Genomic DNA, 144,179 nt, shown 5'->3' on the forward strand with positions numbered 1-144,179 from the left:
CCAGACCAGTTTGCTAGTAAATAAATACAATTTAAAAAATCGAGGCAGCTCACTGGTAAGTGCTGCTATTTGAGCTATATTTAGAACGGGCCAGCGGGCGACTCATCTGGTCCTTACGGGCTACCTGGTGCCTGCGGGCACCGCGTTGGTGACCCCTAATAGACATACTCTATCAATCAACAACTGGATAAAGCTTTCCACTCCAAAAAAAAAAAAAAATCTGCTTGTGATTAAGTGTGAACTGATGGGTGTGAAGAGATGTGAAATGAGGTCTATATGTCAAATTCCAGTTAAGGATAGTATTAATTACCTACGAATACTTATCACTAAAAATCAGAGTTCTAGATCAGTCTTGAACTTTAATCCAATTGTAGAAAAAACTAAAAAAAGATTTAACCAATGGCTACAGAGAGATTTATCCTAAAAGGCAGAACCTTGCTTTCCAAAGCAGAAGGTATCTACAGGCTTACATATGCAGCTATTTCTTTATATCAGGGGTCACCAACACGGTGCCCGCGGGCACCAGGTCGCCCGTAAGGACCAGATGAGTCGCCCGCTGGCCTGTTCTAAAAATAGCTCAAATAGCAGCACTTACCAGTGAGCTGCCTCTATTTTTTGAATTGTATTTATTTACTAGCAAGCTGGTCTCGCTTTGCTCGACATTTTTAATTCTAGGAGAGACAAAACTCAAAATAGAAATTTAAAATCAAAGAAAATATTTTAAAGACTTGGTTTTCACTTGTTTAAATAAATTAATTTGGTTTTTTTTATTTCTTTGCTTCTTATAACTTTCAGAAAGACAATTTTAGAGAAAAAATACAACCTTAAAAATGATTTTAGGATTTTTAAACACATATACCTTTTTACCTTTTAAATTCCTTCCTCTTCTTTCCTGACAATTTAAATCAATGTTCAAGTAAATTTATTTTTTTTATTGTAAAGAATAATAAATACATTTTAATTTAATTCTTCATTTTAGCCTCTGTTTTTTTGACGAAGAATATTTGTGAAATATTTCTTCAAACTTATTATAATTAAAATAAAATAAAAATATTCTGGCAAATCTAGAAAATCTGTAGAATCAAATTTAAATCTTACTTCAAAGTCTTTTGAATTTCTTTTAAAATTTTTGTTCTGGAAAATCTAGAAGAAATGATTTGTCTTTGTTAGAAATATAGCTTGGTCCAATTTGTTAGATATTCTAACAAAGTGCAAATTGGATTTGAACCTATTTAAAACATGTCATCAAAATTCTAAAATTAATCTTAATCAGGAAAAAGTACTAATGATGTTCCATAAATTATTTTTTCAAAAAGATTCGAATTAGGTAGTTTTTCTCTTCTTTTTTTTGGTTGAATTCTGAATTTTAAAGAGTCGAAATTGAAGATAAACTATGTTTCAAAATTGTATTTTCATTTTTTTCCCCTGTTTTCTCCTCCTTTAAACCGTTCAATTAAGTGTTTTTTCATCATTTATTCTCTACAAAAAACTTCCGTAAAAGGAAAAAAAATATACGACGGAATGACAGACAGAAATACCCATTTTTTATATATATAGATTTATTTATTAAAGGTTAATTGAGCAAATTGGCTATTTCTGGCCATTTATTTAAGTGTGTATCAAACTGGTAGCCCTTCGCATTATCAGTACCCAAGAAGTAGCTCTTGGTTTCAAAAAGGTTGGTGACCCCTGCTTTAGATGTTACCCAAAAAATATGTAAAACTATTGACAAAATACTGGTTGACTTTATTTGGAAAAACAAAATTCATTATATTAAGAAACCTGTTATAATGAGCAATTACAATCAGGGTGGTCTAAACTTCCTTGATTTCACTACACTAAACACTTTTAAAATTAATTGGATAAGACACTACTTGAAAGCCCTTACCTCAATTTGGAACTTTATTCCTCATCATGTATTTTCTAACCTTGGAGGCCTAAAATTTTTACTATTGTGTAATTATAACATTGTTAAAATAGACCTCCTTTTTAGACCAGTTGATCTGCCGCTTCTTTTCTTTCTCCTATGTCCCCCCCTCCCTTGTGGAGGGGGTCCGGTCCGATGACCATGGATGAAGTACTGACTGTCCAGAGTCGAGACCCAGGATGGACCGCTCGTCGGGACCCAGGATGGACCGCTCGCCTGTATCGGTTGGGGACATCTCTACGCTGCTGATCCGCTTGAGATGGTTTCCTGTGGACGGGACTCTCACTGCTGTCTTGGAGCCACTATGGATTGAACTTTCACAGTATCATGTTAGACCCGCTCGACATCCATTGCTTTCGGTCCCCTAGAGGGGGGGGGGTTGCCCACATCTGAGGTCCTCTCCAAGGTTTCTCATAGTCAGCATTGTCACTGGCGTCCCACTGGATGTGAATTCTCCCTGCCCACTGGGTGTGAGTTTTCCTTGCCCTTTTGTGGGTTCTTCCGAGGATGTTGTAGTCGTAATGATTTGTGCAGTCCTTTGAGACATTTGTGATTTGGGGCTATATAAATAAACATTGATTGATTGATTGAAAATTCCTGTTGCGCTCTTAAACTTCCACAAACAAGCCCTTCTAGCATGGACTCTTACATACAAGCACACTTTTTCTCCTACCAAATATTTCATCTGGAACATTAAAAATTGGTTCAACAATAACATTATTTTAGTGAGTCGGCTTTTCAATAAGGAAGGTCAACTTTTTAACTACCGAGAATTTCTCAACCATTTTAAAATACCTGTGACCCCCAAACAATTTGCCATTGTATTTGATGCCATTCCAACAGGTTTTATTATGTCGTACATGGCTTACACATCTCCTTTTTCTGTTGTAAAAAGTGTGAATGATCCACTAGAGCAGGGCAGGGGTGTCAAAGTCAAATAAAGAGTGGGCCGAAATTTAAAACTGAACAAAGCCGCGGGCCGAGGTTGAACAAATGAACCTTTTAATAGGGACCCAAACAAGTTTTGCATTGAATATTGAACAAGCAAGGCTTATATAACTCTATAGTGACATGCAAAACCGAGTTTTCTAATAATAATAATAATAAAAAAATATCAATGGCATATCAAATCAATCAATCAATCAATCAATGTTTACTTATATAGCCCTAAATCACTAGTGTCTCAAAGGGCTGCACAAACCACTACGACATCCTCGGTAGGCCCACATAAGGGCAAGGAAAACTCACACCCAGTGGGACGTCGGTGACAATAATGACTATGAGAACATGATACTGTGAAAGATCAATCCATAATGGATCCAACACAGTCGCGAGAGTCCAGTCCAAAGCGGATCCAACACAGCAGCGAGAGTCCCGTTCACAGCGGAGCCAGCAGGAAACCATCCCAAGAGGAGGCTGATCAGCAGCGCAGAGATGTCCCCAGCCGATACACAGGCGAGCAGTACATGGCCACCGGATCGGACCGGACCCCCTCCACAAAGGAGAGTGGGACATAGAAGAAAAAGAAAAGAAACGGCAGATCAACTGGTCTGAAAAGGGAGTCTATTTAAAGGCTAGAGCATACAAATGAGTTTTAAGGTGAGACTTAAATGCTTCTACTGAGGTAGCATCTCGAACTGTTACCGGGAGGGCATTCCAGAGTACTGGAGCCAGAAATGAAAAAGCTCTATAGCCCGCAGACTTTTTTTGGGCTTTGGGGATCACTAATAAGCCGGAGTCCTTTGAACGCAGATTTCTTGCCGGGACATATGGTACAATACAATCGGCAAGATAGGATGGAGCTAGACCGTGTAGTATTTTATACGTAAGTAGTAAAACCTTAAAGTCACATCTTAAGTGCACAGGAAGCCAGTGCAGGTGAGCCAGTATAGGTATATATGTATGTATATATGTATATAAAGGTATATACAGTATAGGTATATATGTATGTATATATGTATATAAAGGTATATACAGTATAGGTATATATGTATGTATATATGTATATAAAGGTATATACAGTACAGGTATATATGTATGTATATATGTATATAAAGGTATATACAGTACAGGCGTAATGTGATCAAACTTTCTTGTTCTTGTCAAAAGTCTAGCAGCCGCATTTTGTACCAACTGTAATCTTTTAATGCTAGACATGGGGAGACCCGAAAATAATACGTTACAGTAGTCGAGGCGAGACGTAACAAACGCATGGATAATGATCTCAGCGTCTTTAGTGGACAGAATGGAGCGAATTTTAGCGATATTGCGGAGATGAAAGAAGGCCGTTTTAGTAACGCTTTTAATGTGTGCCTCAAAGGAGAGAGTTGGGTGGAAGATAATACCCAGATTCTTTACCGTGTCGCCTTGTTTAATTGTTCGGTTGTCAAATGTTAGAGTTGTATTATTAAATAGAGTTCGGTGTCTAGCAGGACCGATAATCAGCATTTCCGTTTTTTTGGCGTTGAGTTGCAAAAAGTTAGCGGACATCCATTGTTTAATTTCATTAAGACACGCCTCCAGCTGACTACAGTCCGGCGTGTTGGTCAGCTTTAGGGGCATGTAGAGTTGGGTGTCATCAGCATAACAGTGAAAGCTAACACCGTATTTGCGTATGATGTCACCCAGCGGCAGCATGTAGATGCTGAAGAGTGCAGGGAAAAATTGAGTGCCTTTTTTCAATTTGCAGCCTTCTGAGGTAAATATCGAAATGAACTTTTTCCTCAGGTTTAGTAATACATTTGAAAATAAAATAACAATTATGAATAAATCAAACATTTAAACCTCGAAGTAGCAAGAGAAAGTGCATGAATAAAACGTTAATTATTGCCCAGTTTGCCACACTGATTTGCTTGGAACGAGCAATACTTATATAACTTAAAAGTGCAAAATCAACTTTAAAAAAAAAACCATCAATGGTAAAATAAATGAAACATTTAATGCCTCTTCTATTTGAAGCCTTCTGAGGTAAATATCAACATTACATTTTTCCACAGGCTAATAAATCTTAAAATAAAATAACAATGAGATGGGTGGGGTTAGGTGGTGGTAGGGGGGGGGTGCATATTGTAGTGTCCCGGAAGAGTAGTGCTGCAAGGGGTTGTGGGTATTTCTTCTGTTGTGTCTATGTTGTGTTACGGTGCGAATGTTCTCCCGAAATGTGTTTGTCATTCTTGTTTGGTGTGGGTTCACAGTGTGACGCATATTTTTAACAGTGTTGAAGTTGTTTATACGGCCACCCTCAGTCTGACCTGTATGGCTGTTGAGCAAGAATGCTGGCATTCACTTAAATGTGTGTATAAGTCGCATATATCATTTGACTGTTTGTATGGAGGAAAAGCGGACGTGACAACATATTGTAGACAACGCTAAAAGCAGTGCCTTTTAGGCACGCCCCCAATATTGTTGTCCGGGTAGAAATCTGGAGAAATTCGGGAGAATGGTTGGAAAATCGGGAGGGTTGGCAAGTATGAGTATTAGCGGCAAATTTTTCCACAGGCTAATAAATCTTAAAATAAAATAACAATGAGATGGGTGGGGTTAGGTGGTGGGGGGGGGGTGCATATTGTAGTGTCCCGGAAGAATAGTGCTGCAAGGGGTTGTGGGTATTTCTTCTGTTGTGTCTATGTTGTGTTACGGTGCGAATGTTCTCCCGAAATGTGTTTGTCATTCTTGTTTGGTGTGGGTTCACAGTGTGACGCATATTTTTAACAGTGTTGAAGTTGTTTATACGGCCACCCTCAGTCTGACCTGTATGGCTGTTGAGCAAGAATGCTGGCATTCACTTAAATGTGTGTATAAGTCGCATATATCATTTGACTGTTTGTATGGAGGAAAAGCGGACGTGACAACATATTGTAGACAACGCTAAAAGCAGTGCCTTTTAGGCACGCCCCCAATATTGTTGTCCGGGTAGAAATCTGGAGAAATTCGGGAGAATGGTTGGAAAATCGGGAGGGTTGGCAAGTATGAGTATTAGCGGCAAATTTTTCCACAGGCTAATAAATCTTAAAATAAAATAACAATGAGATGGGTGGGGTTAGGTGGTGGGGGGGGGGTGCATATTGTAGTGTCCCGGAAGAATAGTGCTGCAAGGGGTTGTGGGTATTTCTTCTGTTGTGTCTATGTTGTGTTACGGTGCGAATGTTCTCCCGAAATGTGTTTGTCATTCTTGTTTGGTGTGGGTTCACAGTGTGACGCATATTTTTAACAGTGTTGAAGTTGTTTATACGGCCACCCTCAGTCTGACCTGTATGGCTGTTGAGCAAATATGCTGGCATTCACTTAAGTGTGTGTATAAGTCGCATATATTATTTGACTGTTTGTATGGAGGAAAAGCGGACGTGACAACATATTGTAGACAACGCTAAAAGCAGTGCCTTTTAGGCACGTCCTCAACATTTTTGTCCGGGTAGAAATCTGGAGAAATTCGGGAGAATGGTTGGAAAATCGGGAGGGTTGGCAAGTATGAGTATTAGCGGCAAATTTTTCCACAGGCTAATAAATCTTAAAATAAAATAACAATGAGATGGGTGGGGTTAGGTGGTAGCGGGGGGTGCATTTTGTAGTGTCCCGGAAGACTTAGTGCTGCAAGGGGTTGTGGGTATTTCTTCTGTTGTGTCTATGTTGTGTTACGGTGCGAATGTTCTCCCGAAATGTGTTTGTCATTCTTGTTTGGTGTAGGTTCACAGTGTGACGCATATTTTTAACAGTGTTGAAGTTGTTTATACGGCATATATTATTTGACTTGGCCGGCACGCTGTTTGTATGGAGGAAAAGCGGACGTGACAACATATTGTAAACAACGCTAAAAGCAGTGCCTTTTAGGCACGCCCCCAATAATGTTGTCCGGGAAGAAATCTGGAGAAATTCGGGAGAATGGTTGGAAAATCGGGAGGGTTGGCAAGTACGAGTATTAGCGGCGAATGCAGTGTTACAGCGGTAGTACCGGCGAGCCAGCTCTAATTAGGGTCCGCCAGGCCCATTGCAAAAGGACTCCCACAGGGAGTCCTTTTGCAATGGGCCAAAGGACCCTATTGAAACTGTAAGGTTTTATTCTTTATTATTCCGCAACTATGTGCTGTAATTTGACCCCCTTAACATGCTTCAAAACTCACCAAATTTGACACACACGACGGTGTGGCAAACCTTCCCAACTTATTAAGCAACCAAACCCCAAAAATGAAAATTGCCCTCTAGCGCCCCCTAAAAAGAAAAAAAAAACAGACTGCTTGTAACTTCCGTTAGCAATGTCGTAGAGACATGAAACAAAAACGTATATGTAGAACTGACTTAGACCTAGATTTCATAATTTTACCTTATAGGGCAAAAATCAACAAAAATTTTGCAAAAACCCATTCAAAGCTAAATTTTCGCAAAAAATGCCATTTTTGCCCACTTTAACTGTAATTTGACCCCCTTAAAATGCTTCAAAACTCTCCAAACTTGGCACACACATCGGGACTGGCAAAAATTGTGATCTAATGAAAAAACCAAACCCCAAAACTCAAAATTGCGCTCTGGCGCAATTTTTGAATAAAACAGAAAACAATGCTCCTAGGAAGAAAACACAGGCAAAATTGCTTGTAACTTCCGGTAGGAATGTCGGAGAGACATGAAACCTCAAGGTAGGTCTCACTTAGACCTACATTTTAATAATTGACATCCTTCAGCAAAAATCAACAGGAAGTTAAAAATGACCCCTTCAAAATAAAAGTTTTGTAAACACCCGTCATATTTTTTCAAACGTTATCTCCTCTGAGCGCGTTTGTCGTTTCGGGTTCAAACTCACACAGGAAAGAGTTTGAACCCTTCTGATTAAAAGCTATCGAAATAATTTTGTTTAGTGCTCCGGTTTTGATTTTACGCCCCTTCAAAGAACCCCTGCGCGAAGCTTCCTAAAAAATTTAATTTTTGCCTCTTTGAGCTGTAATTTGACCCCCTTAAAATGCTTCAAAGTGCAAGTTAAAGCTCTACTATGCAAAGCGAAAGCCATTCATCAACAACATCCAGAAACGCCGATGTGTAATTTCACCCCCTTAACTAGCTTCAAAACTCACCAAATTTTACACACACATCAGGACTGGCGAAAATTGCCATCTAATAAAAAAACCAAACCCCAAATCTCTAAATTGCGCTCTAGCGCCCCCTAGGAAAAAACCCAGACAAAACTGGATGTAACTTCTGTTAAGAATGTCGTAGAGACATGAAACAAAAACCTCTATGTAGGTCTGACTTAGACCAGGGCTTGGGTCATGGGGGCAGCAGCCAAAGGCGGACCCGACCAACGCTGCTTGCAGCTTTAATGTTAATTTGATCTTGCCTCAAGGGCCAAATGAAATTGCACGGCGGGTCAAATTTGGCCCGCGGGCCAGAGTTTGACACCCATGCACTAGACACTCCTGTGGGGAAACTATGCTTTGATCAGAAAAATACCGCAGCTTATTCCAAAATGATTGTGTGTCTGTCTCCTATGTAATTGCCTTCTGGAATAATGTTGTAAATGACATCTGTTGGGTCAAAACCTGGTCCCTTCCTAACAGGTATTTACTTACCGACAAAGTTAAAGAGATATCTTTTAAAATCATTCATGGTTACTACCCTGTAAAGACTGTTAAATACAAGAAGGACATTGATGTTACCTGCACCTTTTGCTACATGCACCCAGACTGTTAACCACTTGTTTTATACTTGTGAAAACACTCCATCACTTTGGCAGGCATCTGTCGCTTCATCCTGGAGAATATTCATGACAAATTTGTGCTTTGCTTTAAAGATGTGATTTTTGGTTTTACACTGTATGAACACAAATTTGAAGAGGAATTCTACCTTCGTAACCTCATTATTTTATTGGCTAAATTTTATATTCATAAATGTAAGTTTCTCAATACCCGACCTGTCTTTTGTGCCTTTTAAAATGATTTTGAAATTTACATTAAAACGGGGCTTCACGGTGGAAGAGGGGTTAGTGCGTCTGCCTCACAATACGAAGGTCCTGCAGTCCTGGGTTCAAATCCAGGCTCGGGATCTTTCTGTGTGGAGTTTGCATGTTCTCCCCGTGAATGCGTGGGTTCTACTCCGGCTTCCTCCCACTTCCAAAGACATGCACCTGGGGATAGGTTGATTGGCAACACTAAATTGGCCCTAGTGTGTGAATGTGAGTGTGAATGTTGTCTGTCTGTGTTGGCCCTGTGATGAGGTGGCAACTTGTCTAGGGTGTACCCCGCCTTCCGCCCGATTGTAGCTGAGATAGGCGCCAGCGACCCCGAAAGGGAATAAGCGGTAGAAAATGGATGGATGGACATTAAAACGCTGTCTACCTCTAACAAAAAAAGGCTGTGAAAACGATGATGCTTTGAGTTATTTGCTGATTCTGAATGAGCCTATGGGTTTACACTTTGTTTATTATATATATATATATATTGTATTCTATTTTTGTTATTTGGAATTTACAACTCCCTGGCGCTTTTTTTGTACTGTTTTCATAATGTTTTATATTGTTGTTTGACTTACTGTTTGTAATTGTTGAAATGTATTAATAAACATTTAAAAAAAACATCTGCTTATGAGCTATTTGGATTTCCACAGTATGACAAAAAAAAAGAAAATTCATTTTACCGTTGCAACCTCATTATACTATTGGCAACGTTTTATATTCATAAATGTGAGTTTCTCAATACCCGACCTTTTTTTGAGCCTTTAAAAGAGAATAAGAACTCTACATTACCGTGTAAAGGATATCACCACATGGGCTCAGGGACACTTTGGAAAACCACTGTCGGTAACTACTGTTGGTCGCTGCATCTTTAAGTGCAAGTTAAAACTCTACTATGTATATATATGTATATATATATATATATATACTGCGGTGCGGTGGCCGTGCGCAACCTGAGAGTCCCTGGTTCAATCCCCACCTAGTTCCAACCTCCTCACGTTCGTTGTGTCCTGAGCAAGACACTTCACCCTTGCTCCTGATGGGTGCTGGTTAGCGCCTTGCATGGCAGCTCCCTCCATCAGTGTGTGAAGGCGTGTGTGAATGGGTAAATGTGGAAGTAGTGTCAAAGCGCTTTGAGTACCTTGAAGGTAGAAAAGCGCTATACAAGTACAACCCATTTAACATGTATTTACTTTAAAGGCCTACTGAAATGAGATTTTGTTATTTAAACGGGGATAGCAGCTCCATTCTATGTGTCATACTTGATCATTTCGCAATATTGCCATATTTTTGCTGAAAGGATTTAGTAGAGAACATCCACGATAAAGTTCGCAACTTTTGGTCGCTAATAAAAAAGCCTTGCCTGTACCGGAAGTAGCAGACGATGTGTGCGTCTGAACATTGTTTACAATCATGGCCACCAGCAGCGAGAGCGATTCGGACCGAGAGAGCGACGATTTCCCCATTAATTTGAGCGAAAATGAAAGATTTGCGGATGAGAAAAGAAAAAAGAAAAAAAAAGGCGAAGACACATTTACTAGGATAATTCTGGAAAATCCCTTATCTGCTTATTGTGTTACTAGTGTTTTAGTGAGATCATATGGTACATGAAAGTCGGAGGGGTGTGGCGACCGCCAGTGTCTCTGAGGGAAGCCACGCAGCAGCAGGAGGACGCAAGCTCCGCTGAGGTCTACGGTAAGAGCCGACTTATTACCACAATGTTCTCACCGAAACCTGCCGGTTGACATTTGGTCGGGATCCGTGTTCGCTTCACCGCTCTGATCCATAGTAAAGCTTCACCTTCTACCAACCGAGCTATACCTGGGCGGTATAGCTCGGTTGGTAGAGCGGCCGTGCCAGCAACTTGAGGGTTGGAGGTTCAATCCCTGCTTTCGCCATCCTAGTCACTGCCGTTGTGTCCTTTGGGCAAGACACTTTACCCACCTGCTCCCAGTGCCACCCACACTGGTTTATATGTAAAAATTAGATATTGGGTTTCACTATGTAAAGCGCTTTGAGTCACTAGAGAAAAAGCGCTATATAAATATAATTCACTTCACTTCACTTCGGGAATTTTAAACAAGGAAACACCGGCTGTGTTTGTGTTGCGAAAGGCAGCTGCAGTGCACGGCTTCCCACCTCCATCTTTCTTCTTTGACGTCTCCATTATTAATTGCACAAATTGCAAGGCTGTCTACCTCTAGCAACCAAAATATGTGCAAACTATGATGCTGTGTTCCAAATTTGGATTATTTTTGGCACTTGTGTGAGCTATGGCTTTACATTTTGTAACATATATATATATATATTTTGCATTCTATTTTAGTTACTTTTTTCAGTTTGCAACACCCTGGCGCTGTTTTGATTATTATTATGTTTTTGATTATATGTAAATGTTGCATGTTGTAAATATAGGTTTATAAAATAAAAATATCTGCCAGCTTTTAAATACACTATTTGTTACACATTTCGATGCAATTATCAATTTAAGTACGATTTCTAATAACATACTGTGACGGCAATCCAGTATCCATTTATACTGCATTTCGACTAAAACTATTCATTAATTTTCATTGCACTCTTTTGTTTGCACTAACCCCTATTTAGGTAATGTATTTTATTAATTTGAACACCTATTAATATATATTTTTTTAGACGTAAGCAATCATTTAAAAAACAAATACGTTATAGGATATTTACCCTTTATGTATATATGTATATATATATATATACAGTGGGGCAAAAAAGTCTTTAGTCAGCCAGCGATTGTGCAAGTTCTCCCACTTAAAATGATGACAGAGGTCTGTAATTTTCAGCACAGGTACACTTCAACTGTGAGAGACAGAATGTGAAAAAAAAATCCAGGAATTCACATTGTAGGAATTTTAAAGAATTTATTTGTAAATTATGGTGGAAAATAAGTATTTGGTCAACCATTTAAAGCTCTCACTGATGGAAGGAGCTTTTGGCTCAGAATCTCACAATTCACACCCCATTCATTCTTTCCTTAACACGGATCAATCGTGCTGTCCCCTTAGCAGAAAAACAGCCCCAAAGCAGGATGTTTCCACCCTCATGCTTTACAGTAGGTATGGTGTTCTTGGGATGCAACTCAGCATTCTTCTTCCTCCAAACTAGACGAGTTGAGTTGATACCAAAATGGATACATGGATGATAGAGCAGAGGATTGGGAGAATGTCATGTGGTCAGATGAAACCAAAATAGAACTTTTTGCTATAAACTCAACTGGTCGTGTTTGGAGGAAGAAGAATACTGAGTTGCATCCCAAGAACACCACACCTACTGTGAAGCATGGGGGTGGAAACATCAACCTTTGGGGCTGTTTTTCTGCTAAGGGGACAGGACGATTGATCCGTGTTAAGGAAAGAATGAATGGGGCCATGTATCATGAGATTTTGAGCCAAAACCTCCTTCCATCAGTGAGAGCTTGGAATGGTTGACCATAATTTTCAAATAAATTCCTTAAAATTCCTACAACGTGAATTCCTGGATTTTTTTCCCCACATTCTGTCTCTCACAGTTGAAGTGTACCTATGATGAAAATTACAGACCTCTGTCATCATTTTAAGTGGGAGAACTTGCACAATCGCTGGCTAAATAAAGACTTTTTTGCCCCACTGTATATATATATATAAAATATTACATGTTATATTTTATACTGCTACTACGATACATTTTTAGTCTACTTTATACCTGCGTTATCCTTTCCGTCCTTTGTAACTGAGCTACTGTGTGGATCATTAAAGTTTCTCTAAGTCTATTTGTAAACACAATTTATATATTATTCCATATATTGCAAAAGGACATTTACGTAAATTCAGTTGTCTTTCAAGTTTTATTTTCATTGACCTGAATAAGTATTTTTTTTAATTTTGGGGCGGCATTGTGTATTGGGGTAGAGCAACCGAGCCAGAAACCTGAGGGTTGCAGGTTCGCTCCCCGCCTCTTACCGCCCAAATCACCGCCGCTGTGCCCTTGGGCAGGACATTTCACCCTTGCCCCCGGTGCCGCTCACATTGGTGAATGAATGATGGTGGTCGGAGGAGCCGTCAGTCTATGCCAGAGCAGCTGTGGCTACGAAAGTTGCTTACCACCACTAGGTGTGAATAAATGATGAGTTATCACTTCTCCGTGAAGCGATTTGAGTGTCTAGAAAAGCGCTATATAAATTTAATCCATTGTTATCATTATTATAAAATCATCAATAATTTTGAATGGAAATAAGTGCATTTAAAGTGCTAATTTTCTAAATCGGTTTTATTACTGTAACATTCAAGTAAAATGTGGATACGATGATCAGGGGTGCATTATTTAAATCAGGGGTGTCAAACTCATTTTAGATCGGACGCCTCGTGGAGAAAAATCGTGCTGGTAAAATCACTTAAGAATAAAGACAACTTCACATTGTTTTGTTTAAAATAGAACAAGCACATTCCCTAATTGTACAAATCTTGTTGTTTTTTTACACTTGTTGCAGTTTTTATTATTATCTTTATTTGAAGCTAGTTGTATTTTCTGAATAAATTATGTGATAATGTTCATCAGTCAACTCATTGGTGTTAATTTTCCATCTATCAAGATAAAAAAAATATCTAAATCAAATTACATGAGGTTATTTATGTAGTTTAATCATTTTCCTTGACGTGTGGTTTATTTAATTTATTTTTTTACATATGTGGCGTCATTTACAAATATACAAATAATTGTTATCGTGACATCTAGTGCAGTGGTTCTCAACCTTTTTTCAGGTGAACATTGTTTTAATTCAAGTACCCCCTAATCAGAGCAAAGCATTTTTTGGTTGAAAAAAAAAAGAGATGAAGAAGTAAAATACAGCACTATGTCATCACTTTCTGATTTATTAAATTGTATAACAGTGCAAAAATATTGCTCATTTGTAGTGGTCTTTCCTGAACTATTTGGGAAAAAGTTATAAAAATAACAAAAAAATTAATACGTGATTCAATTATGAATAAAGATTTCTACACATAGAAGTAATCAACTTAAAGAGCCCTCTTTGGGGATTGGATTCATGAACTTAATTCTAAACATTTCTTCACAAAAAATCAATATTTATGGAACGTGTCCACAAAAAATCTAGCTGTCAACACTGAATATTGCATTGTTGCATTTCTTTTCACAATTTATGAACTTAAATTCATATTTTGTTGAAGTATTATTCAATTTTGGCGGCATAGCTCGGTTGGTAGAGTAGCCGTGCCAGCAACTTGAGGGTTCCAGGTTCGATTCCCGCTTCCGCCACCCCAGTCACTGCCGTTGTGTCCTTGGGCAAGACACTTTACCCACCTGCTCCCCGTGCCACCCACACTGCTTTAAATGGAACTTAGATATTGGGTTTCACTATGTAAAGCGCTTTGAGTCACTAGAGAAAAGCGCTATATAAAATATACTTCACTTCACAATTTATATATTTATAAAGGATTTTTGAATTGTTGCTATTTTTAGAATATTTTTTAAGAAATCTTCAAGTACCCCCATTTGAGAACCACTGATCTGGTGGACACATTTAGAACCGCAGTTTCTTTCATTAAACTCATCCTGTTTGGCCATACGTTTGACACCCCTGACTTAAATAATAATAATTAATATTTGTTGCGTGTTTATGAGCAGTGTCAGAGAGCGTTAAGACCGCTTCCTTCCACTTCCTTCACGTCTTTGAAGGACACCGCTTGCTCATCTTCTGAAGATTCTCCCTTTTTCTTCTTGTTGGCCACACTTTTTCCAGACCTTCAGATGAGAGAGAGAAACACGGTCAGAGAAGGCTTGGTGTCCAAATGCCATTTAACCGAGCTCACCATCTCTCCTCCACATCCTGGATGGTTTCTGGCAGCGGAACGTTGAGCGTCTCAGGTAGGAAGCAAGCGAAGCCTGAGGCTATCACGGCCGCCCCCCCGTAGACCACACTGGGCAGCGAAGGGACCACCTGCAGGGCCATAAATATACAAGACTCGTACACCTTTCCATCCATCTTCTTCCGCTTATCCGAGGTCGGGTAGCGGGGGCAACAGCCTAAGCAGGGAAACCCAGACTTCCCTCTCCCCAGCCACTTCGTCTAGCTCTTCCCGGGGGATCCCGAGGCGTTCCCAGGCCAGCCGGGAGACATAGTCTTCCCAACGTGTCCTGGGTCTTCCCCGTGGCCTCCTACCGGTTGGACGTGCCCTAAACACCTCCCTAGGGAGGCGTTCGGGTAGCATCCTGACCAGATGCCCGAACCACCTCATCTGGCTCCTCTCGATGTGAAGGAGCAGCGGCTTTACTTTGAGTTCCTCCCGGATGGCAGAGCTTCTCACCCTATCTCTAAGGGAGAGACCTGGAAACTCATTTGGGCCGCTTGTACCCGTGATCTTGTCCTTTCGGTCATGACCCAAAGCTCATGACCATAGGTGAAGATGGGAACGTAGATCGACCGGTAAATTGAGAGCTTTGCCTTCCGGCTCAGCTCCTTCTTCACCACAACGGATCGGTACAACGTCCGCATTACTGAAGACGCCGCACCGATCCGCCTGTCGATCTCACGATCCACTCTTCCCTCACTCGTGAACAAGACTCCTAGGTACTTGAACTCCTCCACTTGGGGCAGGGTCTCCTCCCCAACCCGGAGATGGCATTCCACCCTTTTCCGGGCGAGAACCATGGACTCGGACATGGAGGTGCTGATTCTCATTCCGGTCGCTTGATCTTATCCTTTCGGTCATGACCCAAAGCTCATGACCATAGGTGAGGATGGGAACGTAGATCGGCCGGTAAATTGAGAGCTTTGCCTTCCGGCTCAGCTCCTTCTTCACCACAACGGATCGGTACAACGTCCGCATTACTGAAGACGCCGCACCGATCCGCCTGTCGATCTCACGATCCACTCTTCCCTCACTCGTGAACAAGACTCCTAGGTACTTGAACTCCTCCACTTGGAGCAGGGTCTCCTCCCCAACCCGGAGATGGCACGCCACCCTTTTTCGGGCGAGAACCATGGACTCGGACTTGGAGGTGCTGATTCTCATTCCGGTCGCTTGATCTTATCCTTTCGGTCATGACCCAAAGCTCATGACCATAGGTGAGGATGGGAACGTAGATCGACCGGTAAATTGAGAGCTTTGCCTTCCGGCTCAGCTCCTTCTTCCCCACAACGGATCGGTACAACGTCCGCATTACTGAATACGCCGCACCGATCCGCCTGTTGATCTCACGATCCACTCTTCCCTCACTCGTGAACAAGACTCCTAGGTACTTGAACTCGTCCACTTGGAGCAGGGGCTCCTCCCCAACCCGGAGATGGCACTCCACCCTTTTCCGGGCGAGAACCATGGACTCGGACTTGGAGGTGCTGATTCTCATTCCGGTCGCTTCACACTCGGCTGCGAACCGATCCAGTGAGAGCTGAAGATCCCGGTCAGATGAAGCCATCAGGACCACATCATCTGCAAAAAGCAGAGACCTAATCCCGCGGTCACCAAACCGGAACCCCTCAACGCCTTGACTGCGCCTAGAAATTCTGTCCATAAAAGTTATGAACAGAATGGGTGACAAAGGACAGCCTTGGCGGAGTCCAACCCTCACTGGAAATGTGTTCGACTTACTGCCGGCAATGCGGACCAAGCTCTGGCACTGATCATACAGGGAACGGACCGCCACAATAAGACAGTCCGATACCCCATACTCTCTGAGCACTCCCCACAGGACTTCCCGAGGGACACGGTCGAATGCCTTCTCCAAGTCCACAAGGCACATGTAGACTGGTTGGGCAAACTCCCATGCACCCTCAAGAACCCTGCCCAGAGTACACCTTTTCCATGGCCAAATTCAAGCGCTTTTCAAAAGGACTTTCAAGATCAATTTTCCAGTTCTCCCAGTACCCTTCAGAAGGCGAAAACCAGTGTGAATCAATCCATAGCCTTGCTGTTTGAGGTCACCAAATGCTGTCTGTAGGAAAAATGTGCTAAAACCTAAGCTTAACATTGAACCAGCAGTCATTAACTGAATGGGGCATAATAAACTTAAAGTGGAACATTATCACCAAACCTATGTAAGCGTCATTATATACCTTGATGGTGCAGAAAAAAGACCATATGTTTTTTTAACCGATTTCCGAACTCTAAATGGGTGAATTTTGGCGAATTAAACGCCTTTCTGTTTATGGCTCTCTGAGCGACGACGTCACATCGGTACTCAACGCCATTTTTCCCTACACATCAGACGCATCGAGTCAAATCAGCTCTGTTATTTTCCGTTTTTTCGACTGTTTTCCGGTACCTTGGAGACATCATGCCTCGTCGGAGGGTGTAACAACACGATCGGGGACGGATTCAAGTTGATTTACGTAGAATGTGCATCGATTAGCACGGCATGCTAATCGATGCTAACATACTATTTAGGATAGCTGTGTTTACATATTGCAGCATTATGCCTCATTTGTAGCTATATTTGCATCTAGCCTTTCCCTCCACCCACATTTAATGCCAAACAAACACTTAGCAATCGACGGATTTAAGTTGCTCCAGTGTCAAGAGATGCAAAGTCCCCCGTTTGGTTTTTACCGGCGATGCTACGACAGAGATGGCACAGAGATGTGTGGATATCCTGCGACAGTCGAAACAGATGCATTCCCAACGATAAAGTCAACGAAATCACAAAGGTGAGTGTTGTTATTGACTTATGTGCTAATCAGACATATTTGGTTGCGGCATGACTGCCAGCTAATCGATGCTAACATGCTATTTAGGCTACCTGTATGTACATTTGAAACTATAATTACATCCAGCGTTTCCTTCCACCCACATTTAATGCCAAACAAACACTTACCAATCGACGGATTTAAGTTGATCCAGTGTCAATGCGAAAGTCCTGATCGGTTGGTCTAACGCAAAGATGGCCGAATAGCGTCAATAGCCATTCGCTCCAATAACTTCAGTTTCTTCTTCGAATACTCCAACCATCTGTTTCAATACATGCGTAATCTGTTGAATCGCTTAAGCCGCTGAATTCCGAGTCTGAATCCGAGCTAATGTCGCTATATCTTGCTGTGCTATTCGCAATTGTTTGTATTGGAATCGCTATGTGACGTCACAGGGAAATGGACAGTGGCTTAAGCAAATAGCGAAAATCAAGCACTTTTAAAGCTTTTTTTTTAGGGATATTCCGGGACGGGTAAAATTTTGAATTTTTTTTCGAAAAATAAAATAAGCCACTGGGAACTGATTTTTATTAGTTTTAACCCTTCTGAAATTGTAATGTTCCCCTTTGAGCAGTGTTACTGTAGACCAGGGGTCGGGAACCTTTTTGGTTGGGAGAGCCATGAAAGCCAAATATTAAGGGACCGAAAGTCCCTTTGGGACTGAGGACCCTATTGTATTTCTAAGGTTTTATCAGGGACCGAATGTCCCTTTGGGACAGAGGACCCTATTGTATTTCTAAGGTTTTATTAGGGTCCAAATGTCCCTTTGGGACAGAGGACCCTATTGTATTTCTAAGGTTTTATTCTTTCTTTCTTTATTATTATACCGCCACCTCTTCGAGCTGTAATTTGACCCCCTTAAAATGTTTCAAAACTCACCAAATTTTACACACACATCAGGACTGGCGAAAATTGCCATATAATAAAAAAAAAAATTCTTAAAAAAATCTAAATTGCGCTCTAGCGCCCCCTAGGAAAAACACAGACAAAACTGCTTGTAACTTTCGTTAGGAATGTCGTAGAGACATGAAACAAAAACCTCTATGTAGGTCTGACTTAGACCTAGTTTTCACAAAATGACTTCCTTCAGCGAAAATCAACAGGAAGTTAGCAAACACCCCTTCAAAACAAAATTTTCCTAAAAAATGTAACTTTTGCCTCTTTGAGCTGTAATTTGACCCCCTTAAAATGTTTCAAAACACAACAAACTGGACACACACATCAGGACTGGTGAAAATTGCCATCTAATAAAAAAAACAAAAATAACCCCCAAAAATCTAAATTGCGCTCTAGCGCCCCCTAGGAAAAAACAGACAAAACTGCTTGTAACTTTCGTTAGGAATGTCGTAGAGACATGAAACAAAAACCTCTATCTAGGTCTGACTTAGACCTAGATTTCAAAATGTGACTTCCTTCAGCGAAAATCAACAGGAAGTTGGCAAACACCACTTCAAAACAAAATTTTCCTAAAAAATTAAATTTTTGCCTCTTTGAGCTGTAATTTGACCCCCTTAAAATGCTTCAAAACTCACTAAACTGGACACACACATGAGGACTGGCGAAAATTGCGATCTAGTAAAAAAAACAAACAAACAAAAAAAAAAAACTCTAAATTGCGTTTAGGAATAAAACACAGACAAAACTGCTCCTAGGAAGAAAACACAGACAAAACTGGTTGTAACTTCCGGTAGGAATGTCGGAGAGACATGAAACAAAAACCTCTATGTAGGTCTCACTTAGACCTACATTTTAATATATAAAATCCTTCAGCAAAAATCAACAGGAAGTTGGCAATTACCCCTTCAAAACAAAAGTTTTGTTAAAACCCGTCACCTTTTTTCAAACATGCGTGACAGAAAGAAGCACCAGTGTGACCCCAGGTTGCAGGGAAGGTAGGTAACGTGAAGGTAAAGATATGTTGAATGGGTAAAGGCAAGAAACACCAGCAAAAGCTGGTCCCGTCCATCGCTGCTTGCAGCTTTATTTTAAATGTATTTCCGTGAGAGCCATATAATATTTTTTAGACCAACATTTTTAAAGTATAAGAAATCTCTTATTCTTTTTCATAAGATGTTTATTCTGAAGCTAACCAATAATAAATAAACAATTCTTACCATTAATGCGACTTTTTGAACAGGTGTGGTAGAAATCGGTTGGCTGGATTAAAATGCATGAGACTGTTCTATATTTTGAATTTTATTTTTAACACTGTGATTATGTTAGAATAAATGTGTATATATTATCACACAACTTTTATGCTTAAGGGCTGTTGCTATAATTATTATCAATTGTGCTGAAGTGGTATTTTTCTTCGTCTGTGCAAAGCTGGCAATCCAAAAGATTGCAAGCCTGTCTGGTATCAGTGTCTGTGTCCAGGAATGGCCTGCTGCCGCAGACAGAGCAGAGACAAGGCGATATCACCAGCGTCAACACATTTGCATTTTTGTATAATCATATATTGTGTCTGACTGGAGTTGTCGAGATTACCCCCTTCCCTCGGCGACAGTTTCAGTGATGTAAAAAGGGACCTCCCAAATAAATAGAGGAAGCCCGCGGGCTGGACTTTTAAAACGTAGTTTGGATCTGTAACTAGGATACAGCCCAAAACACGTGTCTCCTCATTGAGCCAAATTGAAATCTGTCTCTGCATGATTCCTTGCTTCTTGTCTGTTTAATACAGGGGTCACCAACCTTTTTGAAACCAAGAGCTACTTCTTGGGTACTGATTAATGCGAAGGGCTACCACTTTGATACACACTTAAATACATTGCCAGAAATAGCCAATTAACATTTAATAAATAAATCTATATACAGAATATATATAAAAAAATGGGTATTTCTGTCTGTCATTCCGTCTTACATTTTTTTTTCCATTAAGGAAGGTTTTTTGCAGAGAATAAATGATGAAAAAAACTCTTATTTGAACGGTTTAAAAGAGAAGAAAACAGGAAAAAAATAAATTAAATTTTGAAACATAGTCTATCTTCAATTTCGACTCTTTAAAATTCAAAATTCAACCACAAAAAAGAAGCTAGCTAATTTGAATCTTTTTGAATTTTTAAAAAAAAGATTTAATGGAACATCATTAGTCATTTTTCCTGATTAAGATTAATTTTAGAATTTTAATGACATGTTTTAAATAGGTTAAAATCCAATCTGCATTTTGTTAGAATATATAACCAATTGGACCAAGCTATATTTCTAACAAAGACAAATCATTATTTCTTCTAGATTTTCCAGAATGAAAATTTTAAAAGAAATTCAAAACACTTTAAAATAAGATTTCAATTTGATTCTACAGATTTTCTAGATTTGCCAGAATAATGTTTTTGAATTTTAATCATAATAAGTTTGAAAAAAATGAATAATTAAATTAAAATGTATTTATTATTCTTTACAATAAAAGTAAAAAAAATACTTGCACATTGATTTAAATTGTCAGGAAAGAAGAGGAAGGAATTTAAAAGGTAAAAAAGTATATGTGTTTAAAAATCCTAAAATCATTTTTAAGGTTGTATTTTTTCTCTAAAATTGTCTTTCTGAAAGTTATAAGAAGCAAAGTAAAAAAAGTAAATGAATTTATTTAAACAAGTGAAGACCAAGTCTTTAAAATATTTTCTTGGATTTTCAAATTCTATTTTCAAGTTTTGTCTCTTTTAGAATTAAAAATGTCGAGCAAAGCGAGACCAGCTTGCTAGTAAATAAATAAAATGTAAAAAATAGAGGCAGTTCAAACTGCTTCCACAGTGGAGTGTTTTAAGTCTCTTCTTAAGACCCACTTTTATTCTTTGGCTTTTAACACTATGTGAGTTGTGTGGTCCTCTGTGTTTTTTATACACTTTGATTTCTATTTTACTGTTTTAATTGATTTTACCCTTTACAATAGTTTTTAATCATATTTGTTTTTATATATATATATATATTTTTTTTTTATATTGGTTTTATATTTATTTATTTTTTGTTTTTATTCAGTCATTGGTGGAGCATAATATTGTTTTTTTAATATTGTTTTTAACATGGCTGTGCAGCACTTTGGAAACGTTATTGTTGTTTAAATGTGCTATATAAATAAAGTGGATTGGATTGGATGCTCACTGGTAAGTGCTGCTATTTGGGCTATTTTTAGAACAGGCCAGCGGGCGACTCATCGTTGGTGACCCCTGAAATAATAAAAAAAATAATAATAATAATTAAAAAAAAAAGGCCCCCACTCATAAAAGTGTTAAACATAAGTAACGTAACAACCAATATTTTTCTTTCTTTCTACACTTTCAACTACATCACTCATGATCAACTTCAAATCTATACATCAATTCTAAGTTTTTATAAAACATTTTGAGCATTGACAGTTTTATACATGACAGCTTTGTGAGATTAGTGTTTATGTTCTTTTTAGCTCTTTTACACCTTTTTATGTTTTATGTTTTTATACACCGCTTCCCACCTACAACTTTCTTCTTTGATGTCTCCATTGTCCATTGGAACAAATTGCAATAGATTCAGCAACACAGATGTCCAGAATACTGCGGAATTTCGTGATGAAAACAGACGAGCTAATAGCTGGGAACGATGCTGGAACAAAATGTCCTCGACAATCCGTGACGTCAATATTTAAACGGGGATAGCAGGTCCATTCTATGTGTCATACTTGATCATTTCGCGATATTGCCATATTTTTGCTGAAAGGATTTAGTAGAGAACATCCACGACAAAGTTTGCAACTTTTGGTCGCTAATAAAAAAAGCCTTGCCTGTACCGGAAGTAGCAGACAATGTGCGCGTGACGTCACGGGTTGTGGAGCTCCTCACATCTGAACATTGTTTATAATCATGGCCACCAGCAGCGAGAGCGATTCGGACCAAGAAAGCGACGATTTCCCCATTAATTTCAGCGAGGATGAGAGATTCGTGGATGATGAAAGTTAGCGTGAAGGACTAGAAAAAAAAATACAGGGCAGTGGGAGAGATTCAAGCGTTATTAGACACATTTACTAGGATAATTCTGGAAAATCCCTTACCTGCTTATTGTGTTACTAGTGTTGTAGTGAGATTATACGGTCGTACCTGAAAGTCAAAGGGGTGTGGCCACGGGTGTGGTGACCGCCAGTGTCTCTGAGGGAAGCCACGCAGCCGCCTCTTTGACAGGTGCACGTTCATGTCTACGGTAAGAGCCGACTCATTACTGCAATTTTCTCACCAAAACCCGCCGGTTGACATGTGGTCGGGAAACATGTTCGCTTGACCGCTCTGATCCATAGTAAAGCTTCACCTTCGGAATGTAAACAGGGAAACACCGGCTGTGTTTGTGTTGCTAAAGGCAGCCACAATACACTGCTTCCCACCTACATCGTTCTTCTTTGACGTCTCCATTATTGATTGAACAAATTGCAAAAGATTCAGCAACACAGATGTCCAAAATACTGTGTAATTATGCGATTAAAGCAGACTACTTATAGCTGGGATCGGGCTGGAAAATAATGTCCGCTACAATCTGAAACGTCACGCGCACACGTCATCATCAGACTGACGTTTTCAACAGGATACTTCGCGGGAAATTTAAAATTGCAAATTAGTAAACTAAAAAGGCCGTATTGGCATGTGTTGCAATGTTAATATTTCATCATTGATATATAAACTATCAGACTGTGTGGTCGGTAGTAGTGGGTTTCAGTAGGCCTTTAAAGACCACGCAGTCTGATAGTTTATATATCAATGATGAAATATTAACATTGCAACACATGCCAATACGGCCTTTTTAGTTTACTAAATTGCAATTTTAAATTTCCCGCATAAGTATCATGCTAAAACGTTGCGGTTTGATGACGCATGCGCGTGACGTCACGGGTTGTGGAGCTCCTCACATCTGAACATTGTTTATAATCATGGCCACCAGCGGCGAGAGCGATTCGGACCAAGAAAGCGACGATTTCCCCATTAATTTGAGCGAGGATGAGAGATTCGTGGATGATGAAAGTTTAATATATGTCATCAGTGTTTGAAGCTGACAGATTACCAGCGGCTATACCAATTTCTTATCGTGTTAAGCAATGTCAGCTAAGATTTATCTGAGAGCCAGATGCAGTCATCAAAGGAGCCACAGGTTCACTACCCCTGCTCTGGACTATTCAAAGTCATTGGTGTTTGCAAACGTGTCTCCATTTGTGTCCTTTTTCAGATTTCTTGTTCTTTTTCTTACTTGCAGCACTCAACGACATGGAACAGCAGGGATTGAGAAGGAGTGCACAGTACACACCTCTGCACATAGGGGGAGACAGGGTGAAGACCTTTGAATTCCTCAGGGACCCACATCAACCAGGACCTCACCTGGGCTCACAACACCCAACAAACAATACAGGAAGCCCAGCAGAGACTGTACTTCCTAAGAAGGCTGAGAAAATTTGGCATGCCACCCGAAATTCTCAGCAGCTTCTATAGAAGTACGGTTGAGAGTGTCCTTCTTACCAGCTTAATAACGGTCTGGGATGGAAATGAAGGCACTTAAAAACTGCTCGGTACATATCAGGAGCAGCCTTCCCCTCACCACAGGACATGTACTCTAGACCAAGGCCACCAGGAGAGCAGATAACATCGTAAAGGACAGTACACACCCCCAGCACCGTCTCTTTAGCCTCCTATCCTCGCTCATCCATGCGGACTGGACACTGGCCGAGAGTGGAGTCGGCTATCTTGGTTGCTTTGTTGGGTCTGCTCCTGTCTCTGGCCATGCTCCCTCCACCCCAGCGGACGATGGCGTGGAACACCGCAGAGGCCACCACAGTGGATATGTTTCTTTTACTTTTTATTCATAGCTGTATGTAGAAGTGTCTGCTTGTCAATCGATCAATCAATGTTTATTTATATAGCCCCAAATCACAAATGTCTCAAAGGACTGCACAAATCATTACGACTACAACATCCTCGGAAGAACCCACAAAAGGGCAAGGAAAACTCACACCCAGTGGGCAGGGAGAATTCACATTCAGTGGGACGCCAGTGACAATGCTGACTATGAGAAACCTTGGAGAGGACCTCAGATGTGGGCAACCCCCCCCCTCTAGGGGACCGAAAGCAATGGATGTCGAGCGGGTCTAACATGATACTGTGAAAGTTCAATCCATAGTGGCTCCAAGACAGCAGTGAGAGGCCCGTCCACAGGAAACCATCTCAAGCGGATCAGCAGCGTAGAGATGTCCCCAACCGATACATCTGCTGCTTTAATGTCTTTAATGTCCTCTGTGTTCTTTGATGTTTGCCTCTTACACACATGGAAGAGGGATGTGTACGATGGCTATGAGTTGTTGTTTTTTCCCCCTGGCCTCAGTCTGCACCTCCTCTCCAGAGCCCAGGCAAAGACCGATTTTTTAATTGGATTTTAATCTTCTATTTCCCCCCCTTTTTTTTACCTGTATCTCATCTTTTTTGTAAGGGGCGCTGGAAGCCGGCAGACCCGTCAGCGATCCTGTTCTGTCTCCCTGTAATGTTTGTCTGATCTTGAATGGGATTGTGCTGAAAATTTTAATTTTCCTGAAGGTTTTTGATTGATTGATTGATACTTTTATTAGTAGATTGCACAGTACAGTACATATTCCGTACAATTGACCACTAAATGGTAACACCCGAATAAGTTTTTCAACTTCTTTAAGTCGGGGGTCCACGTTAATCAATTCATGGTAAGGAACTCTCCTGACGGAATAAATAAAGTACTATCTAATCTATCTAATCTAATCTACCATCTGGCAGACGATACAGGAGCCTGAAAGCCAGGACTGCAAGACTGACAAACAGCTTCTACCCACAGGCCATTAGGCTTGTGAATGCTACCCCCCCCCCCCCTTTTTTACTTTTATCTTTTGAACAAAAGACAGCTTTCATGACCACCCCCGAACTTTTAAAACTGCTGCTGTGACCCAATATCCCCTCCATATTTATATAATGTTGACTGTGAATCATCCATTTTCTACCGCTTATTCCCTTCGGGGTCGTTGGAGCCTATCTCAGCTGCATTCGGGTGAAGGCGGGTACACCCTGGACAAGTTGCCATCTCATCACAGGGGGCCCAATTGTTTTGTTTATCACATTATTGCCCGATGTTTTTCTTGTTCTTGAAAAAAATAATGACTTTTTTTGAAGTGAAGTGAATTATATTTATATAGCGCTTTTCTCTAGTGACTCAAAGCGCTTTACATAGTGAAACCCAATATCTAAGTTACATTTTTAAACCAGTGTGGGTGGCACTGGGGGGAGGTGGGTAAAGTGTCTTGCCCAGGAACACAACGGTACTAACTAGGATGGCGGAAGCGGGGATCGAACCTGGAACCCTCAAGTTGCTGGCACAGCCGCTCTACCAATAAAGCTATACCGCCCCTAATGTTGAGTAAAATTTTGCAGAGGAAAATTCAGATTATAATATTGTCAAAATCTTTAAATTTTCTTAATAAAATTCAGACTTTTATCACAATATTGTTCAATTGCTTTCTTGTTCTTGTAAAATAATGCATTTTTTTTGTAAAATTATGACTTTTGTCATCATTTTGCCAAGGAGAATTCCGATTATTATTATAATATTGTCAAAATCTTTACATTTTTTAAATAAAATTCTGACTTCTATCACAATATTGCCCAATTGCTTTCTTGTTCTTGTAAAATAATGACATTTTTTCTGAGGAAAATTCCGATTATTATGATAATAGTCAAAATCTTAAAATTTTCTTATTAAAATTCAGACTTTTATCACAATATTGTCCAATTGCTTTGTTGTTCTTGTAAAATGGTGAAATTTTTTGTAAAGTTATGATTTTTGTCATCATTTTGCCAAGGAGAAATCAGATTATTATTAGAATATTGTCAAAATCTTTAAATTTTCTTATTAAAAATTCTGACTTTTATCACAATATTGCCCAAAATCTTTCCTGTTCTTGTAAAATAAAGAATTTTTGGGAGTAAAATTCCGATTCTTATGTTAATATTGTCAAAATCTTTAAGTTTTCTTATTAAAATTCAGACTTTTATCACAATACTGTCAATTTTTTTTTTTGTTGTTTTTTTTTTTTCCCTTGGCCTCAGTCTGCACCTCCTCTCCAGGCCCAGGCTAAGACCGATTTTTTTATTTTATTTTAATCTTCTATTTTTTTTTTCCTCCCAACCCCCCTTTTTGTTTACCTTTATCTCATCTTTTTTGTAAGGGGCGCTGGAAGCCGGCAGACCCGTCAGCGATCCTGTTCTGTCTCCCTGTAATGTTTGTCTAAACTTGAATGGGATTGTGCTGAAAATTTTAATTTTCCTGAAGGAACTCTCCTGACGGAATCAATAAAGTACTATCTAATCTAATCTAATCTAAATCTTAAAATTTTCTTATTAAAAATTCTGACTTTTATCACAATATTGCCCAAAATCTTTCTTGTTCTTGTAAAATAATGACTTTTTTTTTTAGTAAAATTATGACTTTTGCAGAGGAAAATTCCAATTATTATGATATTGTCAAAATCTTTAAGTTTTCTTATTAAAATTCAGACTTATTTCAATATTGTCCATTTGTTTTGTTGTTCTTGTAAAATGGTGAAATTTTTTGCAAAATTATGACTCTTGTCATTTTGCCAAGGAGAATTCCGATTATTATTTTAACATTGTCAAAATCCATACATTTTCTTAATAAAATTCAGACTTTTATCACAATATTGTCCAAATTGCTTTCTTGTTCTTGTAAAATAATGAAATTTTTTTTGAGTAAAATTCTGATTATGATAATATTGTCAAAATCTTTAAGTTTTCTTATTAAAATGCAGACTTTTATCACAATATTGTCCAATTGCTTTGTTGTTCTTGTAAAATGGTGACATTTTTTGTAAAGTTATGATTTTTGTCATCATTTTGCCAAGGAGAAATCAGATTATTATTAGAATATTGTCAAAATCTTAAAATTTTCTTATTAAAAATTCTGACTTTTATCACAATATTGCCCAAAATCTTTCCTGTTCTTGTAAAATAAAGAATTTTTTGGAGTAAAATTATGACTTTTGTCATAATTTTGCAGAGGAAAATTCCGATTATTATGTTAATATTGTCAAAATCTTTAAGTTTTCTTATTAAATTTCAGACTTTTATCACAATACTGTCAATTTGTTTTGTTGTCCGTGTAACATGGTGAAATTTTTTGTAAAATTATGACTTTTGTCATCATTTTGCCAAGGAGAATTCCTATTATTATTACAATATTGTCAAACTCTTTAAATTTTCCTTATAAAATTCAGACTTTTATCACAATATTGCCCAAATTGCTTTCTTGTTTTTGTAAAATAATGAAATTTTTTCTGAGTAAAATTCCGAAAATTATGATATCGTCAAAATCTTTAAGTTTTCTTATTAAAATTCAGACTTATTACAATATTGTCCATTTGTTTTGTTGTTCTTGTAAAATGGTGAATTTATTTGTAAAATTATGACTTTTGTCATCATTTTGCCAAGGAGAATTCCGATTATTATAATATTGTCAAAATCTTAAAATTTTCTGAATACAATTCTGACTTTTATCACAATATTGCCAAATTGCTTTCTTGTTCTTGTAAAATAATGACTTTTTTTTAGCAAAATTATGACTTTTGTCATCATTTTGCCAAGGAAAATTCCGATTATTATGATATTGTCAAAATCTTTAAGTTTTCCTATTAAAATTGAGACTTTTATCACAATATTGTCCAATTGTTTTGTTGTTTGTGTAATATGGTGAATTTTTTTGTAAAATTCTGACTTTTGTCATTATTTTGCCAAGGAGAATTCCGATTATTATTATAATATTGTCAATATCTTTAAATTTTCTTATTAAAATTCTGACTTTTATCAGAATATTGCCCAATCGCGTTCTTGTTCTTGTAAAATAATGACATTTTTTTGAGTAAAATTATGACTTTTGTCATAATTTTGCCGAGGAAAATTGAGATTATAATTATAATGTCAACATTTTACAGTTTTCTTATAAAATTGTGACTTTTGTCACAAGAAAAACAGCACCTTTGTGCAATACTCTGATAAAAGTTGGAATTTTACTCAATACAGTCGCAATTTTACAAGAAAAGTTTAAAATCTGGGCAATTTTATGAAAAGAGCCGTAATTTTACCCGACAAAAAAAGACTGTGAATCAGAATGTGCAATAATGTTACTCACTTTGCCTTGTATATAACATTTTTTATTTTTATTTTAGCTTAGTACCGTGTGATTCAGACCTGGGCAAATTAAGGCCCGGGGGCCACATGCGGCCCGTTAAGTGTTTTATTCGGCCCCGTCGGACATTCCCCAATACATTTTTGAGATCTTTAAGACAAAAACTATAGCTGCCATTATGATGTGCAGTGATGTTTTCAAATAACCGTAAGTCTTGAACTAATATGAATCTGTGCTTTTGCATGATATGCTAGTTATTATGGTAATCTAAATAGTTACTATGGTAATCTAAGTCACAGCAGCTCAGGCGAGGCACCAAGCAGTGTGGGCGGGGAGCGTTTCCACAGACTGTTTCCAGCCTGAAATGTGGGTGTCAGGGACCGACGCAGAAGGAGATTTTTACAACAAAATTCTAAAGTTTAGTGATATATCAGATTAATCAGATTTTAGGTGTTTTTTGTTGTTTTTTTGTTTTTTACCCTCTGCGTTTATATTTCGTTGTGTTTGTTGCGTTTCGCTTGATTGTAAAATATGTCGGACGTTCATATGTTGTCAATATTCAGTGTTTTATCGTTCGTAGTTAATATTGTAAATCCATCCATCCATTTTCTACCGCTTATTCCCTTCTGGGGTCACGGGGGGCGCTGGCGCCTATCTCAGCTACAATCAGGAAGGCGGGTACACCCTGGACAAGTCGCCACCTCATCGCAGTATTGTAAATCCCACATTCTTTATTTTCATATAAATTCTGGGTGTCTCATTCAGTAAAAAAAAAAGGTAAAATTTAATTCCGTTTTTTAAGGCGGTGTGTCATTTTTTTTTAGCATTCGGACATTATTGTGAGGTTTTGGGCTGCGGCTCGAATGGTACCGGGCCACAGAATAATTTAAAAAAATTAAATCAACATAATAAACACAATATACACTTATAATTAGTGCACCAACCCCAAAAAACTCCCTTTTTCATGATAAAAAAAAAAAAAAAAAAAAACCACCGCCGGGCCGCGGGACAAATGATCAAGCTACAAAAAGGTTGGGGACCACTGTTATAGATGACAAAGCAAATAGTTGATGTTTATAAATATACCTTACTGATAAAGAATCCCTTTTAATTAAGTGATTATTTGGCTTACCACTAGATGGAGCCCACGTACTGGGTGGTACTGCAGTTTGAGAATGAGCGGACATTTTCCGCCTGGCTCTAGTGTTTGACTTGTCTCCATTCAATTGCCTTTAAAAAAGTGCAGGGACCAAAAACTGCTGTTTAAACAATTTTGTTTAAACATAATTTCTTCATAATTTTACAAAAAATATTGTTTAAACATAATTTTATATCAACAAAGCAATTGGACAATATTGTGATGAAAGTCTGAATTTTAATAAGAAAACTTAAAGATTTTGACATTATAATAATAATCAGAATTCTCCTTGGCAAAATGATGACAAAAGTCATAATTTTACAAAAAAATTCACCATTTTACAAGAACAACAAAACAATTGGACAGTATTGTAATAAGTCTGAATTTTAATAAGAAAACTTAAAGATTTTGACAATATTATCATAATAATCGGAATTTTACTCAGAAAAATGTCATTATTTTACAAGAACAAGAAAGCAATTGGGCAATATTGTGATAAAAGTCTGAATTTTATTAAGAAAATTTAAAGATTTTGACAATATTATAATAATTTAGGAATTCTCCTTGGCAAAATGATGACAAAAGTCATAACTTTACAAACAATTTCACCATATTACACGAACAACAAAGCAATTGGACAATATTGTGATAAAAGTCTGAATTTTAATAAGAAAACTTAAAGATTTTGACAATATTATCATAATAATCTGATTTTTCCTCTGCAAAATTATGACAAAAGTCATAATTTTACTCAAAAAAAAAGTCATTATTTTACAAGAACAAGAAAGATTTTGGGCAATATTGTGATAAAAGTCAGAATTTTTAATAAGAACATTTTAAGATTTTGACAATATTATAATAATAATCGGAATTCTCCTTGGCAAAATGATGACAAAAGTCATAATTTTACAAAAAAATTCACCATTTTACACGAACAACAAAACAAATGGACAGTATTGTAATAAGTCTGAATTTAAATAAGAAAACTTAAAGATTTTGACAATATTATCATAATAATCGGAATTCCCCTTGGCAAAATGACGACAAAAGTCATAATTTTACAAAAAATTTCACCATATTACACGAACAACAAAACAATTGGACAGTATTGTGATAAGTCTGAATTTTAATAAGAAAACTTAAAAGATTTTGACAATATTATCATAATAATCGGAATTTAACTCAGAAAAAATGTCATTATTTTACAAGAACAAGAAAGCAATTGGGCAATATTGTGATAAAAGTCCGAATTTTATTAAGAAAATTTAAAGATTTTGACAATATTATGATAATAATAATCAAAATTATCTTAGGCAAAATGATGACAAAAGTCATAATTTTACAAAAAAATTCACCATTTTACAAGAACAACTAAACAAATGGACAGTATTGTAATAAGTCTGAATTTAAATAAGAAAACTTAAAGATTTTGACAATATTATCATAATAATCGGAATTTTACTCAGAAAAAATGTCATTATTTTACAAGAACAAGAAAGCAATTGGGCAATATTGTGATAAAAGTCTGAATTTTATTAAGAAAATTTAAAGATTTTGACAATATTATAATAATAATCAGAATTCTCCTTGGCAAAATGATGACAAAAGTCATAATTTTACAAAAAAATTCACCATTTTACAAGAACAACAAAACAAATGGACAGTATTGTAATAAGTCTGAATTTAAATAAGAAAACTTAAAGATTTTGACAATATTATCGTAATAATCGGAATTTTCCTCTGCAAAACTATGACAAAAGTCATAATTTTACTCGAAAAAAAGTCATTATTTTACAAGAACAAGAAAGATTTTGGGCAATATTGTGATAAAAGTCATAATTTTTAATAAGAACATTTTAAGATTTTGACAATATTATAATAATAATCGGAATTCTCCTTGGCAAAATGATGACAAAAATCATAATTTTACAAAAAATTTCACCGTATTACACGAATAACAAAACAATTGGACAGTATTGTAATAAGTCTGAATTTTAATAAGAAAACTTAAAAGATTTTGACAATATTATCATAATAATCGGAATTTTACTTAGAAAAAATGTCATTATTTTACAAGAACAAGAAAGCAATTGGGCAATATAGTGATAAAAGTCTGAATTTTATTAAGAAAATTTAAAGATTTTGACAATATTATAAGAATAATCGGAATTCTCCGAGGCAAAATGACGACAAAAGTCATAATTTTACAAAAAATTCACCATATTACACGAACAACAAAACAGTTGGACAATATTGTGATAAAAGTCTGAATTTTAATAAGAAAACTTAAAGATTTTGACAATATTATCATAATAATCCGAATTTTACTCAGGAAAAAAATGTCATTATTTTTACAAGAACAAGAAAGCAATAGGGCAATATTGTGATAAAACTCAGAATTGTATTAAGAAAATTTAAAGATTTTGACAATATGATAATAATAATCGGAATTATCTTTGGCAAAATGATGACAAAAGTCATAATTTTACAAAAAAATTCACCATTTTACAAGAACAACAAAACAAATGGACAGTATTGTAATAAGTCTGAATTTAAATAAGAAAACTTAAAGATTTTGACAATATTATCATAATAATCGCAATTTTACTCAGAAAAAATGTCATTATTTTACAAGAACAAGAAAGCAATTGGGCAATATTGTGATAAAAGTCTGAATTTTATTAAGAAAATTTTAAGATTTTGACAATATTATAATAATTTAGGAATTCTCCTTGGCAAAATGATGACAAAAGCCATAATTTTACAAAAAAATTCACCATATTACACGAACAACAAAACAATTGGACAATATTGTGATAAAAGTCTGAATTTGAATAAGAAAACTTAAAGATTTTGACAATATTATCATAATAATCTGATTTTTCCTCTGCAAAATTATGACAAAAGTCATAATTTTACTCAAAAAAATAATTATTTTACAAGAACAAGAAAGATTTTGGGCAATATTGTGATAAAAGTCAAAATTTTTAATAAGAACATTTTAAGATTTTGACAATATTATCATAATAATTGGAATTTTCCTTGGCAAAATGACAAAAGTCATAATTTTACAAAAAATTTCACCATATTACACGAACCACAAACCAATTTGACAAAATTGTGATAAAAGTCTGAATTTTATTAGGATAATTTAAAGATTTTGACAATATTATAATAATAATCAGAATTTTCCTTGGTAAAATGATGACAAAAGTCAGAATTTTACAAAAAAATTCACCATTTTACAAGAACAACAAAACAAATGGACAGTATTGTAATAAGTCTGAATTTTAATTAAAAAACTTAAAGATTTTGACAATATTATCATAATAATCGGAATTTTACCCCAAAAAAGTCATTTTACAAGAACAAGAAAGCAATTAAGCAATATTGTGATAAGTCAGAATTTTTTTTAAGAAAATTTAAAGATTTTGACAATATAATAATCGGAATTCTCCTTGGCAAGCAAAATGATGACAAAAGTCATAATTTTACAAAAAATTTCACCATGTTACACGAACAACAAAACAATTTGACAATATTGTGATAAAAGTCTGAATTTTAATAAGAAAACTTAAAGATTTTGACAATATTATCATAATAATCAGAATTTTCCTCTGCAAAATCATAACAAAAGTCATAATTTTACTCAAAAAAAGTCATTATTTTACAAGAAGAAAGATTTTGGGCAATATTGTGATAAAAGTCAGAATTTTTAATAAGAAAATTTTAGGATTTTGACAATATTATAATAATAATCGGAATTCTCCTTGGCAAAATGATGACAAAGGTCATAATTTTACAAAAAATTTCACCATTTTACACGAACAACAAAGCAATTGAACAATATTGTGATAAAAGTCTGAATTTTTAATAAGAACATTTTAAGATTTTGACAATATTATAAGAATAATCGGAATTCTCCTTGGCAAAATGATGACAAAAGTCATAATTTTACAAAACATTTCACCATATTACACGTACAACAAAGCAATTGGACAATATTGTGATAAAAGTCAGAATTTTATTAGGATAATTTAAAGATTTTGACAATATTATTATAATAATCGGAATTCTCCTAGGCAAAATGATGACAAAAGTCATAATTTTACAAAAAATTTCACCATATTACACGAACAACAAAACAATTGGACAGTATTGTGATAAAAGTCTGAATTTTTAATAAGAAAATTTTAAGATTTTGACAATATTATAATAATAATCTGAATTCTCCTTGGCAAAATGATGACAAAAGTCATAATTTTACAAAACGTTTCACCATATTACACGAACAACAAAGCAATTGGACAATATTGTGATAAAAGTCTGAATTTTATTAGGATAATTTAAAGATTTTGACAATATTATTATAATAATCGGAATTCTCCTAGGCAAAATGATGACAAAAGTCATAATTTTACAAAAAATTTCACCATATTACACGAACAACAAAACAATTGGACAATATTGTGATAAAAGTCTGAATTTTAATAAGAAAACTTAAAGATTTTGACAATATTATCATAATAATCTGAATTTTACTCAGAAAAAATGTCATTTTTTTACAAGAACAATAAAGCAATTGGGCAATATTGTGATAAAAGTCAGAATTTTTAATAAGAAAAGGTTGACAATATTATAATAATAATCAGTTAAGTGTTGACTGTTTCCACTTGTGCTTGATTGCTCACTGTTTTTGACCATAAAACTACCATTTTACCAGCATGCCCAAAAATTGGGCCCCTTTAAAAATCCCCGTCCGAGGGATTTTTTTGCCGCTTATGTAACAAAATACATTGTTAATGTATACACGTATATTCATATATTACTATTTGTTAAAAGCGGCCCTTTGAGGGCAACCATAACTGTGAAGTGGCCCTCACTGAAAAAGAGTGACACCCCTGGTCTACATTGAAACACAGTAGCATAGTAGGCCTAAATATTCATTAAAAACAAGGCAGATATCATTTATATTTTTGGACTTTGGACATCCCTGGTCTAAAGTGACACCACTCAGTTTTTGGCTCTTCTACCCATGGACTTTACAGCAAGACAGGAAAAGACCTTCTTGTATCCACTGCTAATTAATAAGAGACAATTATGCGTGTTCATATTGAAGTTTTACCTCGTCCAGGATGAGGACGGCCGGCGCTGCCATGCTGCCGATCCTGGCCATGGTGGAGACCAGACCCATTCCAGTCTGCCTGAGAGCGTACACACATGTCGATGATGCGCTGCCATGATGTCACGTGACGTTGATGATGCCATACCTGATGATGGTGGGGTAAAGTTCTCCAGTGTACAAGTAGACGGTGGTGAAGGACGCTGACATGAAGGCTTTACCGAGACACGCCAGTGTGGTTCTGAGGGTCTGCATGTCTGCGTTACGTAGCAGTTAGTGACGCCATTTTTGCCCCTCGACACGTACACTGTATTGCCAAAGGTATTTGGCCGCCTGTCTAGACTCACATATGAACTTGAAGTGCCATCCCATTCCTAACCCATAGGGTTCAATATAATGTCGGTCCACCTTTTGCGGCTATTACAGCTTCAACTCTTCTGGGAAGGCTGTCCACAAGGATGCGGAGTGTGTTTATAGGAATGTTCCAACATTCTTCCAAAAGCGCAGTTCTAATTCATCCCAAAGGTGTTCTATCAGGTTCAAGTCAGGACTCTGTGCAGGCCAGTCAAGTTCATCCCCACCAGACTCTGTCATCTAAGTCTTTAGGGACCTTGCTTTGTGCACAGTCATGTTGGTAGAAGAAGGGGCCCGCTCCAAACTGTTTCCACAAGGTGGGGAGCGTGGAAGTGTCCAAAATGTTTTGGTGTCCTGGAGCATTCAAAGTTACTTTCACTGGAACTAAGGGGCCGAGCCCAACTCCTGAAAGACAACCCCCCAGCATAATTCCTCCGCCACCAAATTTCACACTTGGCAAAATACAGTCCGAAATGTAGTGTTCTACTGGCAACCTCCAAACCCAGACTTGTGCAAAAGATTGACAGATGGAAAATAGTGATTCATCAGTCCAGAGAAGGCGTCTCCACTCCTCTAGAGTGCAGTGACGACGTGCTTTACACTACTGCATCGCACACTTTGCATTGGATTTGGTGATGTATGGCTTAGATCAGGGGTCACCAACGCGGTGCCTGTTGTAAAAATGTGAAATGAAGTGAATTATATTTATATAGCGCTTTTTCTCTAGTGACTCAAAGCGCTTTACATAGTGAAACCCAATATCTAAGTTACATTCAAACCAGTGTGGGTGGCACTGGGAGCAGGTGGGTAAAGTGTCCCTGCTCAAGGACACAACGGCAGTGACTAGGATGATGGACGCGGGAATCGAACCTGCAACCCTCAAGTTGCTGGCACGGCCACTCTACCAACCGAGCTAAACCGCCCCCATCAAAATAGCTCAAATAGCAGCACTTACCAGTGAGCTGCCTCTATTTTTTACATTTTATTTATTTGCTAGCAAGCTGGTCTCGCTTTGCTCGACATTTTTAATTCTAAGAGAGACAAAACTCAAATGGAATTTTAAAATCAAAGAAAATATTTTAATGACTTGGTCTTCACTGTTTAAATACATTAATTTGTTTTTTTTTACTTTGCTTCTTATAACTTTCAGAAAGACAATTTTAGAGAAAAAATCCAACCTTAAAAATGATTTTAGGATTTTTAAACACATATACCTTTTTACCTTTTAAATTCCTGCCTCTTATTTCCTGACAATTTAAATCAATGTTCAAGTAAATGTATTTTTTTTATTGTAAAGAATAATAAATACAATTTAATTTAATTCTTCATTTTAGCTTCTGTTTTTTCTACAAAGAATATTTGTGGAATATTTTTTCAAACTTATTACGATTAAAATTCAAAAAAATATTCTGTGAAATCTACAAAATCTTTAGAATCAAATTTAAATCTTATTTGAAAGTATTTTGAATTTATTTTAAAATTTTTGTTCTGGAAAATCTAGAAAAAATAATGATTTGTCTTTGTTAGAATTATAGCTTAGTCCAATTTGCTATATCTTCTAACAAAATGCAGATTGGATTTTAACCTATTTAAAACATGTCATCAAAATTCTAAAATTACCGTATTTCCTTGAATTGCCGCAGAGAATTACTGCCGGGTCAAACTCGCTTCGCAAAATAATTAGCGCATGCTTCGTATTACCGCCTGGTCAAACTCGTCACGTCACGAGTGACACTTTCCCCTGTCATCATTTTCAAAATGGAGGAGGCTGATTTCAATACCGGTAATTTGAAATTGCATAAAGGGAAGAAGATTAAGAGCTATTCAGAGGGATTTAAGGTCCAAGCTTACATCACACTCAAATGTTTACTGCATACCTTTGGTAAGTGCCAAAGTGAGAAGAGGTTTTAAAATAATTAATGCATGCTTACTTTTACCGCATGCCTTTGGTAAGCGCAGGAGTGAGAAGAGGTTTTAAATTAATTAGCGCCCCGGCGGCAATTCAAGGAAATACGGTAATCTTAATCAAGAAAAATTACTAAAGATGTTCCATAAATTATTTTTGTCATTTTTTCAAAAAGACTCGAATTAGCTAGTTTTTCTCTTCTTTTTTTGGGTTGAATTTTAAAGAGTCGAAATTGAAGATAAACTATGTTTCAAAATGCAATTTCAATTTTTTGCCCGTTTTGTCCTCTTTTAAATCGTTCAATTAAGTGTTTTTTTCATCATTTATTCTCTACAAAAAAACCTTACGTAAAAGGAAAAAAAAATGTACGACGGAATGACAGACAGAAATACCCATATATACATATATATATATATATCCATATATATATATATATATGGATATATATATATATATATATATATTAGAGATGCGCGGTTTGCGGTCTCATCCGCGGATAAACCGCGGGTCGGGCGGGTGACATGACGAAAAAATAGATTTTAATTAGATTCGGGCGGGTGGCGGTTGAACCATTCGGAAATATTTGATATACATGGTTCAGGGATCGGTATCCTTTACCATTCAAAGAGCCATTTAGGACCCGTGTCACAAAGAGAAGAAGACAATAGGAGACGCAAACTTTCTCTAAAATGACTGCCGGTAGTCACCCAGTTAATAAGTATTAGTGCGTGCTATGAAGCCATCGGCTTTGTCGCCTTCTACAACATGTACGATCTATTTGTCAGTCCAGCATCATGTTGTGTGTGGCTTCCGCGGCAACACGCACACGACTGCAAGGCATACTGGGTGACACAGAGTACACTAATGGTTGTGATATAAACAATTTTGACACTCTTAGTAATATGCGACACGTGTGAAGCCACACCAAACAAGAATGACAAACACATTTCGGGAGAACATCCTCCCAGTAACACAAAATAAACGCAACACAGCAAATACCCAGAATCCTTTGCATCCATGACACTCCTTGACTATTTTATACACCCCGCTAGCAGCAACCCCCCCGTGCGTCGGTAAGGTGGGCGGGGCTGGGGGCGCGGGGTGTAACATATATTCAGGGAGTGTAACGGATGCAAAGGATTCTGGGTATTTGTTGTGTTGCGTTTATGTTGTGTTACTGTGAGGATGTTCTCCCGAAATGTGTTTGTCATTCTTGTTTGGTGTGGCTTCACAGCGTGGCGCATATTAGTAAGAGTGTTAAAATTGTTTATATCACAACCATCAGTGTACTCTGTATCACCCAGTATGCCTTTCAATCTTGTACATGTGATTGCGGAAGTTGTATACAACATGTTGCCGGACTAACAATCGGTTTGTACATGTTGTTGGAGGTGTCAAAGGCAATGGCTTCACAGCACGCCCTTATTCTTGTCGTCAGGATGAACACCATTGGATATTCGCGAGAACGTTAGCGGCTCCCATTGTCTTCTTTACTCTGTGAAACGCGTATAAATAGCTCTTTGAGTGGTAAAGGTGGCCGACCTCTGATGTATTTTAACGGGCGGTTGCGGTTCTGATAAAATGTTGGTTCGGGTGGACGGCGGGTGGATGACGATTTTGGTGATGCGGTTGCGGATGATATAATTGCCTATCCGCGCATCTCTAATATATATATACCTATATATATATATATTTATTTATTAAAGGTTAATTGAGCAAATTGGTTATTTCTGGCAATTTATTTAAGTGTGTATCAAACTGGTAGCCCTTCGCAATAATCAGTACCCAAGAAATAGCTCTTGGTTTCAAAAAGGTTGGTGACCCCTGGCTTAACCCGTTTCATGAAGCTCTCTGTGTACTGTACGTGGGCTAATTGGAAAGTCACATGAAGTTTGGAGCTCTGTAGCAACTGACTGGCCACCCAAATAACGGTACTTTTGGCAATATAGTGCATTTGCTGCCGTGCTTACCTGTCGGGACATAGATGTTAGCAAAGATGATGAGGGCGGACATGAAGAGGCACGAGGCCTGCGACACTCTCCTCCCAAGATAACTGAGCATGCCCAGAGCCACAATTTTGGCGGGGAAATCAACAGCTCCAAAGATGATCTGGATCAGGTAAATACTCACCTGCACAAATCAAAACCCGGGTCAACGTTTATACATAACGACTGTCTCGTGTGCAAGCTCACCCCGAACTTCTGCAGGTCCATGGCCAAGCCGTAATACGCGAAGCTGGTGGAGAACCTGCGGAGAACCGGAAGGGGAGGCATGGTTTCTACTTTGGCGAAAGGTGGAACGGTTGTACACGCGGGAGGAAGGAGAACTGACCAGACTACGATGAGACACACAGAGATGCGCCTCATTGCTGCGGTCCTCACCAAGTCATAGGCTGTGAACATTGTCTGGGAGGACTCGATCTCTTTCTTCATGTGGGAGTTTAGAACCTGAGGTCACGCGGTACACCGTGGTCACATGGTGCACGGACTTGCCGGAACAGAACACGCCAACATCGAGCTACCTCCAACGTCAGCTTGTCCACCATTTCCTTCTTTCCGTTGATCCGGGCAACTCGCCGAAGGGTCTTCAACGCCTCTTCATATTTCCGCTTCAGAACCAGCCACCGCGCCGACTCCGAGTACCACCTGGGCAGTTGGAGATCACGTGATCATTTCAAAAAAAGGACCCGTGTCCTAATTTGTGAAAGTTAAAAACACCCACCAGCTGTAGGCAAAGAACAGGAATTGGGGAGCGCAGACGGTCAGCTGGAGCTTCCTCCAATCTCTCAGCCAGTAAGCCAAGCCCGCCAAGATCAGCTGACCAATGGTGAAGAAGAAGGAGCTCAGCGTGCCCACCAGCGTCCTGGTTTTGGTCGGAATCCACTCCACCTCTGATGACAAACGGCAAGAGTGACTGACGGCAGACGCGCGCGGAACTGGCGCTTGTAAAGGACGACGGCTCGACAGGTACTCAGGGAGACGGAGTTCAGGATGACCCCCGACACTGCCATCCCACTCAGAAACCTAAAAGTGCAGTAGATGGTGTACGTCGGCGAGAGGGCGGAGCTACAGCCCAGGATGCCCAACTGCAAGTACGACCAAATAAGGACAGTCCGCCGCCCAAACCTGCGGAGAGGTACAGTGGGGCAAAAAAGTATTTAGTCAGCCAGCGATTGTGCAAGTTCTCCCACTTAAAATGATGACAGAGTTCTGTAATCTTCATCATAGGTACACTTCAACTGTGAGAGACAGAATGTGGAAAAAAAATCCAGGAATTCCCATTTTTAAAGAATTTAGTTGTAAATTATGGTGGAAAATAAGTATTTGGTCAACCATTCAAAGCTCTCACTGATGGAAGGAGGTTTTGGCTCAAAATCTCACAAAACATGGCCCCATTCATTCTTTCCTTAACACGGATCAATCGTCCTGTCCCCTTAGCAGAAAAACAGCCCCAAAGCATGATGTTTCCACCCCCATGCTTCACAGTAGGTGTGGTGTTCTTGGGATGCAACTCAGTATTCTTCTTCCTCCAAACACGACAAGTTGAGTTGATACCAAAATGGATACATGGATGATACAGCAGAGGATTGGGAGAATGTCATGTGGTCAGATGAAACCAAAATAGAACTTTTTGCAATAAACTCAACTCGTAATGTTTGAAAGAAGTGAAGTGAATTATATTTATATAGCGCTTTTCTCTAGTGACTCAAAGCGGTTTAAATAGTGAAACCCAAAATCTGAGTTAGATTTAAACCAGTGTGGGTGGCACTGGGAGCAGGTGGGTAAAGTGTCTTGCCCAAGGACACAACGGCAGTGACTAGGATGGCAGAAGTGGGAATCGAACCTGCAACCCCCGAGTTGCTGGCACGGCCACTCTACCAACCGAGCTATACCGCCCAAGAAGAAAAAGAAGAATACTGAGTTCCATCCCAAGAACACCACACCTACTGTGAAGCATGGGGGTGGAAACATCATGCTTTGGGGCTGTTTTTCTGCTAAGGCAGGGGTCGGCAACCTTTACCACTCAAAGAGCCATTTTGACCCGTTTCACAAATTAAAGAAAACAATGGGAGCCACAAAATTCTTTTGAAATGTAAAATAAAATAACACTGTCTAATCCCCCTCTGTCTTCCTTTTTTTCTCTTTCTATCCCTTGCTGCTCCAGCCCGGCTGCATAAAAGGATAATATAAATACATTTGATAAAGTAAAATTTAGGGCTTCACGGTGGGAGAGGGGTTAGTGCGTCTGCCTCACAATACAAAGGTCCTGCAGTCCTGGGTTCAAATCCAGGCTCGGGATCTTTCTGTGTGGAGTTTGCATGTTCTCCCCGTGAATGCGTGGGTTCCCTCCGGGTACTCCGGCTTGCTCCCACTTCCAAAGACATGCACCTGGGGATAGGTTGATTGGCAACACTAAATTGGCCCTAGTGTGTGAACGTTGTCTGTCTATCTGTGTTGGCCCTGCGATGAGGTGGCGACTTGTCCAGGGTGTACCCCGCCTTCCGCCCGACTGTAGCTGAGATAGGCACCAGCGGCCCCCACGTCCCCAAAAGGGACTAAGCGGTAGAAAATGGATGAAAGTCAAATTTAAATAAGGAGACAAGAGAAGTATCCTCCACTTCTCTTCTGTAAAGTAAATGTGAACAGGCGATATGGGCACCGACATCAAATACATGATTTGCCTGAGAAGCAGGACAGGACAAATTAAAAAATAAAATAAAATAAAAATAATTAATATAAAAATGAAATAACACAGCATATAAAGTTTTCTTTTTGCTTTGTGAAGTGAATGATATTTATATAGCGCTTTTCTCTAGTGACTCAAAGAACTTTACATAGTGAAACCCAATATCTAAGTTACATTTAAACCAGTGTGGGTGTCACTGGGAGCAGGTGGGTAAAGTGTCTTGCCCAAGGACACAACGGCAGTGACTAGGATGGCGGAAGCGGGAATCGAACCTGCAACCCTCTACCAACCGAGCTACGTATAAACAAACTATGATGGTTTACTTTCATGAAAGCAATGAACGACTGCAGAAAAAATTAAATACTACGTGGAACAAAACGTTTGAACTCCGAAAAAGACGTCGGGTTGAAGGGTCGGTAAAATCCTTAATGTCTATTTAAGTCCTCCTTGTAGTAATGAAAAAACTAAACGCCGAACTTAAATTATCCACTGGCAGAGAAGCAAAAATGCCGTCCTCTCTCTCTGTGCGGTCATCCTTTTACTGGCGCCGTGAAGTCAGCTGCCAACCTAAATAATAAAAAGTCTATTTCACTGAACAATTAAAAAATGTCTGCGATGAGGTGGCGACTTGTCCAGGGTGTACCCTGCCTTCCGCCCGATTGTAGCTGAGATAGGCGCCAGCGCCCCCCGCCACCCCGAAAGGGAATAAGCGGTAGAAAATGGATGGATGGATGGAATTAAAAAATGTGAATATATGCAAAATTATAGGACATTTAAATATTTATCATACGTAGTCAATGTGATTTCTGCTCCTGAACCGCAGAGCACAGCGTCTCCACGTCACCTTTATCTTCACACAGGATTGTAAACTCTCATCCGCGAGGCGTGTGCCATGTTTGTTTTTAATAAAGTTCATGTTGGAGAACACCTGCTCACATACATACTGTATGTGGATCCAAAAGATCGACAGTAGGGGTGTAACGGTACGTGTATTTGTATTGAAACGTTTCGGTACGGGGGTTTCCGGTTCGGTGCGGAGGAGTACCGAACGAGTTTCACACGAACATATGAGGTAGCCGCCTATCCGTTCTGCCTCTGTGTTTGTCTGTACGCAGCACCCAGCATTGTCCCGCCCACACAACCATCTGATTGGTTACATACAAAGCCAATCAGCAGTGCGTATTCAGAGCGATGTAGTCAGCGCTTTAGATGAGTTTAGCAGGGGAGCAACGGACTCTCCAAATTCTACTAAACACTTCCTGGTCAACTAATTTCTAAACATCACTATGAGCCCGTTGACCTTCTAGAACAGGGGTAGGGAACCTATGGCTCTAGAGCCAGATGTGGCTCTTTTGATGACTGCATCTGGCTCTCGGATAAATCTGAGCTGACATTGCTTCACACGATAAGTAATGAATAATTCCACTTGTAATCATAGTGTTAAAAATAACATTCAAAATATAAAACATTCTCATGCATTTTTATGTTCAAGAAGTTGCGTTAATGGTTATTTATTTATTATTGGATAGTGTGGGGCTTGCCCTCCTGGGGGTTCTTCAGACCCCCAAGCACCGACATGAGAGCCTGTTTCGGGGTTACAATATAGTTTTATTTTTCAATAAGTTTCCAGCAATAGTATTTCCAGCCCCAACCCAGTCTCTCCTCCTGGCTGCTGCTTATAACAGAGCAACAGGTGATTATATAACAAGGCCCAAGTGGGCCATCTACGCACCTGTCGCTGCAGGCCCGCAGGCCACGCCCCCTCCACAGTTAGCTTCAGAATAACAATGGTATTACAAAGAATAAGAGACCTATTATACTCTAGAAATGTTGTTCTTACTTAAAAATGCACGTGTTTAGTTGTGTTCAGTGTTAAAAAAAATATTATATGGCTCTTTGAGTCACTAGAGAAAAAGCGCTATATAAATATAAATCAATCACTTCACTTCACTTCTTACGGAAATATATTTTAAAATATTTGGCTTTTTGGCTCTGTCAGCCAAAAAGGTTCCCGACCCCTGTTCTAAATAAACTGGAACTCAGCTCGCTCGCAGTTCTGTCTGTAGGTGAAGGCTAGTTAGCTTTTAGCGTAAAGTTAGCTCATTTTGCGGCGTGTGTGTGTGCATGTATGTGTGTGTGTTACGGACAGTGTTGATTGAGGTGTGTTGAAGCAGCAAAAAAGGACATTATATTAAATGAAGAGTTTCTGTCTCTGATAGTGTATATAATAATGTAAATGCATCATAAAACCTACATTAACTCCATGGTGGTCAGGGATGAATAGTCTCTCCTATTGCTATTCTATTTTTTTCAGCTATAGTTATATTAACCATTAGTAATGTGGCAGCCTAGTTTTGAATAGCAGGGTCCCTGGTATCATATGTTGATAAAAATATAACATTTACATAATAAAAGTCAACTAAAAGCTACCCAAATGCTGTAATAAATTAAGCATGATGAGTTGATTTGAATCTGTTTAATGTGTCACTTTGTATATGTAGAAGAAAAGTGGTGTCATTTTATTTAATCATAACAACAATTTGAGGCAGTTTAATGTGGATTAACGTGGGCAGAATTATTATAGTGTTCCCAATGTTAAAAGCATGGGTGTCAAACTCTGGCCCGCGGGCCAAATTTGGCCCGCCGTGTAATTTCATTTGGCCCTTGAGGCAATATAAAATTAACATTAGAGCTGGCCCGCAGCTGTAAGACCACATTCACCGCTAATACTCATACTCGTCAACCCTCCCAATTTTCCTGGGAGACTCCTGAAGTTCAGTGACCCTCCCGAATTTCTGCCGATTTCCACCCGGACAATAAAATTGGAGGGGGGCCGTAAAAGCACTGCTTTTGGCGTTCTCTACATGTCGCCACGTCCGCTTTTCTTCCATAAAAATAGCGTGCCACCCCACTCACATAATATATGCGGCTCATACACACACACAAGTGTATGCAAGGCATACTTGGTCAACAGCCATACAGGTCACACTGAGGGTGGCCGTACAAACTAGGTTAACACTGTTACAAATATGCGCCACACTGTGAATCCACAGCAAACAAGAATGACAAACACATTTCGGGAGAACATCCGCACCGTAACACAACATAAACATAACCGGACAAATACCCAGAACCCTTTGCATCACTAACGCTTCCGGGACGCTACAATATACACCCCCGCCCCAACTCAAACCCGCCGCCGAAAAAAGGCATTAAATTTGTGTTTTTATTTATTTGATATTCCATTGATATTTTTTAATTATTTTTATTTGAAACTGGATTTTGCATGTCACTATAAAGTTATATAAGCCTTGCTTGGTCAATATTCAATGCAAAACTTGTTTGGGTCCCTATTACAGGATTAATTTGTTCAACCTCGGTCCGCAGCTTTGTTCAGTTTTAAATTTTGGCCCGCTCTGTATTTGAGTTTGACACCCCTGGTTAAAAGGATCAAGCCATTGTTTACAAATTTGGTAAATAAATAACCCAAAAATGTATATTTTGTTGTTTTCTTACTGTACCGAAAATGAACCGAACCGTGACCTCTAAACCGAGATACGTACCGAACCGAAATATTTGTGTACCGTTACACCCCTAATGGACAGGACTCCAAGTGCATACTTTTTCATGTTCACATAAAAGTTGGGGATAGCGTTCCAAGTTTCGAACACAAGTTTGTCTGGTTTGGGGAGGTTTTCAATATCACACTATTTGTGATTCTGAGCAAGAACGGCCTTCTGGCGTGAAACATCTTCAAGGTCCGCTGTCAGGCACTTTAACTTGGACACCCACATGTGAATGGGGCCATGTATCGTGAGATTTTGAGCCAAAACCTCCTTCCATCAGTGAGAGCTTCGAATGGTTGACCAAATACTTATTTTCCACCATAATTTACAAATAAATTCTTTAAAATTCCTACAATGTGAATTCCTGGATTTTTTTTTCACATTATGTCTCTCACAGTTGAAGTGTACTTAAGTTGAAAACTACAGACCTCTGTAATCATTTTAAGTGGGAGAACTTGCACAATCGGGGGCTGACTAAATACTTTTTTGCCCCACTGTATGCAAATGTGGAGACTTTGGATACGCGGGAGAATGAGGAGGCTCACCTGTCGGACAGGCCGCCGTAGATGATGGCGCCGGTCAGAACTCCGCCCATATAGATGGTCTGAATCATCTGCTTGAGAGGACGCAGGGTACAAACCAGCTCCCACTGTGGACAGAAAAGAAACTTTGAAAGGCGACGCCAAAAAAACGGAAATGCTGATTATCGGTCCTGCTAGACACCGAACTCTATTTAATAATACAACTCTAACATTTGACAACCAAACAATTAAACAAGGCGACACGGTAAAGAATCTGGGTATTATCTTCGACCCAACTCTCTCCTTTGAGGCACACATTAAAAGCGTTACTAAAACGGCCTTCTTTCATCTCCGTAATATCGCTAAAATTTGCTCCATTCTGTCCAATAAAGACGCTGAGATCATTATCCATGCGTTTGTTACGTCTCGCCTCGACTACTGTAACGTATTATTTTCGGGTCTCCCCATGTCTAGCATTAAAAGATTACAGTTGGTACAAAATGTGGCTGCTAGACTTTTGACAAGAACGAGAAAGTTTGATCACATTACGCCTGTACTGTATATACCTTTATATACATATATACATACATATATACCTATACTGTATATACCTTTATATACATATATACATACATATATACCTGTGCTGTATATACCTTTATATACATATATACATACATATATACCTGTACTGTATATACCTTTATATACATATATACATACATATATACCTGTACTGGCTCACCTGCACTGGCTTCCTGTGCACTTAAGATGTGACTTTAAGGTTTTACTACTTACGTATAAAACACTACACGGTCTAGCTCCATCCTATCTTGCCGATTGTATTGTACCATATGTCCCGGCAAGAAATCTGCGTTCAAAGGACTCCGGCTTGTTAGTGATTCCCAAAGCCCAAAAAAAGTCTGCGGGCTATAGAGCGTTTTCCGTTCGGGCTCCAGTACTCTGGAATGCCCTCCCGGTAACAGTTCGAGATGCCACCTCAGTAGAAGCATTTAAGTCTCACCTTAAAACTCATTTGTATACTCTAGCCTTTAAATAGACTCCCTTTTTAGACCAGTTGATCTGCCGTTTCTTTTCTTTTTCTTCTATGTCCCACTCTCCCTTGTGGAGGGGGTCCGGTCCAATCCGGTGGCCATGTACTGCTTGCCTGTGTATCGGCTGGGGACATCTCTGCGATGCTGATCCGCCTCCGCTTGGGATGGTTTCCTGCTGGCTCCGCTGTGAACGGGACTCTCGCTGCTGTGTTGGATCCGCTTTGGACTGGACTCTCGCGACTGTGTTGGATCCATTGTGGATTGAACTTTCACAGTATCATGTTAGACCCGCTCGACATCCATTGCTTTCCTCCTCTCTAAGGTTCTCATAGTCATTATTGTCACCGATGTCCCACTGGGTGTGAGTTTTCTTTGCCCTTATGTGGGCCTACCGAGGATGTCGTGGTGGTTTGTGCAGACCTTTGAGACACTAGTGATTTAGGACTATATAAGTAAACATTGATTGATTGATTGATTGATATTAATGCTTTAGTCCAGTGTTTTTCAACCACTGTGCTAGTGTGCGGTGAGATATTGTTCGGTGTGCCGTGGAGCATTACGTGATTTCACCTAATCGGGTTAAAATATTTTAGGCAAACCAGTAATTGTAACCCGCAAATAATGTGCCGTTGTCTGTACTGTCTAGATCTCGGCAGAACAGCAGGTGGCAGCAGGTAGCTAATTGCTTTGTGGATGTCTGGAACACGGATTCACAATATGCGGGAGGCAGTGTGCAGGTAAAAAGGTATCTAATGCTTAAACCAGGGGTCAACAACGCGGTGCCCGCGGGCACCAGGTAGCCCTTAAAGACCAGATGAGTCGCCCGCTGGCCAGTTCTAAAAATAGCTCAAATAGCAGCACTTACCAGTGAGCTGCCTCTATTTTTTTTTAAATTTTATTTATTTGCTAGCAAGCTGGTCTCGCTTTGCTCGGCATTTTTAATTCTAAGAGAGACAAAACTCGAATAGAATTTGAAAATCCAAGAAAATATTTTAAAGACTTGGTCTTCACTTGTTTAAATAAATTCATTTATTTTTTTTACTTTGCTTCTTATAACTTTCAGAAAGACAATTTTAGAGAAAAAATACAACCTTAAAATTTATTTTAGGATTTCTAAACACATACCTTTTTACCTTTTAAATTCCTTCCTATTCTTTCCTGACAATTTAAATCAATGTTCAAGTATTTTTTTTTTTAATTGTAAAGAATAATAAATACATTTTAATTTAATTCTTCATTTTAACTTCTTTATTTTCAACAAAGAATATTTGTGAAATATTTCTTCAAACTTATTATGATTAAAATTCAAAAATATTATTCTGGCAAATCTAGAAAATCTGTAGAATCAAATTTAAATCTTATTTCAAAGTCTTTTGAATTTCTTTTAAAATTTTCGTTCTGGAAAATCTAAAAGAAATAAGGATTTGTCTTTGTTAGAAATATAGCTTGGTCCAATTTGTTATATATTAAAAGCTTAGCGCAAATTGGATTTTAACCTATTTAAAACATGTCATCAAAATTCTAAAATTAATCTTAATCAGGAAAAATGACTAATGATGCTCCATAAATTATTTTTTTAATTTTTTCAAAAAGATTCAAATTAGCTAGTTTTTCTCTACATTTCTTTCGGTTGAATTTTAAAAAGATTTTCAAGAGTTTTAAAGAAAAACTAGGTTTCAGAATTTAATTTTCATTTTTTTTCGTGTTTTCTCCTCTTTTAAACCGTTCAATTGTTTTTTTTCATCATTTATTCTCTACGAAAAACCTTCCGCAAAAGGAAAAAAAATGTACGACAGAATGACAGACAGAAATACCCATTTTTTAATGTATATAGATTTATTTATTAAAGGTAAATTGAGCAAATTGGCTATTTCTGGCAATTTATTTAAGTGTGTATCAAACTGGTAGCCTTTCGCATTAATCAGTACCCAAGAAGTAGCTCTTGGTTTCAAAAAGGTTGCTGACCCCTGGCTTAAACCAAAAATAAACAAAAGCCAAGTTCCGCTAAGAAAAGGCATTGAAGTTTAGGGATGGCTTTGCAAAACGAAACTAAAACTGTAATGACTACAAATAAAACAAAAACAGAATGCTGGACGACAGCAAAGACTTACAGCAGGGGTGTCAAACTCAAATACAGAGTGGGCCGAAATTTTAAACTGAACAAAGCCCCGGGCAAAGGGGGGGTGCATATTGTAGTGTCCCGGAAGAGTTAGTGCTGCAAGGGCTTGTGGGTATTTGTTCGGTTGTCTCTATGTTGTGTTACGTTGCGGATGTTCTCCCGAAATGTGTTTGTCATTCTTGTTTGGTGTGGGTTCACAGTGCGGCGCATACTTGAAACAGTGTTCAAGTTGTTTATACGGCCACCCTCAGTCTGACCTGTATGGCTGTTGAGCAAGTATGCGTGGCATTCACTTAAGTGTGTGTATAAGTCGCATATATTATATCACTTGTCCGGCACGCTGTTTGTATTGAGGAAAAGCAGACGTGACAACATATTGTAGACACCGCTAAAGGCAGTGCCTTTTAGGCACGCACCCAATATTGTTGTCCGGGTGGAAATCTGGAGAAATTCGGGAGAATGGTTGGAAAATCGGGAGGGTTGGCAAGTATGAGTATTAGCAGCGAATGCAGTGTCACAAGCCGCTGTATAGTACCTGGGGGCCAGCTCTTATGTTAATTTGATATTGCCTCAAGGGCCAAATGAAATTGCACGGCGGGCCATTTTTGGCCTGCGGGCCAGAGATTGACACCCATGACTCACAGCGTCTGGAGCAGCGGATGGCGTCCACAAAGTATATTTGTACAAAATAGGCGCGCACCACAAAGGCTAAAACACTACACACAGGAAAACACCAAAAATGTCTAAATAAGTCACAGCGTGGTGTGACATGTCGTGACAGTACACCTACTTTGAGACAAGACCTATAGTGATGTATGCTTGGTTATGGTTTGAATTCATATCTAACAATTGCAAGAACGACTTTTTTTTTGTCAATATCGGCTGCTGAGTTGAATTTTTTTTTTATGTTTTCTGCCGGTGGTGTCCCTCCTAATTTTTTTCAATGGAAAAAAAAAAATGTGCCTCGGCTCAGAAAAGGTTGAAAAACACCGTTTTAGTTGATCAGGTGACCTCGGAAACTGTGGTGGCGAGGAACTCGGACCGATCGAAGGTCCACCCGTCCACACAGCTTTCAGTTTGCAGGTGGCTGGTGTTTGCGGAGCTGTTGGCCTCCAGCAGATGCCACTGAGGCGTCACGTATCTGAAAGCAACCCACGTTCAGTCGTCGTCAAAAGTGCAACGTTTACAAAATCCAATCCATCGAACCTGCTGCAGCGGTCTAGTTTTGTTCCTGAAGAGTCCAGAGGTATGAAGGCCTTCAAGATGTCTTTCTGCTCCACCTGAAATGGTCATCGTCGTCATATGCACACACACACACACACACCTACACACACAGTAAGCCAACAAGATGTACCTGCTGTGGAAGCGTGTTCAGGAGGCTATAATTGCCCAGACTGCAGTGGTGGGAGGGGGTTCCAGACACAAAGTTGTTTAAAAGGTTCTGACCCGCCATCAGGAGGCCCGGGAGACTGATCAAGGTCACGTGGAGCCACTGGTACCTCCCAAATCCACCAATCTCCCCCCAAAAAGCAAGCAGAAGTCAAACACCCGCCTCCGAACAATTATGACATCTTATCCTCACTCACATGGCTTTTAAAGGCCTACTGAAAGCCACTACTAGCCGACCATGCAGTCTGATAGTTTATATATCAATGATGAAATATTAACATTGCAACACATGCCAATACGGCCTTTTTAGTTTACTAAATTGCAATTTTAAATTTCCCGCGAAGTGCCGTGTTGAAAATGTCGCGGAATGATGACGCGCATGAGGACAGGTGCCTTTGAGGTCTCGGGTTGTAGCAGACATTACTTTCCAGACCGATCCGAGCTATAAGTAGTCTGCTTTAATCGCATAATTACACAGTATTCTGGACGTCTGTGTTGCTGAACCTTTTGCAGTTTGTTCAATTAATAATGGTGAAGTGAAAGTAGAAAGATGGAGGTGGGAAGCTTTTAGCCTTGAGCCACACAAACAGCCGGTGTTTCCTTGTTTAAAATTCCCGAAGTTGAAGCTTTACTATGGATCAGAGCAGTCAAGCGAACATGGATCCCGACTATATGTCAACCGGTGAGAAAATCGTGGTAATAAGTCTGCTCTTACCGGAGACATCAGCAGAGCCAGCGTCACCCTGCAGCTGCGTGACTTCCCTCAGAGACTCTGGCGTCAACACACCCGTGGCCACACTCCTCCGACTTTCAAGTTCTATTTAATCTCACTAAAACACTAGCAACACAATAAAAAGATAAGGGATTTTCCAGAATTATCCTAGTAAATGTGTCTAATAACATCTGAATCGCTCGCACTGCAATCACCTTTTTTATTCTTAACTTTTTTTTTCTTTTTTCTAGTCCTTCACTCTAATTTTCCTCATCCACGAATCTTTGATTCTCGCTCAAATTAAGGGGGAAATTGTCGCTTTCTCTGTCCAAATAGCTCTTGCTGCTGGAGGCTATGATTATAAACAATGTTCAGATGTGAAGAGCCGTACAACCTGTGACGTCACGCGCACAGCGTCTGTTACTTCCGGTAAAGGCAAGGCTTTTTTATTAGCGACCAAAAGTTGCGAACTTTATCGTGGATGTTCTCTACTAAATCCTTTCAGCAAAAATATGGCAATATCGCGAAATGATCAAGTATGACACATAGAATGGACCTGCTATCCCCCTTTAAATAAGAACATCTCATTTCAGTAGGCCTTTAAGCAGCGCAAGAAGATTTCAAAATACTTTTTTCCATCTTTAAAAGGGGACTTGCCCTTTTTGGGGGAATTTTAGTTTTATCTGACATAACATGGACAAAGATAAGACCTTCTGGAGGAAAGTTTTGTGGTCAGATGAAACAAAAATTTAGCTGTTTGGCCACAATACCCAGCAATATGTTTGGAGGAGAAAAGGTGAGGCCTTTAATTCCAGGAACACCATTCCTACCGTCAAGCATGGTGGTGGTAGTATTATGCTCTGGGCCTGTTTTGCTGCCTATGGAGCTGGTGCTTTACAGAGAGTAAATGGGACAATGAAAAAGGAGGATTACTTTTAAATTCTTCAGGAAAACCTGAAAAGGTTGGGTCATGGGCGCAGTTGGGTGTTCCATAGTATGTGGTTTCAACGTATTTGTGTTGTAGAATATTGGTCGAGAAATGACCAAAATTCAATGGTCAAATCAATGTCGGAACCCAACAATGATTAAATGTCGAGCTGGGCCATATGGCCTTTTTTTAATATCTCGATATTTGTAGACCATGTCACGATACACGATATATATCTCGATATTTTGCCTTAGCCTTTAATTAACAGTTGATGCATATAATCACAGAAGTATGATGATTCTATGTGTCTACATTAAAAAATTATTGTTCATACTACATTAATATATGCTCATTTTTAAAACTTTCATGCAGAGAGGGAAATCACAACTAAGTCACTTTACCAAAACTGTATTTATTAAACAGTTATTAAGCAGTGGCACAAACAAACATTCATGTCATTTCCAAAACAGAAAGTGCAAGATTGTCAGAGACATTTTAAAACAATCATGATGTCACTACGATGACATATCAAAAAAAAAACACTAAATTAAAGTGCACTTTTTGTACAGAATGCCTTTACAATAGTTTAAAACAGATAAAGTGCACTTTTGTGCATGATGTCACACAAGATATTTCAATACGTGTCAAATAAAAATGAGCTGCATAATAGGAAATCAAATAGTGTATGTCCTTCGCTCTGTGGTAGGTTCCTGCGCACGTTATCTCCTTCTGTTGACTATTTTTTCATCTGGGGTTGATGTGGAAATAGTTGCTTCAGCCTTTTGTTGGTGTGGCACCGACAGAGATGTTGACATGCGGAGTTTCAAGCAATCATTATTCTTTAGTGAGTGACTTTTCAAATGATGGTACATTAGCAGTGGTGCTACTTTTTGTAGCAACGCTTTTGCAGCATAATTCTTAAACATCTTCCCGCTTGAAGCCAAACCACCGCCAGACGATGGACCCCGTGCCGTTTTTCTTGGGAATTAATTCTTCTTCCTTCATTTTTCAGCAATTAGCACCTTCTCTTTCTCGTATTACCGCCCGCACCACATCGTTAGCATCACAGCTAACGTAACCATGTCTTGTTTTAAGTCTCTGTGAGAAGGAGAGACAACAAAGAGTGGGAAAAGCATGCAGTGTAATGCCCGCAGCTAAAAGTAACTGCGTGAGAACGTATACTGGAATATCACGATATAGTCATTTTCTATATCGCACAGAGACAAACCCGCGATATATCCAGTTTATCAATTAATGACTTGGGCCTGCTGGGTCAAATGTTTCTCAAAAATCTTATAATAATTTTGAGCCAGTGATAACAACAGAACCACTGTAACCCAGCCAATAGATCTTCAGTAAGATTGAGATCAGGGCTTTGTGACGGTCACTCCAAAATATAAGACAAGATATGTTTCAGGTCAGTGTCTAATTGGAAGACAAATCTGCACCCGATGTCTAACTTCTTGGCTGACGTCTTGAGATTTTGCGTCGATATTTCCACATAATGTTCTTTATGTTCATTTATTTTGTGATGTGCAGCAGTCTTTCCTACGTTAACATGATGCTGCCATCCCCGTGTTTCAGTCGAGGTGGTGTTCTCAGGCTTGCATGCTTCCCTCTTATTCCTCAAAAATTGATCGATATGACCAAACAGTTTGTCCGTCCACAGGACATGTCTCCAAGACTTAAGGTATTTGTCCATTGATCTCGTTTAAAGTGGTTTCGAGACTTTTTGACTTGAGGGCCGATAGGATGTAAAGAATATCTATACATATTTGGGAAAGTCATTCTAAAACCTTAATTTTAGCCATTCCTTTACCACTTTAGACGTGTGTTTGGGGTCATTGTCCTGTTGGAACATCCAACTGCGCCCAAGACCAAACCTCCGGGCTGATGATTTTAGTTTGTCCTGAAGAATTTGGAGATAATCCTCCTTTTTCATTGTCCCATTTACTCTCTGTAAAGCACCAGTTCCATTGGCAGCAAAATAGGCCCAGAGCATAATACTACCACCACCATGCTTGACGGTAGGTGTGGTGTTCCTTGGATTAAAGGCCTCAACATTTGTCTACTCCAAACATCCATCCATCCATCCATCATCTTCCGCTTATCCGAGGTCGGGTCGCGGGGGCAGCAGCCTAAGCAGGGAAGCCCAGACTTCCCTATCTCCAGCCACTTCGTCTAGCTCTTCCCGGGGGATCCCGAGGCGTTCCCAGGCCAGCCGGGAGACATAGTCTTCCCAACGTGTCCTGGGTCTTCCCCGTGGCCTCCTACCGGTTGGACGTGCCCTAAACACCTCCCTAGGGAGGCGTTCGGGTGGCATCCTGATCAGATGCCCGAACCACCTCATCTGGCTCCTCTCGATGTGGAGGAGCAGCGGCTTTACTTTGAGTTCCTCCCGGATGACAGAGCTTCTCACCCTATCTCTAAGGGAGAGCCCCGCCACACGGCGGAGGAAACTCATTTCGGCCGCTTGTACCCGTGATCTTATCCTTTCGGTCATGACCCAAAGCTCATGACCATAGGTGAGGATGGGAACGTAGATCGACCGGTAAATTGAGAGCTTTGCCTTCCGGCTCAGCTCCTTCTTCACCACAACGGATCGATACAACGTCCGCATTACTGAAGACGCCGCACCGATCCGCCTGTCGATCTCACGATCCACTCTTCCCCCACTCGTGAACAAGACTCCTAGGTACTTGAACTCCTCCACTTGGGGCAGGGTCTCCTCCCCAACCCGGAGATGGCACTCCGGTATTGCTGGGTATTGTGGCCAAACAGCTCAATTTTTATTTCATCTGACCACAGAACTTTCCTCCAGAAGGTCTTATCTTTGTCCATGTGATGTCAGATTAAACTAAAATTCCCCCCAAAAAGTGCAAGTCCACTTCAAAGATGGAAAAAAGTATATTGAAATTTTTGTCCATGTGATGTCAGAGTTGTAGAAATTATTGGAAACTCAAAACAGCCATGACATTATGTTCTTTACAAGTGTATGTAAACTTTTCACCACGGCCGTATGTCTGAGAACACCTTAAATTCTGAGATGTACCAGCACTGGAGGATATGACGTCTTCATCATAGCGTCTGGCTAAACCTTTGGTAGTTAATCCTTCTCAACACGTTTCAACCGTGTTGACTTTTAACCAACGAATATTGGATAGTTCTTTGCAATTTCAGGATATTAAGGTGTTCATCCCCTAATTGGACCACTGTGAAATTACCTGATCTGAGTTCATCTATCAAAGCATTTAAGTGTATACAACTAGGAGTTGGACATAGACGTACAGTGGGACAAAAAAGTATTTAGTCAGCCAGCAATTGTGCAAGTTCTCCCACTTAAAAAGATGACAGAGGTCTGTAATTTTCATCATAGGTACACTTAAACTGTGAGAGACAGAATGTGGAAAAAATCCAGGAATTCACATTGTAAGAATTTATTTGTAAATTATGGTGGAAAATAAGTATTTGGTCAACCATTCAAAGCTTTCACTGATGGAAGGAGGTTTTGGCTCAAAATCTCACGATACATGGCCCCATTCATTCTTTCCTAAACACGGATCAACCGTGCTGTCCCCTTAGCAGAAAAACAGCCTCAAAGCATGATGTTTCCACCCCCATGCTTAGCAGTAGGTGTGGTGTTCTTGGGATGCAACTCATTATTCTTCTTCCTCCAAACACGACAAGTTGGGTTTATACCAAAATGGATACATGGATGATACAGCAGAGGATTGGGAGAATGTCATGTGGTCAGATGAAATCAAAATAGAAGTGAAGTGAATTATATTTATATAGCACTTTTTCTCTAGTGACTCAAAGCGCTTTACATAGTGAAACCCAATATCTAAGTAACATTCAAACCAGTGTGGGTGGCACTGGAAGCAGGTGGGTAAAGTGTCTTGCCCAAGGACACAACGGCAGTGACTAGGATGGCGGAAGCGGGAATCGAACCTGCAACCCTCAAGTTGCTGGCACGGCCACTCTACCAACCGAGCTAAACCGCCCTTTTTGCTAAACCGGACTTTTTGGTATAAACTCAACTCGTCGTGTTTGGAGGAAGAAGAATACTGAGTTGCATCCCAAGAACACCACACCTACTGTGAAGCATGGGGGTGGAAACATCATGCTTTGGGGCTGTTTTTCTGCTAAGGGGACAGGACGATTGATCCGTGTTAAGGAAAGAATGAATGGGGCCATGTATCGTGAGATTTTGAGCCAAAACCTCCTTCCATCAGTGAGAGCTTTGAATGGTTGACCAAATACTTATTTTCCACCATAATTTACAAATAAATTCTTTAAAATTCCTACAATGTGAATTCCTGGATTTTTTTTTCCCATATTCTTTCTCTCACAGGTGAAGTGTAACTATGATGAAAATGACAGACCTCTGTCATCATTTTAAGTGGGAGAACATGCACAATCGCTGGCTGACTAAATACTTTTTTGCCCCACTGTATAGTTAGTATAAATAGATTGAATAGTTCTTTGCAATTTCAGGACATTAAAGGTGTTCATCCCCTAATTGGACCACTGCAAAATTACCTGAGTTAATCTATCAAAGCACTTAAGTGTATACAACTTGGAGTTGGAAATATGCTTACATAGGACATGATAAAAGTACTCACTTGCCTAATAATTATTTTTAGAACACTCATAGCAATCAAGATGTGATTTCTCACCTCCTCCAGCAACTCACTGAAGCCCATCCTGCAGCGAAAATGACGTCCGGCTTCCGATGGACTCCACCTGGAAACAAAAAGTCCCGTTTTCCGAAGCTGAAGTCAAAGTGAACTCCCAAGTTAGCCCAGACGTGACGTAATGGACAGCTTTCATAACGTCAAACATTTGAGTCTGCTGAGAGGTCTTAAAGGATTATTGTGTCAGGTGTGCAAATATTCAAAAACACACAAACAAGAATTTTGTGTTACTTACAGTCAGCAGGAAGACCCCAGGGACCCTTTCGAAGACTGGGACGTGTCCTCCTTTGGTGGGGACTTTAAGACATCACTGAGCTCTCTCTCTCTCTCTCTTCACGTTGTTGAGTTAATGTTCCTGTGAGTCTCCTGGCATCATCGCCAACATCACGTGTGCTGAGGTTCATGTCAGGTAAAAAGCTTACAGTATGCATGTTATTATTAGAAATAATAATAACTTGCTTTTATAAAAACATCAAATACTTCTTGTTCCCATTTATCTACCTTATGTATCCTAAAAACGTGTGATCTTACCTTTTATTTGCATCTAGAGTAAAACTTTGGATATGTTTTAGAGTTTGGAGATATGATTTAGTAGCGCATTTTAATATTCTTTTTGTAATAATTGTTGTCGACTAGCTGACACATTTACACTGCTACTTTCTGCATTTGAATTGAGTTCAAAACATTTTTTAAAATGAAACAAGCACTTCATGGCCACTTAAAGTACTACAAATTAATGCAGTAGGATTTTTCCTTTTTTTATAGTCAGATTAGCAAGAAAAATGACGTATGGGTGACATTTGGTATGAAAAAACAGAATAGACTGACAGCAGATTCCGAACAACACTATCATATACATATTTGAAAAACTTTTATACAGTAAGCCCTAAAAAAAACACAACAGTTGTACAGATAACGATATCTTGTTATTTTTAAGAATTGTGTAACTGACAAAATAAACAAAACAAAAAAAGAATAGTTATAAAAGGTAGAATAGTCCTTAAAAGGATAACTGCACTTTTCTGGGGGAATTTTGTTTATCGTTCACAATAACGCATATATTTTCTTTCTTTAATATAGAATAAATGCAATGAAAAGTCCTCGATGGAGCATGCGGGAGCCGCTCTATTCTGCCTATAAAGCACTTAAAAAAACATCCAAACACCTCAATTTAGGTTTTATATACATGGACATCTCTACGCTGCTGATCCGCTTGAGATGGTTTCCTGTGGACGGGACTCTCGCTGCTGTCTTGGATCCGCTTGAACTGAACTCTCGCGGCTGTGTTGGAGCCACTATGGATTGAACTTTCACAGTATCATGTTGGACCCGCTCGACATCCATTGCTTTCGGTACCCCTAGAGGGGGGGGTTGCCCACATCTGAGGTCCTCTCCAAGGTTTCTCATAGTCAGCATTGTCACTGGCGTCCCACTGGATGTGAATTCTCCCTGCCCACTGGGTGTGAGTTTTCCTTGCCCTTTTGTGGGTTCTTCCGAGGATGTTGTAGTCGTAATGATTTGTGCAGTCCTTTGAGACATTTGTGATTTGGGGCTATATAAATAAACATTGATTGATTGATTGATATATACATAATGTAGTCTTGGGTTGTGGAGGGGGGCGTGGCCTGCCGCGGAACGGAGTGTGCAAGGACCGGCCTCGAAGACAGCGACAAGTGAGTAGATGGCCCAGGTGGGCCTGGTTATCTAATCATCTGTTTCATTTATTAGCAACAGCCGGAACGAGACACGTGGTTGGAGATGGAGTGGGAGCCAGAGAGAGAGACACAAACAAAGAGAAAGACATTTTGCTGGAAAGCAAAAGCCTCTCCACATTTATGCAAATAAAACAGTGTTGAGCCCTGAAATCCGGGCTCTCGTGGCAGTGTGTGGTGGGCTGAGGAACCCACTAGAGTGCAACCTCTACATGGGTGCATTTATATTAACATTATTGATAAGTTTAAAGCAAAAACGCTGCACAAAGTTTGCTTGTTTGATATCACTGATTACTGCTCACTGCAGACATCATGTGAGTCAACAAACATAGTAAATCATCACTAACTGTACAATATCTGCTGTCATTATAATGCCAACTGCTAGGATGTTCATATATTCCCATTTACTGGTAGCTGCAGAATGACTCATAAACCTCATAAAAAAGGCGGATGCAACAGAGCGTCTTTTTGTGTCGTTCTCACTATTTCCGGGTTTAAATTGGCTTTCAAAGTCTACCAACTTGTTGGAATACGTCTTCAGCCTTCTTCTATCCAGGCGAGAGGCATGACTTATGATCTACAATACAGGTTGACGAGCAAGGAAGCAAGGAAACGAGGAAGCAGCGCCTCAGTCGATCACGTCAATATTGGCACACGAGCAAGTGACCATGGCGCCGTTGTAAATAGTTTGTCTGCGTTAGCGCTTATAATAACAAAGTCACTAATACTTGGTTAATATTCAAGTCAGAAAATATAAATGGAATATTGTTGGCATAGCGCAGGGGTAGGGAACCTATGGCTCTAGAGCCAGATGTGTCTCTTTTGATGACTGCACCTGGCTCTCAGATAAATCTTAGTTGACATTGATTAACATGGTAAGTAATGGATAATTCCGCTGGTAATCACAGTGTCAAAAATAACGTTCAAAATATAAAACATTCTCATGCATTTTAATCCATCCATCCGGTTTCTACCACACCTGTTCAAGAAGTCGCATTAATGGAAAGAAGTATTTTATTTATTGTTGGTTAGCTTCAGAATAACAATGTTATTAAAAAGAATAAGATACTTATTATACACAAAAAATGTTGGTCTTACTTAAAAATGCACGGATTTAGTTGTATTCACTCTTGAATAAAATATTATATGGCTCTCATGGAAATACTTTTTAAAATATTTGGCTTGTATGGCTCTCTCGGCCAAAAAGGTTCCCGACCCCTGGCCTAGCGGTTAGAGTGTCCGGCCTGAAATCGGTAGGTCTTGAGTTCAAACCCCGGCCGAGTCATACCAAAGACTATAAAAATGGGACCCATTACCTCCCCGCATCAAAGGTTGGAATTGGGGGTTAAATCACCAAAAATGATTCCCGGGCGCAGCACCGCTGCTGCCCACTGCTCCCCTCACCTCCCAGGGGGGGGGGGGGAATCAAGGAGATGGGTCGAATGCAGAGTACAAAGTGTGTGACAATCGTTGGTACTTTAAGTTATGGATGTTTTTTATTGGTTTTTATGGGCAGAAGAGAGGACCTCCCATTATCACCGCTGTAAGCTGACTTTTATTTACGAGTTCCATCCATCCATCCATTTTCTGCCGCTTATTCCCGTTCGGGATCGCGGGGGGCGCTGGCGCCTATCTCAGCTGCAATCGGGCGGAAGGCGGGGTACACCCTGGACAAGTCGCCACCTCATCGCAGGGCCAACACAGATAGACGGACAACACTCACACACTAGGGCCAATTTTAGTGTTGCCAATCAACCTATCCCCAGGTGCATGTCTTTGGAAGTGGGAAGAAGCCAGAGTACCCGGAGGGAACCCACGCATTCACGGGGAGAACATGCAAAATCCACACAGAAAGATTCCGAGCCTGGATTTGAACCCAGGACTGCAGGACCTTCGTATTGTGAGGCAGACGCACTAACCCCTCTTCCACCGTGAAGCCCTATTTACGAGTTGAATTGCATAAAATAAATACATCCGTTGCCATGTCTTTCATGATGATTTTGAACGAGAGGCAAAATTCCAAAAGTGCAATTCTTATTTAACTTTCTGGAAATGTGGCCTCAAAAACAATATGAGCTAAATATCCTGATGTAAAACCTTTATTCGACAAACTAGCTGCTGGCTCTCTGCCACACCAGAGTCCGCGTGGAGAGACCGAGGAAGGATGAGCTTCACGGAGCTGAATGAGTATTTATGGGACACTTCGGTCTGCCTGGACAGACTCTCACTAATCCGTGCGTACTGGACTTTGGCTGAGAGTTAGTGGGCAGCCTAGGACTGAGTTGACTCTCTTGGTCCCTTTGTTGGGTCTGTTCGTCCCGATCGGTTTAAAAGACGCAAGTGTTAAACTACTAAAAGTGTGATTCTCACGTGAAACAAGTCGATTGTGTTTGGACGCTTGTGGCCTCTGCCGACTCGTGACTTTGCTGTCTTTTCCTGGCCACCTGCCGCCTCGGAATTCCTGAAGCAACAAAGTCAGCGGACAGACCGAGGGAGTCCCGGCGAGTCACAAAAGCCTCACGTCCGTGACTCGCCTCCATGCGGTCCTTTGTGTCGGCGTCAAAAGGTCAGCAGCTGAAGAAACCGGTTCTCATTTTGCTTGGAGAACTTTGGAAATGTTTTCTTTGGCAGGTGCACATAGTTGACTGATTAGTGTTTGACCGTGTTGATCAGCCAGCGGCATGTTTCGAGGTTGAACATTGACTACACATGTTCAATTCAATAATGATTGCTAGCTACCATGACAAGCTTTAATTTTAAATAAAAACAAGATCTCAAAGACTCCAGTCGGTGTCTGACAGATTTAAAACTCATATAAAGAATCCAAGGTGAGTTTTGTGGATGGTCAGGTGCAGAAGTAACGCTCAGAAGTCCTCATGACGAGCAGGACATATATCCAATGAATGTGTCTCTTTTCTGTATTGCATCCTGAGTGTCGGCGTGGGACAAGACACGCAAGAAGAGCGCAAAGATTGATATAGTCCACAGTGAAAGTGTCTCCTACAACGTGGAGAGGAACTCTTTGACCTGCCAGACCCAAAACCACAATGAGACAAGCAGGAAGAAGGAAATGTCCCAAAGCAAAAGAGGAAAAAAAAAAGTCACCTTGTCCACGATCGCTTCCTGTTTGATGCCATCGTTCTTGAAGTTGTCGTTGACGTCCAAAACGAGGACAGGAACATGATTCAGGTAATCAAAGTCCAGTCTGCAAAGAAGCCATCGTATTAATCATTCATGCTGTACCATTTTGAGAGAAAAACCTAATTGCAAAATTGCGATTTGATTTGTGAATTTTGTATCTTCTACATAATAAATGTGAAAATAAGGTGTGAAAGAAGACATGTTACTTTTAAAGTGTCAATATATTCTTCACGCATATGTGCTCACATTCGTGAAAAGTTACGTAAAAAAAGAGAACCATTTCTATAGGCAGGCAAGCCCCAAAATTTCTACACTATATTTTACCTTCAGATTTATTCTTCTCATTCACCAACCACTTTTGGCTGTCCTTTTTGTCCTGTGTATTATACCACATCATTTTAGTTGTTTTTTTTTAGAGATCATTTACAAACATTATTATCATTGAAAATAATGTAAAATTATATGACATGTAGGGGTGTAACGGTACGTGTATTTATATCGAACCGTTTCGGTTCAGCACGCGGGCGTACCGAACAAGTTCGGAAGCAGAAGTCTTCACAAGCTGCTCTGCTTTCTGCCTCTGTCTCTGCCTCATTGTCCCGCCCACACAACCATCTGATTGGTTACATACAAAGCCAATCAGCAGTGCGTATTCAGAGCGATGTAACAGCCAATCAGCAGTGCGTATTCAGACTTCAGAACGATGTAGTCAATGCTTTAGCGTCGAGCAGATATTCGTCTAGCAGGGGAGGAGCGGACTCTACCCAAATTATACTAAACACTTTCCAGTCACCACTATTACAAACATCACTATGAGCCCGTTGACCTTCTAGAAACTTAAACTGCAGCTCAGCTCGCTCACAGTATAGGCCTGTGATGAAGGCTAATTAGCTTTTAGCGTAACATTAGCTAATTTTTCTGTGTGTGTGTGGGTGTGTGTGCGTGCGCGTGCGTGTTTTAGGGGCAGCAAAGCCCTGTCTGTTATTTCATGGAACTACATTGTGTTTAGGGATGAATAGTCTCTCCTATTGCAATTCTAGTATTTTTCAGCTATAGTTACATGAATCATACGTAATGTAGCAGCCTAGTTTTGAATAGCAGGGTCCCTGCTATCACATGTTGATAAAAATACAACATTTACATAGTAAATGCAGGCTTCCAAAATGCTGTAATAAATTAAGCATGATGAGTTGACATTAAACAGTTTCAATGGAAACTGTTTAATGTTAAACTTTTTATATATAGAAGAACATTTTTTGTCATTTTATTTAATCGAAGCAACAACTTGAGGCAGTTTAATGTGGATTAATGTGGGCAGAATTATTATAGTGTTCCCAATGTTAAAAGGATATAGCCATTGTTTACAAATTTGGTAAATAAATAACCCAAAAAATGTATATTTTGTGGATTTCTTACTGTACCGAAAATGAACTGAACCGTGACCTCTAAACCGAGGTACGTACCGAACCAAAATTTTTGTGTACCGTTACACCCCGAATGACATGCATGCAATTTCCCATTTGGCAACTTTATCATGCAGCCACGCCCCCTCGGGTAAAATACTTCGGTTTTTGTGACCTGTTTACATCAAAAATAGACCCCCTTGCTGGCTACTAATAAATTAATTAGAACTAGGGCATGGGGCTATATCGATATACTCGATAAATTGCGGGTTTGTCTCTGTGCGATATAGAAAATGACTATCGTGATATTGGAGTATACATCTCACGCAGTTACTTTTAGCTGCGGGTATTACAACACGGGCGTTTCTCACTCTTTCTTGTCTCTCCTCACAGAGACATAAAACAAGCGCACCTTCTTACATATGTATACGCCCTCACGGAGCAGAGTGGTAGCGGCATGGGTGACGTTAGCTGTGGTGCGAGTGGTAATACGAGAGAAAGAAGGTGCAAATCTGGTAATAAATGATAGAAGAATTCCAAACAGCACAGGGTCCATCGTTTGGCGTTGGTTTGGCTTTAAGCGGGAATATGTCAAACAGACAACCATAATTTGTCAAATGTTGGGCAAAAGCGTTGCTACAAAAAGTAGCTGCAATGCTAATATGTAGCATCATTTGAGAAGTCACCCGCTCGAGAATGAAGAGTGCTTGAAACTCCGCATGTCAACATCTCCGTTCGTTGCCACACCAACAACATGCCATGGCAACCATTTCCAGATCAACACCATATGAAACAAATAGTCAACAAGAGAAGGAGATAACATCCGCAGGAACCTACCACATAGCGAAGGACATACATTGTTTGATTTCCTATCATGCAGTTCATTTTTATTTGAGAGTAATTGAAATATCCTGTGCACTTTATTTTAAACTATTGTAGTGGCATTCTGTACAAAAAGTGCACTTTAATTTAGTGTTGTTTTGATATGTCATCTTAGTGACATCGCGCACAAAAGTGCACTCATAACTTGTTTTAAAATGTCTCTGACAATCTTGCAATTTCTGTTTGGAAATGACATGAATGTTTGTGCCAGTGCCTTATAACTGTTAAATAAATACAGTTTTGGTCAATTGACTTGGTTGTGATTTCCCTCTCTGCATGAAAGTTGAAAATGAGCATATATTAACGCAGTATGAACAAGAATGATTTAATGTAGACATTGAGTCATCATACTGCTTCAACATACGAGTATTATGGTGTGTGTGTATAAGGTGAGACATTATCTGGCATTTTGCCTCGAAATATTATGCAAAAGCAACCTTCTTACCCTCTGGTACCTGCTGATCTGTATTTGGGATTTGCATAAGTCCTGAAAAAGTGCACGCGTCCGCCTTTGTAATCCGTGCCGACCCCGTCGTTGATAAGCTTCTTCTATTTCTCAGTCTTCTTGTTATGGGACATTCATCTTCCACTATTGCCATTTCTAATATAAAGTAATGTAAAGTTCTTACTTATATCTCTCAGTAAACTTGCCATGAAAGCGCTAAAACATAGCGGTGTAGTGAGTTTACATTATTCACCCAAGGAAGTTTTGTTATTAGAGGATTCCGGTCGAAAGGTTTTTAACGGAACACATTTCCGGCGTTGTTGCAAAAGTGAGTCCCGGATGAGGAGATGCTGCTCCGTTGTAGATTTAAGTAAAGTCTGGATGTCATTAAAACAGTTATCGCCATCTCCACTTCTGTCCTTGCACGCTACACTGTTACAACAAAGATGACGGGGCGCAGATGCTGCCGAAGGTGAGCCACCTAAATAAAACCACCCACAAAACGTCGCATCCTGAAGAGAATGTCAGAAAGCGGCTTGAAGATGATCTTTTAAAACGTAATCCACCATATTTTTCGGATTATAAATCGCTCCGGAGTATACGTCGCAATGGCCGAAAATGCATAATAAAGAAGGAAAAAAATATATATACGTCGCACTGGAATATAAGTCGCATTTTTGGGGGAAATTTGATAAAATCCAACACCAAGAATAGACATTTGAAAGGCAATTTAAAATAAATAAAGAATAGTGAACAACAGGCTGAATAAGTGTACGTTGTATGACGCATAAATAACCAACTGAAAAGGTGCCTGGTATGTTAACACAACATATTATGGTAAGAGTCATTCAAATAACATATAGAACAGTGTTTCCCACCGGTCAGGCATCCATTTGTGGCGGCAGCGATGACCAAGAAGAACACTTGATGCATATAATCACAGCAGTATGATGATTTTATGTGTCTACATTAAAACATTCTTCTTCATACTGCATGAATATATGCTACTTTTAACCTTTCATGCAGAGAGGGAAATCACAACTAAGTCAATTTACCAAAACTGTATTTATTAAATACACTTCATTCTCTCGCAGGTGACTTTTTAAAAGAAAGAACAAATTAATAGTGTCGCTACCTTTTTGTAGTAACACTTCTGCTGCATACTTTGCATTGATTGATTGATAATTTTATTAGTAGATTGCACAGTACATATTCCGTACAATTGACCACTAAATGGTAACACCCGAATAAGTTTTTCAACTTGTTTAGGTCGGGGTTCACGTTAATCAATTCATGGTACAAATATATATTATCAGCATAATACAGTCATCACACAGGTTAATCATCATAGTACATACATTGAATAGCATATTGCTGTTGTCTGCTGAATATCTTCCCACTTGAAGCCAAACCACCGCCAGATGATGGTTCCCCTGCTGTTTATGTTGGGCTTTTATTGCTATTCCTCCATTTGTGATAAGTTTTGCACCATCTCTCTCTTGTATTGTTACAAGCTCCGCTCGCTGGACCCGCGTCAGCTAATGTTAGCCATGCTGCAACCTCTCTGCTCGGCGAAAGCTATGACGCTAGACTTGCGAGAGTATGTGACGTATGTAAGAAGGCGGGCTTGTTTTCCGTATCTGTCAGAATGAGAGACGAGGAGGAGAAACGCCTGTTGTGTGATGCACGCGGCTAAATGCAACTCGATCTGCCTCAGCTAACGTTAGCTCTCGGCAAGAGCATATGACGCTAGACGCGCGACAGTATGTGACGTATGTAAGAAGGCGGGCTACTGCACCGGACTTGTAACTACAATTTTCATTCACAGACAGAGTCCCATTGCTTTTATGAGCGGTCGAGCGAGTCAAAAGCCGAAAAATCTATTAGTGGCGGCCGTAATTCTTTCGTGGCGGTCCGCCACAAATAAAATGAATATGTGGGAAACCCTGCGTTTACCAAACAATCTGTCACTCCTTATCGATAAATCCGATGAAATCTTATTCCTCGATGTCGCTTCTAAACAACTCTCCCAACTCCAAAAGGTACGCGCCGCTTCCTCTGGTCGTTTTCTGCCGCATATTTAAGTGAATTTTATTTATATAGCGCTTTTCTCTAGTGACTCAAAGCGCTTTACATAGTGAAACCCAATATCTAAGTTACATTTAAACCAGTGTGGGTGGCACTGGGAGCAGGTGGGTAAAGTGTCTTGCCCAAGGACACAACGGCAGTGACTAGGATGGCGGAAGCGGGAATCGAACCTGCAACCCTCAAGTTGCTGGCACGGCCACTCTACCAACTGAGCTATACCGCCCCAACGGAGCTAGCAGGAAACCATCCCAAGCGGAGGCGGATCGGCAGCGCAGGGATGTCCCCAAGCCGATACACAGGCAAGCGGTCCATCCTGGGTCCCGACTCTGGACAGCCAGTACGTCATCCATGGCCATCGGATCGGACCGGACCCCCTCCACAAGGGAGAGTGGGACATAGGAGAAAAAGAAAAGAAACGGCAGATCAACTGGTCTAAAAAGGGAGTCTATTTAAAGGCTAGAGTATACAAATGAGTACTACGTCCAGCTTGTCATCTGCAGTACATGATTTCCTTTTCGGTGCCATTTTTGTTCAGCTCTTCTCAGTTTTTATAAGTTACCGCCAACGATGAAATGATCCATTTTAATAGCTACAGCAGCAGCATATAGCAGTTAGCATTCCATGACCCACAATGCACTTCTGCCATGGCCCTCACCCGCCGAATTCCGATTGGTTGACGTGTATGTGACGATGGCTAACATTTTCTTCGTCTCTTCCGCGAATGCTGTAAATAATATCATTATTATCAGTAGAAGCATTTGAGTCTCACCTTAAAACTCATTTGTATACTCTAGCCTTTAAATAGACTCCCTTTTTAGACCAGTTGATCTGCCGTTTCTTTTCTTTTTCTCCTATGTCCCACTCTCCCTTGTGGAGGGGGTCCGGTCCGATCCGATGGCCATGGATGACGTACTGGCTGTCCAGAGTCGGGACCCAGGATGGACCGCTTGCCTGTGTATCGGCTTGGGGACATCCCTGCGCTGCCGATCCGCCTCCGCTTGGGATGGTTTCCTGCTAGCTCCGCTGTGAACGGGACTCTCGCTGCTGTGTTGGATCCGCTTTGGACTGGACTCTCGCTGCTGTGTTGGATCCACTATGGATTTAACTTTCACAGTATCATGTTAGACCCGCTCGACATCCATTGCTTTAGTCCTCTCCAAGGTTCTCATAGTCATCATTGTCACCGACGTCCCACTGGGTCATTATTGTCACCGATGTCCCACTGGGTGTGAGTTTTCCTTGCCCTTATGTGGGCCTACCGAGGATGTCGTAGTGGTTTGTGCAGCCCTTTGAGACACTAGTGATTTAGGGCTATATAAGTAAACATTGATCGATTGATTGATTTGATATTTTACGGTAATGTGTTAATAATTTCACACGAGTCGCTCCGGAGTATATGTGGCACCCCCGGCCAAACTATGAAAAAAACTGTGACTTATAGTCCGAAAAAATACGGTATGCAACATTTTGACCAAAGAACCACCATTACATGTTATGAAGACCACAAGGAAGGGTTTTCAATGTAGAAAAAAATCATAATAATATGACTCCTTTAATGCGCCCTATAATACAGCGCGCCTTATATGTGGAAAAAGATTGAAAATAGACCATATATTGGCAGTGCGCCTTATAATCCGGTGCGCCCTATGGTCTGGAAAATAGGGTGATTAAAAGCTTGATTTCGATTAATGGTGCAGCCCTAGTTTTAACAAAAGGTGTGCGCGTCCCAACCTGAGCTTCCTGTGGACGAGCCAATCTTCATGTTTCAGGTGAAGTTGTTCCAAATACTCCAGAGGAATGTCGCTCTCTTCTTCTCGACCGCGGTGGATCAGACGCTGCATGCAGCACTGAGACGCCAACAACAGGTCAGGTGACGCTCACGTTGACGTGTGACGAATGTGTGCGGCGAGGCCTTTACCTGTGGGTCGGCTCTCAGGTAAATGATGGCGTCGAGAGCGATGTCCTCCTCAAAGCTACCGAGCAACCATCCGTGCCAGTCCTGGTAGACGCTCCACTCCGTCTCGCTTATGTTGCCAGACTCATACAGGTTGGACGCAAACACGTACCTGAACCCACACAAGCAAAGTGAAAAGTCCCTTAAAGACCTACTGAAACCAGCTACTACCCACCACGCAGTCTGATAGTTTATATATCAATGATGAAATATTAACATTGCAACACATGCCAATACGGCCGCTTTAGTTTACTAAATTGCAATTTTAAATTTCCCGCGAGGTATCCTGTTGAAAACGTCACGGAATGATGACGCGTGCTTGTGACGTTATTGGTTGGGGCGGACACTTCAGCCCAGCACCACTCACGACTAAAAGTTGTCTCTTTTCATGGCATAATTACACAGTATTCTGGACATCTGTGTTGCTGAATATTTGGCAATTTGTTCAATTAATAATGGAGACGTCAAAGAAGAATGCTGTTGGTGGAAAGCGGTCGATTGCAGCTGCGGTTAGCAAAACAAACACAGCCGGTGTTTCTATGTTTGTTGTGAAGCTTTAACACAGAGCGGTCAAGCGAACATGTTTCTCTACGTCAACCAGCAGGTTTTTGGATGAGAAAATTGTGATATTAAGTCGGCTCTTACCGGAGACTTGAGTGGAGTTAGCGTCCTCCTGCAGCAGCTGTCAACTTGGCTCCTCTCAGAGGGACTGGTGTTCACCGCAGCCCTCCGACTTTCAGGTATGACTTTATAATCTCACTAAAACACCATTAACACAATAAGCAGATAAGGAATTTTCCAGAATTATCCCGGTAAATGTGTCTAATAACATCTGAATCGCTCCCATTGCCGTCGCTTTTTTTTTTTTTTTTTAAATGCTTCACTCTAACTTTCCTCATCCACAAATCTTTCATCCTTGCTCAAATTTATGGGGAATGTGTCGCTTTCTCTGTCCGAATAGCTTTTTATGCTGGAGGCTATGATTATAAACAATGTGAGGTTGTGAGAAGCCCTACAACCCGTGACGTCACGCGCACATCGTCTGCTACTTCCGGGACAGGCAAGGCTTTATTATTAGCGACCAAAAGTTGCGAACTTTATCGTGGATGTTCTCTACTAAATCCTTTCAGCAAAAATATGGCAATATCGCGAAATGATCAAGTATGACACACAGAATGGACCTGCTATCCCCGTTTAAATAAGAAAATCTCATTTCAGTAGGCCTTTTAAGGTTCGCTTACCTGTCCGAGTAGACGGAACGCTCGAAGAACTGAATTGGGTTTTCCGCCTGCTGAAGTTTGACTGATGGCGACTTAAGCTGGGCGCGAACTCTGCTGAGACATGCGTAACTCTGACACCCACACCCACACAGACAATTAGCTTCTGTGGCCTTGCTCACACTGGGTCAAGAGATGTACCTGGAAGGTGTAGGACCAACGGCTGGGTTTGTCGTAGAGCATGTGTAGCAGATTTCCTCCGCTCTTCTGGGAGGAACTCAGCTCCTGATTGGGTAAGCAGTTTGTCATTCATTTTCAAAGGACAGCTGTCTGTCAATTACGTTTATTTTTTGGAAGGACATGTCCGCTCACCTGGTAAACGTCCCCGCTGTCATTGTGGACATTGCACCACTTGCCGATGGGTTCAGGTATGACCTCCCAGTCTGATGACGCCCTTTGGAGAACTCGCACAAAGGTGGACTTCCCGGCCGCTGGGGTCACAACATGACAACGATTCAGAACATAACAACTCAAAGAACACCGCAACAAGCCACAACGTGACAACTATTCACAACGATACACAATTAGGCCGTAAGGTGAACCGGTTTTCCGTTTCATCTCGTTCCCATGTCTGGGCACTAAATCATTTTTGGTTCTTAAAAAATATATTTTGGTTTTCAATGAGAAAAAAAAAGTTCTCCACTGGACATGCAGGCAAATTCTTTTAAATTAGTGTTTAAAGTCGGGAATATTTCTTGTTCCCAAACTCTTCCATTTTCTTATAGTAAAGCTGACATTTGACTTTGGAATATTTAGGAGAGAGGAAATTTCACGACTGGATTTGTTGCACAGGTAAATGGTAAATAGGTTGTACTTGTATAGCGTTTTTTACCTTTTTAAGAAACTCAAAGCGCTCTAACACTATTTCCACATTCACACACTGACGGCGGGAGCTGCCATGCAAGGCGCTAACCAGGACCCATCAGGAGCAAGGGTGAAGTGTCTTGTTCAAGGACACAACGGAAGTGACTAGGAAGGTGGCATCCTGTGACAGTTCCACGCTGGAAATCACTGAACTCCTGAGGGTGGCCCATTCTTTCACAAATGTTTGTAGAAACAGTCACCATCGCATCCGAGGCTTTGCATTGTACTCGGTGATGTATGGCTTAGATGCAGCTGCTCGGCCATGGAAACCCATTCCATGAAGCTCCCTGCGTACTGTACGTGGTGTAATTGGAAGGTCACATGAAGTTTGGAGCTCTGTAGCAACTGACTGTTGCGCTTCAGCATCCGCTGACCCCTTTCTGTCAGTTTACGTGGCCTAACAATTGGTGGCTGAGTTGCTGTTGTTCCCAAACTTTTCCATTTTCTTATCATAAAGCCGACAGATGACTTTGGAATATTTAGGAGCGAGGAAATTTCACGACTGGACTTGTTGCACAGGTGGCATCCTATGACGGTACCACGCTGGAAATCACTCAGAGCGGCCCATTCTTTCCCCAATGTTTGTAGAAACAGTCTACATGCCTAAGTGCTTGATTTTAATCACCTGTGGCGAAGGCCAAGTGATTAGGACACCTGATTCTGGTCATTTGGTTGGGTGGCCAAATACTTTTGGCAATATAGTGTATATTAATTACCATACATATTTATATTATGTATATTCCACAAAAAGTCGACAATTGTCCTACATAGGACTTTTTTGTTTGACGACTTAGTAGTATTCATCCATTTTTCTACCATTTGTCCGTCTCTCAGCTGCATTCGGGTTATAATCGTGTTATGCAAAAGGATACCTAGATCAGGGGTCACCAACCTTTCTGAAACCAAGAGCTACTTCTTGGGTACTGATTAATGCGAAGGGCTACCAGTTTGATACACACTTAAATAAATTGCCAGAAATAGTCAATTTGCTCAATTTACCTTTATTAAATAAAAATGGGTATTTCTGTCTGTCATTCCGTCGTACATTTTTTTTCCTTTTACGGAAGGTTTTTTGTAGAAAATAAATGATGAAAAAACACTTAATTGAGTGGTTTAAAAGAGGAGAAAACAGGAAAAAAATAAATTAAATTTTGGAACATAGTTTATCTTCATTTTCGACTCTTTAAAATTCAAAATTCAACCGAAAAAAAATAAAGGGAAAAACTAGCTAATTTGAATCTTTTTGAAAAAATTAATAAAAGAATTTATGGAACATCATTAGTAATTTTTGCTGATTAAGATTAATTTTAGAATTTTGATGACATGTTTTAAATAGGGTAAAATTCAGTCTGCATTTTGTTAGAATATATAACAAATTGGATCAAGCTATATTTCTAACAAAGACAAATAATTATTTCTTCAAGATTTCCCAGAACAAAAATTTTTAAAGAAATTCAAAATACTTTGAAATAAAATTTAAATTTGATTCTAAAGATTTTCTAGATTTTGAATTTTAATCATGTTTGAAAAAATATTTCACGGATAATTTTCGTTGAAAAAACAGAAGCTAAAATGAAGAATTAAATTAAAATGTATTCATTATTCTTTACAATAAAAAATAAATTTACTTGAACATTGATTTAAATTGTCAGGAAAGAAGAGGAAGGAATTTAAAAGGTAAAAAGGTATATGCGTTTAAAAACCCTAAAATCATTTATAAGGTTTTATTTCTTCTCTAAAATTGTCTTTATGAAAGTTATAAGAAGCAAAGTAAAAAAAATAAATGAATTTATTTAAACAAGTGATGACCAAGTCTTAAAATTATTTTCTTGGATTTTCAATTTCTATTTGAGTTTTGTCTCTCTTAGAATTAAAAATGTCGAGCAAAGCGAGACCAGCTTGCTAGTAAATAAATACAATGTAAAAAAATAGAGGCAGCTCACTGGTAAGTGCTGCTATTTGAGCTATTTTTAGAACAGGCCAGCGGGCGACTCATCTGGTCCTTACGGGCACCACGTTGGTGACCCCTGACCTAAATGGAAGTTCTATGGTTGAACTTTTCGGCGTTCATTAAAAAATATAAAAGTTGAACTCACCGATATTTCCTTCGATTGAAATCTTTTTGTGACGGCGGGAAAAGTTTGGTCCAGTGGAAAAAGCGCGGGCGAGCTTTGGAGGAGTCGCCATATTGACAAAACTTGTCTTGTTTGTTCCCTTCTTTCTTCTGACACTTTAGCTCGACGACACTTATATTTTTCTTCTTCTTCCACTTGTGTTTATTCACGTCTTTCTTCTTTCTCCACTTTTGTTTGAAACCCGGACAGCAGGAGAATGTCCTTCAACCTTTAAAACCTGCGCGCGCAAACTTGGTGATGTGTTTCCGCTTCAAATGGATGCAACTACCTAGCGGTATGAAGACATCTATACCACACCGCTTTTTTTTAGCGTTGATATATTTTAATATATAACAATACTAATTATTAAAAACGAAATAAGGGTGCACGTACAACTTTTACTTTCAAACTTCTGTAAATTAATCCTAAATTGTATACACGCACCCCTTCATAATTAAAATAATGGAAAAGCCCATATCACGTGACATAAATGACGCTCTGAGAGGAAATGACGTCAGAGATATCGTATTTTATTAATTCCTTCAGGAAAATTACAATTCCAGCAGTAGTGTACAGAATTGAGATAGTATTAAAAAAAAAGTAAATAATGGAGATATAAATTTAAATAAAATAGAAAATATATATCTATAAGAATAAAATATAACACAAAAAATTAGACAAGAGAAAGTAGTGTTATGAAATTTAAAAAAAATGTAGAAAAAGGGTAATACTGTCGATTATATGAAAAATTTGGTTTATATTGCACCTTTAAAATGTATTGCACTGTTTTTTGTAGCAGTTTATTTCGGTATTATTATTGCTTTGCGTCCCCTGTCATCCAAGTCATAGTTAAATACCGGAAAATATAATGGAGCAAAAACATTTTCTGTAAAATTTTTATTTTCATAACAGTTTAATACAGACATTTAACTATTAAAATAGGGATGATCAAATATATTATACATTAAAAAGAAATGTATTTTAATAACAGTATAATGCAGACATTTCACAATTAAAATAATCAAACATTTTATACCCAACAGGAAGTTGTAAGTGGAGCCAAAAGTCTTCATGGACTTCTCCGTCCAGTTCAAAAACAAAGCAGCCTTGTTGTTATCCCATAATAACTATTATGTATTGTGAGTATGCTCACGATGAATCACTTTATACCCCCAGCGATAAATAACACAATATAATTACAAAGTAACAAGCATATTATTGTAATGGCTACCATGTGATGTATTTTATTTTTTTAAATCTCTTCTTCGGGATGATCTCGCCACTGTAGAGGAGGCCTAAAACATACCAGTAAATTCCTTGTTCTGCGTGCTGGGTAAGGTTAAAATAGCAAAAGCATACAAAAAACTTAAACGCCTACTGAAACCTACCACTACTGACCACGCAGTCTGATAGTTTATATATCAATGATGAAATATTAACATTGCAACACATGCCAATACGGCCTTTTTAGTTTACTAAATTGCAATTTTAAATTTCCCAGCGAAGTATCCTGTTGAAAACGTCGCAGAATGATGACGCGTGCGCGTGACGTCACCGGTTGTAGCGGACACGTTCTTCCAGCACTGCTCACGGCTAAAAGTAGTCTACTTTAATCGCATAATTCCACAGTATTCTGGACATCTGTGTTGCTGAATCTTTTGCAATTTGTTCAATGAATAATGGAGACGTCAAAGAAAGATGTAGGTGGGAAGCGGTGTATTGCAGCTGCCTTTAGCAACACAAACACAGCCGGTGTTTCCTTGTTTACATTCCCGAAGGTGAAGCTTTACTATGGAACAGAGCGGTCAAGCGAACATAGTTCTCTACCACAAATTGTGGTAATATGTTGGCTCTTACCGTAGACATGAGCGGAGCTCGCGTCCTCCTGCAGCTGCGGACTCTCTTACCTCCTTCCACCGGAGACACTGGCGGTCAACACACCTGTGGCCACACCCCTCCGACTTTCAGGTACCATATAATCTCACTAAAACACTAATAACACAGTAAGCAGATAAGGGATTTTCCAGAATTATCCTAGTAAATGTGTCTAAAAACATCTGAATCGCTCCCACTGCCTTTATTATTTTTTTCTTTCTAGTCCTTCACTCTCACTTTCCTCATCCACAAATTTTCATCCTCGCTCAAATTAATGGGGAAATCGTCGCTTTCTCGGTTCGAATCGCTCTCGCTGCTGGTGGCCATGATTGTAAACAATGTGAGGATGTGAGGAGCTCCACAACTTGTGACGTCACGCGCACATCGTCTGCTACTTCCGGTACAGGCAAGGCTTTTTTATTAGCGACCAAAAGTTGCGAACTTAATCGTCGATGTTCTCTACTAAATCCTTTCAGCAAAAATATGGCAATATCGCAAAATGATCAAATATGACACATAGAATGGACCTGCTATCCCCGTTTAAATAACAAAATCGATAGAAACATATGGAAAGTTATATACTGAAGCACTAAGTAAATTTAATGTACTAATCAGGGCCACGCTTTGCTAAATTGAGGCCCTCGGCAGAATTTTCATCTGACCAATAATACTTTATTTTAATTGTCAAGTCACAACTATTATCACAAACAGTCTTTTGAAAACAGAAAACACAAAGGCAACAACAAACTTGGATGTTGGGCAGATGCTTCAGTATTTGGGTCGTTTCACGTCCACCCTGAGGGACAAAAAAAGGGGTGGAGTTTAAGTACGAGTCTTAACGAGGTCAAAGCGCTGAGGATAACTCACCCGTCGGCCTCCATCTTCTTCCTCTTCTCAATGATCTGAAAGAGAAGACGCATGGGATGACATCACGGTGACGTCGCTAAAAGATGCCCGCGACAGGGCGGAGTCTCACCGCGCTGATCTTCTTCCACTGGCGGTCAAGCTCCGCCTTCTCGTTGCTCTCCTTGAAGCGGCGAGTCTTGCGGCCTTCTGACATTTTGATGCCGTACTGGAACGCCGCCCTGTGGAAACCAAACGCCATCAGCCTGCCGTTGGCTGCTGGGCGTGGAAAAAGTTGACGGGTTTCTACGTACTTGGGCAGCGCTTCCTTGTTGTTCATGTAGTCGGAATATTCTTCCTGGGTGTCAAAGTCCCAACGACCCAGCGGCCCTTTTTTGTTGCCCTGAAATGCCACACAATTTCATGAATTATTTTATTTTTAGTTTTGATGCCTTCAGTGACAATCTACGAGTAATGAAAATAAAGTTGAATGAGGAGTGTCCAAACTTTTGGCCTGTATTATACTTCACACAAAAGTCATCCTTTTTCTCAAATTTTTGGCCCAAAGCTAATGAAAATTTTGACAACATAAGGCTAATAAGTTATTTTCGTCGTTCTGTGTATTTTTTTTTTATGTTTATTAAGCTGGAGAGAGCTTGTCAGACAACCTGCTGGTCACTAAACACAGCAGTAATATATACAGTGGACTGCATACGGCCCCAAAATTGCCCCAAAATTATATTATCACTAAATGTAAGCATGTTTTATTGTAAATTTATGAGCTGAACTACATACAGAACAGGTCAAACGTTTGGACACACCTTCTCATTTCAATACGTTTTTTTTATTTTCATGTCTATTTACCCTGTAGATTGTCACTGAAGGCATCAAAACTAGTGAAGTGAAAACCATTTCAGGTGACTACCTCTTCAAGCTCCTTGTGAGAATGCCAAGAGTGTGCAAAAAAGGTAGTCAGAAAAATGGGTGGCTATTTTGAAGAAACTAGAATATAAAACATGTTTTCATTTATTTCACCATTTTTTATGTTAAGTACATAACTCCACATGTGTACATTTATAGTTTTGATGCCTTCAGTGATAATCTACAATGTAAATAGTCATGAAAATAAAGTTGAATGAGGAGGAGTGTCCAAACTTTTGGCCTGTACTGTACTTCACACAAAAGTCATCCTTTGTCCGTAACTTTTGGCCCAAAGCTAATGAGGATTTTGACAAAAGTTATTTTCGTAATTTTTTGTATTTTTTTTTCATGTATATGACGCCGAAGAAAGCGTGTTAGACAGCCTGCTGGTCACTAAAACACAGCAGGAATATATATATATATATATATATATATATATATATATATATATATATATATATAGAGTGGAATGCATCAAATACGGCCCCAAAATCATATTTTGACTAAATGTACCGTATTTTTCGGTTTATAAGTCGCTCCGGAGTATAAGTCGCACCGGACGAAAATGCATAATAAAGAAGGATAATACATATAAGTCGCATTTTTAGGGGAAATTTATTTGATAAAACCCAACACCAAGAACAGACACTTGAAAGGCAATTTAAAATAAATAAAGAATAGTGAACAACAGGCTGAATAAGTGTACGTTATATGAGGCATAAATAACCAACTGAGAACGTGCCTGGTATGTTAACGCAACATATTATAGTAAGAGTCATTCAAATAACTAAAATATAAAACATGCTATACGTTTACCAAACAATCTGTCACTCCTAATCGATAAATCCAATGAAATCTTCTTCCTCAGTTTCGCTTCTAAACAACTCTGCCGACTCCAAAAATAGACAATGCGCTGCTTACTCTATCGGTAAGTCTATTCTCTTACGTGAATGAGATAAATAATATTCTTTGATATTTTACGGTTGTGTGTTAGTAATTTCACACATAGGTCACTCCTGAGTTTTAGTGGCACCCCCGGCCAAACTAGGAAAAAAACTGCGACTCATAGTCCGAAAAATACGGTATTGTAAATTTATGAGCTCGAGTACAGTACAGGCCAAAAGTTTGGACACATCTTCTCATTTCAATGCATTTTTTTTTTATTTTCCTAACTTTTACCTTGTAGATTGTCACTGAAAGCATCAAAATTTGACACCTGTGAAGTGAAAACCGTTTCAGGTGACTACCTTTTCAAGCTCATGGACAGAATGCCAAGAGTGTGAAAAGCAGTATTGAAAGCAATGGGTGGCTATTTTGAAGATACTAGGATATAAAACGTGTTTTTTTTTTATTTCACCTTTTTTTTTGTTAAGTTCATAACCCCACATGTGTTCATTCATTGTTTTGATGCTTTCAGTGACAATCTACAATGTATATAGTCAGGAAAATAAAGGAAACTCATTGAATGAGAAGGAGTATCCAAACCTTTTGGCCTGTACTGTACTTCACACAAAAGTCATCCTTTGTCTGTAATTTTTGTCCCAAAGCTAATGAAGATTTGGACAAAATGGGTAATAAGTTATTTTCGTCATTCTTTGTATTTTTTTTTTTATGTTTATGACGCCGGAGAGAGCGTGTTAGACAGTCTGTTGGTCACTAAACACAGCAGGAATATATATATAGTGGAATGCATCAAGTACGGCCCCGAAATCATATTTTGACTAAATGTAAGCATGTTTTATTGTAAATGGATGAGCTGGAGTACAGTACATGCCAGAATTTTGGACACACCTTCTCATTTCTATACGTTTTTTTTATTTTCAAAACTATTTACATTGTAGATTGTCACTGAAGGCATCAAAACTATGACACCTGTGAAGTGAAAACCCTTTCAGGTGACTACCTCTTGAAGCCCATCCAGAGAATGCCTAGAGTGTGCAAAGCAGTCATCACAGCAATGGGTGTCTATTTTGAAGAAACTAGAATATAAAACATGTTTTTATTTATTTCACCTTTTTTTTGTTAAGTTCATAACTCCACATGTGCTCCTTCATAGTTTTGATGCCTTCAGTGACAATCTACAATGTAAACAGTCATGAAAATAAAGTTGAATGAGGAGGAGTGTCCAAACTTTTGGCCTGTACTGTACTTCACACAAAAGTCATCCTTTTCCCGTCATTTTTGGCCTAAAGCTAATGAAGATTTTGACAACATAAGGGTAATAAGTTATTTTCGTCGTTCTGTGTATTTTTTTAAAATGTTTATTACACCGGAGAGAGCGAGTTAGGCCGCAAAATCACCCCAAAATTATATTCCGACTAAATGTAAGCATGTTTTATTGTGTACTTATAAGATGGAGTATATTGTAGTGGAATTTCTGACCTTTTGGACCATATTTGGTGTCTGTCGTAGTCCGAAAAGAAAGTCCATCAAAAAGCCTTAAGAGTGTCTGCTCGTTTCTTTTTCTCTATTCTGAACCACTGGAAGAGCATATGTAGGTTAAAGTTGAATTTGTGGTCGGTCTGACCATTGTACAAAATGTTTTGATGGTCTATTATGACTAAGGGATTCAAGGATGTTGCAGAACAAACAGGTCCAAAACAACGGGACCTTGACACATGAGGGAAACATATAAAAGGCCAGTAGACCAATATTATGTGTGATTCGCATTAATATTGATTCATCAAACGCCTCCGGAGGACGTTATCTGTCTGCATGGGCAATTCAATCCAACTTTGTACTTTTTGATTATGGCTAAATAAAACTTTTTACTAAATTCACTTAGTTTGCGGTTTAAGCTTCGGACCCTCCACCACATAAGATAGAACTATAATTACACTTATTTGGGTGTATTTCATCAGGAAAACAACAACTCAATTACATGCTTTTGGCCACAGCTGCACACATCCTTGGCCTCAAACATGTCGCCTCTACTCTCTTTATACACATCGTATGTTACACTTACCTGGTCCATCTTACTGTAATCAACTTCTTCATCGCTGTCCACTGCCAGGTCATCCATACTACATATTACCACATACACACACAGCGTTCAAGTACAAGTCAATGTGGGCGTTTGTGTGTGTGTGTGTGTGTGTGTGTGTGTGTTTCTTACGTAGCAGGGTAACATTCAGCGTAGGAGTTTGATCCTCCGAAGAAATCTCCCAAATGTTCTTTAGCATCTCTCCTCTGAGGCAAGGAAGTGACAGATGTTAAGGACTCGAACACACACCTGCATACACACACACACACACACACACACACACAATAGTAGCAAAGAAGGATATGGATCCTGGCCCTGCCATTGGCTGCCTGCTGCTCCAGCAAACTTTTCATTGATCAACTTGATCTGATCTCCGACTGATCCTGGACCTGTCACACACACACACACACACACATACACACACACACACACACGTCATCTACTGAAAGCTAAAAGTTGATATTTGTGTTACTTACCTGACTCCACCTCCATTGCCTAAACACAAACACACAACAGAGACTTTACACACTGTTTTAGGTCAAACAGCATTGTGTGTGTGTGTGTGTGTGTGTGTGTGTGTGTGTGTGTGTGTGTGTGTGTGTGTGTGTGTAACCTGGTTTTGGTCTCCATGAGCTTTGTCAAAGTAGGTGTGTCTGCGGTTCTTTTCCTCATCTCTGTCCCGCTCTTTCTCTTTCTCTCTCTCCCTCTCTCGCTCCCGCTCTCTGTGTCTCTCTTTGTCTTTTGGAGGTCTGGACAAGGACGCCGAGGATGCCACATAGTCACCGATGTCATCAAAGATGCTGGAACACACGAACACACACACACACACACACACACACACACACACAATATGACAACACCAGCTACCGTAAGCTGTCAAAAGTGTGTTTCTTCACTGACCTGAGATCAGCCTCTGGAGCTTTTTTATCATCTCCTTTACCTGAAACACAATCCATTGTTACATAAATATTTATGCTGTTGTCATAGACATATTTTGCTACATAAACATTCATGCTGTCATAATTTAAATATTGTTTTAAATAAATATTCGTGCTACCATCATCGGCAAAATTTGTTCCATAAACATTCATGCTGTCATCATCAACATATTTTGTTGCATTAACATTCACGATGTAATCATTGACATTTTGTTACATAAACATTCATGCTGTCATCACCGACATCTTTTGTTACATTAATGTTCATGCTGTCATTGCCATATTTTGTTACATAAACATTCATAATCCTGATGCTGTCCTCATTGAAATATTTTGTTACATAATTAAAATATTGTTTTACATAAATATTCATGCTATCATCATCAACATATTTTGTTGCATAAACATTCACATTGTAATCATTGACATTTTGTTACATAAACATTTATGCTGTCATCACAGACATTTTGTTACATAAACATTAATCCTGTCATTGACATACTTTGTTACATTAACATTCATGCTGTCATCACCGCCATATTTTGTTACATTAACGTTCATGCTGTCATTGCCATATTTTGTTACATAAACATTCATAATTCTGATGCTGTCCTCACTGAAATATTTTGTTACATAATTAAAAAATTGTTTTACATAAATATTCATGCTATCATCATCAACATATTTTGTCGCATAAACATGCACGATGTAATCATTGACATTTTGTTACATAAACATTCATGCTGTCATCACCGACATCTTTTGTTACATTAATGTTCATGCTGTCATTGCCATATTTTGTTACATAAACATTCATAATACTGATGCTGTCCTCATTGAAATATTTTGTTACATAATTAAAATATTGTTTTACATAAATATTCATGCTATCATCATCAACATATTTTGTTGCATAAACATTCACATTGTAATCATTGACATTTTGTTACATAAACATTTATGCTGTCATCACAGACATTTTGTTACATAAACATTAATCCTGTCATTGACATACTTTGTTACATTAACATTCATGCTGTCATCACCGACATATTTTGTTACATTAACGTTCATGCTGTCATTGCCATATTTTGTTACATAAACATTCATAATTCTGATGCTGTCCTCACTGAAATATTTTGTTACATAATTAAAAAATTGTTTCACATAAATATTCATGCTATCATCATCAACATATTTTGTTGCATTAACATTCACGATGTAATCATTGACATTTTGTTACATAAACATTCATGCTGTCATCACCGACATCTTTTGTTACATTAATGTTCATGCTGTCATTGCCATATTTTGTTACATAAACATTCATAATACTGATGCTGTCCTCATTGAAATATTTTGTTACATAATTAAAATATTGTTTTACATAAATATTCATGCTATCATCATCAACATATTTTGTTGCATAAACATTCACATTGTAATCATTGACATTTTGTTACATAAACATTTATGCTGTCATCACAGACATTTTGTTACATAAACATTAATCCTGTCATTGACATACTTTGTTACATTAACATTCATGCTGTCATCACCGACATATTTTGTTACATTAACGTTCATGCTGTCATTGCCATATTTTGTTACATAAACATTCATAATTCTGATGCTGTCCTCACTGAAATATTTTGTTACATAATTAAAAAATTGTTTCACATAAATATTCATGCTATCATCATCAACATATTTTGTTGCATTAACATTCACGATGTAATCATTGACATTTTGTTACATAAACATTCATGCTGTCATCACCGACATCTTTTGTTACATTAATGTTCATGCTGTCATTGCCATATTTTGTTACATAAACATTCATAATACTGATGCTGTCCTCATTGAAATATTTTGTTACATAATTAAAATATTGTTTTACATAAATATTCATGCTATCATCATCAACATATTTTGTTGCATAAACATTCACATTGTAATCATTGACATTTTGTTACATAAACATTTATGCTGTCATCACAGACATTTTGTTACATAAACATTAATCCTGTCATTGACATACTTTGTTACATTAACATTCATGCTGTCATCACCGACATATTTTGTTACATTAACGTTCATGCTGTCATTGCCATATTTTGTTACATAAACATTCATAATTCTGATGCTGTCCTCACTGAAATATTTTGTTACATAATTAAAAAATTGTTTTACATAAATATTCATGCTATCATCATCAACATATTTTGTCGCATAAACATGCACGATGTAATCATTGACATTTTGTTACATAAAAATTCATGCTGTCATCACCAAAATATTTTTTACATAAACATTAATGCTGTCATTCCCATACTTTGTTACATAAACATTCATGCTGTCATCACCGACATCTTTTGTTACATTAACGTTCATGCTGTCATTGCCATATTTTGTTACATAAACATTCATAGTTCTGATGCTGTCCTCACTGAAATGTTTTGTGACATAAACATTCAGGTTGTAATAATTAAAACATTGTTTTACATAAATATTCATGCTATCAACATAATTTGTTGCATAAACATTCACGCTGTAATCATTGACATTTTGTTACATAAACATTTATGCTGTAATCATAGACATATTTTGTTGGTCAAAATGTTACATATATTATGTTTTACGAATCATCTTCAAGTCGCTTTCTGACAGTCGCTTCAAGATGCACTTTTTTCAGGGTTATTTACGTGGCTCACCTTCGGCAGTGAGAGTGGAAGAAATGTCAAAAGATGGAGCTAACTGTTTTAATGACATTCAGACTTTACTTCAATCAATAACTGAGCAGCGTCTCCTTATTCGGAAACAAAAACGTGAAAAAACGTTGGACCGGAACTCTAATAACTTAAGTTCCTTGGGTGAATAATGTAAAACCCTTTCCACCCGTATGTTTTTAGCGCTTTCAAGTAAGAACTTTACACTACTTTATAATATAAATGGCAATAGCGGAAGAAGAATGTCCCAAAACAACAAGATGGAGAAAAAGAAGAAGCTTATCGACTACGGCTTCGACACGGACTACAAAGGCGAATGCGTGCAATTTTTCAGGACTTATGCAGATCCCAAATACAGATCAGCAGGTAGCAGAAGGTAAGAACAGTTGCTTTTGCATAATATTGCGAAACAAAACGCCAGATAATATGTCTTACCTTATACACACACCATAATAATACTCGTATGTTGAAGCATGGTACAATCCATCAAGCAGTGCGGGTTCATACCTTACCAAAGTCGTACTAAAACATTTTGATGGATTTTTGAGCGCCGTGTGTAATGTTCCATATTTTTAATGGAACATATAAAATGTTGGTGTTGTTTACTTGAGTCATATTGCTGTCTACACAATTCTCTTATATGAGATCTGTAGGTTGTGAGTTCAAACCCTGCCGCGTCATGCCAAAGACTATAAAAATGGGACCCATAACTTCCCTGCTTGGCACTCAGCATCAAGAGTTGGAATTGGGGGTTACATCACCAAAAATGATTCCCGGGCGCGGCCACCGCTGCTGCTCAATGCTCCCCTCACCTCCCAGGGGGTGATCAAGGGTGATGGGTCAAATGCAGAGAATAATTTCACCACACCTCGTGTGTGTGACAATCATTGGTACTTTAACTTTAACTTAACTTATGTTTGACTGCCATTTCCCGGTCACACTTATTTCATTCATCCATCCATTCATTTTCTACCGCTTGTCCCTTTTGGGGTCGCTGGAAACTATCTCAGCTGCATTTGGGCGGAAGGCGGTGTATACCCTGGACAAGTCGACACCTCATCGCAGGGCCAACACAGATAGACAACATTCACACACTCAAAGAAAATGACTCATTGAATGAACTCTATTAAAATGAGGGCAAAATTTCCATCAAATTGACTTCGATTTGATGTATTTTGCAGCATATATTGATATCAATTTATCGCCGCGGCCTTTTAAAAAAAAAGTTTTTTCTTTCAATTTATTTGTCATTAATTATGTGTCTATCATAATATATATTTTGGTTTTATGGCCAAGCACTATGTGGATTTTTTCAGAGTATTTTTACTTTTTTGAACTGATTTTGATTTTGTTTATTTTGCGATATATATTCATAACATTTTATTGTCCAGCCTTACGGGGATTTTTTAAGAATGTTTGTCTTTTTTATTGAGATTATGTAACAAATAAAATTGCTTCCAGGTCGGTAAGTACAACCGGAATTATTCCGTATATTAGGAGCACTGTCGAATTTTGAGGAAAAAAAAAAAAAAGATTTTAAGTTCGCTTCACTGTATCTTGGTACTTGACACCTGCTAACTGTTGAATCATGGTTTTTGTTACCTGACACTATCTAGCTAGCGTGCTAACTCAGTTTGGCTCTCCATCATTCTGGGGTTTCTCACACATTCATTTATTTGTGGCGGCCCGCCACGAAAGAATTACGGCCGCCACAAATAAAAATCTAAAAATAAAAAAATAAAATAAAAACTTATTATTTTATTTTTTGGGGGCTTTTGACTCGCTCGACCGCTCATAAAAGCAATGGGACTCTGTCTGTGAATAGAGCTTGTAGTTACATATTATATAAATATGTAAATATTATATAAATATGTAAATAAAAATGTACATAAAGTGTTGTAATTATATTCCAACTCCGCGTTTTTCTTGGTCATCGCCGCCGCCGCATATACCCGACCACCCCCACCCCCACCCCCACCCCCCGACCACACCACCACAAACAGATGCCTGACCTGTGGGAAACACTGTATTCACACGCCGAAATCGCATTTATTCACTTACGTGGCGACAAAATGTGGTTTACCTTTGTCCTTCTTCTTGATCTTCTTGTGACGAGTGCCTTGGCGGAGGTAAGACAAAATCTGAGTCAGCTTGGAGATAACGATGTCGTTGGTGGTCAGGGTGGTCTGAGCCTGGAACACAGCAACACGCACAGGCACTTAATGACCGCACAAAGGACGGGCATGAGCGTAGTCGGGTACCTCCATGCTGGGACAGTCGGCCTTGCTGCGGATGAGCGTGGTGGGAATGTCGGTGTCGGTGAACTCGTCGTCCAGGTCCACCACGTACGCCATGCGGCCCGGCAGGAAGAGCTCGTTCCTGTCCATCTGACCGGAGCGGAACACCGTGCGGTAGATACTCCGACCTGAGCACAGCAGCACGACTCGGCGCTTTGAGCAAAGCACCTTTAGGACTCATCAGTGTGAAAACCTTTCACTGACCGATACGGGTCTTAAACTCAATCTTCTCCTCGGGTTCGACATCTTTCCTGCAAAACACACACAAAGTGGGACTGAAGAAGGTGCCTTCATGAACTAAAATCAGAATCAGACATACTTTATTAATCCCCGAGGGGAAATTACAATTTTCAGCACAATCCCATTCAAGATCAGACAAACATTACAGGGAGACAGAACAGGATCGCTGACGGGTCTGCCAACTTCCGGCGCCCCTTACAAAAAAGGTGAGATTCAGGTAAACAAGTGGGGGGTGGGGTACGGGATGGGAGAAAAAAATAAAAAATAAAAATTAAATTACATTTTAAAAATGGTCTAAGCCTGGGCCCCTGGAGAGGGGGTCAAGACTGAGGCCAAGGGGAAAAAAAAGAATAACAAATGTAAAAATATATAAAAATAAAAATAATAAAATAAAATAAATAGTTCTTCTCTTGGATCTTCCTTTTACTAACTACAATATATTTACAGTACTGGCCGAAAGTTTGGACACACCCTCTCATTCAATGTGTTTTCTTTATTTTCATGACTAGATTGTCACTGAAAGCTTCAAAACTATGAATGAACACGTGGAGTTATGTACTTTACAAAAAAATTACAATTAAACATGCTTACATTAGTCGAAATATAATTTTGCCACTATATCAGGGGTCGGCAACCCAAAATGGTGAAAAAGCCATATTGGACCAAAAATACAAAAAAAAAAATCGGCCTGGAGCCGCAAAAAAATCAAAGCCTTATATAAGTCTTATAATGAAGGCAACACATGATTTAATTGTCTATATTAGCTATAATAGCCTACTATCAAAGGCTGACGCAAATCTCTATTGACAGAAATGTTGTATTTTTTCTTTTATGGTACACATTTTTGCAACATTGGAAAACATTAGTAAAACGGAGGTTTCTCAGAGGGTGAGATAACTTGCAGTCATGGATTGACCAAATATGTCCGATTAGCACTCCAGCAAATCAATGAAGTCAAAAATGCTCACTTTTGTGCATTCCCGCACAGCATAAAACGGTTGGTGGACAAAATGAGACAAAGAAGGAGTGGCATAAAACTTTAAAAAAACTTTTCTGTGGCAGCATCGTCTTTTTTTTTTTGTCATGAAAAAGGGAGGTTTTTGTGGTTGGTGCACTAATTGTAAGTGTATATTGTGTTTTTTATGTTGATTTAATAAAAAATAAAAAAAATATTTTTTTTTAAATAAAAATTAATACAAAAATCTTCTGCGGCCCGGTACCAATCGGGTGGTTGGGGACCACTGCGCTAGAGAATGAAGACAGTCTGTTTTCACGTCCGCTTTCCCACAATATATAAACAGCGTGTCTGCCCAATGACGTTATAAATGTAGAATGATCGAGGGCGAGTTCTTGGTTTCTTTATGTGGGTTTATGGTTAGGCAGTTTCATTAACATCCTCCCAGCGCGGTAACAACACACAACAACAGCAGTCACGTTTTCGTCTATCGTAAAGCAGTTTGTCTGCCGTAAACAGCAATGTTGTGACACTCTTAAACAGAACAATACTGCCATCTACTGTACATGCACCACGACACCTTCAGGCAACTTTAACCATTTACTAATGTCCTCTTTCATTCACATCCCATCTCCCCGGATTGTAAATAATCGAATGTATTTCTAATGTATATACTTGTTCTTATGCTATCTAAACTCACTATGTTCTCTGCTGGCTGTACATATCCTACTAAGTAAGACCTACACTGTTTCAATGTCAATTTCTCTGTTGATGCAATTGTTGATGACTGAAGTACTGATATTAACCAAAGCTCCTCATCTTTGTAAATAATGTAAATAATTCAATGTACATACTATGATGGTTAACTTGTCTGATGACTGTATTATTCTGATAGTATATATTTGTACCATGAATTGATTAACATGGAACCCGACTTAAACAAGTTGATCAACTTATTGGGGTGTTACCATTTAGTGGTCAATTGTACGGAATATGTACTGAACTGTGCAATCTACTAATAAAAGAATCAATCAATCAATCAATCATGCATATGTGACAATAACATCTACGGCTTTTGAGGAGTGCAATGCACAAGAGCGCACACAACAGCTGTAAATATACTCATCCCCTCTTAACCACGCCCCCCTCCCCCACCTCCCGAAATCGGATGTCTCAAGGTTGGAAAGTATGTTTCCACATCAACACTGTATGAAAAAAATAGTCAACAAGAGAAGGAGATAACGTCTGCAGGAACCTACCACATAGTGAAGGACATACACTATTTGATTGCCCATCATGCAGCTCATTTTTAAATTGACAGTTATTGAAATATCTTGTGTGACATCATGCACAAAAGTGCACTTTATTTGTTTTAATCTATTGTACTGGCGTTCTGTACAAAAAGTGCACTTTCATTTAGTGTTGTTTAGATATGTCATCTTAGTGACATCATGCACAAAAGTGCACTTATAGCTTGTTTTAAAATGTTTCTGAAAATCTTGCACTTTCTGTTTGTTTTGAAATGACATGAATGTTTGTGCCACTGCTTAATAACGGTTTTGGTCATTTGACTTAGTTGTGATTTCCCTCTCTGCATGAAAGTTTAAAATGAGCACATATAAATTTAGTATGAACAAGAATGTTTTAAAGTACACACATAGAATCATCATATTGCTGTGATTATATGCATCAAGTGTTCATTCAAGGCTAAGGCAAAATATCGAAATACACATCGTGTATCGCGACATGGCCTAAAAATATAGAAAAAAAAAAATAAAAAAGGCCATATCGCCCAGCCCTACTTCACAGGTGTGCTTGATTAATTAATTGCCATGATATTTTTTCAATGAATGGAAATGTGTGCAGAACCGGAACATAAAAATAAAGGAACTGGTCGGTGCTCGCTGAAGTCAGCCACATTTTACAAGTGTCTGCATTACTTTATATACAATAAATAAATAATCCATTATTGACGTTTACTAATCGATTTTACAATCACCCATTGCCTAATAGCCATGCGTTTAAATGTCGAATATATACCCCACCCCTACGTAACTGCATAGGCACTACAAATCATATTGTTTGAGCTCTGCTACTGACCAAGCAAATACACATTTTATATTTTCACTCAGATTTCATCACATTCAAACACAAAAATGAAGTTTTGCTGGTCAAATACACTTTGACACATTCCTCTTAAAATGCTGCTTTTAACCAAATGTATGCAATAATTCTGTTTGTCATGTAATAAAGAGAAAGAGCTCCTACTTGGCCTCCTTCTGGACTTTCTCCATCATGTCTTCTTCTTCCTTCTCTTTGCTGCATATTTCTGCTCTCACCTGATAAACACACCCACAAAAACATCACCTGAGTGTTCCTGGGCATTCTTGAGTGTGTGTGTGTGTTCTTTTATTTCTACCCTTCTTGAGACATCAACAAGGAAAAGTAACTTCCATATGAGGACCGGCGAACAAGTTAGGACATAAATTATGGTCCCAATACAGAAAACCATCGTATCTAAAAGAGAATGTCTCATTTGCACCCCTAGTGGTGGATTTTTCACATTGACTGTGTGTCGGTTTTAAAAGTGCTCCCCCTCTGGTCAACATATGAAATAACAAGTGTGTAAAAAATTTGAAGTGCTCCCCCTCTGGCCAATGTATGTAACAAGTGTGTGTAAGAAAAATAAATGTGCCATCTTTGGCCCAAAAAATGTAAAAAATAAAAAAAATATGCATGGAAACATACTGTAATATTAAAGTAAATAATGAAGATTAAAAAACAATTACAAACAAAAAAATGTTTACTAAAAGCTTACCTTTTTTATATTTGCGTAGTATGTATATATTATTAAGGTAACACTTTAGTATGGGGAACATATTCACCATTTATTACTTGCTTATTAACATGCAAATTAGTAACATAAGTGCTCCATCTCTAGCCAACATATGTAATAACAAGTGTGTGTAAGAAAAATAAATGCGCCCTCTTTGGCCATAAAAAATAAAAATAAAAATAAAATATGCATGGAGACATACTGTAATATTAAAATAAATAATGAAGATTAAAAAACAGTTACAAACAAAACAAAATGTTTACTAAAAACTTACCTTTCTTATATTTGCGTAGTATTTATATATTATTAAGGTAACACTTTAGAATGGGGAACATATTCACCATTTATTACTTGCTTATTAACATGCAAATTAGTAACATAAGTGCTCCACCTATGGTCAACATATGAAATAACTGTGTGTAAAAATTTGAAGTGCTACCCCTCTGGCCAACATATGTGTTAAGTGTGTAAGAAAAATAAATGCTCCCTCTTTGGCCAAAATTAATTTGAAAAAATAAAATAAATATGTATATAGAGACATACTGTAATAACAAAGTAAATAATGAAAATTAAAAAACAATTACAAACAAAAAGAAAATGTTTACTAAAAGCTTACCTTTTGTATATTTGCATAGTATGTATATATTATTATGGTAAGACATTAGTATGGGGAACATATTCACCATTTATTACTTGCTTATCAACAAGCAAATTAGTAACATAAGTGCTCCACCTCTGGTCAACATATGAAATAACAAGTGTGTATAAAATTTTGAAGTGCTCCCCTTCTGGTCAACATATGTAATAACAAATGTGTGTAAGAAAAATAAATGCGCCCTCTTTGGCAAAAATTAATTTAAAAAAATAAAATAAATATGTATGTACAGACAAACTGTAAAAAAGTAAATAATGAAGATTAAAAAACTATTACAAACAAAAAAAACGTTTACTAAAAGCTTACCTTTTTTATATTTGCATAGTATGTATATATTATTAAGGTAACACTTTAGTATGGGGAACATATTCAACATTTATTACTTGCTTATTAACATGCAAAATAGTAACATAAGTGCTCCACCTCTGGTCAACATATGAAATAAGAAGTGTGTGTAAAAATTTGAAGGGCTCCCCCTCTGGCCAACATATGAAATAACAAGTGTGTGTAAGAAAAATAAATGCACCCTCTTTGGCCCAAAAAATAAAAAAAAATATGCATGGAGACATACTGTAATAAAGTAAATAAGGAAGATAAAAAAACAATTACAAAAAAAAACGTTTACTAAAAGCTTACCTTTTTTATATTTGCGTAATATGTATGTATTATTAAGGTAACACTTAAGTATGGGGAACATATTCACCATTTATTACTTGCTTATTAACATGCAAATTAGTAACATAAGTGCTCCGCCTCTGGTCAACATATATATTAAGTGTGTGTAAAAATTTGAAGTGCTCCCCCTCTGGCCAACGTATGTAATAACAAGTGTGTGTAAGAAAAATAAATGCGCCATTTTGGCCAAAATGAATTAAAATAAATAAATAAATATGTATGTAGAGACATACTGTAATAACAAAGTAAATAATGAAGATTAAAAAAAACAATTACAAACAAAAAAAACATTTACTAAAAGCTTACCTTTTCTATATTTGCGTGGTAGGTATATATTAATAAGGTAACACTTTAGTATGAGGAATATATTCACCATTAATTACTTGGTTATTAACATACAAATTAGTAACATAAGTGCTCTACCTCTGGTCAACATATGAAATAACAAGTGTGTGTAAAAATTTGAAGTGCTCCCCCTCTGGTCAACATATGTAATAACAAATGTGTGTAAGAAAAATAAATGCGCCCTCTTTGGCCAAAATTATTTAAAAAAAATAAAATAAATATGTATGTAGAGACATACTGTTATAACGAAATAAACAATGAAGATTAAAAAACTATTATAAACAGAAAAAACATTTACTTAAAGCTTACCTTTTTTATATTTGCGTAGTATGTATATATTATTAAGGTAACACTTTAGGATGGGTAATATATTCACCATTTATTACTTGCTTATTAACGTGCAAATTAGTAACATAAGTGTTCCACCTATGGTCAACATATGAGATAAGTGTGTGTAAAAATTTGAAGTGCTCCCCCTCTGGCCAACAGATGAAATAACAAGTGTGTGTAAAAGAAATAAATGCGCCCTCTTTGGCAAAAATTAATTTAAAAAAATGAAATAAATATGTATGTAGAGACATACTGTAATAAAGTAAATAATGAAGATTAAAAAACAATTACAAACAAAAAAAAGTTTACTAAAAGCTTACTTTTTTTATATTTGCGTAGTATGTATATATTATTAAGGTAACACTTTAGTATGGGGAACATATTCACCATTTATTACTTGCTTATTAACATGCAAATTAGTAAAAATTGGCTCTTAATTAGTTATTATTAAGTACTTATTAATGCCTTTTCTGCATGGTTTATTATACCACCCTAACCCTAACCAAATAACTCTAAATTAAGTCTTTGTTACTTAGAATATGTTCCTCTAGTGTCCAAATAACTCTCAATTAAGTCTTAGTTACTTAGAATATGTTCCCCTCGTGTCCAAATAACTGTCACTTAAGTCTTTGTTACTTAGATTATGTTCCCCTAGTGTCCAAACAACTCTCAATTAAGTCTTTGTTACTTAGAATATGTTCCCCTAGTGTCCAAATAACTTAAGTCTTTGTTACTTAGAATATGTTCCCCTAGTGTCCAAATAACTCTCAATTAAGTCTTTGTTACTTAGAATATGTTCCCCTAGTGTCCAAACAACTCTCAATTAAGTCTGTTACTTATAATATGTTCCCCTAGTGTCCAAATACCTCTTAATTAAGTCTTTGTTACTTAGAATATGTTCCCCTAGTGTCCAAATAACTCTCAATTAAGTCTTTGTTACTTAGAATATGTTCCCCGAGTGTCCAAATAACTCTCAATTAAGTCTTTGTTACTTAGAATATGTTCCTCTAGTGTCCAAATAACTCTCAATTAAGTCTTAGTTACTTAGAATATGTTCCCCTCGTGTCCAAATAACTGTCACTTAAGTCTTTGTTACTTAGAATATGTTCCCCTAGTGTCCAAACAACTCTCAATTAAGTCTTTGTTACTTAGAATATGTTCCCCTAGTGTCCAAATAACTTAAGTCTTTGTTACTTAGAATATGTTCCCCTAGTGTCCAAATAACTCTCAATTAAGTCTTTGTTACTTAGAATATGTTCCCCTAGTGTCCAAACAACTCTCAATTAAGTCTGTTACTTATAATATGTTCCCCTAGTGTCCAAATACCTCTTAATTAAGTCTTTGTTACTTAGAATATGTTCCCCTAGTGTCCAAATAACTCTCAATTAAGTCTTTGTTACTTAGAATATGTTCCCCCACTGTCCAAATAACTCTCAATTAAGTCTTTGTTACTTAGAATATGTTCCCCCACTGTCCAAATAACTCTCAATTAGGTCTTTGTTATTAGAATATGTTCCTCTAGTGTCAAAAAAACTCAATTAAGTATTTGTTACTTAGAATATGTTCCCCTACTGTCCAAATAACTCTCAATTAGGTCTTTGTTATTAGAATATGTTCCTCTAGTGTCAAAATAACTCAATTAAGTCTTTGTTCCTTAGAATATGTTCCCCTAGTGTCCAAATAACTCTCAATTAAGTCTTTGTTACTTAGAATATGTTCCCCTAGTGTCCAAATAACTGAATTAAGTCTTTGTTACTTAGAATATGTTCCCCTAGTGTCTAAATAACTCTCAATTAAGTCTTTGATACTTAAAATGTGTTCCCATAGTGTCCAAATAACTCTCAATTAAGTCTGTTACTTAGAATATGTTCCCCTAGTGTCCAAATACCTCTTAATTAAGTCTTTGTTACTTAGAATATGTTCCCCTAGTGTCCAAATAACTCAATTAAGTCTTTGTTACTTAGAATATGTTCCCCTAGTGTCCAAATAACTCTCAATTAAGTCTTTGTTACTTAGAATATGTTCCCCTAGTGTCCAAATAACTCTCAATTAAGTCTTTGTTACTTAGAATATGTTCCCCCACTGTCCAAATAACTCTCAATTAGGTCTTTGTTATTAGAATATGTTCCTCTAGTGTCAAAATAACTCAATTAAGTCTTTGTTACTTAGAATATGTTCCCCTACTGTCCAAATAACTCTCAATTAAGTCTTTGTTACTTAGAATATGTTCCCCTCGTGTCCAAATAACTGTCACTTAAGTCTTTGTTACTTAGAATATGTTCCCCTAGTGTCCAAATAACTCTCAATTAAGTCTTTGTTACTTAGAATATGTTCCTCTAATGTCCAAATAACTCTCAATTAAGTCTTTGTTACTTAGAATATGTTCCCCTAGTGTCCAAATAACTCTCAATTAAGTGTTTGTTACTTAGAATATATTCCCCTAGTGTCCAAATAACTCTGAATTAAGTCTTTGTTACTTAGAATATGTTCCCCTCGTGTCCAAATAACTCTCAATTAAGTCTTTGTTACTTAGAATATGTTCCCCTACTGTCCAAATAACTCTCAATTAGGTCTTTGTTATTAGAATATGTTCCTCTAGTGTCAAAATAACTCAATTAAGTCTTTGTTAAATAAATGATAAATGGGTTGTACTTATATAGCGCTTTTCTACCTTCAAGGTACTCAAAGCGCTTTGACACTACTTCCACATTTACCCATTCACACACACATTCACACACTGATGGAGGGAGCTGCCATGCGAGGCGCCAACCAGCACCCATCAGGAGCAAGGGTGAAGTGTCTTGCTCAGGACACAACGGACGTGACGAGGTTGGTTCTAGGTGGGATTTGAACCAGTGACCGTCGGGTTGCGCACGGCCACTCTCCCACTGCGCCACGCCGTTCCTTAGAATATGTTCCCCTAGTGTCCAAATAACTCTCAATTAAGTCTTTGTTACTTAGAATATGTTCCCCTAGTGTCCAAATAACTGAATTAAGTCTTTGTTACTTAGAATATGTTCCCCTAGTGTCTAAATAACTCTCAATTAAGTCTTTGATACTTAAAATGTGTTCCCATAGTGTCCAAATAACTCTCAATTAAGTCTTTGTTACTCAAAATATGTTCCCATAGTGTCCAAATAACTCTCAATTAAGTCTTTGTTACTTAAAATATGTTCCCATAGTGTCCAAATAACTCTCAATTAAGTCTTTGTTACTTAGAATATGTTCCTCTAATGTCCAAATAACTCTCAATTAAGTCTTTGTTACTTAGAATATGTTCCCCTAGTGTCCAAATAACTCTCAATTAAGTCTTTGTTACTTAGAATATGTTCCCCTAGTGTCCAAATAACTGAATTAAGTCTTTGTTACTTAGAATATGTTCCCCTAGTGTCCAAATAACTCAATTAAGTCTTTGTTACTTAGAATATGTTCCCCTAGTGTCCAAATAACTCTCAATTAAGTCTTTGTTACTTAGAATATGTTCCCCTAGTGTCCAAATAACTCTCAATTAAGTCTTTGTTACTTAGAATATGTTCCCCCACTGTCCAAATAACTCTCAATTAGGTCTTTGTTATTAGAATATGTTCCTCTAGTGTCAAAATAACTCAATTAAGTCTTTGTTACTTAGAATATGTTCCCCTACTGTCCAAATAACTCTCAATTAGGTCTTTGTTATTAGAATATGTTCCTCTAGTGTCAAAATAACTCAATTAAGTCTTTGTTCCTTAGAATATGTTCCCCTAGTGTCCAAATAACTGAATTAAGTCTTTGTTACTTAGAATATGTTCCCCTAGTGTCTAAATAACTCTCAATTAAGTCTTTGATACTTAAAATGTGTTCCCATAGTGTCCAAATAACTCTCAATTAAGTCTTTGTTACTTAGAATATGTTCCCCTAGTGTCCAAATAACTCTCAATTAAGTCTTTGTTACTTAGAATATGTTCCCCTAGTGTCCAAATAACTCTCAATTAAGTCTTTGTTACTTAGAATATGTTCCCCTAGTGTCAAAATAACTCAATTAAGTCTTTGTTAAATAAATGATAAATGGGTTGTACTTATATAGCGCTTTTCTACCTTCAAGGTACTCAAAGCGCTTTGACACTACTTCCACATTTACCCATTCACACACACATTCACACACTGATGGAGGGAGCTGCCATGCAAGGCGCCAACCAGGACCCATCAGGAGCAAGGGTGAAGTGTCTTGCTCAGGACACAACGGACGTGACGAGGTTGGTTCTAGGTGGGATTTGAACCAGTGACCGTCGGGTTGCGCACGGCCACTCTCCCACTGCGCCACGCCGTTCCTTAGAATATGTTCCCCTAGTGTCCAAATAACTCTCAATTAAGTCTTTGTTACTTAGAATATGTTCCCCTAGTGTCCAAATAACTGAATTAAGTCTTTGTTACTTAGAATATGTTCCCCTAGTGTCTAAATAACTCTCAATTAAGTCTTTGATACTTAAAATGTGTTCCCATAGTGTCCAAATAACTCTCAATTAAGTCTTTGTTACTCAAAATATGTTCCCATAGTGTCCAAATAACTCTCAATTAAGTCTTTGTTACTTAAAATATGTTCCCATAGTGTCCAAATAACTCTCAATTAAGTCTTTGTTACTTAAAATATGTTCCTCTAATGTCCAAATAACTCTCAATTAAGTCTTTGTTACTTAGAATATGTTCCCCATACTAAAGTGTTACCATTATTAATGTTGTAAATACAAATCTTTATATATCTAGAAAGGGTGGCTCCTAAAGAGGTAGGCATTTTTCGGAGGTCTCAAGAAGGTAAGAAATAAAATAATGCGTGCGTGTGTGTGTGTGTGTGTGTGTGTGTGTGTGTGTGTGTGTGTGTGTGTGTGTGTGTGTGTGTCTCTCACCTTCTGCAACAGGGCAAAGTCCAGACCTTTCACCAAGTGAGTATGCTCCATGTCACCTCCCAAGAACTTGGACTCCTGGATCAACTGCCGCCGTTTTTCTGCCGCCGACTTATCCCTGCGTCGCAGACATGTCATCACCTCGGTTGTATTGGCATCGTGGTCGCCATTGTTGGCATCAACTGTACTCACGCCTCGGCCGAGGGTCCGACGGCTCGGTAGTTGGCGGTGGTGTTGATCAGTTCCGTCTCTTCGTAGTCTTTGTTGACGCCGTCCCTGCGCTCTCGAGCGCGATCTCGATACTTCTCGGCCAGTTCTCTCTCTCGTTCCATTTCCTGTTGGCGTAGCTTGGCGTAGTAGCTGCCACCAACACAAGCGTCATGTCACGGTGGTGGACATCGCACACGCAGTGCACAAGCGGGAAGGAGCGACCTCACCTCTTTTTCTTCCGTCTCCTTGCCGCGGGATCTTCATCTTCATTGTAGTCCCTCGGCATGCTGGGTAAGGAAAAAATGTCATTGTTTTTGTTGTCGACCAAATATTTACAGGCGTGGCGAAGACGCACTCATGATGTCTGGACTTGGAGGGCGGGGCCGAAGAAGGCGTGGCCCGTGGGGTCATCAGCAGCTTCCTGAAGTCGTCATTTGTCAACTTTGACCTGCAGACACACATGTTAATGACAGCACGCGCACACACATACACAGCTGTGGGTTGGGGGCGGGGCCAGAGGTACGTACTGCGCGGCAGCCCGGCCGTCGTCCACATCGTGACCCTCGGGGGCCAGAGGGTTGGAATAACTCTCCGCTGGAAACAAAACATTTGATATTTAATAACAATAGCGTTGAAATAACATTTAAAGAGGAGCAGCGGCTTTAGTTTCACTTTCGATCTGCTGCCGCTCACCAGTAATCCTGCTCTAAATGCGGACTTGCGGGCACTCGAGTATTTTATTAGCCTTTTCTCCTCTGACCTCATTTGTCTTGTTGTTGTATTTTAACCTGATCTGATTATTTGTCTATTTCCTACTTTTTTATTATTGTTTGTGTTGCACTGCTTTTAACGAAACTACAGTGTCCTTGAGTGTCTAGAAAGGCGACTAGAAATAAAATGTAATATTATACAGTGGGGCAAAAAGTACTTAGTCAGCCAGCGATTGTGCAAGTTCTCCCACTTAAAATGATGACAGAGGTCTGTAATTTTCATCATAGGTACACTTCAACTGTGAGAGACAGAATGTGAAAAAAAAAATCCAGGAATTCACATTGTAGGAATTTTAAAGAATTTATTTGTAAATGATGGTGGAAAATAAGTATTTGGTCAAGCATTCAAAGTTCTCACTGATTGAAGGAGGTTTTGGCTCAAAATCTCACGATACATGGCCCCATTCATTCTTTCCTTAACACGGATCAATTGTCCTGTCCCCCTTAACAGAAAAACAGCCCCAAAGCATGATGTTTCCACCCCCATGCTTCGCAGTAGGTATGGTGTTCTTGGGATGCAACTCAGTATTCTTCTTCCTCCAAACACGACGAGTTGAGTTTATACCAAAAAGTTCTATTTTGGTTTAATCTCACCAAATGACATTCTCCCAATCTTCTGCTGTTTCATCCATGTATCCATTTTGGTATAAACTCAACTCGTGTTTGGAGGAAGAAGAATACTGAGTTGCATCCCAAGAACACCACACCTACTGTGAAGCATGGGGGTGGAAACATCATTCTTTGGTGGCTGTTTTTCTGCTAAGGGGACAGAACGATTGGACCGTGTTAAGGAAAGAATGAATGGGGCCATGTATCGTGAGATTCTGAGCCAAAACCTCCTTCCATCAGTGAGAGCTTTGAATGGTTGACCAAATACTTATTTTCCACCATCATTTACAAATAAATTCTTTAAAATTCCTAGAATGTGAATTCCTGGATTTTTTTTTCACATTCTGTCTCTCACAGTTGAAGTGTACCTATGATGAAAATTACAGACCTCTGTAATCTTTTTAAGTGGGAGAACTTGCACAATCGCTGGCTGACTAAATACTTTTTTGCCCCACTGTATATTAGTCCCGACTGGGAGAAATAAACACACCAACTAATTTAATCAGAATAAGGCCTTTTCACATGTAAATATTTTTTTAATCAAGACTTTTTGTTTACGGGTCTGAAAAGATTAAACTCCTTTGACATAACATGCACTAAAAAACTCTGCATATAGACACTTCAGATCATTTTTGAGTTTGTGGATAATGTGTGGGTACGCATTATTTTACTTTTAATGTAATTCTATTTAATATATTGAGTCAAAAAAAAAAAAATTTAAATCTGGGTCACCGCTTGTTGTTTGCCAAAGCACGATAATTTAACATTTGAAAAAGTGTTGTTCAGTAAATGTTAACTTGAAGTAAACGTATTTTGGTATTCTGTGCACAACCTATACTTTGTTTGCTGCAGAATTCACATTTGATGAGTGTGACTAGCAAAATAACTGAGAGGGGGGAAAAAAATGCATTTTCTCTCACAAAATGTCCCGGAAAAGAAGCAAAACCACCAAAAATGATTCCCGAGCGTGGCCGTCATTGCTGCTCACTGCTCCCCTCACCTCCCAGGGTGAGGCAGAGGGTAATTTCATCACACTTAGTTTATGTGCGACTATCAGTGGTACTTTAACTTTAAAACTATGGCCCTAAAACTGGGGTACGGACCTGTACCGTTGCACCTGGGGGGGGGGGGGGGGGGTTGCCCACATATACAGTCCTCTCCAAGGTTTCTCATAGTCATCATTGTCACTGTCACCGATGTACCACTGGGGTGAGTTTTCGCTTGCCCTTATGTGGGCTATACCGAGGATGTCGTTGGGCCGTCCGACTTCAATTTGAAAAAATAATCGTGATATTATTCGAGATGAGATGATTTGAAAAAAATCAATTGCGATTATAAATGATAATATATTTAATAACAATGTTAGCTAGCGCGGTTAGCTCATGCTAGCGTTAGCTCAGCCGTGGTGCGACAGCTAACAATTTCCACCCAGGCTCACGTTACTTACTGTCAGGCATCTTTGTTGTCCCACTTCCCGCGGTAACAAATTTGAAAAAAAAAAAAGTCAACTATAGCGTTTTAATGCGTATTAAAGGACGCTGTTAGCAGATCAGCGTCTGCACTGCAACTCGGTGTGCAACGAGTTGTACTGCGCATGCGTGGAGCCACTAGCTTGGAAAAACACAAATACGGAAGGCCGTTGGCAACAAAATAAAGTACAACTTGGCGAAATGTGTTTAATATGTACAATTTTTGAGTAAAAAAATACTATGTATACGAATCGTAAATATTTTACAGGGTTTACGTAAAAAAAAGTGAATAGGTCTTTGCAATCATTGCAAGTGTATTAATGCTCCTGCCAATGAATATTCAGTCAGGTCATGCTCTTATTGTTGTAACATGACTAAAAAAAAATTTTGACTCACAGAAAAGACTTCAAGGCTTTTATTGTCAGTACAAAAAAATAGTAAGGAGCAGAATAGACAATGCGTTTTAAGAACATAAAACTAATTTTATATATACATATATATACATATACATATATATATATACGTATATATATATACATACACATTAATACACATACATATATACATACATATATATAATACACATATATATATAATACACATATATATACACATACATACATATATATATACACATACATATACTCAAATATAATACACATATATATATAATACACATATATATACATACATACATATATATATACACATACATATACTCAAATATAATACACACATACATATACACATGTACACACACACACATACATGTATACACATACATATATATATATATATATATATATATATATATATATGTGTGTATATATATATATATTAGATCAGGAAAAAACACAGAGGCTATTTCATCCCGACAAGCCTGTTCCACAGTTTAACCCGCTCTTCAAGGGATTTTGTATTTATTTATATATATATATATATATATATATATATATATATATATATATATATATACATACACACACACACACACACAGTATATACCATTGGTCTGTTGTCCATCCATCCATTTTCTTCCGCTTATCCGAGTTCGGGTCGCAGGGGTAGCAGCCTAAGCAGGGAAGCCCAGACTTCCCTCTCCCCAGCCACTTCGTCTAGCTCTTCCCGGGGGATCCCCAGGCGTTCCCAGGCCAGCCGGGAGACATAGTCTTCCCAACGTGTCCTGGGTCTTCCCCGTGGCCTCCTACCGGTTGGACGTGCCCTAAACACCTCCCTCAGGAGGCGTTCGGGTAGCATCCTGACCAGATGCCCGAACCACCTCATCTGGCTCCTCTCGATGTGAAGGAGCAGCGGCTTTACTTTGAGTTCCTCCCGGATGACAGAGCTTCTCACCCTATCTCTAAGTGAGAGCCCCGCCACACGGCGGAGGAAACTCATTTCAGCCGCTTGTACCCGTGATCTTATCCTTTCGGTCATGACCCAAAGCTCATGACCATAGGTGAGGATGGGAACGTAGATCGACCGGTAAATTGAGAGCTTTGCCTTCCGGCTCAGCTCCTTCTTCACCACAACGAATCGGTACAACGTCCGCATTACTGAAGACGCCGCACCGATCCGCCTGTCGATCTCACGATCCACTCTTCCCTCACTCGTGAACAAGACTCCTAGGTACTTGAACTCCTCCACTTGGGGCAGGGTCTCCTCCCCAACCCGGAGATGGCATTCCACCCTTTTCCGGGAGAGAACCATGGACTCGGACTTGGAGGTGCTGATTCTCATTCCGGCCGCTTCACACTCGGCTGCGAACCGATCCAGTGAGAGCTGAAGATCCCGGTCAGATGAAGCCATCAGGACCACATCATCTGCAAAAAGCAGAGACCTAATCCCGCGGCCACCAAACCGGAACCCCTCAACGCCTTGACTGCACCTTGAAATTCTGTCCATAAAAGTTATGAACAGAATCTGTGACAAAGGACAGCCTTGGCGGAGTCCAACTCTCACTGGAAATGTGTCCGACTTACTGCCAGCAATGCGGACCAAGCTCTGGCACTGATCGTACAGGGAGCGGACCGCCACAATAAGATAGTCCGATACCCCATACTCTCTGAGCACTCCCCACAGGACTTCCCGAGGGACACGGTCGAATGCCTTCTCCAAGTCCACAAAGCACATGTAGACTGGTTGGGCAAACTCCCATGCACCCTCAAGAACCCTGCCCAGAGTATAGAGCTGGTCCACAGTTCCACGACCAGGACGAAAACCACACTGTTCCTCCTAAATCTGAGGTTCGACTATCCGGCGTAGCCTCCTCTCCAGTACACCTGAATAAACCTTACCGGGAAGGCTGAGGAGGTCTGTTGTGTTTACATTTATTGCTGTACTTGATGGTGTATGACAGTTACCATCATCTGAGTAAACCTACTACTGCATCATATGTGTTAACCTATCGCAGGATCATCTGTATAAACATACTGCAGCATAATCTGTGTAAACCTACTACAGCATAATCTGAATCAACCTACTGCAGCATCATCTGAATACACCTATGCATCATCTATGTAAACCTACTCCAGCATCATCCGAATAAACCTATTGTAGCATCATCATGTGTAAACCTACTACAGCATCATCTGTATGAACCTAATCCAACATCATATGTGTAAACCTACTACAGATCGGTAGGTTGGGAGTTCAAACCCCGGCCGAGTCATACCAAAGGCTATAAAAATGGGACCGATTACCTCCCTGCTTGGCACTCAGCATCAAGGGTTGGAATTGGGGGTTAAATCACCAAAAATGATTCCCGGGCGCGGCACCGCTGCTGCCCACTGCTCCCCTCACCTCCCAGGGGGGGAACAAGGAGATGGGTCAAATGCAGAGGAAAAATTTCGCCACATCTCAATTGTGTGTGACAATCAATCAATGCGGCTTCACTGTGGCAGAGGGGTTAGTGCGTCTGCCTCACAATACGAAGTTCCTGCAGTCCTGGGTTCAAATCCAGGCTCGGGATCTTTCTGTGTGGAGTTTGCATGTTCTCCCCGTGAATGCGTGGGTTCCCTCCGGGTACTCCGGCTTCCTCCCACTTCCAAAGACATGCACCTGGGGATAGGTTGATTGGCAACACTAAATTGGCCCTAGTGTGTGAATGTGAGTGTGAATGTTGTCTGTCTATCTGTGTTGGCCCTGCGATGAGGTGGCGACTTGTCCAGGGTGTACCCCACCTTCCGCCCGATTGTAGCTGAGATAGGCGCCAGCGCCCCCCGCGACCCCAAAAGGGAATAAGCGGTAGAAAATGGATGGATGGATGGGAATCAATCAATGGTACAGCATCATCTGAATAAACCTACTACAGCATCATCTGAAAAAAAAACTACTGCAGTACCATCCGAATAAACCTACTACAGCATCATCTGTGTAAACCTACTACAGCATCCTCTGAATAAACCTATGCAGCATCATCTGTGTAAACCCACGACAGCGTAATCTGATTAAACCTATTGTATCATCATCTGTGTAAACCTACAACAGCATCATCAGAATAAACCTACAATAGCATCATCCATATAAACCTACTACCGCATCGTCTGTATAAACCTACTGCAGCATCACCTGAATAAACCTACTACAACACCCTCTGAATAAACCTACTACAGCATCATCTGAATAAACCTATTGTAGCATCATCTGTGCAAACCTACTACAGCATCACCTGAATAAACCTACTACAACACCCTCTGAATAAACCTACTACAGCATAATCTGTATAAACCTACTACAGCACCATCTGTATAACCCTACTGCAGCATCATCTGTATAAACCTACTACAGCATCATCTGTATAAACCTACTACAGCATCACCTGAATAAACCTACTACAACACCCTCTGAATAAACCTACTACAGCATAATCTGTATAAACCTACTACAGCATCATCTGTATAAACCTACTGCAGCATAATCTGTATAAACCTACTACAGCATCATCTGTGCAAACCTACTACAGCATCACCTGAATAAACCTACTACAGCATCACCTGAATAAACCTACTTCAACACCCTCTGAATAAACCTACTACAGCATAATCTGTATAAACCTACTACAGCACCATCTCTATAAACCTACTACAACACCCTCTGAATAAACCTACTACAGCATAATCTGTATAAACCTACTACAGCATCATCTGTATAAACCTACTGCAGCATAATCTGTATAAACCTACTACAGCATCATCTGTATAAACCTACTACAGCATCACCTGAATAAACCTACTACAACACCCTCTGAATAAACCTACTACAGCATAATCTGTATAAACCTACTACAGCATCATCTGTATAAACCTACTGCAGCATCATCTGTATAAACCTACTGCAGCATCATCTGTATAAACCTACCATATTATTCAATACAACAGTGTGTACGCGGAGAAACGCGCGCGCGAATGCCCAAATCGGCAACGCGCCCTCAGTGTCGGTCACGCGCACCAACCAATATGGCCGCCGAGAATCTTCCGTCCGAGTTCGACGTAGTCATTCTTGGAACAGGTACACAGTACTTTGGCGAAATACTCCTCGCTATGATGTCGTGAGCTTGACGACGCCTGAAAGTCACGTCAGTTATTTTTTTGTCAGCCGACATCACCTCGCTGAACGACACACGGCACAGTTAGCTTGTGGCTAACATCCGGTTCACTTAAAAGGGCGCCGGCTAACAAACATTAGCCTGTACGTGTAGCTTCCATTATAGAATGTTGCAATTCTGATCTTTCTTCAAATATAAAATGCTGTTCCTTTGCCAATATCTTTTAGTGTGTCGATTCGTTACAATAACGATTCGATTCAGAATTTGTGGTTGCTGACAGATTCAGGGACGATATTTTTCAGTAACTAGATGACCGGACAAGCGGTAGGAAAATGGATGGAAGGATGAGGCAATTCCTCGATGAAATGCGTGTGAATGCTCCACTGCTGATAGTGAACTGAAATGCTGACAGAATGTAAGAATAGTTTGAATGGGAAGTGAATTGAGTTATATTTATATAGCGCTTTTCTCTAGTGACTCAAAGCGCTTTACATAGTGAAACCCAAAATCTAAGTTACATTTAAACCACTGTGGGTGGCACTGGGAGCAAGTGGGCAAAGTGTCTTGCCCAAGGACACAACGGCATTGACTAGAATGGCAGAAGCGGGGATCGAACCTGGAACCTTCAAGTTGCTGGCACGGCTGCTCTACCAACCGAGCTATTCTGCCCCACGTTGGAAACCTGGAATTTGGTTTGGAACTTGGCAAAGTGTTAGTTTGAATGTCCAGGATGAGCGGAATGTGTTGATGTTGGAATGGTTTGACCAGGTAGAAAAATGTGGGAATTGTGCAACTTGGAAAATAGTCCCATTTGTTTCAATGGGAACTTCCTGGTATTTTGGGAAAAGTGGGAATGTTTCTAGTTCCTAAACCAACTTGTTTTTTTTTGTCCTGACTAAGATAAAAGTTTGATAGTGGAACGGTTGAAATGGGATGAAAAAAGAAAAAAGATTGGAAAAAGGGTTAGAAAAAAAAAAACTGGAATTCCTGGAAATGTGTTGAACGTGTTTGAATGTCTAGAATGAGTTGAAGGTGGAATGGTTTGAATCGTTTGAGGAATGGGAATTGTGGAAGTTTGAAAAATGGCAAATTTATTTTGAATGGGGAAAATCCCCCCAAAAAAGGAGTTATGGGAAATCCGGGAATTTTTTATTTTTTTTTAATTGTTGAAGTAGAGCACAAAATTCCTGAACAGGCTGAATAGTTTGAAGCTAGGACGGTTTGAATCAGATGGAAAATGTGGGAATTGTGTAACTTTGAAGACTTTCCCATTTTGGAAAAAATTGGGAATTTCAGGAATTTTTGGGGGAAAATGGTAAAAACTCGAATGAGTTGAAATGGTTGGTGTTGGAATTTTTCTAAATCGGTCGAGAAATGTTGAAGTCGTACCATGTTGAATTGAGAAATGGAATGGAATTCTTGGAATGTCGGGAAAACCGGGAATTTTTCCAGTTCAAAAAACAACTTTTGTCTTTTGTCCTGATTAAGAGGAATATTTTGACGGTGGAACGGTTGAAAAAAGGGTGGAAATTGGGCTTTGGAAAACCAGGAATTCTGGAAAATGCTGGAGTTTTCAGCTAATTTTGTCATAACAATATTTTATACTGTTTATTACAGTAGTTTTGGTTATTAATGACAAACTTCCAGATTGATTAGTAGTGATTGACATGTGAATGTTGTTCAGGTCTTACTGAGTCAGTGGTGGCAGCAGCCTGTTCCCGGGTGGGACAAAGAGTTCTTCACTTGGACACGTGAGTGGACCGTCCTGTTCTCACTCACTCACTCACTCACTCTTACAGGACATTGTGTGTGTTTGCAGGAGGAGTTACTACGCAGCCAGGTGGGCCAGCTTCACTTTTAACGCCTTGCTGACTTGGATCAAACAGCACCAGGTGATCTCTTACCTGCATCCTTCATCGGTCGATGGCCGTCTTGGCTGCGAGAGACAGGGCTTAACTTGTTTTTCTCTGCTGGATGCGGTCAGGAGCAGTCGCAGACCGATGAGGTCCAGGATTGGTCCAGTCTCTTGGGGGAAGGGGAGGAGCCAATATATGTGTCAAACCCAGACTCCGCCTCTATCACCAATTTGCAAGTGTTCTGTTTTACCAGGTGACTTATTTTTTATTGCTCAAATTATTGGCCTCAAAATAAGCCTTGTCCTATTCTGATCGTGTTTAGTTTTTGAAAAATGGGATAAACACACCTCCATTAAATGATTGGAATGCAGGCGTTGTCTGTGCGCCAATCTCCATGACGACCAGCACGCAATCTTTACTACATTATTCACAGGACGAGAAGAACAGGTTGGAACTGTTAATACAAATGGGCACACAAATTAAAAATAGTATAAAATGCTACCTGTTTTATTACGTGTGAGGATGTTCTCATTGAAGACACTTTAAATACAAGACTTGATGAGACTTTGGGTCGGAAAAGAGACTGGTGGGAAAAAGACATCTTTTAAACTAAAACTACACAACGTAATTAAGACAAGGTCAACAATATCTTTGTTTCGTTAATAATTAATAGAGCTTTCATCTCATTTATTCAGATCATCCACAACAGGGGTCAGCAACCCAACATTTTTAAAATTGGTAAAAGAATGGCTAAATCAGGCTAGAATGAAGGTTTTATAATGGCCTTCCCAAAGTGTGGACAATTCTAAAGAAACAAGTCAAGAAAACCAACAAATTTAGCTCAACTGCACCAATTTTGTAAAGAGGAGTGGTCAAAAATTCAACAAGAAGTTTGCCAGAAGCTTGTGGGTGGCAACCAAAAGCAAAATTGCAGTGAAACTTGCCAAGGGACATGTAAGCAAATATTAACATTGCTGTATGTATACTTTTGACCCAGCAGATTTGCTCACATTTTCAGTAGACCCATAATAAATTCCCAAAAGAACCAAACTTAACAAATGTTTTTTTGTGACCAACAAGTATGTGCTCTAATAAAAAAAAAATACTTTTAAAACAGCCATGACATCATGTTCTTTACAAGTGTGTACAGTTGTGATCAAAATTATTCAACCCCCACACAATTTTGGTGTTTTAGCAAGTTGGACATTTATTCCGTATTTTGTTTATAGTCATATCAAATAAAGATGCATTAAATAGACAAATGTAATTTGAATTACAACATTATATTTTGTAACATACCAAACAGTGTCATTTCTCTGAATATCTCATTGACAAAGTATTCAACCCCTTGAAGATCATAACTCTTAAGAACAAAATTTGAATGAGGTCTTTTCAATCAGGTGTTGAAAACACCTGTAGATGTGATTAGAACCATAACGAGCAACAATTAAACTGATTGATAAAGTCTGTGACGCTAAGCTTCTTGTAGATGGTCAATGGTGTATTTGCAACACGGTGAAGTCCAGGGAGTGGTCAAAGAAGTCAAGAGAGGGGGTAATTTCTCTTCATAAGAAAGGATATGGATATAAGAAAATAGCAAAGACATTACACATTCCAAGAGACACAGTTGGGAGCATAATTCACAAGTTTAAAGCTAAAAGGCGCAGTGGAAACACTACCTGGGCGTGGTAGAAAGAGGATGCTGTGTGCGTACAGTGGTGAAAAACCCCCCGGTAACAGCTGAGGAACTACAACAGGACATTGCAGAGGGAGGAACGCAAGTTTCGTCCCAAACAAAAAGGCGCGCACTACGAGATGAAGGCCTCCATGCCAGAACTCCCAGGCGCACCCCTCTTCTGACTACCAGGCACAAGAAAGATAGACTCCAGTATGCCAAAAATCATCTGGACAAACTCCAAAACTGTTCTATGGAGTGATGAGACAAAACTGGAACTCTTTGGGTCTATGACTCAACGTTATGTCTGGAGGAGAAAAAAATGAAGCTTACAAAGAGAAGAACATCTTGCCTACTGTTAAGCATGGTGGGGGGTCAATCATGCTCTGGGGCTGTTTCTCTGCCTCAGGTACCGGGAATCTCCAGCGCGTTCAAGGCATTATGAATTCTATTTCCTAGCAGGATATATTAGCTGCAAATGTCATGAAGTCAGTGACGAAGCTGAGGCTTGGGAGACGTTGGACCTTCCAACAGGACAAGGATCCCAAGCATACCTCCAAATCAACATCAGAGTGGTTGCAGAAGAAGGGCCGGAAGACTCTGGAGTGGCTTTCACAGTCGCCAGACCTAAATCCTGTAGAAAAGCTGTGGTGGGACTTGAAGAAGGCAGTTGCAAGTCCAAGAATATGAATGAACTGGAGGCCTTTGCCCAAGAGGAATGGACTAAAATACCTGTAGATGGTCGCAAGAAGCTTATGTATCACGTTTGAAGGATGTCATTACTGCCAAAGGGTGTTCTACTAAGTACTAAAGATGCATGTAACTAGGGAGTTGAATCATTTTGTCAATGAGATATTAAGAAAAATGTCCTTTTTTTTTGTATTTTGTAAAATACAGTGTTACAATTTAAGTTGCATTTGTCTATTTGACACATCTTTATTTGATATGACTATAAACAAAATACGGAAAAAATGTCCAACTCGCAAAAATTTTGATCACAACTGTATAAACTTTTGACTACGACGCTATATATTTGAGAGATCAGACTCATTTAGTGCCTAAAAACTAATTGAGTGACTCAGCAAAATCCATGACGAACATAGTGCGTATTTGTCTTTCCCTTATTAACTTAATGTACAACAACAAAACATTGTACGTCAAACTAAAAGTTAGTCAGTCGACTTTGTTTTCGCTTAGTCGTCATTCAAAACCGGGTCATAAATTTAATCTATAATGTAATTGCAAACATGCTAATCTCTATTATGTAGCATTCTCTTCTTCTATGAACATTTCACACATAACTAAAGCAGTTTAAGTGAGTAAAGATCAATCAATCAATCAATCAATGTTTACTTATATAGCCCTAAATCACTAGTGTCTCAAAGGGCTGCACAAACCACAACACAAACCACTACGACATATCCGATAACATCGGACTGTCGATATTATCGGCCGATAAATGCTTTAAAAAGGTAATATAGGAAATTATCGGTATCAAAAAGTAAAATGTATGACTTTTTAAAATGCCGCTGTACGGAGCTGTACACGGACGTGGGGAGAAGTACAGGCCGCCAATAAACCTTAAAGGCACTGCCTGTCACATAAAATCTACAACTTTTCACACACACAAGTGAATGCAAGGCATATTTGGTCGACAGCCATACAGGTCACACCGAGGGTGGCCGTATAAACAACTTTAACACTGTTACAAATATGCTCCACACTGTGAACCCACACCAAACAAGAATGACAAACATTTTGGCAGAACATCCGCACCGTAACACAACCTTAGAATCCCTTTCAGCACTAACTCTTCCGGGACGCTACAATCTACACCCCCCGCTGCCCCCTACCTCAACCTCCTCATTCTCGATCAGGGAGAGCATGTCCTAAATTCCAAGCTGCAGTTTTGAGGCATGTTAAAAAAAAAAATAACGCACTTTGTGACTTCAATAACAAATATGGCGGTGCCATGTTGGCATTTTTTTTCTAAACTTGAGTTGATTTATTTTGGAAAACCTTGTTACATTGTTTAATGCATCCAGCAAACAAAATTAGGCATAATGTGTTAATTCCACGACTGTGTATATCGGTATCGGTTGATATCGGAATCGGTAATTAAAGGCCTACTGAAACCTACAACTAACCACCACGCAGTCTGATAGTTTATATATCAATGATGAAATATTACCATTGCAACACATGCCAGTACGGCTTTTTTAGTTTAATAAATTACAATATTAAATTTCCCGCAGAGTTTCCTGTTGAAAACGTCGCGGAATGATGACGCGTGCTTGTGACGTTATTGTTTGGAGCGGACATATTAGCCCAGCACCACTCACGGCTAAAAGTCGTCTCTTTTCATCGCATAATTACACAGTATTTTGGACATCTGTGTTGCTGAATCTTTTGCAATTTGTTCAATTAATAATGGAGACGTCAAAGAAGAATGCTGTTGGTTGAAAGCGGTGGATTGCAGCTGCCTTTAGCAACTGAAACACAGCCAGTATTTCTTTGTTTGTTGTGAAGCTTTAACACAGAGCGGTCAAGCAAACATGTTTCTCTACGTCAACCAGCAAGTTTTTGGATGAGAAAATTGTGATACTAAGTCGGCTCTTACCGGAGACTTGAGCGGATTATGCGACCTCCTCCTGCAGCTGTCAAAAAGGCAGCTGTGATCTTGGCTCCTCTATTGGCTTCTCTCAGAGACAATGGTGGTCACCGCAGCCCTCCGACTTTCAGGTATGACTTTATAATCTCATTAAAACACTATTAACACAATAGGCAGGTAAGAGATTTTCCAGAATTATCCTGGTAAATGTGTCTAATATCTTAATCGCTCCCACTGCCGTCGCCTTTTTTTTTTAATTCATTTTTTATAGTGCTTCACTCTAACTTTCTTCATCCACGAATCTTTCATCCTCACCCAAATTAATGGGGAAATTGTCGCTTTCTCGGTCTGAATAGCTCTCGCTGTTTATGGCTAGGATTATAAACAATGTGAGGAGCCCTACAACCCGTGACGTCACGCGCACATCGTCTGCTACTTCCGGTACAGGCAAGGCTTTTTTATTAGCGACCAGAAGTTGAGAACTTTATCGTGGATGTTCTCTACTAAATCCTTTCAGCAAAAATATGGCAATATCGCAAAATGATCAAGTATGACATAGAATGGACCTGCTATCCCCGTTTAAATAAGAAAATCTCATTTCAGTAGGCCTTTTAAGGTTCGCTTACCTGTCCGAGTAGACGGAACGCTCGAAGAACTGAATTGGGTTTTCCGCCTGCTGAAGTTTGACTGATGGCGACTGAAGCTGGGCGCGAACTCTGCTGAGACATGCGTAACTCTGACACCCACACCCACATTAGCTTCTGTGGCCGTGCTCACACTGGGTCAAGAACTGTACCTGGAAGGTGTAGAACCAACGGCTGGGTTTGTCGTAGAGATAAGGGATTTTCCAAAATTATCCTAGTTAATGTGTCTAATAACATCTGAATCGCTCACACTGCCGTCGCCTGGAGCCGTCGCTTTTTAAATTTTTTTTAGTGCTTCACTCTAACTTTCCTCATCCACGAATCTTTCACCCTCGCTCAAATTAATGGGGAAGTCGTCGCTTTCTCGGTCCGAATAGCTTTTTCTGCTGGAGGCTATGATTATGAACAATGGGAGGATGTGAGGAACCCTACAATCTGTGACGTCACACGCACAGCGTCTGCTACTTCCGGTAAAGGCAAGGCTGTTTTATTAGCGACCAAAAGTTGCGAACTTTATCGTGGATGTTCTCTACTAAATCCTTTCAGCAAAAATATGGCAATATCGCGAAATGATCACGTATGACACATAGAATGGACCTGCTATTCCTGTTTAAATAAGAACATCTCATTTCAGTAGGCCTTTTAAGGTTTGCTTACCTGTCCGAGTAGACAGAACACTCGAAGAACTGAATTTGGTTTTCCGCCTGCTGAAGTTTGACTGATGGCGACTGAAGCTGGGAGCGAACTCTGCTGAGACATGCGTAACTCTGACACCCACACCCACACAATTAGCTTCTGTGGCCGTGCTCACACTGGGTCAAGAACTGTACCTGGAAGGTGTAGAACCAACGGCTGGGTTTGTCGTAGAGATAAGGGATTTTCCAAAATTATCCTAGTTAATGTGTCTAATAACATCTGAATCGCTCACACTGCCGTCGCCTGGAGCCGTCGCTTTTTTAATTTTTTTTAGTGCTTCACTCTAACTTTCCTCATCCACAAATCTTTCACCCTCGCTCAAATTAATGGGGAAATCGTCGCTTTCTCGGTCCGAATAGCTTTTTCTGCTGGAGGCTATGATTATGAACAATGGGAGGATGTGAGGAACCCTACAATCTGTGACGTCACACGCACATCGTCTGCTACTTCCGGTACAGGCAAGGCTTTTTTATTAGCGACCAAAAGTTGCGAACTTTATCGTGGATGTTCTCTACTAAATCCTTTCAGCAAAAATATGGCAATATCGCGAAATGATCACGTATGACACATAGAATGGACCTGCTATTCCTGTTTAAATAGGAAAATCTCATTTCAGTAGGCCTTTTAAGGTTCGCTTACCTGTCCGAGTAGACAGAACACTCGAAGAACTGAATTTGGTTTTCCGCCTGCTGAAGTTTGACTGATGGCGACTGAAGCTGGGCGCGAACTCTGCTGAGACATGCGTAACTCTGACACCCACACCCACATTAGCTTCTGTGGCCGTGCTCACACTGGGTCAAGAACTGTACCTGGAAGGTGTAGAACCAACGGCTGGGTTTGTCGTAGAGATAAGGGATTTTCCAAAATTATCCTAGTTAATGTGTCTAATCTGAATCGCTCACACTGCCGTCGCCTGGAGCCGTCGCTTTTTAAATTTTTTTTAGTGCTTCACTCTAACTTTCCTCATCCACAAATCTTTCACCCTCGCTCAAATTAATGGGGAAAGTCGCTTTCTCGGTCCGAATAGCTTTTTCTGCTATATTTATGAACAATGTGAGGATGTGAGGAACCCTACAATCTGTGACGTCACACGCACATCGTCTGCTACTTCCGGTAAAGGCAAGGCCTTTTTATTAGCGACCAAAAGTTGCAAACTTTATCGTCGATGTTCTCTACTAAATCCTTTCAGCAAAAATATGGTAATATCGCGAAATGATCGAATATGACACATAGAATGGAGCTGCTATCCCCGTTTAAATTAGAAAATCTCATTTCAGTAGGCCTTTAAGAGTTGGACAATATCGGAAATCGGCACAAAAGCCATTATCGGACATTTCTAGTAGTAAGTGTGTTATTAGCAAGGTGAAACGTTTGGTTGATGTTGTCCCCAGTGAGGACAGCGAGGATGAAGAGGATGAGGACGAGAAGAAAACCCCAGAAGAAGAATCATGTGCAGGTTCGGAGGAGACGCCGCAGCAAACCGAAGAGGACGTAAGAGCAACAAAACCCCACGTGCGTGCATTCGTGTCACGTGACGTCTTTCGTCTAATCACAGGCTGTCCACACAGAAAAGGAGCAGCCAGAAATGCCACGCCCCCTGGACGCCGCCAGCCAATTAACGCCCAGCAAGAAGATCACCTTTGCTCAGCTGGTGAAAGAAGGACGACGGTTCAACATCGACCTGGTCTCCAAGGTAACCGAGGACCCCGTATCCCGCCATCGCCCATCCGGCGCCGACGTTTCCTTTTTCCCGTAGTTGATGTACGCCCGAGGCTCATTGGTGGACCTGCTCATCAAGTCAAACGTCAGTCGCTACGCAGAGTTCAAGAACATCACCAGGATCCTCACCTATCGCCACGGCAACGTGGAGCAGGTACGTCGACGGTGTACTTTCGAGGCGAGACGACCACGTGACCGCCGGCGTGTGGCCCGCCAGGTGCCGTGCAGCCGGGCCGACGTGTTCGCCAGTCGAGAGCTGTCGGTGGTGGAAAAGAGGAAGTTGATGCGTTTCCTCACTTCCTGCATGGAGGAGACGGCGGAGAGCGAAGGTGAGACGTACGCCGCCGGATTGTCCGCGTCCTTTCTTCTCACCGCCGTTCCTTGCATCAGACGGCGCCCGGACATATTCGGAGTTCCTCCAACAGCGGCAGCTGGGTGACAACCTGGAGCACTTCCTGCTCCACTCTATCGCCATGGTGACAGAGGACACGCCCGCCGACGAGGGCCTGGCCGCCACGCGCCACTTCCTGCGTTGCCTGGGTCGCTACGGCAACACGCCCTTCCTGTTCCCCGTCTACGGCCTGGGCGAGATCCCGCAGTGTTTCTGTCGGTAAGAGGAAAAAAGGGCGGGCTAAGTCGAGGAGGCGGGGCCTCAACGTGACGCTGCTTTCAGGATGTGTGCCGTGTTCGGCGGCGTCTACTGCCTCAGACACCCCGTCAGCTGCCTGCTCCTGGACAAGACCACCAACAGGTAGCCACACCTCCTCTTCGTCACCACCTGCATGGTCTCATTCTGGCTCCGCCCCCTTCCCGCCAGATGCATGGCGGTGATTGACAGCCACGGACAGCGAATCTCCGGCAGCCATTTTGTGCTCGAAGACAACTACTTGTCGGCAGACTTCAAGAGGATGGCCACGCCCACCAGGTGAGACCGTACTCGCCGCCTTTTACCTTGAAGAGCGTTAACAAAGGGGGCGTGGCCACTGTCCTCTCCTCAGGTGTATTTCCAGAGCCGTGCTGATTACGGACCGCTCCATCCTGCCGAGCGACTCCGAGCAGCAGGTGAGTTGCATCATCGGCGCCTTCCGCGCACAACGAACTCACGGCGTGTTTTGCTCCAGGTCTCCGTGGTAACGGTCCCTCCGATGGGGGCGGGGCTTCCCGCAGTCAAGATGGTGGAGCTGTGTCCTTCCACCATGACGTGCATGCCAGGAACATGTGAGATCCTCTTCATCACTTTGTGGACAAGGAAAGAAAAACGTGTCACCTTTGTTTTTTGTCCCCTCAGATTTGGTCCACCTCACCTGTCAATCACTTGGCTCCGCCTACGAGGACTTGTCTCCCGTGGTTACCAGGATGTTCCGCACCCCCGAGTCTAATGACAATGGTGAGGACTTCTGTCAGATTCTATTAAACGAGACAAGAAGCAAGGAATTAAACAGAGACAGAGTTAAATTTGGCTCAATTTGGGGAAAAACGTCAGGGCTGTACTCTTCCCGGCGGTATAGCTCGGTTGGTAGAGCGGCCGTGCCAGCAACTTGAGGGTTGCAGGTTCGATCCCCGCTTCCGCCATCCTAGTCACTGCCGTTGTGTCCATGGGCAAGACACTTTACCCACCTGCTTCCAGTGCCACCCACACTGGTTTAAATGTAAAAATTAGATATTGGGTTTCACAATGTAAAGTGCTTTGGGTCACTAGAGAAAAAGCGCTATATAAATATAATTCACTTCACTTCTCTTGTACAGTCTCCAGCACGCTCTGGCAAAAGAGTGTACTCTTTTATTTGGACTTTCCCTGATTACATGGCAATCGCTGTTTCGAAGGGAAGTGGGTCATAAACAGCCATCGCCTTTGGTTACTTAACAGTTCAAAAGAAAAGGTTGTAAACCGTTCGCAGAGAAGGTCATAAAACAGTTCAAAGAAGCGGTGCCAAGATGGGAGTCTGGTCCTGCTTCCTCTTCGCTTTTGTAGTTCTTGGGTCAGACAATATCTTTCCGTTGATTACAATACATGAAAAACATAACACCTTCATGTTGCTTCCCAGCCTACACAGTGGAGTTTTACAAGCCTTTTGTTTGGTAGGTTCAAAGACAGCTTTTGTCTTCTCGCCCGGAACTCTTTTCAACACAGTTTTGTGATAACTTAGATACAATTATTCTGACAACTTCTCTCAAATCAGGCAGAAAGACCAAGGTAGAGATGGACCGAGCCGATATATTTGTCAATTAAACATGTCGACAGGTGTCTGTCTATAAACGACAGGAAAGGAGTTTGTGGCGTTTCCGCTGCGCCATCCTTCAGGCGCAGTCTCCAAGCGACGACCTTGCCAGGTCGCCCCAGCAAGGAAAATAATCTAGACTATAATGTTTGAGCAAGTGAAAAACAAATTTAAACATGTCTGTTTCTGCTACTCAAATACATCATACTTTGCCAATGCGGAGCAGACAGCTTCTCCAAGATGTTATCCAGTTTGCCATTTGTCCCTCCAGAGTTGCCGTAGGGCTGTGACGTAAGAGGTCTAAAAAGGTGGGTTGTTGAAGAAGGGTTACAGGAGAGAAAATTAAAGAAGTGGTGGAGACCATGCCTGCTCTCATGACTCCCCTTTTGTTATATTCCATCCATCCATTTCCTACCGCTTATTCCCTTTTGGGGTCACGGGGGGCGCTGGCGCCTATCTCAGCTACAATCGGGCGGAAGGCGGGGTACACCCTGGACAAGTCGCCACCTCATCGCTTTTGTTATATTAGTACACAGAATACGCGAACCCAGGACACTCGGCTACACTATTTTCTTTTTACATCAAATTATGCTGGCAATTTAATACAAAATAAATATAGTGGGGTTTTTTTTAATTATTATTATTATTTTTTTAAATCTGCTGAGAAATCCACTGCTTTAAAAAGTAAGATTCACTTTTGGTAAATCACTTTAGGTCTGTACCTTGCCAGGTCGCCCCAGCAAGGAAAACTATCCAGACTATAATGTTTGAGAAAGTGAAAAACAAATTTAAACATGTCCGTTTCTGCTCCTTAAATACATCATGCTTTGCCAATGCGGAGCAGACAGCTTCTCCAAGATGTTATCCAGTTTGCGATTTAGTCCAAAAACCACAAAAGTCTTAAGAGTGTCCACCACTCTGCCCATCCTTCAGTCATTTGTGGTACTTTGAACAGCTGCCGGCATCTTCCAAAATTGCCGATACACATGTGTTTATTATGAAAAAATAATAATAATAAACACGGTTCATGCACTAGCCCTTTTTGTCCTGCATGAATGAGATTTGGGGTTTTTTTCACTGCATTTCTGACGTGGCCACGCCCCCTGCTGGTGTTGCCTGCTTGTACACAGTGCATCTCTTCTGATTAACCTCCAAAACTTGCCATTTTTGCTGGGAAATCCACTTATTTTATACCGATTTCCGTTTTGTTTTTTGCTACTGCAATGATCCAGCCTCCATTCGCAGCACTCGGAGCGTGGGCCTTTTAGAGAGCAGAGTTTCATGTGAAATAACGCGACAGATGGATGGGCAAGACGACGACAGAAAAGATATCTCTGCAGAAAGTCAAAATTTTGTGTAAATATCTTCACAAATAGGAGATGATTGTTTAAGTCAAGAACAGCAGGCAGCAGTGAACACATTCTCATACTTTGTGTAACATCCGGGAAGAAATTACGTCAGCCCGCTTGAGAAAGTCTCAATATTCTACGTGAAGGTGTTTTTTTTTTTTTTTTTAATGTTCACAATGTTTCAGGGTTCGCTTGACCGCTCTGTTCCATAGCAAAGCTTCACCGTCATCTTTCGGGAATGTAAACAATGAAACACCGGCTGTTTGTGCTGCGAAAGGCAACCACAATACACCGCTTCCCACCTACAGCTTTCTTCTTTGACGTCTCCATTATTCATTGAACAAACTGCAAAAGATTCAGCAACACACACGTTTATAATACTGTGGAATTATGCGATGAAAAGAGACGACTTATAGCCGGGAACGACGCTGGAACAAAATGTCCGCTACAATGCGTGACGTCACGCGCACGCGTCATCATACCGCAACGTTTCAGCATGATACTTCCGCGCGAGATTTAAAATTGCAATTTATTAAACTAAAAAGGCCGTTTTGGCATGTGTTGCAATGTTAATATTTCATCATTGATATATAAAGTATCAGACTGCGTGGTCGCTAGTAGTGGGTTTCAGTAGGCCTTTATTTCTGTCTGTTTAATTCCTTGCTTCTTGTCTTGTTTAATATATGTCATCAGGATACTTCGCTGGGAAATTTAAAATTGCAATTTAGTAAACTAAAAAGGCCGTATTGGCATGTGTTGCAATGTTAATATTTCATCATTGATATATAAACAAAAGCCCTGGTGTCTGCAGAGGAATCCCCGTCTGTCCTCTGGTGTCTTTACTTCAACATGGACAATGGCTCCGATGTGGAGGTGGAAGGTCAGCAGCTTCCCTCCAACGTGTACTTGTGCTCAGGACCGGATGACGCGCTGGGTCACGAGCACGCCATCCGCCAGGTGAGCTGCCACCTTTTTTTTTATGTCCGTAGCAGTACTTGATGACACGTCAACTTATTTATCTCAGGCCGAGTCCATCTTCCACAAGATTGTTCCCGAGGAAGACTTCTGTCCGCCCGCCCCCAACCCCGAAGACATCGTCTACGACGGCGACAACACTGCTGCAGACCGGGAAGACGAGGCGGCGGAGAAGGAGGAGGAAGACGAAGAGGCGGAAAAGAGGGAGGAGGAAAACGAGGAGACTGTGGAAGTGGAAGAGCAGAAGCTTCACGAAGAGTGAACAGAAATATAATGTAAAATTCTTACAGTGCATTATGGGTAAAATTGCCTTCATTTTTTTCATTTAAGTTAATTAAAATCAAAACTCAATCTTGTCTGAAATTTATTTTGTGTTTAACATATTCGTTATAAGTCAGGGGGAACTGCACTTTTTTTTTCCTTTCACGATTTTTGCATTCTTACATGTGAAGTGAAGTGAATTATATTTATATAGCGCTTTTCTCTAGTGACTCAAAGCGCTTTACATAGTGAAACCCAATATCGAAGTTACATTTAAACCAGTGTGGGTGGCACTGGGAGCAGGTGGGTAAAGTGTCTTGCCCAAGGACACAACGGCAGTGACTAGGATGGCAGAAGCGGGAATCGAACCTGCAACCCTCAAGTTGCTGGCACGGCCACTCTACCAACCGAGCTATGCCGCCCATGTAATATTCGGCTCGTTCTAGCTCAGAGTTCCGCAACCCGCGGCTCTTTCATGCCACTGCCATGGCTCCCTTTGGCTTTGAAACAAAATGTCAACAAATAGTGGTTACTTACTTAATTACACTTATTTAGTTATTTTTAATCGAACAGTTGCTATTTTGGTGAGTTCTGGTGTCATATGATAATAAAACATTTTTTATATATTGTCGATTGAAGGCAGGTAGGTCTTCATTGTCATTGCAACAAGTACAATGAAACTTTGTTTTCAGCACAAAACCGTTCAAGATTAGACAAATGTACAGGGTTACAGAACAAGAACGCTGATGGGTCGCCACAAGACACCCCGTAAAAGATCAATCAATCAATCAATGTTTACTTATATAGCCCTAAATCACTAGTGTCTCAAAGGGCTGCACAAACCACTACGACATCCTCGGTAGGCCCACATAAGGGCAAGGAAAACTCACACCCAGTGGGACGTCGGTGACAATGATGACTATGAGAACATGATACTGTGAAAGATCAATCCACAATGGATCCAACACAGTCGCGAGAGTCCAGTCCAAAGCGGATCCAACACAGCAGCGAGAGTCCCGTTCACAGCGGAGCCAGCAGGAAACCATCCCAAGAGGAGGCTGCGCAGAGATGTCCCCAGCCGATACACAGGCCAGCAGTACATGGCCACCGGATCGGACCGGACTCCCTCCACAAAGGAGAGTGGGACATAGAAGAAAAAGAAAAGAAACGGCAGATCAACTGGTCTGAAAAGGGAGTCTATTTAAAGGCTAGAGCATACAAATGAGTTTTAAGGTGAGACTTAAATGCTTCTACTGAGGTGGCATCTCGAACTGTTACCGGGAGGGCATTCCAGAGTACTGGAGCCCGAAATGGAAAAGCTCTACAGCCCGCAGACTTTTTTTGGGCTTTGGGGATCACTAATAAGCTGGGGAAAAGGTCAATGCTGGGGGAGGATGAGTGAAAAAAAAAAAATCTATAAACTGGGCTCCGAAGAGGGCCCTGTCACGCAAAATATCTCCCCCCCTACAACACCCACCCCCCCCCCCCCCCCCATTTACTTCCGGGGTCATGATTAATACAGACGTTTTGTTAATGCTATATTAGAACATTTTTTTTACAAACAAGCTATGGGATGACGCATTTACTTCCGGAGTCACGTTTCTTCTTATGTCATCCCATAGCTTGTGTTTGTAAATAGTTTTTTAATTTTTTTTTTATAATGTAGCGTTAACAAAACGTCTGTATTAATCATGACCCCGGAAGTAAATGGGGGGGGTTTGTCGGGAGAAGAAATTTAACGTGACAGCCCAGTCTGCAGTGGGGAAAAAAAACCTCCATAGCAAAGCACATATACATATTATAACATACAACTTGAGACTTGCAACAGAGGGGGAGGGAGTGGGAGCTACAGTGGCGCGCTGCAGCTCCTCTGGCGCGGCCCAGTTGTCCATCACCCCGAAGGATTTCACGTATGTCACAGCCCCTGTGCGTCATCTCTTGCTGCCAAGCAACTATTGTTTTTAGTGGTCCACCCCCCCCCTCCTCCCCTCCCCCCGTAAGCTCAAAAAAGAGAAACATTTCAATAAATAAATGTGTTGTACTTGTATAGCGCTTTTCTACCTTCAAAGTACTCAAAGCGCTTTGACACTACTTCCACATTCACACACACATTCACACACTGATGGAGGGAGCTGCCATGCAAGGCGCCAACCAGCACCCATCAGGAGCAAGGGTGAAGTGTCTTGCTCAGGACACAACGGACATGACGAGGTAGGCACTAGGTGGGATTTGAACCAGGGACCATCGGGTTGCGCACGGCCACTCTCCCACTGCGCCACGCCCAATGTGGTCAGACTCTAGTCCGGATGTGGGTCCAATGTACTCCCAATCTGGTCAAAAAGTGGACTTAATGTGGTCCCACTCTAGTCCCAAAGTCGCCCCAAAATAGTCCCACTTTAGTCCCAAATTGGTCCCAATGTAGTCCGACTGTAGTCCCAATCTGAACCAAATGGGGCCCCAATGTAGTCTGACTCTAGTTCCAATGTGGTCCCAATATAGTCCCACAGTAGTCCCAATCTGAACCAAAGGTGACCCCAATGTAGTCCAACTCTAGTTCCAATTTAGTCCCAATGTAGTCCCACTGTACTCCCAATCTGAACCAAATGTGACCACAATGAGGTCCCACTCTAGTCCCAATGTGGTCCCAATATAGTCCCAATCTGAACTAAATGTTGACCCAATGTGGTCCCACTTTAGTTCCAATGTGGCCCCAATGTGGTCCCAATGTAGTCCCAATCTGAACCAAAAGTGGACCCAATGTGGTCCCACTATATTCCCAATGTGGCCCCAATGTAGTCCCAATATGGTCCCATGTGGTCACACTGTAGTCCCAATAGGGTCCCAATATGATCCCAATGTGGCCCTAATGTGGTCCCACTGTAATTCCACTGTGGTCCCAATGTGGTCGCACTGTAGTCCCAATATGGTCCCACTGTAGTCCCAATGTGGCCCCAATGTAGTCCCAATGTGGTCCCACTCTAGTCCCAAAGTCGCCCCAATGTGGTCCCACTTTAGTCCCAATGTGGTCCCAATGTAGTCCCACTGTGGTCCCAATCTGAACCACATGTAACCCCAATGTAGTCCGACTCTAGTCCCAATGTGGTCCCAATGTAGTCCCAACTGGACAAAAAGTGGACCCAATGTGGTCCCACTCTAGTCCCAATGTGGTCCCACTTTAGTCCCAATGTGGTCCCAATGTAGTCGCACTGTAGTCCCAATCTGAACCACATGTAACCCCAATGTAGTCCGACTCTAGTCCCAATGTGGTCCCAATGTGGTCCCAATGTAGTCCCAATCTGGACAAAAGCGGACTCAATGTGGTCCCACTCTAGTCCCAAAGTCACCCCAATGTGGTCCAACTGTAGTCCCAATTTGGTCCCAATATAGTCCCACTGTTGTCCCAATCTGAACCACATGTAACCCCAATGTAGTCCGACTCTAGTCCCAAAGTGGTCCCAATGTAGTCCCAACTGGACAAAAAGTGGACTTAATGTGGTCCCACTCTAGTTCCAAAGTCGCCCCAATGTGGTCCAACTTTAGTCCCAATTTGGTCCCAATGTAGTCCCACTGAAGTCCCAACCTGAACCAAATGTAACCCCAATGTAGGCCGACTTGAGTCCCAATGTGGTGCGATTATAGTCCCACTGTAGTCCCAATCTGAACCAAAGGTGACCCCAATGTAGTCCCACTCTAGTCCCAATTTGGTCCCAATGTAGTCCCACTGTACTCCCAATCTGAACCAAATGTGACCCCAATGAGGTCCCACTCTAGTCCCAATGTGGTCCCACTCTAGTCCCAATGTGGATGTGACGAGGTTGGTCCTAGGTGGGATTTGAACCAGTGCGCCACGCCGTCCCTCATTTCTGATGAATATAGAACATTTACTGCTTCACGGACAGATTAATTTGCTTTTATTGACAAGGTCCTTTTCCCTTTTTAGTCAAATGAAATATGCCGCAGTTGTACGCCTTCCGAATATTTGGCGCGACTCGATTTCTTTTCAAATTCATTAATAAAGGAAAGGACCAGTGCATTTTTTTTTTCGAATGTTCAAAATAATTGGGTGATTTGCTTCTACCCAGAAATAAAATGTGAATCGTTGTCAAGCGTTTGATTTCATCAATTCTATGGAATACGTGCGACGAAACTAAGTGGTGTGATCGTAATTTTAGGAATCGAACAGAGTTTGCGGCTCTAGTTGGGTTTTATTTGGGGGGGGGAAATGGGCTCAAATGTTTGCTGCAGGTTGCCGAGCCCTGTATAGCTCGGTTGGTAGAGCGGCCGTGCCAGCAACTTGAGGGTTGCAGGTTCGATTCCCGCTTGTGCCATCCTAGTCACTGCCGTTGTGTCCTTGGGCAAGACACTTTACCCACCTGCTCCCAGTGCCACCCACACTGGTTTAAATGAAACTTAGATATTGGGTGTCACTATGTAAAAGCGCTTTGAGTCACTTGAGAAAAGCGCTATATAAATATAATTCACTTCACTTCTAGCTAATGGGAGCAATCCATTCTGCCTCTAAATCACTTGAAAGTTCATCCAAAAACGGCCAACTATACTTAATTTATGTTCTGCAACCTGTTTAATAACCGCCCGTTAGCAGCACTCTTATTGTGAAAGTCAATACTGAGGGACTACTTTTCTAGCGTACTAACACATCACTTTGTGACGGCGTGCTGCGGTATTAGCAAGTCAGCTATCTTCTTGCAACGACTTTTTGAGTGTGTAACTCACAACACAATGGGATAGGACACCAAACTATAGTGAGCTTTAATTGTGTCGATTATAAAAGCTATTTTCTTTTTACATCAAATTATGCTGGCAATTTAATTGAAAATAAATCTCAATCAATCAATCAATGTTTATTTATATAGCCCCAAATCACAAATGTCTCAAAGGGCTGCACAAATCATTACGACTACAACATCCTCGGAAGAACCCACAAAAGGGCAAGGAGAATTCACATCCAGTGGGACACCAGTGACAATGCTGACTATGAGAAACCTTGGAGAGGACCTCAGATGTGGGCAACCCCCCCCCCTCTAGGGGACCGAAAGCAATGGATGTCGAGTGGGTCTAACATGATACTGTGAAAGTTCAATCCATAGTGGCTCCAAGACAGCAGCGAGAGTCCCGTCCACAGGAAACCATCTCAAGCGGATCAGCAGCGTAGAGATGTCCCCAACCGATACAGGCGAGCGGTCCATCCTGGGTCCCGACGAGCGGTCCATCCTGGGTCTCGACTCTGGACAGTCAGTACTTCATCCATGGTCATCGGACCGGACCCCCTCCACAAGGGAGGGGGGGACATAGGAGAAAGAAAAGAAGCGGCAGATCAACTGGTCTAAAAAGGAGGTCTATTTAAAGGCTAGAGTATACAGATGAGTTTTAAGATGAGACTTAAATGCTTCTACTGAGGTAGCATCTCGAACTGTTACCGGGAGGGCATTCCAGAGTACTGGAGCCCGAACGGAAAACGCTCTATAGCCCGCAGACTTTTTTTGGGCTCTAGGAATCACTAATAAGCCGGAGTCTTTTGAACGCAGATATTTGGCTTTCATGGCTCTCAGTCAAAAAGGTTCCCGACCCCTGTTCTACATGTACAGACCTAAAGCTATACACCAAAAGTGAATCTTACTTTCTGAAGCAGATTTAAAAAAACAAAACCAAAAAAAAACACTAGATTAGATCCGGCTTATTAGTGATTCCTAGAGCTCAAAAAAAGTCTGCGGGCTATAGAGCGTTTTCCGTTCGGGCTCCAGTACTCTGGAATGCCCTCCCGGTAACAGTTCGAGATGCTACCTCAGTAGAAGCATTTAAGTCTCATCTTAAAACTCATCTGTATACTCTAGCCTTTGAGTAGACCTCCTTTTTAGACCAGTTGATCTGCCGCTTCTTTTCTTTCTCCTATGTCCCCCCCTCCCTTGTGGAGGGGGTCCGGTCCGATGACCATGGATGAAGTACTGACTGTCCAGAGTCGAGACCCAGGATGGACCGCTCGCCTGTATCGGTTGGGGACATCTCTACGCTGCTGATCCGCTTGTGATGGTTTCCTGTGGACGGGACTCTCGCTGCTGTCTTGGAGCCACTATGGATTGAACTTTCACAGTATCATGTTAGACCCGCTCGACATCCATTGCTTTCGGTCCCCTAGAGGGGGGGGGGGGTTGCCCACATCTGAGGTCCTCTCCAAGGTTTCTCATAGTCAGCATTGTCACTGGCGTCCCACTGGATGTGAATTCTCCCTGCCCACTGGGTGTGAGTTTTCCTTGCCCTTTTGTGGGTTCTTCCGAGGATGTTGTAGTCGTAATGATTTGTGCAGTCCTTTGAGACATTTGTGATTTGGGGCTATATAAATAAACATTGATTGATTGATTGATTATAAAACGTATTTCCATGAGAGCCATATCATATTTTTTAACACTGAATACAACTAAATGCGTGCATTTTTAAGAGTATAATAAGTATCTTCTTTTTGATAACGCTGTGTTTCTGAAGCTAACCAATGAATAAAATAGTTCTTACCATTAATGCGACTTCTAGAACAGGTGCGGTAGAAAACAGATGGATGGATTAAAATGCATAAGAATGTTTTATATTTTGAACGTTATTTTTAACACTGATACAGTCTGGTGTGTCGTGGGAAATTATGTGATTTCACCTAATTGGGTTGAAAATATTTTTTTGCAAACCAGTAATTAGAATCCGCAAATGTGCCGTTATTAATTGTCTGTGCCAGGGGTCATAAGGACCAGATGAGTCGCCCGCTGGCCTGTTCTAAAAATAGCTCAAATAGCAGCACTTACCAGTGAGCTGCCTCTATTTTTTACATTTTATTTATTTACTGGCAAGCTGGTCTCGCTTTGCTCGACATTTTTAATTCTAAGAGAGACAAAACTCATAGAATTTGAAAATCCAAGAAAATATTTTAAAGACTTGATCTTCACTTGTTTAAATAAATTCATTTTTTTTTACTTTGCTTCTTATAACTTTCAGAAAGACAATTTCAGAAAAAAAATACAACCTTAAAAATTATTTTAGGATTTTTAAACACTTATACCTTTTTACCTTTTAAATTCCTTCCTCTTCTTTCCTGACAATTTAAATCAATGTTCAAGTATTTTTAATTTTTTTATTGTAAAGAATAATAAATACATTTTAATTTAATTCTGCCCTGCGATGATGTGGCGACTTATCCAGGGTGTACCCCGCCTTCCGCCCGATTGTAGCTGAGATAGGCGCCAGCGCCCCCCGCGACCCCGAACGGGAATAAGCGGCAGAAAATGGATGGATGGATGGATAATTTAATTCTTCATTTTAGCTTCTGTTTTTTCGACAAAGAACATTTGTGAAATATTTCTTCATACTTATTATGATTATAATAATAAAAAAAAAAAATTCTGGCAGATCTAGAAAATCTGTAGAATCAAATTTAAATCTTATTTTGAATTTATTTGAACATTTTTGTTCTGGAAAATCGAGAAGAAAATGATTTGTCTTTGTTAGAAATATAGCTTGGTCCAATTTGTTATATATTCTAAAAAAAAAGTGCAAACTGGATTTTAACCTATTTAAAACATGTCATCAAAATTCTAAAATTAATCTTAATCAGAAAAAATTACTAATGATGTTCCATAAATTATTTTAATTTTTTTTCAAAAAGATTCGAATCAGGTAGTTTTTCTCTTCTTTTTTTAGGTTGAATGTTGAATTTCAAAGAGTCAAAATTTAAGATAAATGATGTTTCAAAATTTAATTTTCATTTTTTTCCTGTTTTCTCCTCTTTTAAACCACTCAATTAAGTGTTTTTTTCATCATTTATTGTGTACAAAAAACGTTCCGTAAAAGGAAAAAAAAATGTACGACGAAATGACAGACAGAAATACCCATTTTTTATATGTATATATTTATTTATTAAAGATAAATTGAGCCGATTGTAGCTGAGATAGGCGCCAGCGCCCCCCGCGACCCCGAAAGGGAATAAGCGGTAGAAATGGATGGATGGATGAGCAAATTGGCTATTTCTGGCCATTTATTTAAGTGTGTATCAAACTGGTAGCCCTCCGCATTAATCAGTACCCTTTCAAAAAGGTTGGTGACCCCGCTCTAGAACCATAGTTTCCCTACCCCTGACGTAGAAGAAGGAGAAACACGGCTGGTTAGCTCCGAGTTACGAAACCGTTTTATTTTGAAGCTGGCTGCGGTGCAGTCTTTCTGACGTCACTTCCTCCCCGAACTCTGTTAGTAAACCCAGCGATAAGCCCACAAAGCGCTCAGAGCCGGAGATTCAAGAAATACACGACGTAAATATCCAAGGAGGAATACCTTAAACGATGGTTTAGTGTGGCTGACATGAAGCTTAGGCTAAATAATTATTAGTTTAAGGAGTTATCCGGCTTAATGTGAGAGAAGCCATCGAGGCTGTTTCAGAACCAGCCAATGAGGGGTCAGGTTTGAAGTCACGTGACACGGGGTCTTTCAAAACAGCATTTAAAAAAAACCAACTGCTTCTACAACTGTGTAAATACAACATTATTAACATGTCCGGTGGATATTTTCAAACCACAGAAATGATTCTAATGACAAAATAGTCCATCGAGTGATTCATTATAAATAATACACATGATATAAATTTAAAAAAAGTCCGCGGGCTATAGAGCGTTTTCCGTTCGGGCTCCAGTACTCCGGAATGCCCTCCCGGTAACAGTTCGAGATGCTACCTCAGTAGAAGCATTTAAGTCTCACCTTCAAACTCATCTGTATACTCTAGCCTTTAAATAGACCTCCTTTTTAGACCAGTTGATCTGCCGCTTCTTTTCTTTCTCCTGTGTCCCCCCCTCCCTTGTGGAGGGGGTCCGGTCCGATGACCATGGATGAAGTACTGACTGTCCAGAGTCGAGACCCAGGATGGACCGCTCGTCGGGACCCAGGATGGACCGCTCGCCTGTATTGGTTGGGGACATCTCTACGCTGCTGATCCGCTTGAGATGGTTTCCTGTGGACGGGACTCTCGCTGCTGTCTTGGATCCACTTGAACTGAACTCTCGCGGCTGTGTTGGAGCCACTATGGATTGAACTTTCACAGTATCATGTTAGACCCGCTCGACATCCATTGCTTTCGGTCCTCTCCAAGGTTTCTCATAGTCAGCATTGTCACTGGCGTCCCACTGGATGTGAATTCTCCCTGCCCACTGGGTGTGAGTTTTCCTTGCCCTTTTTGTGGGTTCTTCCGAGGATGTTGTAGTCGTAATGATTTGTGCAGTCCTTTGAGACATTTGTGATTTGGGGCTATATAAATAAACATTGATTGATTGTGTATTATTGTCGCCTTTATAAACCAAACCGGTGGTTTTCAGGGAGTGGCCCTAAATTATAACACACATGCAGGCATGGGTCATAAAGCTTTTGTCAAACTTACCCTTGAAAGTGTTCTTACCTAAGCTTCCTCCAAGTTAGCTGGGAAGATGTTTCAAAGTCTTTCAACCATTTGTGTGAGAAGAGTTGGTTACTCTGGGTGCAGAATGCTGGTCGGATATCTTCTTAGGACCAAGACTCCGGTCAAAAAGAGGCTTTCAGACACTCTTTAATGGTGAAGTTGGACAATTCAGGGGTGTGTGTGTGTGTGTGTGTGTGTGTCTAAAGGGAACAGATACAAAGAATGATTAGAATACATTCAGGCAATATAATATGCATTAATATAACAGGATATGTATAATTCTATATACTCTATCAATCAATCAATCAATGTTTATTTATATAGCCCCAAATCACAAATGTCTCAAAGGACTGCACAAATCATTACGACTACAACATCCTCGGAAGAACCCACAAAAGGGCAAGGAAAACTCACACCCAGTGGGCAGGGAGAATTCACATCCAGTGGGACGCCAGTGACAATGCTGACTATGAGAAACCTTGGAGAGGACCTCAGATGTGGGCAACCCCGTCCCCCTCTAGGGGACCGAAAGCAATGGATGTCGAGCGGGTCTAACATGATACTGTGAAAGTTCAATCCATAGTGGCTCCAAGACAGCAGCGAGAGTCCCGTCCACAGGAAACCATCTCAAGCGGATCAGCAGCGTAGATATGTCCCCAACCGATACAGGCGAGCGGTCCATCCTGGGTCCCGACGAGCGGTCCATCCTGGGTCTCGACTCTGGACAGTCAGTACTTCATCCATGGTCATCGGACCGGACCCCCTCCACAAGGGAGGGGGGGACATAGGAGAAAGAAAAGAAGCGGCAGATCAACTAGTCTAAAAAGGAGGTCTATTTACTCTACAACAGGGGTCACCAACCTTTTTGAAACCAAGAGCTACTTCTTGGGTACTGATTAATGCCAAGGGCTACCAGTTTGATACACACTTAAATAAATTGCCAGAAATGTGCTCAATTTACCTTTAATAAATAAATCTATATATATATATAGAAAATGGGTATTTCTGTCTGTCATTCTGTCTTACATTTTTTTTCCTTTTACGGAACGTTTTTTGTAGAGAATAAATGATGAAAAAAAAAAACACTTAATTGAACGGTTTAAAAGAGGAGAAGACAAGAAAGGAATTAAATTTTAATTTTGAGACATAGCTTATCTTCAATTTCGACTCTAAAATTCAAAATTCAAGCGAAAAAAAATGAAGACAAAAACTAGCTAATTCGAATCTTTTTGAAAAAATTAAAAAAATTATTTATGGAACATCATTAGTCATTTTTCCTGATTAAGATTAATTTTAGAATTTTGATGACATGTTTTAAATAGGTTAAAATCCAATCTGCACTTTGTTAGAATATATAACAAATTGCCATCCATCCATCCATTTTCTACCGCTTATTCCCTTTCGGGGTCGCTGGCACCTATCTCAGCTACAATCGGGCGGAAGGCGGGGTACACCCTGGACAAGTCGCCACCTCATCGCAGGGCCAACACAGATAGACAGACAACATTCACACACTAGGGCCAATTTAACAAATTGGACCAAGCTATATTTCTAACAAAGACAAATCATTATTTCTTCTAGATTTTCCAGAACAAAAAATTTTAAATAAATTTAAAAGACTTTGAAATAAGATTTAAATTTGATTCTAAAGATTTTCTAGATTTGCCAGAATATTTTTGGGGGAATTTTAATCATAATAAGTTTGAAGAAATATTTCACAAATATTCTTCGTTGAAAAAACAGAAGCTAAAGTGAAGAATTAAATTAAAATGTATTTATTATTCTTTCCAATAAAAAAAATACATTTACTTCAACATTGATTTAAATTGTCGGGAAAGAAGAGGAAGGAATTTAAAAGGTAAAAGTCTTTAAAAATCCTAAAATCCTTTTTAAGGTTGTATTTTTTCTCTAAAATTGTCTTTCTGAAAGTTATAAGAAAAAATATTTAAACAAGTGAAGACTAAGTCTTTACAATATTTTCTTAGATTTTCAAATTCTATTTGAGTTTTGTCTCTCTTAGAATTAAAAATGTCGAGAAAAGAGAGACCAGCTTGCTAGTAAATAAATAAAATTTTAAAAAATAGAGGCAGCTCACTGGTAAGTGCTGCTATTTGAGCTATTTTTAGCGGGCGACTTATCTGGTCCTTACAGGCACCACGTTGGTGACCCCTGCTCTACAATGTGTTATAAAACATGGACTAATAAAACAGTCCATTAGAAATGAATGGAACTTAAGCACTGTTGATTTAGACCAGGGGTCAGCAACCCGCGGCTCTAGAGCCACATGAGTGCCTCCCTAGTGGTTCCCTGGACCTCTTTCAGAGATGTGTGAAAATGGAAAAAAATGAAGAAAAAACATTTTTTTGTAGGAGAACAAAAACGACAAAATCATTCCTAAGTGTTAGAAATCCCACTGTTTATATTATACATGCTTCACTGATGAGTTTTTGGAAAGCACCGTTTTGTCCTACTAATGTCAGCGAGCCTTGAACTCATCGTAGTGTGTAACTTTTTCCGATGCTGCCACAGAAAAGTTTTTTTTAAAGTTTTATGCTGCCACTCCTTTGTCTCATTTTGTCCACCAAATGTTTTATGCTGTGCGTGAATGCAAAAAAAGTGAGCATTGTTGATTTCATTGGAGTGCTAATCTGGCATATTTGGTCAATCCATGAGAATAAGCGGTAGGAAATGGAAAAATGGATGACTGCAAGTTATCTCACCCTCTGAGATGCCTCCATTTTACTAATGTTTTCTAAATGTTGCAAAAATGTGTACGATAAAAAATAAAATACAATTCTGTCAAAGGAGATTTGGGTCAGCCTTTGATAGTAGGCTAATATAGTTACTTACATAATGTGTTGCCTTCATTATAACACTTATGTGAAGTGAATTATATTTATATAGCGCTTTTCTCTAGTGACTCAAAGCACTTTACATTGTGAAACCCAATATCTAAGTTACATTTAAACCAGTGTGGGGGGCGCTGGGAGCAGGTGGGTAAAGTGCCTTGCCCAAGGACACAACGGCAGTGACTAGGATGGCGGAAGCGGGAATCGAACCTGCAACCCTCAAGTTGCTGGCACGGCTGCTCTACCAACCGAGCTATGCCGCCCCATATAAGGCTTTGATTTTTTTGCGGCTACAGACCGATTTTTTTTGTATTTATGGTCCAATATGTGAGTGTGAATGTTGTCTGTCTATCTGTGTTGGCCCTGTGATGAGGTGGCGACTTGTCCAGGGTGTACCCTGCCTTCCGCCCGATTGTAGCTGGGATAGGCGCCAGCGGCCCCCGTGACCCCGAAAGGGAATAAGCGGTAGAAAATGGATGGATATGGCTCTTTCACCATTTTGGGCCGCCGACCCCTGATTTAAACAGTGCTTTAAACGTAGTCAATACCGCCCTCTAGTGGTAGAAGAGGGGAACTACTGTGTAACAAAAAGTGTGTCGCCATTAACAGGGCGAAATATGGCGAATTGTATCGTCATGCAGAAACATTGTTGCAAACAAACACTATATCTAGCACATTATAGGCAATTTAGCACTAATAACAGTGCTACTTTCGACGTATACTTATATTTTAGTCAGGAACGCACACGATGCTGTTTACACCATTAACGCAGAAAACCATAGACGTCTTAGAAGTAGACGCAGCATTGGCTGCTGTGAAGCGAGAAATTCGGCCGCCATCTTGGAGTGGTGATGAGGAGCCGGCGAGCAGCCTAAACTGACAGTTGACAGGTAGAAAACAAAGATCACCGGCTGGTGTTTAGCGTTTTCCTGCTCAAATGAGCGGACTGTTGAAAATAGGAATCGGGGGATTACTTTTCAACATTAACGTACTATTGGTTGTATTTTGGGAGAATAATGTTACCACAGAATTGAGAAGGAGTACTGAAATTGAGGCCACTAGCAAACATGGCCATAATAGAATTGCTTGTCAATGAAATTAATTACATTTAAAAATGTCATACTTGAATCATAAAGTTGAAATAAATGATGAGGATGAAGATTGTAAAAGCCAACAGGGGTAAAAGTTAGGACCACAGAACAGATTGTGTAGAGCAGTGGTTCTCAAATGGGGGTACTTGAAGGTAACGCAAGGGGTATGTGAGATTTTTTTTAAAGGCCTACTGAAACCCACTACTACCGACCACGCAGTCTGATAGTTTATATATCAATGATGAAATATTAACATTGCAACACATGCCAATACGGCCTTTTTAGTTTACTAAATTGCAATTTTAAATTTCCCGCGAAGTTTCCTGTTGAAAACGTCGCGGTATGACGACGCCTGCGTTTGACGTCTCGGGTTGTAGCGGACATTATTTTCCAGCCCCGATCCAAGCTATAAGTAGTCTGCTTTAATCGCATAATTACACAGTATTCTGGACATCTGTGTAGCTGAATCTTTTGCAATTTGTTCAATCAATAATGGAGACGTCAAAGAAGAAAGATGTAAGTGGGAAGCTTTTAGCCTTTAGCCACAAAAACACAGCCGGTGTTTCCTTGTTTATAATTCCCGAAGATGGATCAGAGCGGTCGAGCGAACATGGATCCCGACTACATGTCAACCGACAGTTTTCGGTGAGAAAATTGTGGTAATAAGTCGCTTCTTACCGGAGACATCAGCGGAGCTTCCGTCCTGCTGCAGCTGCCGTGACTTCCCTCAGAGACTCTGGCGTCAACACACCCGTGGCCACACCCCTCCGACTTTCAGGTACTGTTTAATCTCACTAAAACACTAGCAACACAATAGGCAGATAGGGGATTTTCCAGAATTGTCCTAGTAAATGTGTCTAATAACATCTGAATCGCTCCCACTGCAATCGCCTTTTTTTTCTTTTTTTTTTTTTCTTTTCTTCTCTAATCCTTCACTCTAAAATAGAGCTTTTTCCGTTCGGGCTCCAGTACTCTGGAATGCCCTCCCGGTAACAGTTCGAGATGCCACCTCAGTAGAAGCATTTAAGTCTCACCTTAAAACTCATTTGTATACTCTAGCCTTTAAATAGACTCCCTTTTTAGACCAGTTGATCTGCCGTTTCTTTTCTTTTTCTTCTATGTCCGACTCTCCTTTGTGGAGGGAGTCCGGTCCGATCCGGTGGCCATGTACTGCTCGCCTGTGTATCGGCTGGGGACATCTCTGCGCTGCTGATCAGCCTCCGCTTGGGATGGTTTCCTGCTGGCTCCGCTGTGAACGGGACTCTCGCTGCTGTGTTGGATCCGCTTTGGACTGGACTCTCGCGACTGTGTTGGATCCATTATGGATTGATCTTTCACAGTATCATGTTCTCATAGTCATTATTGTCACCGATGTCCCACTGGGTGTGAGTTTTCCTTGCCCTTATGTGGGCCTACCGAGGATGTCGTAGTGGTTTGTGCAGCCCTTTGAGACACTAGTGATTTAGGGCTATATAAGTAAACATTGATTGATTGATTGATAAATTTCCTAATCCATGAATCTTTCATCCTCGCTCAAATTAATGGGGAAATTGTCGCTTTCTCGGTCCGAATCGCTCTCGCTGCTGGTGGCCATGATTGTAAACAATGTTCAGATGTGAGGAGCTCCACAACCCGTGACGTCACGCGCACATCGTCTGCTACTTCCGGTACAGGCAAGGCTTTTTTATTAGCGACCAAAAGTTGCGAACTTTATCGTCGATGTTCTCTACTAAATCCTTTCAGCAAAAATATGGCAATATTGCGAAATGATCAAGTATGACACATAGAATGGACCTGCTATCCCCGTTTAAATAAGAACATCTCATTTCAGTAGGCCTTTAAATATTCTAAAAATAGCCACAATTCAAAAATCCTTTACAAATATATTTATTGAAAAATACAAACAATTAATGCAAGTTCATAAACTGTGAAAAAAAAATACGACAGTGTTGACAGCTAGATTTTTTTGTTGACATGTTTCAAAAATATTGATGTTAAAAATTTCTTTTTTTGCGAAGAAAAGTTTAGAATTAAGTTCATGAAGAGGGCAATTTAAGTTGATTACTTCTATGTGTAGAAATATTTATTTATAATTTAATCACTTGTTTATTTTTCAACAAGTTTTTAGTTATTTTTATTATCTTTTTTTCCCCAAATAGTTCAAGAAAGACCACTACAATCCAGTGAAACAGATTGGTGGTTTTAGCTGATGTAAAGACTTTCAGTTGTTTATTTATGTTTATGTATTTGGCAGAAGCTTTTATCCAAAGCGACATACATGAAAAATACATGTAAAATAATCACTGTAGACATGATCCTTTAAGGGAAGAATGTAAGAGAAAAGATCAATACAAAGTGTCAAGACAGGATAAACTTTCTGCTGCTGTAGCAACAGAGATAGAGACTATAGTGTTATGATCCGATGCCCGGAACATACCATGTTGTAGCTTTGTTCCTTTTTGTATCTCATTCTGTTGTTTGACTTCCTTAGTTTCCCCGTTTGTTCCGTCACCATGGTTGCATATTAGTTTCACCTGTTCCTTGCTTTTGACGCACACCTGCTTATTGATTACCCTCCTTATTTAAGCCTGCCCTTTCTGTGACTCGTCCTCAGATCCTAATTTGCTTACACGCGACAAGTGACGACTGCTATTCGTTGTTTTCTACTCGCTAGCTTTCGCGCTACGCCTGTTTATCCCTAGCTCTCATGCTAGAAGTTTTGTTTTGCCTTTTTTGTGCCCGTGTGCAAGTTTGTCGGCTATTTCCCTAGCTCCCATGCTAGCGCTTTCGGGTTTTTTTCTGCCTCGTACAAGTCTTTGTTTCTTAGTCTGTTTTACTTATTAATAAATATTAATTTCTTACCTTACGCTATGTTCTTGCCCGAACTATGCCCAGCAAGTCTCACATATAGGTCCCTAACATATATATACAAATCTAATGTATTCATGCATTGTTTATGTAGGATATATGCATGTATATATAACTTAATCATATTGTGTCTTCAACTTAAAAATAGCTGACTGTTTTTCCCCGCCTTCTTAGGGATTATAGTCCCAGCTGGTCATTTATAGCATATACCAGGGGTCACCAACGCGGTGCCCACGGGCACCAGGTAGCCCGTAAGGACCAGATGAGTCGCCCACTGGCCTTTTCTAAAAATAGCTCAAATAGCAGCACTTACCAGTGAGCTGCCTCTATATTTTAAATTGTATTTATTTACTAGCAAGCTGGTCTCGCTTTGCTCAACGTTTTTAATTTTAAGAGACAAAACTCAAATAGAATTTGAAAATCCAAGAACATATTTTAAAGACTTGGTCTTCACTTGTTTAAATAAATTCATTTTTTTACTATGCTGCTTAGAACTTTCAGAAAGACAATTTTAGAGAAAAAATACAACCTTAAAAATGATTTTAGGATTTTTAAACACATATACCTTTTTACCTTTTAAATTCCTTCCTCTTCTTTCCTGACAATTTAAATCAATGTTCAAGTATTTTTTTTTTTTTGTAAAGAATAATAAATACATTTTAATTTAATTATTCACTTTAGCTTCTGTTTTTTCAACGAAGAATATTTGTGAAATATTTCTTCAAACTTACGAATTATTTTGGCAAATCTAGAAATTCTGTAGAATCAAATTAAAATCTTATTTCAAAGTCTTTTGAATTTCTTTTAAAATTTTAGTTTTGGAAAATCTAGAAGAAATAATGATTTGTCTTTGTTAGAAATATAGCTTGGTCCAATTTGTTATATATTCTAACAAAATGCAGACTGGAATTTAACCTATTTAAAACATGTCAACAAAATTCTAAAACTAATCTTAATCAGGAAAAATGACTAATGACGTTCCATAAATTCTTTTTTTATTTTTTTCAAAAAGATTCAAATTAACAATTTTTTTCTTCATTATTTTCAGTTGAATTTTAAAGAGTCGAAATTGAAGATAAACTATGTTTCAAAATTTAATTTATTGTTTTCGTGTTTTCTCCTCTTTTAAACCGTTCAATTAAGTGGTTTTTTCATCATTTATTTTCTACAAAAAACCTATGTAAAAGGAAAAAAAATGTACGACGGAATGACAGACAGAAATACCCTATTTTTTATATATATATATAGATTTATTTATTAAATGTAAATTGAGCAAATTGGCTATTTCTGGCAATTTATTTAAGTGTGTATCAAACTGGTAGCCCTTGGCATTAATCAGTACCCAAAAGTAGCTCTTGGTTTCAAAAAGGTTGGTGACCCCTGGCATATACGAATATACTATTACTGTTAAGCAACCTATGAATAATAAAACACGCCAAAACATGTGTACTTTATCATAGCTACACGTATGACGAAAAAAGGGCGGGAAAATCAGTGGTATTCAGTGAGGTAAGCTGAATTAAATGCGCTGACAGTTCACTGCTCCTGACAAATGAATTACGCTGAGTGGAGCGGATCACCACTCCAAGATGGCGGCCCTGCGTCTCGTCGGCGTCAAGAGGCTGTCGCGGTCCGCAGAAAACGCTACAAACAGGAAATGACGTCCCGACTAGATCGCCAAAACAAGAGCACAGGAAACCTAACATCCCAAAACTGCGTCAAAATAAGATAAAACTAAAACACTTTGACAATTTGTGTACCTCTTCTTCGGAGGTAATTATTTTAATTTAGACCCGAAATGTACGTTTTCTACATACAGTAAGTGCATACTAAGTGTGATCGTAGCAGAAAAAACTTAAATCATCAGGGTTCCTAATAGTTTCTGAAGGAAAACAGCATTATGGCTTCTGAAGAAGAACCCGCCTTTTCACAACAAAGGACCACATAGACTAGAGCAGTGATATTCAACCACTGTGCTGCGGCGTGAGGTATTGTCTGGTGTGCCGTGGGAAACTATGCAACTTCCCCTAATTGGTCCAAAAAATATTTTTTGCAAATCTATAATCTTAATAATGTGCCATTGTCTACTGCAGTTCTCAACCTTTTTTCAGTGATGTACCCCCTGTGAACATGTTTTTAATTCAAGTAACCCCTAATCAGAGCAAAGCATTTTTTGGTTGAAAAAAAAAAAGAGATAAAGAAGTAAAATACAGCACTATGTCATCAGTTTCTGATTTATTAAATCGTGTAAGAGTGCAACATATTGCTCATTTTTAGTGGTCTTTCATGAACTATTTGGAAAAACAGATATAAAAATAACTAAAAACTTGTTGAAAAATAAACAAGTGATTCAATTATAAATAAAGATTTCTACACATAGAAGTAATCAACTTAAAATGCCCTCTTTGGGGATTGTAATGAAGATCCATCAACTTAATTCTAAACATTTTCTTCACAAAATACTCAATATTTATAGAACATGTCCACAAAAAATCTAGCTGTCAACATTGTTGCATTTTTTTCACAGTTTATGAACTTACATTCATAGTTTCTTAAAGTACTATTCAATAAATATATTTATAAAAGATTTTTGAATTGTTGATATTTTTAGAATATTTAAAAAAAATCTCACGGACCCCTTGGCATACCTTCAAGTACCCCCAGGGGTACGCGTACCCCTGTTTGAGAACCACTGCTCTAGTGTCTGTGCTGTCTAGATATTGGCAGGGTAATCTTTACTCCATATAAGTAGGTGGCAGCAGGTAGTTCATTGCATTGTCGGAACGCGTCAAGGATGTTTTTTTGCGATCCCAATACGGAGAGCACAGCGGGAGACAGCGTGCAGGTAAAAATGTATGTAGCGCTTAAACCAAAAATGAACAAAAAAGGCACTGAAGCATAGGGATGGCTATGTAAAACAAAAGTAAAACTGAAATGGCTACAAAGTCAACAAAAACAGAATGCTGGACGACAGCAAAAACTTACAGCGTGTGGAGCAAAGACGGCGTCCACAAAGTACATCCGTACTTGACACAAAGGATGGCCTATGCACAACTTAAATAGTTTTGATTGCAAAACCAAAGCAAGTGCGGGCAATAGGAATGCATGAAGCTGCATAAAAGAGAACACCAACAAAACAGGAAATGTCACCAAAATAACAGCGCAAGACAGCAACTAAAGCATGACACACAGGAAACAACAATAAACTCAAAATAAGGCATGGCAACCTGGTGGAGTTTCAAGTTTCATTTTTTAACCTTTTCTGCTGGTGGTGCTCTATTCTTTTTTAATGCCAAAAAAAATGTGACTTGGCTCACAAAAGGTTGAAAAACACTGGACTAGAGCAGGGAGGAAACTCTATTCCCAAGTGGGCCGGACTGGTAAAATCATGTCATAACTTAAAAGTAAAGACAACTTCAGATAGTTTTTTTGGTTTAAAAATAAAACAAACATAATCTGAAAACATACAAAATTATGTTTTTTTTCCACTTACATGTTGTTGTTGATAGTAGTCCACCATTAGTCGTTTCCGAATAAACGATTCGTCAGATAGGCGTGACTCTGTCAGATTTAAAATACTCTCATTAGTGTAAAATTGTAATTTATCAAAATATGTAATCAAAGTGATATCAAAAATCAAATTACCGGTACAAGATGATAATAGAATTTACTCATTTTCCTTAACTGAACGTATTCTGTGCATACACTATATTGCTAAAAGTATTTGGCCAGCCATCCAAATGACCTGAACCAGGTGTCATAATCACTTGGCCCGGCCACAGGTGTATCAAATCAAGCACTTAGGCATGGACACTGTTTCTACAAACATTTGTGAAAGAACGGGCCGCTCTCAGTGGTTTCCAGCGTGGAACTGTCACAGGATGCCACCTGTGCGACAAATCCAGTTGTGAAATGTAATCGCTCCTAAATATTCCAAAGTCAACTTTATTATAAGAAAAGTGAAGAGTTTGGGAACAACAGCAACTCAGCCACCAAGTGGTAGGCCGTGTAAACTGACAGAGAGGGATCAGCGCCAAAACTTTCTGCACAGTCAGTTGGTACTGAGCTCCAAACGTCATGTGACCTTCCAATTAGCCCACGTACAGTACGCAGAGACCTTCATGGAATGGGTTTCCACGGCCGAGCAGCTGAATCTAAGCCATGGTTTACCAAGTCCAATCCAAAGCGGTGTAAAACACGTCACCACCGGACTCTAGAGCAGTGGAGAAGCGTTCTCTGGAGTGAGGAATCACGCTTTTCCATCTGGCAATGTGATGGACGAGTCTGGGTTTGGAGGTTGGCAGGAGAACACGACATTTTTGGATTTGGTGGAGGAGGAATTATGGTGTGGGTTTTTTTTTTCCTTCAGGAGTTGGGCTTAGCTGCTTAGTTCCAGTGAAAGGAACTTTGAATGCTCCAGGATACCAAAACATTTCGGACAAGTTCATGCTCCCAACCGTGTGGGAACAGTTTGGAGCTGCCCCCTTCTTCCAACATGACTGTGCACCAGTGCCCAAAACAAGGTCCATAAAGACATGTATGTAGATGAACTTGACTGGCCTGCACAGAGTCCTGACCTGAACCCAATAGAACACCTTTGGGATGAATTAGAACGGAGACTGAGAGCCAGGCCTTCTCCACCAACATCAGTGCGAGACCTCCCCAATGCGCTTTTGGAGTGATGGTGGAAAATTCCAATAAACACACTCCGCAACCTTGTGGACAGCCTTTCCAGACAAGTTGAAGCTGTAATAGCTGCAAAAGTGGACACACATAGTATTGAACCCTATGGGTTAGGAATGGGATGGGGCTTCAAGTTCATATGTGAGTCAAGGCAGGCGGCCAAATACTTTTGGCAATATAGCGTGTAGCATCGACTCAAACACTAGTGAATTTGGACACATTTCATGAATCACACATGGAGTTAGTAGGGGATACATGTTATTTCAGCATATTTACATGCACCCATTTGGAGGACTGCAGTCATGCATTCCTGCAGTAGGGGATTAAAAAAATTGCTATTGCGACATCCAGTGGACGCATTTGGAAGAGCAGTTTCATCTAGTTTTTTCATACTTACCAAATCATTTCGTGGGCCGGATAAAACCTGTTCTCGGGCCTGATCCGACCCACGGGTCGTACGTTTGACATCCCTGGACTAAAACATGCAGCTGGCAATCACAATTTAATCTTATTTAACAGTATTAATATCATGGAAAACAAGTGTAACCTGCCCCTAAAAGTTGCTGCTTCCTGTAATTGTGTACAATTTATATTTGTACACAATCTTGTCAACTTTTCATCACATCTTTACCTTTAATGATGCTTCTTCCTTCATTCAGCAGGCATCATAATGAACAAGACAGTCATTCATTCCCCCTCAGCGACCAACGGTGGCAAAAGTGGCGCATCCATCCATCCATTTACTACCGCTTGTCCCTCTCGGCACTGCATGAGAAATCAGCGAGAGCAGCCAGAAGAAAGAACTTTGCAGCGACTAATCAAATGATGCGGGGGCGTGGTCATCCCTGCTCTGCGCTAGGGTTTCTAAACCACGTCATTGTGTTATGCTAGAAAAATTTGTGCTTGCAATAAAGATGTCTCTACAATTATTCAGGTTATGTAACACAGTATTGGTGACGGTTTTTAAATAAATGTTGAAGTGATTTAGAGGTAGAATAGATTGTTCCCATTAGCTGCATTGTTAACCGATATTTAAATGTTAATGCTAAATAAACAAAAACCTATGTCTTCTTGTGTCTCAATAGGCAAAATTCCCAAAAATGCAGCTGCTCCTCGAGAGTTAAAAGTACACCACCACATCATTTTTTGGTGCTTTCATTAGCAAAAGGCTTTCCCACAGATGTGCCAACCTCGGAACATTTTTAATTGGGTCCGTGCGGACTTGCTTCCGTTGAACTTGTAATTGTGACAAATCAGTAACATTTGATGAAAACGCCTACAAGCTAATCAGATTGTAGAGATAGTTGGCTGCCACTAATAAAACATTCAAGCTTTACACAGCATGTAAACAGCGTTCAAAGAGAATCAAACCTCACACTGCAGTGTTGCACCACAACAAACAGGAAGTACAAACGTTTAACACCTTTATTGTTAACTTTGCTGGATTTACAGTCGACGACCACGGCGTCCACCCTTTCTTCGGGTGGAGTCTGATGGGATTGGAGTCACATCCTCTGAAAAAATATGTCAGACGTTAGCATTTACTTTCCCTTGCATGTGTGTGTGTATGTGTGTGTCTCTCACCAATGCGCCCGATCTTCATTCCAGATCTGGCGAGCGCTCTGAGAGCAGACTGTGCTCCTGGCCCAGGTGTCTTGGTGCTGAAACAAGCCACCAAGTGTCACGTCGTCAGGATTGTTTGTTTGCAAACATGGAACAAAAGCAGCAGAGCCGACAAAGTACGACAGTTGCAGGCTTTTCTCTGACGAGCAAACTTCATTTAATTCAATGCAGCGCAGTTTAAGAGATCAGAGTAGTGATTACTGGTATACATCATACGCAAATACGGTGTTAGCTTTCACTGTTATGCTGATGACACCCAACTCTACATGCCCCTAAAGCTGACCAACACGCCGGATTGTAGTCAGCTGGAGGCGTGTCTTAATGAAATTAAACAATGGATGTCCGCCAACTTTTTGCAACTCAACGACAAAAAAACGGAAATGCTGATTATCGGTCCTGCTAGACACCGACCTCTATTTAATAATACAACTTTAACATTTGACAACCAAACAATTAAACAAGGTGACTCGGTAAAGAACCTGTGTATTATCTTCGACCCAACTCTCTCTGAGTCACACATTAAAAGCGTTACTAAAACGGCTTTCTTTCATCTCCGTAATATCGCTAAAATTCGCTCCATTTTGTCCACTAATGACACTGATATCATTATCCATGCGTTTGTTACATCTCGCCTCGATTACTGTAACGTATTATTTTCGGGTCTCCCCATGTCTAGCATTAAAAGATTACAGTTGGTACAAAATGCGGCTGCTGGACTTTTGACAAGAACAAGAAAGTGATCATATTACGCCTGTACTGTATATACCTTTATATACATATATACATACATATATACCTATACTGGCTCACCTGCAGTGGCTTCCTGTGCACTTAAGATGTGACTTTAAGGTTTTACTACTTACGTATAAAATACTACACGGTCTACCTCCAGGCTATCTTGCCGATTGTATTGTACCATATGTCCCGGCAAGAAATCTGCGTTCAAAGGACTCCGGCTTATTAGTGATTCCCAGAGCCCCCAAAAAAAGTCTGCGGGCTATAGAGCGTTTTCTGTTCGGGCTCCAGTACTCTGGAATGCCCTCATAGTAACAGTTCGAGATGCTACCTCAGTAGAAGCATTTAAGTCTCATCTTAAAACTTATTTGTATACTCTAGCCTTTAAATAGACCCCCTTTTTGCCCACATATGTGGTCCTCTCCAAGGTTTCTCATAGTCATCATGGTCGACATCCCACTGGGGTGAGTTTTTCCTTGCCCTTATGTAGGCCCTACCGAGGATGTTGTTGTGGTTTGTGCAGCCCTTTGAGGCACTTGTGATTTAGGTCTATATAAATAAACATTGATTGATTGATATACTTCACAATTATATTTCTTCATATAAAAAACCGGTATCATATATGTATATATTGTATCTGCTGATGTAGTTAAAAGTAAAAGGCCGATAGCGATACAAAGAGGCCAATGTGTCAAAATAAGAATAAAAAACGGCTTGACAAATAATCAGTCAATCTTTAACACGTATGCTACACGTGGAAGCCGAATGTATTTGATGAATGATTTAAAAAAAATACATTCCTACATGTGCTGGGGGGGAATCCATTCATATCAAAATCAGGATTCTTATTCATTACCAGCAAGAATCGAGAAGAAAAAACCCGCCATCACTGGGCTTATTTGCTGCATACATACACCATGCTCGCTTCCAAGAGCGGCTTTTTAACCTGTTTTAAAAGGGTTCTGTACTTTTTTTATATAGCAAATATTGTTTGAATAGAGAATCATGTCACATGGAATTGATTCTGAAACAAATATTCCCCCCTAGAATGGGAATGGAATGATGAGTTGATAAGACTGACATACACACCTCTACCCAAACCATGACACTGATACATTTGGTCTGATTTCCAAAATAGACGATGTATCACCTTTACCGCGCATGTTGATCTAAAATGTCAAGTACAAGTTGTTAACAAATGTGAACAAGTCGTACAGGCAGCAACAGGGTTTCTTATCAGCAAATATAATTTTAAGAACCAATGTAATGAATGTGTCCAACTGCATATGGTTATTATACATTATCAAAAGCTTGCAATTGTTTGTATACACACAATTTTAAGCATTTGACAATAATGTGGAATAGCTAAAATGTTTACATTGGCTGTTATTATCCAGCGCATTAAAATTGGTTTGCAAGACTTTTTTTTACCCCACCTTCCGCCCGATAGTAGCTGAGATAGGCGCCAGCGCCCCCCGCGACCCCAAAAGGGAATAAGCGGTAGAAAATGGATGGATGGATAGACTTTTTTTCTGTAGTAGCATCCGGTGTTGGGAATTATTGCACCGGCCGCAGACAATAGACAAAAGGTTCCGTCTGTCAATCATCACTTGGACCCTTCAATCCAAATTATTAAAAGAGAACTGCACTTAAACCCTGTATTGGTTGATCAACGTAAGATACCCAAAAGTATTTTTTTCAATTGTAATTCTTTAAAACATGTTGTAAAAAATGCATATCCTCTAGAGATACACGGTTTGCGGTCTCATCCGCGGGTCGGGCGGTTGACATGACGAAAAAATAGATTTTAATTTAAATTCGGGCGGGTGGCGGTTGAACCATCCGGAATTTTTTGATTTCCATGGTTCTGTGATCGATATCCTTTGCCATTCAAAGTGCCATTTAAGACCCGTGTCATAAAGCGAAGAAGTCAATAAGAGACGCTATTATTCTCCTGAATGACTGCCGGCAGCCACCTAGATAATAAGTATTAGGGCGTGCTATGAAGCCACTGGCTTTGTCGCCTGTTACAACATGTATGATCTGCTTGTCAGTCCAGCATCATGTTGTGTGTGGCTTTCGTGGCAACACGCACACGACTGCAAGGCATGCTGGGTGACACAAAGTACACTAATGGTTGTGATATAAACAATTTTAACACTCTTAGTAATATGCGCCACGCTGTGAAGCCACGCCAATTAAGAAGGACAAACACATTTCGGGAGAACATCCTCCCAGTAACACAACAAATACCCATAATCCTTTGTATTCATGACACTTCCCCACTATTTTATACACCCCGCTAGCAGCAACCCCCCCCGTGCGTCGGTAAGGTGGGCGGGGTTGGGGGAGCGGGGGTTTAAAATATATTCAGGATGTGTCACGGATACAAAGGATTATGGTTATTTGTTGTGTTACTGTGAGGATGTTCTCCCGAAATGTGTTTGTCAATCTTGTTGGGTGTGGCTTCACAGCGCGGCGCATATTAGTAAGTGTTAAAAGTTGTTTATATCACAACCATCAGTGTACTCTGTATAACCCAGTATGCCTTTCAATCTTCAACGTGTAATTGCAGAAGCTGCACACAACATGTTGCCGGACCAAAAATCGGTTCATACATGTTGAAGGTGTCTAAGGCAATGGCTTCACAGCACACCTATATTCTTGTAATCGGGATGAACGCAATTGGATAGTCGCGGGAACGTTAGCGGCTCCAATTGTCATCATTGGTTTATATAGCTCTGTGAGTGGTAGAGGCGGACAGCCTCTGATGTATTTCAGCGGGCGGGTACGGTCCAGATAAAATGTTGGTTCGGGTGGACGGCGGGTGGATGACGACTTTGGTGGCGCGGATGATATAATTGCCTATCCGCGCATCTCTAATATCCTCTGAAAGTATGCCTTTTATTGGCCACATACTGGAAGATATGTTTTTAGGTCAGGATACAATTAAAAACATATAAGGTTTATGGAATAATAAATGATCAT

The 144,179-nt window shown here is 39.7% G+C and overlaps 5 protein-coding genes across 7 annotated transcripts in view; 1 reads left to right on the forward strand and 4 right to left on the reverse strand.

The window, feature by feature from the left end:
- Positions 1-12,552: 12,552 nt before the first annotated feature.
- On the reverse strand, positions 12,553-58,211 carry oatx (organic anion transporter X). The gene is made up of 16 exons (XM_061891169.1): positions 57,154-58,211; positions 56,901-56,967; positions 50,547-50,708; positions 50,399-50,472; positions 50,204-50,333; positions 46,043-46,146; positions 40,216-40,370; positions 39,967-40,135; positions 39,767-39,890; positions 39,577-39,692; positions 39,438-39,492; positions 39,216-39,375; positions 35,134-35,242; positions 34,989-35,067; positions 14,699-14,826; positions 12,553-14,630 (listed from the first exon to the last, which is right to left on the reverse strand). Exons 2-16 carry the CDS (start codon positions 56,925-56,927, stop codon positions 14,516-14,518), a joined length of 1,707 nt encoding a protein of 568 aa, XP_061747153.1. The 5' UTR covers positions 56,928-56,967; positions 57,154-58,211; the 3' UTR covers positions 12,553-14,515.
- Positions 58,212-61,354: 3,143 nt separating this feature from the next.
- LOC133545523 (deoxycytidine kinase 2-like) lies at positions 61,355-73,077 on the reverse strand. Of its 2 annotated transcripts, XR_009804865.1 has the most exons (9): positions 72,781-73,077; positions 70,133-70,251; positions 69,962-70,045; positions 69,785-69,894; positions 68,508-68,655; positions 68,321-68,436; positions 62,096-62,147; positions 61,736-61,835; positions 61,355-61,657 (listed from the first exon to the last, which is right to left on the reverse strand). XR_009804865.1 is itself a non-coding variant. In XM_061891170.1 (8 exons), the coding sequence occupies exons 1-8, from the start codon at positions 72,869-72,871 to the stop codon at positions 61,631-61,633; spliced, it is 795 nt and encodes a 264-aa protein (XP_061747154.1). In that variant the 5' UTR covers positions 72,872-73,075; the 3' UTR covers positions 61,355-61,630. The 2 variants fall into 2 exon arrangements, 1 of the variants encoding a protein (XP_061747154.1); XM_061891170.1 differs by lacking the exon at positions 62,096-62,147 and having other exon boundaries at positions 72,781-73,075.
- A 603-nt stretch (positions 73,078-73,680) lies between these two features.
- On the reverse strand, positions 73,681-99,489 carry ik (IK cytokine). Its single transcript, XM_061891390.1, has 20 exons — positions 99,334-99,489; positions 97,035-97,101; positions 96,863-96,955; positions 96,735-96,794; positions 96,490-96,657; positions 96,301-96,415; positions 88,848-88,918; positions 85,589-85,635; positions 85,349-85,512; positions 85,171-85,279; positions 80,321-80,360; positions 80,034-80,220; positions 79,897-79,915; positions 79,725-79,809; positions 79,553-79,639; positions 79,403-79,460; positions 75,831-75,919; positions 75,650-75,758; positions 75,541-75,575; positions 73,681-75,469 (listed from the first exon to the last, which is right to left on the reverse strand). Exons 1-20 carry the CDS (start codon positions 99,341-99,343, stop codon positions 75,442-75,444), a joined length of 1,641 nt encoding a protein of 546 aa, XP_061747374.1. The 5' UTR covers positions 99,344-99,489; the 3' UTR covers positions 73,681-75,441.
- Positions 99,490-103,757: 4,268 nt separating this feature from the next.
- On the forward strand, positions 103,758-117,996 carry chm (CHM Rab escort protein). Its single transcript, XM_061891262.1, has 16 exons — positions 103,758-103,864; positions 105,586-105,652; positions 105,721-105,793; positions 105,886-106,010; positions 112,775-112,874; positions 112,939-113,076; positions 113,140-113,256; positions 113,320-113,431; positions 113,493-113,712; positions 113,776-113,853; positions 113,920-114,027; positions 114,101-114,164; positions 114,224-114,320; positions 114,391-114,489; positions 117,482-117,627; positions 117,695-117,996. The coding sequence occupies exons 1-16, from the start codon at positions 103,762-103,764 to the stop codon at positions 117,905-117,907; spliced, it is 1,860 nt and encodes a 619-aa protein (XP_061747246.1). The 5' UTR covers positions 103,758-103,761; the 3' UTR covers positions 117,908-117,996.
- A 22,248-nt stretch (positions 117,997-140,244) lies between these two features.
- rps14 (ribosomal protein S14) overlaps positions 140,245-144,179 on the reverse strand; it is a 9,478-nt gene continuing 5,543 nt past the window's right edge. For both annotated transcript variants that reach the window (XM_061891264.1, XM_061891265.1), the window contains exons 4-5: positions 140,418-140,494; positions 140,245-140,347 (exon numbers count right to left, since the gene is read on the reverse strand). In XM_061891264.1, coding sequence (XP_061747248.1) covers positions 140,280-140,347; positions 140,418-140,494 — 145 coding nt within the window. In that variant the 3' untranslated portion in view covers positions 140,245-140,279. The remainder of the gene's footprint in view (positions 140,348-140,417; positions 140,495-144,179) is intronic.

This window comes from Nerophis ophidion, linkage group LG28 (genome assembly GCF_033978795.1).
Source record: "Nerophis ophidion isolate RoL-2023_Sa linkage group LG28, RoL_Noph_v1.0, whole genome shotgun sequence".
In the NCBI taxonomy this organism is placed as follows: domain Eukaryota; kingdom Metazoa; phylum Chordata; class Actinopteri; order Syngnathiformes; family Syngnathidae; genus Nerophis; species Nerophis ophidion.

What these genes read in the sequence shown, in the direction of transcription:
- oatx (XM_061891169.1), bottom strand. Translation starts at nt 56,927, where the DNA reads ATGGGCTTCAGTGAGTTGCTGGAGGAG. An exon ending in GTGTGTCTCATCGTAGTCTG is followed by an intron (nt 39,493 to 39,576) that starts GTCAGTTCTCCT and finishes GGTTCTCCGCAG; the next exon opens with GTTCTCCACCAGCTTCGCGT. An exon ending in CCGTCCTCATCCTGGACGAG is followed by an intron (nt 14,827 to 34,988) that starts GTAAAACTTCAA and finishes ATGGCCCTGCAG; the next exon opens with GTGGTCCCTTCGCTGCCCAG.
- LOC133545523 (XM_061891170.1), bottom strand. Translation starts at nt 72,871, where the DNA reads ATGGCGACTCCTCCAAAGCTCGCCCGCGCTTTTTCCACTGGACCAAAC. An exon ending in TTCAATCGAAGGAAATATCG is followed by an intron (nt 70,252 to 72,780) that starts GTGAGTTCAACT and finishes TTGTGACCCCAG; the next exon opens with CGGCCGGGAAGTCCACCTTT. An exon ending in GTTGGTCCTACACCTTCCAG is followed by an intron (nt 69,895 to 69,961) that starts GTACATCTCTTG and finishes TGTGGGTGTCAG; the next exon opens with AGTTACGCATGTCTCAGCAG.
- ik (XM_061891390.1), bottom strand. An exon ending in GTCGGACCCTCGGCCGAGGC is followed by an intron (nt 96,416 to 96,489) that starts GTGAGTACAGTT and finishes TCTGCGACGCAG; the next exon opens with GGATAAGTCGGCGGCAGAAA. An exon ending in AGTGGAAGAAGATCAGCGCG is followed by an intron (nt 75,576 to 75,649) that starts GTGAGACTCCGC and finishes CTTCTCTTTCAG; the next exon opens with ATCATTGAGAAGAGGAAGAA.
- chm (XM_061891262.1), top strand. Translation starts at nt 103,762, where the DNA reads ATGCCCAAATCGGCAACGCGCCCTCAGTGTCGGTCACGCGCACCAACC. An exon ending in AGAGTTCTTCACTTGGACAC is followed by an intron (nt 105,653 to 105,720) that starts GTGAGTGGACCG and finishes GTGTGTTTGCAG; the next exon opens with GAGGAGTTACTACGCAGCCA. An exon ending in CTTGGATCAAACAGCACCAG is followed by an intron (nt 105,794 to 105,885) that starts GTGATCTCTTAC and finishes GGATGCGGTCAG; the next exon opens with GAGCAGTCGCAGACCGATGA.